General features: G+C 53.0%; 2 protein-coding genes across 5 annotated transcripts; one reads left to right on the forward strand and one right to left on the reverse strand.

Annotated features, from left to right (window-relative positions):
• Positions 1 to 563: 563 nt before the first annotated feature.
• Positions 564 to 83,754, reverse strand: PIK3R3 (phosphoinositide-3-kinase regulatory subunit 3). Of its 3 annotated transcripts, XM_054833551.1 has the most exons (16): positions 83,654 to 83,754; positions 82,380 to 83,065; positions 77,939 to 78,034; positions 77,614 to 77,691; positions 68,959 to 69,090; positions 65,843 to 66,044; positions 65,388 to 65,473; positions 18,028 to 18,139; positions 15,626 to 15,724; positions 14,011 to 14,191; positions 13,011 to 13,136; positions 12,109 to 12,251; positions 10,790 to 10,966; positions 9,863 to 9,937; positions 9,312 to 9,482; positions 564 to 7,912 (listed from the first exon to the last, which is right to left on the reverse strand). In XM_054833551.1, exons 2-16 carry the CDS (start codon positions 82,693 to 82,695, stop codon positions 7,711 to 7,713), a joined length of 2,196 nt encoding a protein of 731 aa, XP_054689526.1. In that variant the 5' UTR covers positions 82,696 to 83,065; positions 83,654 to 83,754; the 3' UTR covers positions 564 to 7,710. The 3 variants fall into 3 exon arrangements, with proteins under 3 accessions (XP_054689526.1, XP_054689527.1, XP_054689528.1); XM_054833552.1 differs by lacking the exons at positions 65,388 to 65,473; positions 65,843 to 66,044; positions 68,959 to 69,090; ... (2 more) ...; positions 82,380 to 83,065; positions 83,654 to 83,754 and adding an exon at positions 33,736 to 34,603; XM_054833553.1 differs by lacking the exons at positions 18,028 to 18,139; positions 65,388 to 65,473; positions 65,843 to 66,044; ... (3 more) ...; positions 82,380 to 83,065; positions 83,654 to 83,754 and having other exon boundaries at positions 14,011 to 14,064.
• Positions 83,755 to 90,593: 6,839 nt separating this feature from the next.
• Positions 90,594 to 95,668, forward strand: TSPAN1 (tetraspanin 1). 2 transcript variants are annotated; one of them, XM_054834406.1, is made up of 8 exons: positions 90,594 to 90,645; positions 90,811 to 90,875; positions 91,984 to 92,190; positions 92,616 to 92,690; positions 93,428 to 93,526; positions 93,891 to 94,028; positions 94,505 to 94,588; positions 94,859 to 95,668. In XM_054834406.1, exons 2-8 carry the CDS (start codon positions 90,819 to 90,821, stop codon positions 94,910 to 94,912), a joined length of 714 nt encoding a protein of 237 aa, XP_054690381.1. In that variant the 5' UTR covers positions 90,594 to 90,645; positions 90,811 to 90,818; the 3' UTR covers positions 94,913 to 95,668. The 2 variants fall into 2 exon arrangements, with proteins under 2 accessions (XP_054690381.1, XP_054690382.1); XM_054834407.1 differs by lacking the exon at positions 92,616 to 92,690.
• Positions 95,669 to 101,567: the final 5,899 nt, after the last annotated feature.

A 101,567-nucleotide genomic window follows, 5' to 3' on the forward strand; every position in this document is an offset into this window, starting at 1 on the left:
ATGCCATCACAGCCTGGCACAGGAGGTCCCGGGGCTGTGCGCGAGGGGCTGCGCCGGTGCAGCACCTGGAGCTCAGCAGTGCAACACCATGAGTGTGCCAGGAGCCTCCTGCTAACGCCCGCCCTTGAAGTGGAAGAGGATCCGCAATGCCACCTGCCTGGTGCTCAGGAAGGAATTGGGAAACCAAACAAAAACTCCTGAAAAATTAAGGAGCTAAGCGAATTGAGCCAGCCGAGCTGCAGCCACCCCTCTGTCCCCAGCACCAGGAGTGGCATTGCCAAATGTGGTTTTCCCTGACAGCAGAGGAAGCAACAAGGCATACAAGAACATTGCCGATGGCTCCTCCTCTCTCTGAAGACACTGTAAAAGGAACAGAGGAAAGGCTCCATTAAGGAGCGTGCGTGTATTCCTCCCTTGTCTCAGCCCCAAGAGGGTTTCAGGGCCCGGCTGCTTCAGCTCCAGCCGAGAGCAAGTTGGACCTCTGTTTTTAAAGTCTCCATTAAAGATGATGCTCATGGCCTCAGCCAGGAGACACAAACACAGCTAACACCACAACAGCCTGACCACGCTGCAGTTCTGAATTTATTAGAAACAGCTGTCAGTACATCCTTCTAAAACATTACATGTCAATGTGCTTTATTGCAATTTTTTATTGCATTTTTTTGATCTAGAGCAAGTAGGCCCAGGATGCTTAGTGTCTGGGATTTAAAAGCCCAACCATCTAGTAAAAGAAAGTACAGCAAAATTGTAACACACCTGGTGACAAGTACAGTGTTGCATTACTGAGCTAGAAACTACAGGATGACTTGTCTGAAAACACTAACATACAATTGGTTTCCTTATGAAGCAGTTTGTTTCTTTTTTTTTTTAAAGTTAAACTACATGAATTCCTTTTTTTTTTTTTTTTTCCAACTACACCATAAACGACAGAAGAACAGGTTTTACACAAATAACAAACAAGAGTACCAAAGTTACATGCTGGAATTCATCTGGAAAACAAAATAATTCAATAGCTTCTGGAGAAGCAGGTTCTTAACAGATGCAGTTTCCCTTAAAGAAAATAGAAGTCAAAGAAAAGCAGAAACATTAATGCAAAGGTCGTACAAAGGAGTGTGCTGTTATTTCAGCCCTCAATACAAGATCAAACACTCACTCATGCTTTACATTGAACCACACCTTATACAAAGAGTCCACTCACAAAGGGACACGTACCAACACCACCCATTGCACATCGGCTCTGGACAGGGGGGCGGGGGGCTATTGAAAACGTGCAAATGTTGGCTGCATCTCACAGGAGAGCGAGAGCGTTTCTTTTGCTTAAACCTTCGCTTGGAACAAATTTGAATGCTTTGTCCCACAGTTAACAACACCCAAATTCAATTCGGTTTACAAATAAAGTAGTAACCCCCCCCAAGGAAATCCAGAGCTCGGCATTTCAGAAGCACATATGCAAGATGAACACAATAAACTCCTTTTCATTTGACAAAAACCCAGTTCTGCCTAAACGCATGGCAGAACGTGCTAACAGTGACTTTTGTTTTATTTTTAAGGGGCAGTGCCACTTACAGCTAATGCATATAAATGTGTACGTGAATATATTTTACATATATCTATATACATACAGTACATATACACACACGCACACACACACACAGAGATGATGCAGACCATTACAATCCCATGGTGCAATAAACAGCCAGATATACAAAATTAACAGGTTTCATCAAACGTATCTTTGCTGAATGTAGAAGTCACTCACGAAAACAAAACAGACCAAAACCCCAACCAGCCGACCAAACACAAACCCGCACCGTACCCGACAGAGACCAGGGGGCAGCGCCCCAGCATCCTACAACTCCCCTGAAGTGACAAGACTGATGCTGGGGGGTGATACTCACCCTTGGACACTTTTTTTGTCTTTGGATGCAATCATTTTTCCAAACAATCCCGAGCCCCTTGCTACGAGCGCTCCTAAACTTGGTGAGCGCACTGGTACGGCGCTGCTGAATTCGGAGGGAGATATGGATCCCCTCATCTGGCAACGCCGATCTTGCAGAAGCAATCCCGAGGGAAGGCGGTGGAGGGGGGCATCAAATTTTAAAGCTGCTTTCTCTAATACGGGTTGATCAACGAGGTGGTTTTTCTATCAATAAGGGCCCATTCTCACTATTTTTTTGCCTCCGAAGCTCATATTACATTTTTTAAAGGCAAATTTTAGAACAAATGCTGAGTCTAGTCATAAAATATGGCGAGTCTATGCCAATAGCAATAAAAAAAAAATGCAAATTCTGCATTAATTGTATGGAGCCAGCCCCAAAGACCAGCACTTCAAGCACTGTCATCATCTAAACGGTTAACAGCTAACGCTCCCTATCTGTCCCTGTGAACAGACAGGAAGGAGTTGAAAAGATTTCAAGAGAGATTTTTATTTTTTTCCTTTCCCATTCAGTGGAAAGTATTTCTGCCCACAGAATGCAAGATTCACAAAAATGTTGGACAAACTTCATCTAACCCCGTCCAAAGCTACTCTTCACGCTGTACTTAACTAGCCGAGCTGCTTCATGAACAGGCCCACATTTATTCGGGCTAGTAACTCTGTTCCCTTCTCCTGGCTGCACACATTGTGCCAAGGGAAACGAGGGGATCAGCAATGCAAGTTCCCTTCCAATACAGGAAGAGGAGCAACTCCTTAAGGACTTCTATTAATTTCCTAACTGTCTCCTTGCACGCACATGTAAGGAGAGTACAACCGATTATTCCAAAGGGAAGGGTCTGCTCTGGCATCTCTCCTTTCTTTCATGGTTCGAGGCAGAGTCCTACTTCACGGTCTGTCTAGCGCCTCATCGAAGCATCCATAGGGATGCTTTAGGATCCTGACCCTTCCTCTTCATTAAAGCTATTCGCTTTGACTGCTGAATTTGAGCAAGCCTAGCCCCCCTGTCCCCTCACAGCATCTTTGTTCTTCGGGAACGTTATTTTGATTTTGCATTTCCAAAAGCAGAGGTTGCAAATCAACACAAGGAAACTACACGTAAGAAAATCTGATTTTAAAGATGATTTAAACAAAACAACCCCCAACCCATCATAGTGTTTTGTAAAACTGCATTTTGAACCTCTTACTCCTCCTGATCCACAAGCAGTACCTGTTTCATGTCTGCACAATGCAGCAAGCATACAAGACTCACTAACATTTCAGATTTTTATTCCCTGTTAGTGTAACAAAAATAAAAAATAAACAGACATTCAAAAACAGAAGCGAGATTGTTCAAGTACCAAATAAGGGGCTTTTCCAAACTTAAGGTCCTATAGCAATTCTGCCATTTTAAACAGCCACAGCGTTCAGTTACAGACCCAGTGCCACCCAAGTCTACAGAGAGCCCAGGATGTGGGGCAACAAAGACCCTCCTTCCCCTGTCCTCCCCAAAACAGCACTAAGTGTCAACATTCATTTCCACAGTCCCCATTACAGTTGCCTGGCTTTGCAAGGGACAAACTTTGATTTTTGCCCCTCTATGACTTGAATTCAGGTATAATTAAATACAAGCTCTTTTCCTGGGAATGGTTTTTGGTTGTGGAAGTCTTGCTTACACTCATGTCAGCGAGAAAAGAATCAGGCCCATCACATTAAATGGAAAACTTCTTGACCATCTGCCACATCAAGAGAGATGAGTGTGGAAAGAGCATTTTATTTTTGGCATAAGACAGAGGGCTGTACTGGATATAACTCTAGATTGCAACTACCAATGGTGCAAAGCAGCAACCCAATCCACTGCTGCTGAGAATTCAAACAAACCCCAAAATACAACCCCCAAATCTAGAGCACTCCAGTATCAGAAGGCAGACAATCACCTATTGCTGCTTCACACAGCAGTGAAGCATGTGTTGGGACATCCCTCTGTTCCTAGGTTGGTTCTTCCCATGCTAAGATTACTTGTAATCAATGAAGAAACTAGTGGGAAAAGAATTATAACTTACTAACTTCAAAAACATGGCACTCACGGCTGACGCAATGGGGCCAATGACAACTGTGGAAGTAGACCTGATTTCCACCCATACGAATACAAAATACTGAATCACCCCTGATCCCTGCAAATATACTTCAAAACAGATTAGAAGAAACTGTGCATATTCGAGTTTTAACATTCCCCCCCCCATTTAACACTGTGCAAAAGTTATTTAGTTAACTCTACATATATATTTAATACAATATGAATCAATGAGATCAGTACTCCTCTAACTGCAGTCTGATAAAAGACGGCTGCTCCAACAGTGAGACTATTTCCTCCTTTCCTCCCGACGTTTTGACTCTTGAAGCCAAAAACCTTCTTTCATTTTACTGTTTTAAAAGAACTTGAGTTCCTTTGTTTTGCCTTTATGTTCACATTTCCTGTATTTGTTTTAGGCTTAACAGCTGCTTTTTGTACCAGGGTGTAATCCCGCACCTCACAGGCCCATTTCTGATTTCTCAGTCATGCAAGTGTAGAACAACTCCTGGAAGCCATGGGCTTTCTCACAGGTCTAACGCTACTGAGCAAACAGAATTAGGCCAAGCACAATGAGCGTAGCAGGACCAAGCCCTTGCCCCACGGAACTCAGTAACTACACATGTCAGATTTATACCCATTTTCATTTGCCCTACAAGTGCAAAATGGATGCAAAAAAAATCTGTGCAATGGCATGTGAGAGTCAAAGGGGAGCGATTGTAGCAGCTGGGACTTCAGGTGCCTAAACCAAACACAAAGATACAGCGGCAAAACACAGCCTCAGGGAGACCGCCGAGGATAACGGAGCCACATACAAGGAACGTGGGCTTAGTCTGCCCACAGCCCTGATCCGAAGGTTTGGACAAAGCAGAATTTCAAAGAATGCTTCAAGATGGCTTATTGGCTCTGAGCACATCATTCACAGCAAATACATCACCTGCGATTAGAGAAAAGATCTCAGAGAGCGAGAGGCCAGATTCCCAACTCACTCACACCACTATAAAGCCAAGCTACCTTCACAGACGCCAATGGAATTACACTGTATTTACCTTGGCAGAGCCGGGGCTGGAGCCTGGACCAAGACCTCACAGGATCAGTCAGATTCCACACTACAGGGAAACTTCAGACAGTCCCGCTTTGCTATCCCGCTGCTGTCAGTGCTGCGAGGGTGTGCCAGGATTTATGAGCCTGAAAGCAGACGTGCGCTTGTTTAAAACAAAACTGAGCCCTATCTGAAAATGAGGCAGATGTGAAACACTTGAGCCAGGTTGTCCCTGTTACAAAAACAGGGATCAGAAATACACACCCCATCAGCTTCGAACGTTAATGTTGTAAGAGGAGAGCCCAGTGAGATCACAAAGGCAGAGAAAAGTCAGACACTCCTCTCGCACAGGTTTTTCCACAGGCACGAGGCACCTGGCTATCATTTGTGCCTTTGAACTGACTTCCCTCTTCAGGCATTTGGACTCAGCCCAGCACCAAGGGAATGCTAGATGCACAAGAGGTGTGAGAATGACAGCTTTACAGCTACCAGATTAGAACTGCAAATTATCCAAGAGGCAGGGCAACTTTCTTTAAAAAGAAAAGTTTCCATGTCCCTATACCACTGAGGCATCCATTCGAGATTTTCACTAAGAGCAAAAGCTACGCGTCATTTTTCGTTTTCTTGGGGAAACGGGAGAGAAGGGACACAAGACCAGATGTGAGTCACTTTGACACAGCAGCTTACATGAATTTTCTTCTCCTCTCACCCGGTTTTGGTTAAATTTTGTAGTGTTTCATTTAATTAGAAAAGTGGCATCTATAGAATTCTTTGCCTGAAGATTGCACTCTGGCTGATTAGAAAGCGCCTGGGATGCGTCGGGGTCATTAGTGCAAAATAAAACATCTCACAAGCATGCCAGCAACTAGACTACCCTTCCTGCAATGGCTGCCAGTGCTCCAGCCTTGTCATTTCCCTGCTTACAAATTCATGACATTCAACCAAATAATACTTCTAGTGTAAACATTAAACATCAATAAGCCTGGCACTACTGCCCAGGCATTACAGAAAAAAACCCATTTGAACAGGAAATCAGCCCCAGGGTCAGAAACAGGTCTAGAGCATTCTCAGACCTGAATGACTGTCTGCTTCCTGTCCTGCACAATGGGTGCATTGCAAGGGAACTGCTTCCAGTAATAGGAACAAAAGTAACTTTCAAGGTTGCACACTGAACAATTACTTTGCCAGTTGTGCTTTGATGCCAAGTGGTTCAGTTTGCCAAATCTAGCTCTTTTTCATTTTAGAAGCTTATGGAATGGAAATAAGCTGCTTTGTATACTTTCCAGGGAGGGGATTTATTGGATGATTGCTGTATTTGACAAAGCCCAGGACTACCCACTCCAGTATCCGACAGCAGCCCTTGCCAAAGGATGGTACCAGACACCCAGTAACTGAGGAGTACAGCGCTCTTCCCTTCCTGTGTTTTGCATCATGTCCAAAATAACTACAAGGGAATTTAGATCATACCAGTGTAAAATCTTGCCTGGCTGCAGTGGTGTGAGAGCTCAGAACCTAGCTTGCAAAGACCAAACCAGAGGAGATCTGTAATTAGCATGCTCACTTCTGTACAACTGGAAATGACTACACCTCATGAAAGAGTTTGGTACAATACGAATTTGGTACAATAAGCCATCCAGAAGCATTCAATTGCACCTATCTCTTCTATACCAAAACCAATCGTTCTAAGAGTCTGTCACTGTTCAATAAGAGAACTGCAACAGGTGAGTGCAAGCTTCATTCTAGTTTACATTCTGAAGCACAGTATCATTAAAAACTGAAAACAGAATCCCATGCTGAGGAACGGGAGGAAGGGGGGTGAAGAAAGAGGAGAGTGAGCAATTACATCAGATCAGACAAATTTAGTGTTTTGAAGCCACACAATGTTTAGCTTTTCCTTTTATTTGTTTCAAGTTTTGGTGTAGAAAGTATGTGCGGATGCTAATGCAACCTTCCCCATAAGTGCTCGATCTAGCAACGAACAAAGTTTTGGTGTGTTCAATTTGGTTATAAATGTTTCCTTTAAGCGAAGACCTGTAGTGCCATCAAAACCAAAACTTTGTTACTGTTGGCAAAAAAATAAAGCAACTTTTCTTTACAAGCATTTTTCCATTTAAATAAAAACCTGAAGCTTTCCCATAATTCCTTTGGTCTTCTCTCACCAAATTCCATGCTACCTCAAGACAAGCCCTCTTTCGGAAGTTCGGCTGAATCGCAGTGAAGCTGCAAAAATTAACAGAGAAGAATTGCTGTGGTAGTTTCCCCCCTAGTTTCTTGGGAGTTTAAGACTGAAAGACATTACTGATGCCTCAAACAGAGGCTTCAAATTGTCTCTACAAGAACAAGAGAAAACAAAATCCAATTCGAAGTTCCACTGAAGGTGCCTGGCAAAAAATTATCTCCGTAAAATGATGTTTTGCTTCCAGTATTTTTGTATGCATTGAGTTTATTCCCCTCATAAGGAAACAAAAGTATCAGTGTAAAAGCATAGCTGAGCTTTTAAGGTAGCACCAGGACACCTACACCCAAGTTGTCGTCTTGTTGCTGCTAGGCCTCTTTTTGATTCACATTCACAGAATCACTTCTTGTGCAAAACAAGCAGTCTAAGGAGAAAGAATGCCCTCCAAGTTCTAATAAAAATTGTAGAAAAGAATCCAAGATAGCCAACATTTTCCTCCTCCCCAAAATTTATCTGCAGAGAGAGGGGGGCATCTGTGCGTAGACAGGATAGGCAAGCCTGACATTTAGGGAATCGTTGTGTTGGACAAGGGATGTCTGCTGGTAATGAAGAACCAAATCCTTAAGCGTGCTGTACAGGTTATATGGTTCTGCAAACCCATAACCTCTTGGAGTGCTGTAGATCACACAGTGTTTCACTTCTCCATCAGCTCTGCAAGGAAAGAAACCAGGAGAGTTTAACATCAAAGGACAAACCCAAAGTGACAGTCTATTAACTAATGCAGCAACCCTGCCAGTCACTAAATTACATAATGGAGGACCCAGCAGATGCAAGTTGAGGAGATTAATATAGTCTGTGAAGAAACACTGCTTCAGGGCACGCGATTAAACACTCTTGCATAATAATCCACATAAGAGGCCTCTTCTATCCCACCAGTACAATTCCCTACTGCATTGTTCTCTGAATATTTCTTGGAAAAAAAGTCAAGAGCTTAACCAAGAAGATAAGCACCTGAAGTCAAGTTATGCAGAAAGTCATAGCTATCTGGAAACCTTTCCACTAAGCGAAGAAGCTAAAATCCACAAATTCTTAGGACCTACAGAGTATTTCATGAAATGCAGCACTAACCTTCAGTGTGTGTTTTTTAATGTTAAGCATGGCATGGGTTCAAGTTGGTTCATTATCTGAAGTCATAACGACTGAGTCCCTAACTTGGCAAAGCAGTTACTGCAACACAGTTTTTCCAAAGCTGCTAGAAAAACTTATCTGCCAGAAAGATCGAGTATTATGTAATCCCTGTACTGGAGCATATTACAATCCAAGTCACGTGTAGGAACAGGTTACGTTATGCCATCCCTTTGCTAGCTTGTAGTATGATACCAACTGAGCGAAAGTATCTGACAAACCTGTTGCTTTTAGCGACTGTGACAAACAGTATCCTGAAGGTAGCAGATACTACAATCTTCAGTTACCTTGAGGTGATACACCTTCACATATTCATTTCTCAGACTTGCTTTCAGAAGCAATTAACCTCATGTGAAATAAATCAGTGAAAGCCATTTTAGTACTCCACAACAGGCTTGAAGAATTTTTAGATAATGGAATCAGTATTTCTGACCTCCATTACACCAGCATAAAATGAAGTGAAACACAAGAAATCAATGCAAGGCTCTGAATGTCATAAAAACCACTGCTCACAAATGTCCCCTCTGAAGCATCACTTATCTTAAACATACAAGAGAACGTATCTAGAGTTGGCTGTGTCTGAAAATAAGAATGGAAGATGTTACAGCTTTACAGCCCTGTTTTGCTTCTTCCTATGTGTTCCTTGGCAGGGAAGAATATGGGAGAATTTGGCCTTAATTCACTTATGACAGTAGAGCTTCAAGTTGGAATACTTCAGAATTTTGTACTAGCTACCGTGGTGACTGAAGAGACTGCTAGGACTACGGTTATTGCACATTCAAAGCACATTTTTGCAATAAAGCTTTTACCATGCTAGTCCTCCTGCAAACACGCAACACGTTCCAATGGGTAGGCCTAGGCTAGGCCTGGCTGTGGTAGAGATTTATGAATCTAGTAGTGAGAACAAAAAGGAAAACAGACTTACACCACAGAACAAGCATAACATCCTTTCTTGCTACTCTCTCGAATTAAAAATGCTCCATCAGGTTTCCCACAGAGCAAGTCTTCTGCTTGGATACGGTTGAGGTCTCCAACAAACCAAGTTTTCTCATCATGATGTGGCAGGTTTTCATCTTCTTCATTCACAAAGTACGTGCTGAAAGACAGGATAAATTTGTTAACTTAACCAGTGGTCAGTAGAAAAGTTAATAAATAGAGTGATTTATTTTTGCAGAGACCATTCAAGGAAATACCAGAACACACTCAAATTGGGAAGTCAGGCTCCTGATGGACATACATTAAAGGCTTCAACTCAGAACTTAATTTTTGCAACTTTGTTTAATCCGAAGTGTTTCAGCAGATTTGCTGTCTCACATGACATGCAGTTCCCCTAGAGAATTTCTGCCTCTCTCTGCAGTCCTTTCTTTTCCTACAGTCCTTTACTGAGAAACTGGTGTTTTGTATTACCAACCCCCATGAGAAAACAATTATTAATGGAACACTTCTCAGTAAAATCATATGTATAATGACACTTACTCATCAATATTTTCATTTTTGATCCCCAGCCAGTCATTTATTCGCTTCTGTCTCACCCCTTTGTGATTGAGCCATCTGCCAGAAGAAGAGAGCATTAATACATTACTTTGGAGTACATGTATGTGTTTTCTTACTGAGCAAGCTGAAGCTTGTTTCTTTGTGAGACCTTGTGTCCAATCTGGAGCTTAGTTCGTTCTCCAGTAGCAAAAGCCACAGAAAGACCAGAGATTCCATAACAGTGCTTCCTTGCATTATCTTCTGAACTATCTCCTTTACTGGACACAGCAAAAAGGAGCCATGAAGCAACCTCTTAAATGGAGAAAGAGGAGGGTAGAGCTGAGGAAGAGGTGTTGTCTCTGCACGGTGCAGGCCAGAAAGGAAGCAGAACACAAACTGTAACAGCTGCCTGTATCTCTCGGGAAAACAAAAGGGGTACTGCCACTGGCTTCTTGTAACCTCCTAACATCACCGTCTGAGATAGTGTGTTTCCCTCTGTCTTCTGCCAGAATTTTAGTGCACCGAGTCTAGCCCAAGGACATTAGAAGGTGGGTAACAAGCCTATCGGTGAAATCAAGGGTGGGTACAAGCAACATCTGCTGCACCCAGCACAAAAAGTACTAACCTCTGTTGTAGCAGCAGAAACAGGTTTTGTTTTAACTCATTTATCTGAAATGCTTTATTTACATGAGCTGCAGAATGTGCACCTAGTTGTGGCAGGCTCTTAAGTCTGACAACAGCATAATAAAGGAATGAAATCATGAAGAGGCCAACCAATTACTCAGACATCCCATGCCAGAATGTAGTACCTTAGCACTCACAGATCTTTGGTTATGAAAAGAAAATTAAATTCCCATTATCTTGATAGAAACAATCATTAATCAGGTTCATCAGAGACATTATTCTGAGGTACAGGTCAGGCTTACTTACACAAGATACTGATCTCTGATTTTGCGGAGCTGAATTAGGTCAGGCTTGATACTATTCATTTTCTTATCAGTCTCCCTGTTGTCCAGAGCTTGTTTCTTCAAATCTTGTTCCAGGCGCATTTTACTATCGTGGATCTCACCCAGGCGTGATTTTAATTTTTCATAGTTCATCATTATCCTGCAAACGAGTGTAATATTTGAGAGGTGAAGTCAAATCAGTCTAGAAGGACTGAACCTTACCGGTAGCGCTTATGTAAAAGTATCACAAAAACTACCTTAACAGCAGCTCCTCCCTTTGACCCCCTCATTTTAACAAGAAAATTACTGTTAAGAGTGCCAGAAAAGACCTATTGCCAGAAGGCCTACCACCCTTTTGCAAAGTTTGAATCTTCAGTTTACCTTAATATATTTCCTTCTGGCAGAGGAACAAGTTATCTCTAGGAGGGTAAGCTAGAACAGATTCTTCCTTCACTGTCAGGTTCATTTTTTGGTATATCAATTATGCAATCCCACCATAGGTATCAGTACTAGCAAGATTTCAAATGCAGACTTCAATTACTGATCAAGAGCTACCAGGAAGTAACACTGCCTGTCTCTTCATTCAAGATTAGTTTGCAGGTTTGGTACAGTTCAGGAAAATTACATATTTCCCCTGTTAATTGATCCTTCATCAAAATGAAGCACCACAATTGCACAGTGAGATTATTAAAGGTAACTGTTTCAGTCAAAGTCTCCTTAAGGTTACTCTATCACGACTCATAAAGCGCTGTGCCAAGTTAAGCATTATACCTGGCATTTCTTCAAAGGCCCAGATACAGTGCTTTCTGCTAGGATCTTCACAGAAGGGCAATTTCAAATGAGGTCCTTACTGAGTTTCTGTTAGATGACCACTATCCATTACCAAGTAATAGCAATTAAACACTCATCTTCTTTGAAAGTGACTATGGACCATGAGATTTACCAGATCTATGTCCATTTTGCAGTTTACAAGTAAAGATTTTTCTGAATTATATTCTGAGCAAATCCAAATAGAAGTGGGATAAGCAAATGCAACTATTATTTTCTGATCTCCATCACAGTATCTTGCTTTACTGATCAGAGAGAATAATCCAGAGATCTCTCGCCTCTTCTGTCTACAATGCAATTCCCTGACAGAAGAGGGCTTTACTGAAGGTTCAGACACCTCAAGGGAAGGTCTCAGAGAAAATACTGAGTTTACAAAGCATTTTATATGATGCAATATTATATAAAAGAATTTCATGGGAGTGTCAATGTGGACACTAGTTCTTCCTTGTAAGCAAACACGACTTGAGAGCCTACCGTTCTATTTCTTTGTCATTCCCCTCTCTGCGAAATCGCTCAATGTATTCTTTGCTGTATCGCTCTTGTGAGTGGCACTGTTCCTCAAATATCTTAATAGTTTCATTAAATGCTTCAATTGCGGTCCTCTTCATCTGAATTTCCTATGTGAGGAAATAATTTGCTCATGATACAGATGACAATGCAAGACTCAATTACGTTCCCTAAATTGACTGAGAAGATGACTTTTCTCTCCCCCAATTCAAAATGTGATTAATCAGTTTTAAATTTAGTCAAATGTCCGAGCAGTCAGACAAGTACAGGGAAGACTTACTCCCTGTAAGTCCACCCTCCTCCCCCACATGATGCTCTCTATTAGGCTGCAAACCCCTCAAATGTTTTAGTCATATTTTCCATCTTAGTTTGCAGGAAGACTGCCAGCAAATCTCCTCCCCATATACGAACTATCTTATTTTACAAGAAGCAGCCCAAATACTGTATTCACACTTCCTTAATGCATAATATCTGGTATATGATTTGAACACGGCTTCATAAAAAACCTGGACAAACCCCTCTACAATTCTCACTGCAGCACACAGCAACTGGAAATACTCAGCAGCCAAGGAAGAAATCTGCAGTGCAAAGCTTGTAGGTGATGGCCTTTGCACCGCTCTACCTTACACTAGGAAGCTCAGCTCCTCTTTCTTTCTTGCCCTACACCGTACCTCTAGGACTATCAGCAACAAGTAATATTCACTGTGTTTCCATCAACTTTGAAACCACCTAGCTCTATTCCACAATTTACTGAGTTTTTTTCCTTGTATTTTCTGACCTTGCACTGCCTTTATTAGCCATAAGAGGTTGAAATAACTTAATTTTTGGACAACAAGAAACAGACTACAGATAGCTAAAGGAGAACCAACCTGTGATGTTCTGGTATATTCTTCATACAATTTGTCGTACTCTTTACTCTTTTCCTGATACTGAGCATGGTATTCTTGAAGCTTTTTACCTACTGCATCTATATTATCTTCTTTCACCAACTGATCCTGTACATATAAAAAGCTATTAAGTCTTCAAGCAAAGCAGCTTTTCCTTAAGAGTATTCATCTGTCCACTTATGCACATTTGCATTTTACAGCTATTAGCATCGTTTTTATAATCTACAGAACATAAAACACCGTATCTATATCCCCCTTCCTCCATGCAACAAGTTCCACAGTTTACAGACAGTAGGAACCGGAACTATGGGACACCAAGAACTATGCCAAAATACTAAGCTTCCAAAACCACACAGCAGCCTAGGTGTACGACTGCTATCCTCTATTGGAGAAAGGAGGAAGTGAATTGCTTGGAATCTGAAGTTAAAGATCATTTTTTTGGGTTCCTCCCCCCCCCCCCCGCAAAAAAAAGCTCTGCAGTTCTTTTTCCTTAAGGCAGGATATTGTCTTGGGCTGCTGAATAAAACTTTAAAAAATATTCTTGAAAAATTTAGATAGCTATGCACACAGCAAGCAACTGCATTGCTTATATGTGCTTCAAGGGCAACACTGATTAGAACAGCGCCCTGTGGGTCCACGAGGGTCCAAGGGGAAAAAAAACAAAACAAAACAAAAAAAACCCCACACCAACAAAAAAAGGCTTCTCAGAGAGGCTCAAGTCTGCTGCATGTCAGGGTTTCATTTCTCTGTTGGACTGCTCAGATGGAGACTGGAAACTTGGTAAAATGAAGAAGCTTAAATGGCTAGGCAATTTGGAAGTCCCATTATTACGCGCAAAGTGAAGTCAAATGGGAAAACTCACCTTTTTTTCAGTTTAAAAAAAAAAAATCAGGCTTCACGTAGAGAAAACAGAATCATATACATATTTGCATTTTTTTTCTTGTCTGCACTAATAGCTATTGGAGTCCAATGAAGATCTTACCTGCTGGTACCGGGACACTGGATACATCAACTTCACATCAAGCTTCGGGTTATACTGAGCAAGAGATTCATTGCGGTAGTGGTTAATCAGTTCCACAACTGAATTAAACGTCAGTGGATCAGAAAAGCCGTATTTTCCATCCCGATGATAGATCTTTATCAGTTTATTGTTGCCACCCTTCCTGTAAAGCGGTCAGTTATTTAGAGGTTTTGCCGTGTACCTCCTATCCCTCTTTGACACTAAGGCTGCTAACAGAGACACCAGTGAAATTCCTGGGCAAGCGGCTTTGACACTGTACACCTTCACAGTGATTCTTTACATACTTGCAGACATTGGGTAGTTTAAGAGTCAGTACACACAGAATTATCAGCAGATGTTATCTGAACAGGAGCAAAGCCCAAAGTAAATCTCTTCCTATGCGTTCATTCCAGAGCCAGTTTACGGTATTTAAGACCTAGTTTTGCAAGGGAAAAGGAGGATGCTGAAGGCTGAGTAAAGGAGCCATGTGAAAACCCAAACCCACAATTTCCTGCAATTTGGGGTCACTAATAGTATACAACTGAGTATACATTTATACAGTGATTAACAAGTCTTTTGAGTTATGGATGCTAATACAGGATACACAAACCTAAACAAAATCCTTTGAGGATTACAAGATGGTTGTAAGTTTAGGACTTTACATTATCCAGATTTATACATTCTAGCGGTTTCCACAAATATAGGGCTTATTTCTTCCTTTTTTCACCAACAGACTGTTTAGGCAATATCCTGTCCTTCCTGCACTCTCAATTTTGGTTCATAAAGACATCTGCGTTCAGCAAAATAGCCAAATCATGCCAAACCTTAGCGCACAAGCTGTGAACTTCATGGCAGAAGTCAAAGCAGAATTTAAACTACACCTTTGGGGTCAAACCTGCCATTAAGACAACAGAATTTCACGGCAAGATCAAATATCTACCATATCATAGTAACTCCCAAAGGTGTGCTACAGAGGCAGTGGCTTATGCGCCTCACCTGTTTGCCTCTAACAGCCAATCTTGGGAACCTGGCAGAGGCAAGCGGCTGGACAGGCTGGGCAAGGCACCAGGCAGCTAGTCACATGAGGTCTGTGCCTAACTGCAGTAGATGGGGCTGGGGCAGCTCTGGGAAGTCTGCCACTCGCGGACAATTTTAATGAAGAAAGCAACATGGCTCCAGTTCAGTATTTCCTAAACTTTAGATCAGAAAGCACAAGATACTCTTTTTACAAAGACACTGTGTTCAGTTCTCCAGAGCTGCACGCTGATGAGATATTCAACACACTCCCATTAATCAAAGCCCTAGCTTATAAACACCTTTTACCTTAGCAGCTCTGAAGCTATGAAGCACTGAGTGGCTCTCCTCCCTGAGTCCCATCTAATCTACACAGAGATCCTTACTGTTTAGCAAGGGACAGGATTCAGTGCACAGAACAGACTATCAGACATGGCTATTTATTTGCTCATTCTATGATCTTCAGTACCTTTGGAAACATCTCTCAACTTGAGTCACGTCAGCTTTATGCAGCCACTGCTGTCACTAGTATAGCAACTAGCTGCTCAGGGTTTTACTGTGTGGACAACTGCTCAATGCTTACCGTAATGTCAGAGTGTAGTCTCCCTGCATCTTAGTTGATGCATCACGCACCAGGAATGTTCCATCTGGCATGTCTCGTAATTTGTCATTTACTTCTTCCCTGGAGAAGAGAAAGGAAGGCAAAGTTAGAAGCGTTAAGGACATGATCATCTTTGCCACAGGTATCGATATTGAAGCCAGTAACACTAGCATGCGTAAGGAGTTCAATCTTCAAAATATCAGGCAATCTTTCACACTCAGGCTCTCCAGTTAGCAGTCGCAGCCAGCTGCCACTTAGGAAGAAGTCTCTGTTTAAACAACAGTAGTGGCTGTGTCTCCAAGTTCACAACATTTCCGTGTAATCTGCTCAGGTTTTAAAGTCCACACTGGAAACAGGTGCCCTTTGAGAAGCCTGTCCTGACCTCTTAAGAAATGGTCTCTAGCATCATAGCTCAAAGGTGTCTAGAGTTTAGCACAGATTTAGTCTCAAGAGACTCATTATTGGCTTAACTCTGATCTTATTTACAGCAGTTTTAAACCACTACAACCTTGCTTGCTTCAGTGCAACTTTTCCTCATTCACAACTGAAGCAAAAAGATACTCAGTCCAGAGCTTTAAGCTAAATCAAGAAATCTTTTAGTGAAAGCAAGTACCTGTAAGCATTAAGACAATTATTTCAGCTGAAGAGTTAAGTGTCTCACTAGATTTGACCATTTCACCCAGATTACATATCTCACTTTATAACAGCTCCCTCACAGGTTCTTAGAAGCACTAAGTACTTTTTAATACAATCGTTTGGAAGCTAAAGTTTATCAGGTAGCCTCAACATTATCTAAGTGAGGTAGGAAGCCTACTTGAATCTTACAAAGAAAACTCAACAGCAGCTTTTTTGTTCAAATACTAAGGAACAAAAGTATTCTTACAAAATAGCCTTAGTTTTGATTTAGCTACCTGAAAACCATTCTGTTAGTAAAACTGGCTGCTCTTAAGTATCATGTGCATATCCACTTACCTGTCTCAGAACATTTTACAGATTGGACCTAGCTAACTCAAATGGCCTTCTCCTTTTTGAATGGATAGGTATGATCTAAGGGTTTGGGCTTGCAAGTTGCATCCAGGAGCTCGTGACAAGATTTTCAGTGCAAGTTCTTGACTGAAGAACACAGCTCCTGCCCTAACAGACCAATGCAGTCTGTACCTGCTGGCTGTCAACTTAGGGTCAAACAATTCCATCTTTACATGCGTGTGTATCATACTTTAGTCTAATAAAGCCACTCCAATGTGATTTGTACTCCATTAGCTCCTGCCATCACGTGCACTGCTAATTGAGGAACAAATCTACAGTCAATAAACTGATACCAATATCGAGCAGTTTTAAACAAACCCTGCCTAGTGGGTTTTGTGGTCAGGTTTTGCCACTCTGCTTCGATTTAGAATTAACAGAAAATATCACTGCCGAGGACCTTCAAAAGCAAGAGCTATGTGGGTTTCCTTTATAAAGATAAGGGTGGTACAATAAAGATAGGAAAACTTTATTTCCCTTCTCAGAACTTCAATGAACTACTGCAGCAAAACACTCTTCTTGCCTCTATCTGACAAAGTGTTTCAAAGTATTATGTGCACAAGTTCGAGCAATTCCTGATCACACTCCCAGCATGCTCATATTTCCCCTTACAGTTCCAAATTCTAGACTCTTCTGAAGTGCCTTAGAGGGAATGCCTAAGAGGGAAAAAGACACTTCAGCTCTTTTATGCTATTAAGTATATAAAAACTGGCAGTTCTTTTTCTGAACCTAACCCAAGCCATCTATTCTCTCAAGCACATAGAAAAGGGTTTCCTTAAGAGGTAAAACTTCATTTATTTGGTATGTGCCTGTATCATCTGCTCAGTATAGCTGGTGATGGTTAGCATGTGTAAGAGCTATTTTTATACCACCATGTAATAGAAATTAATACAGATGCAATTTTAACCAAATGTTAAAGAAACCAAAAATAAAAATGCAACTCCTTTTATTCTGAGCAAGCCTCCTACTGCAAGTTTGCTGAACTGCATGCATGCATCCCAGGGTTTTATGCTTACAAAACCTTATCAGCTAGCACAGTCAGAAGCACTTTTCTTTTGAACAAAATCATTTTCTCTTTTTTAAAGACTTTGTGTATCTGCAGAAATTTAGAAACCCAAAATAACTGTCACCAGGACTGGTGATATCTGAACCAGAACAGTCACAACAAACACAAGTCCTGAATCCAGTCAAATACTTTCATTTAGGTGCTTTGCCAAGTATAGTCCTAAAGGGTTTCTGTCCTGTAAAATGCTGCCTGAAATAGGCATGTTCTTTTTCTCTTGAATTCTAACAGGCTTATTCTATTTTTAATAACATATATTATTATATTGTAAATAAAATATTTTAGTAATATTGCTTACCTTGAGATGTCCCCCCAGTACCACTCTGCTTCCTGCAGAGAGAAACTGGAATTGTCCTTTATTCCATTTGTATTGACTGGAGTCATTGGTTTGGGGGGCTTTGGAGGAAGAGCTGAAAATGAAGAATGGTAAACAGGGGAAAATAATCACTAATCTGTTAATAAAAAATGACATGAAAAAGTGTGAAAAAACACGCATCTTGAACTTGGATTTCAAGCTCTCTCAAAGTAAATGGAATTTGTAATTTTTAAAGAACTTTGAAGTCAACAGCTACACTGTGATCCCAGATTTCCTAGTACTCAAACTAAACATGTGCTTGAGGGAGGGGAAAGGGAAAGAGTCTGAGGAAACATGAGTTTTTGTTAAAAGGAAGACTGGCTTAGGCATGACTACAAGGACAATCACCACCTAAAACTCCAGATGAGTTACAAAGGTGTATTGTGTTTGAAAGCCACAGCCTGGAGAGCACTGTGCACCACTATGGAAAAACTCCAGTTGCACAGGTGTCACCAGTCCTTATGCCAACCCATAAGAGCAAATGGGTGGACTCTTCTTCAGAGGGAAAAACGTTGCGAGAAGTGGTGGCTGGGCAGTGGTATATCCATCATAGACCCAAGGTTCATGTTTCATACTAGATTTGTCATTTAAGTCCATTAGGAACAAAAGCTACGACTCTCTGAATGCTACAAGACAAGAAGTGATAAAGGAAGGGGAAAGGGGACATTAGGTCATTATTAGAGTGCCTGCACCACTTTACATAGCTGAAGTGTTTACCACAGGAAAGAGGATGCTACAAGTCCTTGAAAAACAGGCAGAACTGCACATCTGTAGGCCTAGTGCATACCTGCCCAGAATTCCCCTATTCTGAATTCAAGGAAAACAGGCTTTTACTTCTGTTCTCAAAATAGGTTATGCAATGTAAGGGCATACAATGCACTGAGGCTCTTTCTAGTTGGTCATTTTTTGCTGAACTAACTTTATCATGGTCTTGAATGTAGAGCCCTCTGTCAGGAGTAATTCAGCAGCCACAGGCATGATCATGTATTGGGAGATACTTGTCTGTCAGTAGAAATGCATTATGCTATTTTCTTCAAGAAAGATGCCTTGAGTACTCTCCCCTGCTTTGCAGAGGCTGAACACTTCATCAAGAACACTACCATTGAAACTGAGCATTTTTCAGGCATTTCATGAGAAAAAGTTTTACAGGGGCAAGTAACATTTGAATTCAGAGTAAGAAAGCAGCTACAAACATTGATTTGCTGCTAGCACATTTTTAAGTCAGACCCTGAACATCTGTGCTCTCAGCCCTATGCCCTAGCCATCAGATTACACAAGCATCAGCAAGCAGACCTGACACACACTGACAACAGCCATCTTTCAGATGCACACAATCCCGGTGTATAAACAGAAATACAAATAAAGGGAGCAGAAAGAAGATTTTGATCTCCAGCTCCAATGTGGAATGGCTCAACACTGAGAGGTGTGCTACTTGGCACCAGCCCCCTGCTCACCTCCGAGCCACACCTCCCACATTAAAGAAGAGAAAACAGTGTTCCAACTGCAGTTCCAAATACCATTTCATGTTGAATATCTGACACAGTAACTTCACTGTTCTCAGACAAACCAGTAGAATCTCTAATCGAGCCAATCTAAACTAAATCTGAACCTTGACCCAGACGTTTGCACCCTGGGGTTGCTGACCAAACACCTGATTAAGATAGCAGCATTCATTCTGCGGGACTGAGCATTAAACCATAGCATACAGGTTCTTTTTATGGGGTAAGCTGGGAACTTTCAGGTGTGCACATATCTAGTGAGGCAATAAGAGGTCTTGTTATAAAAGGAAGGTGAAAACCTTTGGATTCAGTGAAGTAGCTTCCTGGTTAGGAGGCTTCAGTTACTCCTAGCTCAACTACTACAGTTGTTTGTATAGCACCTAAGCGTTTGTACAAAGCACCTTTGAGAGTAAGAAACAGTTCTAACCCTACTTTGCTTCAGGCTCCCAGCCTTATACCCACTTTTGCGGGGTCAGAGGAGCATATATCCAGGCTAAGCCTGTAGAATCAATTGTATTTATGGTGCCCTATGCTGTTCCGTCTCCCCCATTCAAAGTTCCTGAACTAAAAAGTGTCTCCAGGACTTCTCTCCTCCCCAGCTCACATCTGGGCTGTGCTACCCCACACGCTCTAAGCAAGCAACAGGACAGACACAGCAATTCTGAGTCTCATCAGTGTCTGCACATGGCAGTAAATCTGAGTTCAGAAAACCTGTAGATGTTCTGATCTACTTCAGAAGCTTTCATAGATTCTAAGTCATCAAAAAGCGCATGAAGATTCATGTAAAAACCACTCCACAGCATGGAGAGTTCTTAGAAAACTATACCAGCACCAGCAATTATTTCACTGGGTCCTGCAAGTTAAGGCTTGGACATATCAAAAACTTCAAGGTATTTTACAGGGTAAAAGCCTGTTTTACACTGGTAATAGGGGCTTTCCAGAAGAGGCTTTCAAGTATTCTTTAGAGTACTTGAATACTTCTCTGGCCCTCCTTGAAAGATTAAGTCTTGCTCCTTTATATACTGTGGAATTAGTTAGCAGCTTTGTTAGGGCTCACTCCAAAGCACTGGGCACAGAAGAGCAAACTAACAAAGACCAGAAAAGTAAGGAACGGGAGTTTGGCATGCGACACAGAGCACTAGACATTACACCAAGCATCCTTACTACAGGTGGGTTGTTTTCCTTCTTTCCCTCAGTTGCTATCAGTTCTCACTATCAGGGGGTTGTCTGCAGAACTTCATTCTGCATGAGAAATTTGGAAGGAAATTCTTCCAGGGAGAAGAATAAGGCTTGGACCATTTCCTGCAAAACCTGACTCATGGAAGCCAATCCTTTTCACAATAGACTTTTGAAAAATGCTTTTTAATAGCTTGCACATTTGAAAAATACAAAAGTATTTGCAAGGGTGGATCCTGTTTCCAGAGAGCTATGGATCTAATTTTTACTTTCAATACTTTGAGCTCTTTGAATCATAATAGATTTTCCTGTCTTGGATACAGAACCAGGCTCTTGCTATTACTTTACTCAGTAGACTAACATGCCCATCCATTTCAGTGTTTCTTGGCTACCCCCTCAGCCTGATATGACTGTAGTCTGTACAAATGGAGAACTGAGCACAAAGGTAGTTTAAACCCCACAGCCCAGAACCTGTGATGACACAAGGGGAGCATTTTGTAACAGCACAGCCAGTCTACTGTAACAGAGCAGCTTCCACCCTACTGCTGCTCTCATAACACTGGCCCAATGGGTTAATAGAAGAGGCATCCTAAAATAGTTTTTACTAGTACCTATACAGTACTAACCACCCTGCTAGGAGAAATCCTGTGATGTTTCTATGAGAAGCTAGGAGAACCTTAAAGAGTCTCCAGATTTTTATTTAAATTCCAAAAAAATCCAGTCTAATATACCTTACTTGATGAACATTAGAGACCTAAAATCCTACAGTAAAGTAAAATAAGGCTGGCTTGAAGTCATCAGAAACGCTTTCAAGAGCAGCCGTGTTTCTTTCCATGTCACTAGATCCAATTCTGATCTAGCACAATCTTACTTTATCTCAAACCAAGCTCTGATTAGAGTGAACGATGCTGATGATAGTTTCTTGCCTCCTTTTTCCTGGGAGAGAAGGAACATTGATCTCAAGTGAGTAACAGCACAATGGATTTATCTGTTCTAATGAAGAACTTGCTGTTAGCACCAGATACACAAGGATCCCTCCCTCACCATGTGTCTAGGACAGCTTTATGGCACAGATCTTTCCAAAACCCAAAAGGCAACAGCTCAGTTGGACCCTTCCACTCCCGCATGAGTGCATTCCCAAGATCAGGTTCAGCCCTGAGTGACCACCTGGCATGCAGCAATGAGAGCAGACTGGCTCTCCCTCAAGCACTACCAGGCATCTCTGCTTTTCTTTCTTTAGCAACTCTAGTTCCCTCTTTCTAGCTTCCCCAAGCAGCCTAGCTTGAGCTAAATCCCAATCCCAGATCAGTGTCACTTACAAGGGGGAAATAAAAAAGAGCTGGTGATGGAGCAGAGGCAGCAGCAGCCAATGCGGGCTGGGCCCGGGATCGGATGTTGCTGACGTCAGGCCCAGAAGGCTGCCGAGCCGGCTCCTGCAGGTAGCTTCAGCTGAGCTGCTCTGCGGAGCCGCAGCGCAGGTCCTTCGAGAGAAAAGCCTATTGATTAGGCTTTGCCAAGGTAATTTTTTTGATGGTTTCTTGACTGCATAGAATTGCTTTTTAAAAAAGCTACTGAAGATTTAACCGACTTGATTCCCTGAAATTCAACACCACCTCCCAACACCAAGACGACCAAGAAAGCTGGCAAGTGTCTGAAGTTTAGTACCGTTGTATTTTTTTTTAAATTAAAGTCTCTTGTAGAAAATAGTAGGCTATATTAATCCCAAATTTAACTTCAGCAAAGTACATCATGACTTCCATGAGATATGCACTTCAGGTTTTGAATCAAAAACTTTACAAGTTTACACGATCTAAGAGCCACTGAGCCCTATGTGTGAGGGTGTTCAATGGCAGTAATTCAGGAGGAGTGAAAAATGAAGAATGCCTTGGGTCTCCAAGTGCTACATCCCACACGGCATCCAGGCAAGCAGCCCGTTTCTTCTCTGGCTGCAGTATTTGCATACAAGATAAACCTGCCAGTTAATTAAACTCTAATTTGCAGTTTTAAGGCAGATGCCACTTAGTCCAAGCATGGCTCCATAACTTATTTCTTCCAGTATTTTCCAAGAGTTGCAGGCCAGATACTTAAAAGCATAGCAGGTTTAAATGCAGTATTAACTCTACCTTACTGTTACAAATAATCACAGCTACCAAGTACTCTGATAAACTCAATTTTAAGTCTCAGCACTTTCATGAGCTTGTTTACTAGCATTCTTTCTGATGCTCTCAATCTATTCTCCCTCCACATTGTGACAAGCAGAAAAAAAGATCAGAGGATTTCTGAGATAGTTACCCAGCTTCAAAGAGGCTGATGTACAGTAGATACCCTAGAAACTGTAATATAAAGCTCTAGAAAGTGACATTACTATGGAAACATGCAAGTAATCCATGGTTAGGCCAACTAACATTTTAATGACATAGTCCTTAAGGACAGAAGGGTTTTCCCTCTGGAGGTACAGATGAAGACTTGTAATGAAAACATAGGCTAGCTTTTTTAAAAATAGTCTCTTCAATCTTGAATTGCTCTCTGTAGTCTTAGTCAATTTCTGAAACACTTTTCTCAATTTCTCTAACACTTTTACGGCAAAGTCTCAAAATCTTCCCCTCCCTCAATAGTTCTGTACTTGTCCCTGCTGCACGAGATCCCTGCAAGACACTCAAGAAAAAAAAAAAGCTGAACAAAGGTGCTTTTTGCACACCATTTCCATGAAATTGTGTCCTACGTGTACAAGCCAGAGCAATAAGGCACCATGCATTTGCAGAGATTTTCCAGCTGACAAAGAGGAGGGTCGTGTGCACCTGCTGACAGCAGTTCATTCCCCACCGCTGGCAGGTAAGTTATCTTGGCAGCTCCACATCTCAGCTCGTCAGTTCTCTTGCCAAGACCCCTTTCGCAAAGTACTGAGCACCAATGCCCTTCGAAGCTGCCCTTCCTCAAAGGGCAGCTAACACGCCCTGAGAACTCCTCAAGGGACGGAGAAGGAAGCTACTCGATCGCATTATTGCGGGCCACAGAACCTCAGGCATGCTCACATTTTCGCTTTCCTCCCCCAAAACAGGCAAGATGCCAAAGAGTAAGACATATTCAAAGAATTGAAGTCTTTCAATATCTCATTACAGAAAACAGCAGACAAGTTGGCAGAAAGCCAGGCAGGCTTCCAATGAAAACACTCCCATTATAGCTTTGCTTGTGTTTCTATGAACTTTCATAAAAACCAACACCTTTAAGAAATATTTCAGTTTTGATTAATTGGCTTTTTGATAAAGATCTGTTTTGTTTGAAAACTCCCCAGCTATCCACTCCTCTCCCACACCTCCCAACCACTGTTTCACCTCCTACAGCCTGCCAGACTTCTGCTGCACTCTGTTCTTCACGAGCATCCGCAGCTACTGCACAGGTTAAAAGATTATCTGCTATGGGACACCCGCAGAATGGTAGACAACAACAGTGTGTGAAAAGAGGCTGGCTCAAATTCAGAACTCTTTTGGGCAAGCACCTCTCACTGTGTTGCAAGGCTTGTTAACTTCACGGACTGAAATGGAAGAAATGGAAGATGCTCACTGTCAGACAAATGGCACTGCGATCTTTGACTCCTGTATTATAAAGTAACACAGCATCTCCTCTTCGTTCCAGCCTTTGCATGAAGTTGCAAAGCCAAAACCCCTCAACTTTCCAATTATTTTCACTACTCAATGAAAAACAGCTTTCCTTTCAACCCAGACCATAGCATAACAGCTGCAAAGCTACAGCAGCGTCAGAGGTTCCATGATCAACAGGGTTGAGATGACTGTCCCAAAGTTAACATGAGGAGGATAAAAAGGACAAGCCCTCTTCTACCTACCAAGCATAATTAACACACTATTAATAAGCTGGATACATTTCAGAACTTTTGCCATGTTTCATCACTCAAAGATTGTCACTACCCAGCATCACATGCTCATCTCACTTCAGGAACGAACAGCTTTATCTCCTAGCCAGAAGGCCCAGGCTTTCACCAACTCTTTGGATGAAAGTCCTCAGCAGATATTTTATTGTCCACAAAAATCTGAAATATTCAATACGAACCACTGTACTTTACAGTATCCAATGTCAGGTCTAGAAGACTATACGATAAAAGTAAATATAAAATGCAAGGAACAAGTAAATTCTCCTTTTTGCATATTAACTAAAGCAGTTCCTCATCTGCCTTCACAGAAGAAATACCACAGCATGTTTTCTACCCCTCCACAGGTAGTCTTCAAATGGCTATTAAAAAATACTCTTTGGTCAATACATGGAAATTGGTTTTTGGAAAATAGCAAGGAAAACACAAAATTTAGAATAAGCACAGAGCTACCGTGATTGAAAACAAAGCACTAGCTTTTCATTGTGGAAGATGGAGAATGAAGTCAGACCCAAGCAGTGACACACTATGGCTAGGAGACTTAAAGCCAAAAGAAAAAGCCATTTTAAATAAAAAAGCCCAGGGCTGTTTTCCCCAGATATTTCAAAAACTAACCATCCATCCAGGCATCAGGTACAAACCTCAAAGGACAGCTAATTCACAGAAATAATCGGTGCTACTGAGAAGTTTACTGCACAAGAGCCTACTTATAATAATAATAATACAGCTGTAAATACATGTGACTCTTGCTGCTCTAAGCAGCCTTTTATTTCAGCTTACCACTAGCTCACATCTTTCAGAGCAGTATGTAAAACTGTTCCTTATACAGCACCTGTCCTTGCGCTATGTCAAACTATTTTCTAGTTACCAAAGTAGCAATATTTCAACACCATCTAAATTGCTAACAGACAGCCATCTAAATCAAGATCAAAAGGTGCATTTCAAATCAACACTCCAGAAGAAATTTGAAGGTAGAAAAGTATTCAGAGGAAAATTGTTGTATGTTTTGTCACACATCATCTTTTCTAAGAACCTTGATCTTCAAGGAAGCTCCACTGAGACAGAACCCATGCAGTCCTACGCAGTGCCCTCAGCAAAAGCTGAGATTCAGAGCAGGCGTGGAATAGTCTAGCCAGGGTCAGACTGCACGGCCATTGCTCACATCAAGATATCAAGGTGTAACAAAAGAAATGGATTCAATCCCCACATGTAAGCATGCTGTGATCTTCAAAATATTTTAATGAAATCCATTTCACAGCAGCAGTTTGACTTCTTTCACTGTCCCAAAACTTATCAGAAAGACTGTACTGTGCCCTTCGAAGTGGAAAGGCTCTTAAACATTCATCTCCTTGATTCAAATTTCCTTCTATCCTTCAGGAGACAGGTGATGAATCAGAGTAAAGATGCCACAAACACCAAAGACTTCTAATTTGACACTTGGGAGCAGTTCCTCAGAGGGCCAACAATCTATATTCCTGTAATATCCCCGAGATGACTATACAGGGCAGTGCAGCATGAGTACCGACAGCCTGGGAAACTTAATTGCAATGTACAAATTCGGGTTGTGACAGACAACAGAATTTACATACACAATATTGCCAGTGAACCTTTCATCCATCTCTAAAAAATTTTCCTGGGGCAGGTGTTGAAGTGTAAGCCCTAGTGCCCACATTCAAAGCAAAACACACTCGAACAGTGGCCTGTGTTCCCTCATTACAGCAATTTTTCTTTAGCTCCATTGCAGTAGCAGCTCTGGTTTTGGTTTGTTGGGGTGTTTTTGTGGGGTTTTTTTTTTTTTTTTTGAGGGGAGGGAGGCATGGAAGGAAAGAATTAATCCAAAAGCAAAGATGATCATGTGCAGAATCAGATTTTAGGGACTACAGAGGCTGAAATTTAGGATAAGGGTACAGAAGATAAAAACCCTGAAAAAATGGCTCCTGTGGATTTTTTTCTTTCATGGGGAAGATGAAGAAAGTAACAGAGAGTAAGTAGTAGCAGCTAATAGAAGGAAATAGGAGGTTATGTTTGGAAAGAGAAAACTGAGCTGAAGTACAAGAGCTCCAAAGTGACACCAAACCAAAACTCAAGTTACTCTGTAGTCAAAGAACACACAAGATAAAGGGGATATGGATTCATATGTTTTGGATTTGGTTTCTTTTTTTATTTCATAGAATCATAGAATTGTTTGGGTTGAAAGGGACCTCAAAGATCATCTAGTTCCAATCCCCCTGCCATGGGCAGGGACACCCTCCACTAGACCAGGCTGCCCAAAGCCCCATCCAACCTGGCCTTGAACACTTCCAGGGAGAGGGCATCCACAGCTTCTCTGGGCAACCTGTGCCAGCGCCTCACCACCCTCACAGGGAAGAATTTCTTCCTAATATCTAACCTAAATCTACTCTCTGTTAGTTTAAAGCCATTACCCCTTGTCCTATCACTCCATGCCCTTGTAAACAGTCGCTCTCCAGTTTTCTTGTAGGTCCCTTCAGGTAGTAGAAGGCTGCTATCAGGTCTCCCCAGAGCCTTCTCCTCTCTAGGCTGAACAACCCCACCTCTCAGCCTGTCTTCATAGGAGAGGTGCTCCAGCCCTCTGATCATCTTCATGGCCTCCTCTGGACTTGCTCCAACAGGGCCATGTTCTTCTTACATTGACAGCCCCAGAGCTGAACACAGTACTCCAGGTGGGGTCCAAACTCAAATTTTTGTGCTGAGAAACATGACGTTTTTCAAGACTTTGCTAAATAACTATGCGTCAGCCTCAAGGATATCTGATATTAGAAGTAGCAGCATTCCTATGAACTATCATTAAAATAACGTTTTTCCAGTTCACAAAAACTGGTAGAGAGTCTGGACGACTGTTGGAAGCAGTCACAGGTTGAAGCAGTTGAAGTATTTCATCTCCTTTTTCAAAGAGCACTGGATGGAAGGTAGCCATCTCGAGTGTGCTGCCGGACTCAAAGCCAGAGAAGAACCTGGATCCTGTTCAGCCACTGGAAAGCTTCAGAGTGCATTGTGCTTTGGCATCAGGATTCACCAGGCAGCTGGTGTCCAGCAGGGCAGCTGGGGTCCTTTTTGGAAAGGACTACAACAGGCACCACTTACGCTTTGCTTTAGAACTGTATGAATTCTTATGAAACTCCCTATATATAGCTGGTTTTCTCTCAGAAGAACTAGAGGAACTTAAGGTACTGGAATGTATTCACCGAAACACTGCAAAATCTTTGTCTATTGAGTGGAGGACAGCAAAGACGAAGGACAATGAAAATCTCTTCTAAAGAGGTAACATCCCCTCACATTGTTTGGGGACCCAGCACCAGCTCACATGCTGTAATTTAGATTATGTGGAGAAGCAAATTCTTGCTTACTTAGCTATTGTGCAGATTTTAACCTGTCAGAAGAAATGAGATAAAAAGCAGAAGAAAAAAAAGAAAATCTGACTCATTTCCATAGGGGCATTTAGTACACGAGCAGAGACTGTTCTTTAAGCATTACTCAGCAACCTACTTTGTGAAAATGAGTTTCCAAAAATCCAGCTAGAACACACCTATTGCTTTAATGGGGCCAAAGTTTTACAGCAACTTATTTCAACAGTTAGCAGTATTTTTGACAATAACAAAGCCTAAGCTTTAAAACATACAGGAATGTCGATAAAAGTATGCTTTATGCTGCTATTTCCAGCGTTCTCTAGTTCTCTGCCCAAAAAGTGACTCACTAAACAACCAACATGAGATGATGTAAGGCACCCAATTGCTTTTAGTACTGGGTGCAGATGTGTATGACCAGCTATGCTTCTCTGTTTTCCCAAGCTGTAGAGCAAAGATAAGGCCGAACAGCTTCATTCAGGAATAAGATATCATGCAGGCAAAGGCAGAAGTCAACTCTGCTGCTTGGGAAAATAGTATTCCCCAAAGGAAACTCCAAGAAGAGTCTTCTCCTTTTAAACAGGTGAGGTAGAAGGAAGCAACACAGTGATTAACTCCTGTCAGGTATAGGCATCATGCAATACACAAAATTGTTTGGAACAACAACTGCAGAAATAACATTTGCTGCAGGTTTTGCCTTCAAACACGTGGTGAAGAGCTTGGTTTCTTCTAAAAATGTTCTCCCATGTTTTAGTTTGCATAAATCTACAGCTTTACAGAACACAGATGAACAACTCCCTTCAGCAAGCTTTCCCTCCCCAACTATTTCTACATCCTCTGAAAGCCTACTGATAAACAAAATTGTCAGCCTTTTTAAAGCAGGCTCTCCCATCTTAAGCAAAACATCATTTCACTTTATATTAATGATGCTATTTTTTGTGTTCATGTATTTAATTGAAAGCTGATGAGTGATATTCTTTAACAGTTAGAGCCATCGAAATGAAAACCAAATGCAAGGAATGCAAAAGCAAGCTTGAAATTGCAAACAGAAATAAAAAATGGTTACAGCAGTCATTAAATGCAAAGGCCAGTAGAGAAATCTAGGTGTAACAAAAACAGAATACAAGCATTCACATCACTGTCCTCACAGGAGCTGAGACTCCAATTCAAACCATTTTCCAGGAGATGCAGAATAAAAGTGACTAAGCCTTATTTATTCCCTGCTCTACCCCAAAACAGTCTGCACAAACTTCCCTCTGTAATAAGGAAACTCTTAACCCCCAAGATCTGCATTTTTGGAAACATGAGTTTCAGCAAGACTTAAATTTGCAACAAAGACAGCTGCTGCTACAGTGCTGCTGTCTTGATTACATGCACTAGTAGAACTACTATTTTATTTTATATTTTTTTAAGATGTGTAAGAGCAAAACTTTTCTTTGATAAGCTTCTGGAGTCAGCTCAGATAAGCTGAAGGACAATACTGACAATGCTATTAAAATTTGCATCTGTTCTCCCACTGGAAAACTAGTCAGGCATAGACACACAGTGTTCACCTACATCTGGCTACCGCATACCACAAACCCCATCTGAGAAGCCACATTCAGTTTCCACTATAACGTTGATAATGATACAGCACGACTGGTATCCGAGTAAACACTGCCCTTGAGATCAGAACCCTATGTTTTCCCAATTACAATTATAGTATCGTTCCCTTAAAACAAGGGTTGTCAAATTATATATGAGAAGAAAATAGAAACTATAATGAATAAATGCACTTTTTCCCTTGAATACTTGTCTCATTCAAAGGGAGTGCTGCTTTTGCAAAGTAGACTAAACTAAGCAGCCTACAGCTTATTGCTGCTGCCCCCCCCCCCCCTTCATTATTAAAAGATTTTGTAACAGCAGCATTGTTACAGCCGGTCTCAGCACACGAGGCAAGGAAGAGTAATATTCTCGAAAAAGACAGATGGATCAAGTTCTAAATGTAGTCGGTCACATTTGGGCCTAACAGGCTTCCAAGAGGTAGCTTTCATGTAGCTTTAGGACAAACACTTACTCTATTATCTGCTCATAAATAGACAGAGCCCATTCTGCATTAGTAAGCTTACTTTAAACTTGTGGTTTTCTTCATAACCCACACAAATGAAACTAACCTCTAATTTGTAGTTGAGCCAAATATCTTTGCTGACATCTGTGTCTGAAATCCCAGCGGAACACTCTTACTGATTTTCATCCAACTGTGACAAAATGTATTCAGTGATTACACATTTTATCATCAACACAACTGATAATATATCTCAGATCTACAGAGGGAAAGACATTACTTAGTCTTACTAGGAGCGAGGTAATACGTAGGTTGTTACGCTTTAAGTACTCTGGTAACTTTTGCAGTCAATTCAACATCCTCTGTTCAAAAACTTAACTTACAGCAGTAACAACTTTTTTGCACATCTGAACAGATGTCATTAAAGAAAAACTAAATTCAATCCAGTATTCTATTTCCTTGTCTTTTCAGACACAAAACCCACAGCAAGAACAAACACGCAAGTGAATCCCTGACAGCCAGTTTCCTAATGCCAGAACCAGTATATGATGCTGCTATGGCCATAATACTCTAAATTAACCCTGATTAGAAAGTTTAGAAGCTACTATGTTAGCTATATGCAACTGATAGTTCCAGTTTTGTCTTGAGTTATTTAGTTGCACCCAGTATTATTTGCCACATACAGATCCTACCTTATGCCAGTGATACATTTTATTATGCCAAAAGCCATGCAAGCAGAAGGAAAAAGCATTAGGTAACAGGAGTCACCCTGCTGGTTGTCACCACTGCTGCTCCTGTGCTAGCAGTACTGCTGTAAGGCTCGCTTTGCAAGGCTAGCAGAACTGAATCCCTCGTTCCACCACCCTATTTAGGAAAACTGTCCCACTCTTATATTTAGGGATGGAGTCAAAGGTAGCAATCCCTTGTTGCCTGACCCTGCCTCTGCTGGAAAAAAAACCTCCTGCATGAGAGAAGCATCACCTTCGTTATTATTTTTGAACTTTTGAGCAAGCTTTCTAGCAGAGAGGCTTCAGGACCTGCTCTGAGCATCCATTTACACCTACAACCCCAGACAGAAAACACAAGCACAGTGATAAGCTGGTGCAGGTGCACTGAGGCCTGACAGAAGCTATGGCTGCGCTGCAGGCTGCGTGCCATCACAGATTTTATTTCTGCATTATTACTGGGCAACGCTAAGGTGGATATTGAGACAGCCTGCCAAGATAAATTAAAGGTCTACTGGCCCTTAACAAGAAACAGTATCCCCACCCTTGACTTAGAGGTTACTGGTGACACCGCACATTATGTTCACCTTGCTTTTGTCTTCTGCCTGAAGTTCAGACATACTAAAATGTAATCACGAGTAGTCTTGCATGATTTGAGACACTTGGCTCCCGGTATAAAGACCAACCAGGGATCTCTTCACGCAAGTTCTGTGAACAAAAGACCGTGCTGCCTCCTTTGGCAGCGGGGACACTCGCTGCATATTGTTAGTTTGTGCGCTGCTGAGAAAACATATTGCCACCATTCAGCTGCTCAGGCACTCCAGCCACCGCGCGGGGGAATGCTACACTGAAAACTTTCACAAATTTTTGTTGGAAGCGGGCCCAATGAAGTTGTGGTTGTTACTGGGTGCAAACGCAGTGACTTTATCTCAAGGCATGCTGAGTGTTGAAGTCTTCCAAATAAATTCCTCCACATTGCCCTTAGGGATGACCTATCATCCCAGACCAGAAAATGCTTTCTCACCCCACCTCTGGATGAGGAAAAAGCAAGCCACACTCTCCCTCCCTCCCTCTGCAATTTAAAAGTTATAGTTCTATGAAATCAGGACATACACATGGGGATCATCCCATGCATCGTTTCCAGCTCTGGCTTTTCTAGTTTGAAAATATGAAAGGTTAAGTTCCTGAGCACTTCAGGGATCAGCATGTAATATTAAGTCCTTTTGTTAACTGGTGCTTGGACTATGCAGAGCCTTGATCCCTGGCAATAGGGCTTCAATGATGGAAATATTGACATTATTGATGACAGAAGCACAGCTTCTTAATGTAAACTTTGTAAGGCTGCATGGCTGAATTACTGCAGAAATATCGCAAAGTTGTTTTCTGACCAGTTCAGTTAGGCCAGCCTCTTTTTAACACCCTCCACGCACTAAGCCATTCAAGGGGCTTTATTTTTTTTAAGTGAAAAACGCCACACAATTGTTTTAAGCCACCTACAATGGAACTTGGGGTTTTGTTGCTTGATACAAGCAAATACAAATACTAACCTCATGAATAGTTAAAATCAAAAGCATTTACAAGAAAGATACCCTCCGAAATTCACAGAAGCAAGTAGATTTGACTGAACTTTATGCTTTTGTGAGTAACACCTAAAAATAGGTAGCGTCAGCTAAGCAAGAATTTAATGAGCAGTGGCCAGTATTGTGTGTCTGAGAGATCTGTCCCATTTTTAAACCATCAGAGTTACCAGAGGAAGTGAATACAGGTCCTTGAGATCCAAAAATCTCAGGTGATCACCTCCTTAATTAAGTACCACCACATACCTAAGGGGAGGAAAAAAAGAGCTCACTGTGCTGAAACAGACTAAACCACACTTGGAGATACAAGCCACAATTCAAGCAGAGATTGAAAAGTGCATTTCAAAAGTCTAACAGTACATGCCACACAGAAGACACCACTTAGAAGCACTTATTTGCTATCAATTGCAGGCTAAGATTTTTGATGCATATTTTACTGTACCTTCTGGCTGTACAGATCAGAGACCTGAGAACATAAAGGCCCTTCAATTACTGCTCTCAGCCTGTTAGACTCTTAGAGGTATAGATACAGTTTCACTAGTACCCATTTATGCTTACTTTAATTCATTACCAAAGAAAGACTCAACCTCTTCTCTTTGTGAGCCTTCCCTCAGTCTTCAGATATGAAAGAAACTTTCTGTACCATCTAAAAACTTCAGGCAAGCAAAGGGAAAACACATTTCTTCATTTTCAGCACTGGCAAGCCATAGGGGAAAAAAAAAAGTTGCATCAAACCCTTTTGAACAAGGTTATTCAGCGTTATCAAAGTAATGGTGCCTCCAGGGATGGATTCCAGCCTGTTCCCAAGTATTATCCCCCCAGCACCAAAACCCAGCGACAACACACACCTCATCTGTCAATGCTGGAATAGAGCTGGCGAGAAAAGGGTCTCAGAGACTGTAAAAGCGATTAAACTGGAACTGAATGGAGGTAGGTAAATCACTACCATCAAAGTGTTACAGGCACATAAAGGCACACAGGTGAAGAGGCTAATAAAAACGCTCCTCTAGAAGTGAATACAGCCAAAATATACGGTTTTCAATAAAGGCTTAAAAAAAGGAGACTCGGGAGAGGGGCTGCAAGCAGCTCTCCTCCTGCCTCCTTCCACCTCCCAAAAGGCACCACAAATTGCAGTTATCCTCCCACCTCCCCCAAAACCAGTATTAAAATACTTTTGCCCAGGAGACAGCAGGTTCAAGTCCCTGAAAAGTTTACGCAAAGTTGAACTACAGATTTTTTTTTTTTCCTCCCCCTCTGCAGATTCCCCCTCCTTTTTCAAACGGGAAAAGTCTGCAAGGAGGAGGGAGGACGGGCAGGGGAGAGAAGGCAGGAATGAAAGGCAGTCCCGACCCGCTGCGAGGGGTGCGCAGGCTTCGGCTCCCTACCTGGAGGGTCCATTTCAATGTAAAATATCAGCTCAGTGGAATAGGGCATCATCACTTCCCTCCAGTCCGTGTCATCGCGGTCCATATCCCACACCGTGTTGTACATCGCGACAGTCAAGTCCCGGCAGGTTTATAAATAAGAAATTGGTTTTCTCGGCTTTTAATGGAGAAGGGGGAAAAAAAAAAAGCCGAGACAAATCCACTTCGCTCTAAAAAAAAAAAAAGCACTTCTAGCAAAAAAAAAAAAAATCGCAAAATTAAACTTAATTAAAAAAACCCCACCACACAAGCCACCTCAGCAGCTGCCCTGCAGGAACTAAGATAGGTAGTTATATATATAATATATAGAGAGAGTGCTTCTTTTTGTTTAAAAAGACACCTTTCCACAGAAAAGCCACTTTCCTGAATTCTCGGTAAAAATCGCCATTTTTGGGTTATTTCTGAAAGGGCTGAAATAAAAACAACCCCCCCCACAAAAAGGGGGTGGGGGGGAAGGAGAAGGTGGGAAGAAGCGGATAAAAAGGGGCGATTTCGGTCTCTGGATGAATTCTTTCCGCCGGCGGATGAGAAAGGAGGGGACGGCGGGCAACAATAACGGCGGGCGCGGAGCGCGAGCGGGGCGGGCAGCGCTGGGGGCCGTTCGGCCCGCGGCCCCCGCCGGCTCGGTTCAGCTCAGCGCTGGGCGGACAGCCCTCGGCGGCGTCGCCCGCTGTGCCCAGCTGGCAGCCCCGCACGGCGCAGGCGGCGGCCCCGGGCGGCTCCGGCAGGTCGCAGCCCCGGGCTCTCTGCGGCGCTGCCGGCCCCGCTAGGTTTCATTTTAAGAGGCTCTGAGGGGCCCAACCGTCGCCAACCGCCTCTTGCCGAGGACGAGGCCACGCCCCCCCGACGCCGCGCAGGAGGGGCCCCAGGGGCGGGGCTTCGCGCCGGCTTTTTAACCCCTTCGGGGAGGACTGGGGGGGGGCCGTGCGAGCGGGCGCTTCCACGAGGCAGAGGAGGGGGTGAGCAAAAAAAAAAAAGGAAAAGGAGGAAACGTCTCTCTTCGCGCCGCAGAGACATGTCCGGAAAGAAAGCTTGGCACAAAAGAAAAATCAGTTTCCCCACTTTCTTAACTTTTCGCCACTTCGGCCGCCTCTCTCGCCGCCTTTTCCTAGCGACGCCCCCCCCTTTTCTGAGGCGAGCAGGGGAGGTGGTAGGTCCCTCGGCTGGCCTGTCGCCAAGGGGCTGCTGCCGCGGAGCACGCGCGGGGGGCGGGGGGAGTCGAGCCCAGTTGCCAGAGCTGCTGTCTTTGTCTGAGCGAGCAGGGAGCGTCGGGATTGGCAGAGAGCTCCGGCCGGCTCACCCAGTCAGCTGGCGGCGAAGCCGGCCGGCTCGATGGTGATTGGCTGCGAGCCCCAGTTACTAAGCGGGACAAAGAAAGGCGAGCGCTGAGGTGGAGAGGGGGGACAGGGCTGAGGGGCTGAGCGGGCAGCCCCGGGCCCCGGAGCCCGGCCGGGGCAGCCCCCGGGCTGGGCCGTGCGCCCCGCGCTGCAGCCGGCCCCGACGCTACCGGTGGGGCAAACGGCCCCTGCCCACACGGACGGGGGGGTGTGCATCCCCCCCCGGGCCGGTGCCCCGCAGCGCCGGGCCTACCTGCTACCCTCCAGCCAGGGCCGGGCCCCCTTTGGGGATGGGGTCTGTGGGAGAGGGCCGCGGCCCAGGCCCAGCGGGCCCTTTGCTGGTAGAGCCGCTGTCCCCATCCCTGGCTGGGGCCTGAGCTGGCCGACCCCACCGCACCACCCCCAAGTTGCCTGCCCTGCTGCTGCTGCCGGAAACACAGGCTCTCCTCCCTGCCGTACTTCCACAGATCCCTGGCAGCTGCCTGCTGTGTATTCCAAATGATAACCTGAGCGTTTCAGAGGGCATCATAACCGTTCAGTAACTATAGAGTGTAACCCTCAGGAAAACCCAACACTCTTAATAGCTACATAACGAGGGGAAAAAAAGCAGAGGAAAAGGCACCAGACCGGATGGCTACCTCTCACAAGCCTTGGGATAAATCTGAGCTGCAAACACACCTGAAACTGAACCTCAGCCTGCCTGCCAGCCATATCCCAATGGCCAGACCCTGAGCCCGCAGCCCACAAGCACTGTTGGGAGGCAGAAGTGCAGCCAGCTCGGCAGTCAGCCTTGGTCTTAGCACGGTGAAGTATCCTAAAAGAAAGGCAAAATGACAGCTGTAGAGAAATTAAGGAAAAGCCCTTTCCGGAGACTTCCAACCAATGACACAGGCACAAGGATGGATGAGCACCTTGATCTGCTGTGGAGATGTCAGGGAACATTAGAAAACCCAGCACTGAAGTTGTCTGCTTTATTTGCACATAGAAGCATGGAAGACTAAGTTGTGACTAATTTCTCCTGCTTTAGCACTAGGTAGACAGCTCCTGAAAACATACTCCTGGCTTAGGTGAACTGGAGGATGACGGCAACATTGAATAACTGAAAAGCTATATTCTATGTAAGAGTATGTGGGAAGAGCTGGGTGCAGAGGATCTGAAGTTTGCCGATGTATCACAACTTCCATACCAAGCAACTGAGAGCAGTGCTGTTCCAGTAATAGAGCTCCTTGAGGGATGGACAGCTGCAGAGGAGCACAGAGCTTTGATTCAAATAACTTACTGTAGATAAATTAATTTTATATCCCCATCCATAAACTCTGATTAATCCGTGATAAGCAGATATGATTCCTTTTTCTAATTTTTAAATTAAATTTCTTGGGCTGATACAATATATCAGCTCGAGCTTGCTCAAAGTGAAATGTCCTCCTTGGAAGCACACCCCTCTCCCCCAGTGAAATTTAAGTTGGTACCATGGGCACAAACCATCTGCTGGCGGTGCATGGGGCAGGGCTGCTCAGCCCCACGAGGGTTGGGCGGTGGGTGCAGGTGGAGGTTTGAACACTGCTTTGCAGACCCTCCAGAGCTGAGAAATGGGACTGCTGTCCCTACAGCAGCCCCCAAAACATGGATTAGCAGCTCTGGCAGGAGGAGGGGAGGAGGAGACAGGCTCGGGTTGAAATTCATTTTCCCCCTTCCTGCACCTCATTATAAGTTCCACCCACATAAGACCTAATTACTTGGCTTTTATGCTGGCAAAGTAGATTTCATCCTTGCTGTTTCCCATGGTGGTTGCCTTCATTTTCATGGCGGCACTGATGGTTACAGCTTATTGATGTTTTCACTTTAGTGATTTAAAGCCGAATACATTTTGTTATTAACACTGGTTTCTCTCATTGCTGCTTTAATCAAAGATGCAATTTAAGGCAAAGGATTGTGTGTAATGGTAAACAGTAGGATAATGCCTTGAGAGAACAGAATATTAATGTGTTTTTATTTCTCAAAACTGTGCTCATAAAATATCCAGGATTACTTGGTTCACAACACGCATGCATGGGGTGCTCCCTTTCCTACCCCACTGCCTGCCTTGCAATAGGGGCAAATGGTTGCGTGCATATGCGTGCCGAGGGGGGAGAGAAAGGCACATGTGCTGCCTTACACACTGCAAAATCCCCTCTGCCTGTGTGTCTCTCATCGATGGGCACAAAATCTGAGCATCCAGCACCGCGGCAGTGCCCTCGGAGAACAGAAACAAAACTGGGAGCATGCCGAGTGCTCGGCGATGCTCGAGGTCTGGCTGAGCACTAGATCACCCCAAGTTGGGAAAAGCTGCATTCAAACACTGAAATAAAATAACGATGATAATGACAATGCTTGAGCAGGGGGCACAGTGCTCGAGAAAGGGTCCTGGTGCCCCACGCTAAGGCTGAAAGACAAGAAGCAAGCACAGTGTCTGCTGCCTCCCCGTTGTCCCCGTGTCGACAGCCATGCATTCGCTCACTTTCATTTCCTTGGATCTGACAATTTGCATTTCAAGGCAAGATTAAATATTGAAGTTTTGAGCGCTTCCATGTGCTTCAGGAGGAGCCGAACGGACCCACGCTGGAACCGGCTGAACACAGAAAAGCCATTTGTGCCAAACTGCTTGGTTTCCTCTTTGCCGAGCCATGATAATGTGATATCCGACAGCTGAATGTAGGCCACAACAGGCTTTTATAGTTGGAGGGGTGGAGGAGGGAGGGGGGCTGAATCCACAGTGCTGCCAGCCAAACGCACTGAAATGATGAGAGATTTTTGGGGCTGGCTGGAGACTCCTGGCCACTCCTGAGATCCAAATATTAGCTTCACTGTTAGCACAAGCTCAGGGTCTCGCTGGAGGGGAGCTTGTAGAAGGTAGAGCTGTGTTCACGTTGGAAAGGACGACTCCCTGGCCGGCAGTAAATGCTACATGAAATTACTGGCCGCGCACTGCACAGACACCAGGATTTGTGGAGTATCTGCCGTAATTGGTGGCCAGCTTCCCACGGGGGCAGCCGCATCTTGCAAGTAACAGCATGAGAACAACCAGTTGCGGTGGTTGGGTTTAGTTAACAGATTATTCCTGCCTGTTTCTCACCTCCTGGTGACGAGGAGACGAGGGAAGGCAGGAGGGTTAGTCTGCTTTGGCTCAGACACTGCCACCGGGGTCTCAGCACGGCTCAGCGTGCTGCAAGCCAAACCTGGGGCTTGCTGGCAGAAGAAGTGGTGGGAAAGGCAGAGGGTCATCCTGTCTTCCTGAACCAGCGCGGTGCTGGCAGCACGGGGACGGTGCAAGCACTGTCTGTCCCTTGAATTGTACAATCTGAGCTCCGAAAATACCCCAGGACCACGAAGCATTTGCCACCAGATTAAGAGTATTAACCCCTGTGGGGGTGAAGGAGCAGCAGTTTCCCTCCCTGCATACTCCTGCACCTTCACGTGAAATGTAATCGGTGGTTTTCAAAAAGAATTTGCTTCCTCCTCTGTGCTTTAGAGTAATTTTATGTCCTAATAGACTGCAAAACAGTTGCCTCGCTCCACCCCAGATGTGGCCGCATTTCTGTGGTGAGGAAAAACTCTGGCAAGTGTGCCGAAATTGGGTGCTTTGGTTTGAAAATTACACATTGCATTAAAAACCTGTATTAAAGAATAATATGCGGTCCGCAAAAGCATTCAAATGAAACACTTCGGTGTTAGGAAGTGTCTTATTTACCGCTGTCGGAGCAGCCCTCTTCCCTCCCGTGTCCACACAAGAAGGAAAGATCAAAATAGGGGCTCACCTAGAGGTCGTAGCACAATACATGCACACGGAGTTGAGTGTGCGAGGAATCATACATTAGGCATTTCCTAACTTAAAAGCATTTGGCTTTGCATTGTAAACAACATTCTTTTAACATAGGAAATAACATTTAAAAAAAGAAATAGGAATAAGATCTTTTAAATAAATGTCTACAACGTAGGTTATTGCAGCTGGACCTAAGGTATTCCTCAGCAAGGTTTGGACTGGCCTTTCCTCACGGCTCCAGAGGTTTCTGCCCCAAAAATTGCAGGAGTAACGGTCGGGGTTGGAAGCAGAAAGCTGCTCTCTGGCGAGGGGAGAGGAGGTGTGTGTGGCTTTTGCAGCCGGGCTTTTGCGTATGCCAACCTTGTGCTCTGCCCACTGGTGTCCGGAGTGGGCACATCTGCCCCAAAGGGTGCCCGGGGATGGGTGTGCGAGGGGGTGGGCACAGGGGGGTGAGGGAAAGGACACGCCGCGCTGAGCTGTGCTGAATTGCTGCTTTGGCAGACAGCACTGGGCCAGCTCTTTAGAAAGTTCACGTTCAGTTATTGTTTTGACAGGCTGCCAAAGTTTTCCTGAGGAATGCAGGCAACAGAAGGGAAATGGCGATTTTCAAACTTTTTTTTTATAACTCAGCCAAACCAGAATGGAATTTCATGGGAAAAGCGAAAGGTACATCTCTAGCCTCGGGGCATTGTTGCTGCCAAATTTCAGAGCCTGGCTGCAAACAATGGAGGTGTCGGAGCATCTCCAAAGCAGTGCACACTTGCACGCACTCGCATGTGCTCACGCACACTCGCACTCACACACGAACTGGAAGCATCTTCTCTAATGGTGAGTGCTCCCACCCTACACCCAGCGCCCCCAGAATACTGATATTAACCCATAGCGCTTAAAAAAAAAGCAGAAGAGAAAGCTGTTTTGCAGCTGATGAAAGGTTTGGGACTTGGCCTTGGGAGGACACTTACATCCTCTCCCCACCCCGATCCTAGCTGTGCACAGTGCTTCGGGGACCCCACGGCCATCGGGGACACCCCTTTTCCCCACACACACTCTTCATGATGTCTGTCCCAGAGCCAATGGGTATTTTTGCAGATCTTTACCCCTAGGAAGGGCAGGAGGTTGCAAGCTCCCCTCCTCCTCCTCCTCCTCCTGCTCCACGGAGGTGGCAGAGCAGCCGGTGAGCCGGGCTCCGGCACTGCGGCACCCTGGGGTCTGCGGGGCCGTGGAACCGGGCTGGGGAGCTGCCAGTTACCTTATATTTTCCAGTACACTAATTTCTCTTGTCATCTTGCCAGTGACAAACAGAGAGAGTTAAACAGAGCAATCCATTAAAGAAGCAGCCTGACAGACCGATTGTTAAGGGTTTCAGCGATCCCCATTTACACTGGCTTGAAAAAAATTTCGCCTCAAGCAGTTCCAATTACAGAATTATCGGACCACACTCCGGTCCCTTTGTGCACTTCGCATCTCTGTCATCGTTCCAGGCCTCTCTCTATTTGGTCGCTTGGAAATGGTAAGCAAAATGGAAGGAGACTTGTAACAAGTTCAGAGAAATTAGAGGGGAAAAAAGAGAGAGAAAAAAGGCACCCCACCAGTTCTAATGTTCTTAACCGGGACATTTTTGAAATAGAACACTATATAGGAATTTAAAATATTTTTCACTTCCTCTATTCATTGCTTTAATGCAATGGAACTACTTGCTCAGATTTTTTTTCCAAGGAATGTACAATAACCACTCTGTAAATTCCTCAGGTCTGATTTTAAGAGGAACTGCAGAACTTTATTCATGGAGGAAAGGAATAATCCCAGTACCTTCCTGTAATAACTCTTTCTTTTTAATAAACATAGCAGCGTATGTTTTGATCACAGCCAGCGATGCAGGCGGCAGGAAGAGGAAATCAATGGCAGGTCTAGGAAAAGCGAGGTCTTATCCTGCTTTGCTGCCATCCCACTTGGTGACCTTCAGGCTGAATTGCCAGCACTGGTTTGAAGGTGGCACCATTCCTGGTAGGAGGAATTCTGGAAAAGCCCAGATGAGTGGTTACTTTTGCAAATGCAAAGCTTGAACTCTGTAGGTTTGCTTTTATTGTGAAAAAAATCCTAACAACCCAACACAATAGTTTTCCTACCCTGGGATGCAAAACTGAAGGGTTCCGTCACCCTTCACCCATGGCTGGGCCAGGAACTGTCACCCACGACGCAGCAGCTATGTGACATAGATGTTATGCCCCCGGCCAAACCTGACCTCACCCTTTTATCTTCCAGCAAAGTCTCCTGTTCCTGGCTTCCCGAACAATTTTACAATCCCATAGCTAGTGCTATCCTAGTACTGGTACCCTTGTATATCCATAACATGTTACCCCACAGTAAGAAAACAACCCCCTTTTCTTACAGTGGAGATCATCTAGTTTCTCGGGGAGGATAACTGAGCAAATCCATCCCTACGTACTGCTGCGGGTGGTTTGAGATCAGGCTTTGGTGCTAATGCACGAGCAAACACCAGCTTTGCTCTCGCCCTAAACAGGAGGAAGTTTCTCGTGGCCGGGTCCTCAGTCCTGCCATGGGACTCCCCTGTCCCCGTCCCCTTCCCTGAGATGCGGCGGAGCTGACCCATTGTTCTTCGGGTCCAGGGAACCTCACTGCAACGCATCCGTATTCAGAGCTCTGCCCAGCCGCCGTAACGGAGAGTCCCAGGTTTTGGGTGGAGATTGAAAGTGGGAGAAGAAAACCCATAACAGCCCAGGGAGCTCTCGGGGGTATTGAAAAGTCATCTAATTTCTTATTAATCACTTAGGCCAAGAATTCAAATGTCGGCAGCGTGTTGGCTGGGGTTGCTTTCCTTGCAGTTCTCCACATGCAGTTCATGCCTTGGAAAATGACCCATTTACCATCATGCATTGTTGCTTAGCTACACGCGCTTTCCCTCTAAGTTTTCCCAAATGGAAACATGGCTCTATTTGCTTTGGAGATCATTTTCCCTGACTTTCTTTGCTTTACAGTAAATAAGCACATGAAGAACAGCCTCTGAACGCTAACCAGGAAATAAAACAAACAGTGCTGTGTAGGATAATCATTTAAAAACCAGCATATGGACACGATGCCTTCCTTGTCCAGCCAAGGCGATGGGCAGGGAGGGCTTGAGCAAAGGCAACTTGCAGATCATCTTCTTCAAGACCATTTTTTGTCTGTCTTTTGCATTAAGGTTCTTTCCCTGCTGAAGATTTCCAAACCTAAAAGGGGAATTCAGTTGAGTAACGCTGAGTTCCCAAGAGAAGAATATTAATTTCTTGAAGGACAGGTGGGACTTTAGGGCACCGAGAACTCACTCCGTGTCTCCGCTGCCACGCTTGCCTTGCGGAGTCCTAGGCATCCTCTAGAAACATGCAGGAAAATATCTCCTTTGTCCCTGCAAACCACCACACTGCTCAGCACCATCAGACAGGACTTTATCACCATCAAACCCCCAAATTTCACAGATTCACTAAGTTCCGGCTGCAGTGGCATAGCTCTCGATGGGCACGTGCTTGCAGATCAGCCACCGCAGCATGAAATTCAGCTTGGGCTAAAAACCAGCCCAGCACACCAGGTAAATCCTTCGGCCATTTGCTGGGAGCCTGAGCCCATCAGTGCCTGCGCTGCACAGACGTCCTCTAAACGTGCAACAAATCCAGAGCATTTGGAAGGCATCAGCTTTACTGCCCATGCACGGAGGGACTGCGCAGCATGTGCGCGGCTGGTCCCCTGCCTCCCAGGAGCGTTGGTCTTGCTAAGCACGTGCCTTAGGGCTGAGCTGTGCTGGCACGGTGCTCGTGTCCGGGATTTCCAGATGTCCGGCAGTTCTGTTCCTCAAGGATCAGACAAAACTTGCAACATCTTCAGATTTTACGGAGGACAAAGGTTTTGGGTAAAAAGGTGGCCGGGTCTGTGTCACAACACATAGGTTGGTAGAGACCAAAGTTCAAAACCTTTGTTTCTCGGCGCCATGAACGCACGCGGGATGTGAGCTCTTTGCAGAGCGTAGGCAAAGCCGGCAGCTGCCAGAGCGCTGGGTGCCTGCAGCTTCCAGGGGGAGGTGGACGCCACAAAGGGTGAGCTCTTGCCCTGCCTTCTGCTGACAAAGCATAAAATCTTTATTGTCTCCAAAGGAAAAAGGGGAGAGACAAAGTAAATAGTGTGATACTGATTACCGGGGCCAACATACTGGTCTAAGGTTTAATACAACAGTTTCCAGGCCAAGAACCTGCCAGAAAGTGAAGAGGGGTATTGTGCCTATGCAAATCCCAGCCGGTGGGTTAACACATCTGAACACTGCGTGCTCTGTGAGAGCTGCCAGCACCTGAAGAAGCCACCTTTACTGCCCCGCCGCTTGGAAGCTCTTATCTTGCTTTGACCAAACGTACACAATACAACTTTGTTTTAGGCGGTACCTCCCAGACGAACGGCCTCTTAAAAGTGCTTTGAGGAATTAAATGAGAGAAAACAGTAGGAGGGGGAGAGGCAGGGGAAGGAGAGAAAAGCTTGCTGCTGCACTGCAGGAGGCAAGGTTGGTGGATACTAAAACCATTAAACGATGAGATAGGACCAACGTCAGCCTGGAAGAGGCAAACAGGTGACCAGGCTGTCTGCCACCAGAGGCCCCCCCCCGAGACAGAGCCTTGGTGGTCCCAATCACTTCACCAGCCCCTGTGTCCCTGCAGCAAGGATGGGGGGATGCTGTCTGCATCTGCAGCACTCTGGCTAACCTACCCGCACCTCCGCACACCCCGAGCTCAAACACAGAATCACAGAATCACAGAACGGTAGGGTTGGAAGGGACCTCTAGGATCATCCAGTCCAACCCCCCCTGATAAAGTAGGATCACCAGGCAGGTTTTGACTGTCTCCAGATACACATCATCCTCATCCTCATGGCACGGCCCCATGGCCCCGGCTCCCCGCAGCAGGTGCGTTTCAGCACAGGCATTTTGGGGACCCTGGTGGGTGATGGGATCAGCGTGTCCTCTCCTTCCCTTTGCCTTTGCATTCCTGCAGCTGGGGCCAAATCCTGCTTCTTGCACTCCTCTCTGGACTCTGCAGTTGATGGACAGATGCCATGTCTCTCTTGCCCTGGGGAAAGGATGGAAACCTGCTTTTTGGAAGCATGAGTGTCTCCTAGCCAGAGCCACGGGCTCCTGCTGCCAGCAGCGGCAGGGAACAGGGCATCGCTGACACAGAAGGTAATGGGAGGACCAGCACAGTGATGCTCATGGGACCAGACATCAGTGCTGCCATGCTGCCAGAGGGAAGGCAGCACGGATGGCCGAGAGCTCTGGCAAATCAACCCGAAATGCAGAACCAGTGCTGATCTCCTTGCAGACACTTTGTAGCTGTGAGAAGTCCCGCCACCGCCACCACCCTCTGCGGTCCCCACAGCTGGCTGGGGCTGGAGGGGACACATCGTCCCCCACCCTGCCCTGGATGGCAGAGTGTTATCTGTGCCTGCAAATTGCAGTAGGGGAGGATGTCAGGCTGCACTTCACCTGGCAGCACTGGGCAGGGCTGGCCCGCTGCCCGGGCTTCTCTTTCCCACTGCGGTAACGCATGCTGGGTGCTCCGATTTTTGCAAAGGGAGAGCCGCTGGGAAGTGGCCGTGGCTCAGCTGCTGCATCCTTAATCCGGGGCCCAGGGTGGCCGCAGGGGCGCGGTGGCCAGGGCAGAGGTGGCCCCCGGTCAGTGTCCCTGCCTGCCTCTGCAGCCCTGCAGCTCTCCGAGTGGATCCTGCCTCCCTCCCGCTGCTCCCCAAGGGGACGTGCCATCCCACGGTCAGAGCATCCCGCTGGCTGACGCCATCGCTCCAGCACCGAGCAGTGCCTCGTCCGTCACTCCAGCTCGCTCCAGGCTGAGCACCCACATTAGGTCCTGGAGCTGAATCAGGCCAAGGGCAGTTTTCATTCATGGAAATCCCTGTAGTTTTATTGTCTTTAAAAGCCTGGAAAGACCTGCCTGTTGCTCAGACAAATGGCAGGCAGGCAGGGTAACAGTCTGGCAGCACCTCCCCTTCGCCCTGTGTCCTTCCTGGGCACCCTTTGGGGCCCAGCCCCGCCAGCACCCGGTGCCCCCCGTAGTTGGTTTGGAGTTGAAAATCAAACATGAAAAGGGCTCTTTCAGCAAGGGCTATTTCCACATCAAATGCCTACCTCTAGTCCTGAGCCGCTGGGGAGAGAGCTCTTCATAAAAGGATAGGGAAGATTAATATTATTTTTCAAAAGTATAATGGGAGGTTTCCACTCCCCAAGCACTTCAGAGCTGCTTTTTGCACAAAGCCAGAATAATTCCATCCCCAAAGGAGAGAGGAAAAGAAAAACACATTAGAGAATGCCTGAAAACACAGTTGGTGTGAATAGAAACGTTCACGTCACCGTCACTTTGGGGGCTGGAGGAGGCTGCTGCTGGGACAGCCTGACTTTCTCAGGAGGATGCATGTCCTCCATCCTCACTCAGAGCAGCAGGGTCGTTCCAGACGCCTGCTCGAGCACAGGGAACACAGGGAGGTGGGAAGAGGCACAGATGGACTGTTGGAGTTCCAGATTGGTGGGAGAGGGAAGGAGAGGACAAGGGGTGGAGAAGATGCTGGGAGCACCCTCTTGGGCAAGGGGAACAGGGGAAAGTCTGCTGCCAGGTACAACCCTCCTGTGGCTCCACAGAGAGGAAGGTGGCACGAATCTGTCCCAGCGGCTGGCCGGCAGTGTGCCCAGATTGCGGCACTGCTCTGCCTTGGAAAGGCACCTGCGGCCTCAACATCTTCCTCTTCAAAGCATGCCATAGCATCATGGGGGAACCACATCTCAGCAGCCTTGACAGCAAGTTTTTGCTTCGTGAGCGGAAGTCATCGGGCCAGACAGATGTATAAACAATTATTTGATCACTTCCACTGCAGGAACCAACTTGAAAAATACCTTGAATTTGCAAGCTTGCAGCCTGCTTCTGAGAAACCAGACTAGGAGCAAGCTCCCACCCTGGAAAATCCCTCGCCTGTGTCTGCTGGGCATCCTTTCCTGTGCCGGGAAGGGTTGGGCCAAATGCAGAAGATGCCGTGGGGCTGACAGAGCTGCTCTGGGACAATGTCCCCGGGCTGCTGGGTCAGGGGTGGCAGGGCTCAGCATCTGGGAGGTGATCTGTCCTTGGGTGACTTAGTGCCTTGCTTGCTTTCTGCTTCTTGCTCATTCAACAGATGGGGCTGAATCTCTCACAAGCATGTACCTTGCCTTCCTCTGGACTTGGGGTGCAAATGTGAAGTGTGGGACAGTCCTTGCAGCCCCAAGCCTCACAGGCATTGGTGACGTGAGACTCTCTGGTTTTCACTTAACAAATGGGTAGGGAGAAAATCCTTGTGGGTTAGGGAGAGAAAAATGCAAAACGTGATCCCAAAGGCTGAGATAAATCCTTCTGGTTAAGCCAAATCTTGCATTTTCCCAATGCTTGGGGTTGCCCATCCATGAAGAGGGCTGGAGCAGGCATCTTCACCACTTAAAGCCCACTTAAGCCCTTAAAGAAATGCTTGAGTGGTGCTTCAGGTTCATCCACTGGCCACCACAAGGGCAAAGATTTCACATTCACCCAAGAAAACTGAAAAATCCCCCAGACTCTCCATTGGAGATTGCAGCCGATGGCCGGAGAGCAATGACAGGAGAAAGAAGCAGCAAGAGAGTGGCCGGGGAGCGGTTTGTGCGACCGTGCTGGCAAGCACCGCGTACCCCAGCATCCTTCCTCGATGGCTTTCCTGAACACCTGGAGCCAAAGCAAGGGGGGTGACGGCAGATGCAGCTGCTCTCCCCGAGACTTTGGCCGCCTCCAGGAAGGTGGGGGAAGCCCTGGGAAAGCGGCTTCGTGCCGTTTATGGAGGCTGACGCACGGCAGGTCAGTGCCGGGAAAGCCAAGGGGTGCGCTGGAAAGGGGAGACGCCTGCGGCAGATGATTGTGCCAGTAGGATACGGCCGGTTTGCTGCCTGCGGGACTTCAAACGCTCTGCCCAAAACAACTTACTCAAATTTACTGTAAGCAGCAGCCGGGCCATCTATAGCTTGTGGTGAACATACCAGCGCTGCCTGCAGAAAGGGCCGCGGGAGCCAAGCTGGCCCCCTGCCCAGCAGGCTGGAGGAGGGGAGCGGGGGGGCTCCGCAGCCCTGCCCGTCTGCCCCGGCCCCTGGGAAAAACATTTCCCAGAGGTTGCTGCTGTTTGTGCGAAAGCATTGAAATTTGGTGGGCTGCTTGTTAGGGAGGCAGCAGGCGAGGAATACAAGTGGCGAAACGGGGGTGATCTCCTGGGTGTGTGCAACACACACATATCCACATGCACTTGCACACACGCCGGACCCTGCTCGCCCGCCTCCGCGCTGGCTGGAAACCCCCAGCCGGGGCCATGTCTCACCATTTCTGGGGTCCCTGTCCCCCTCTGGATCCTGTGGAGCTGCACCCACAGGCACCAGCCCTGCCAGGGCTGGGGAGAGCAGCAGGGTGTGCATGGGGGGCGGGTCCCACAGCTGGGCACGGGATACCCCCCTCCTGCCTGCAAACCTGCTTCAATCCACAGCCAGGTCCTGTTCTTTGCAGCCTGATGGCGCAGATCCGCTTGCCACCTCATACCCTCGAAATGACACCATTTGCCCCTGGTCAGAGCCCCCCTGCCTGTGCGCTGGACCCCTTGGGGCACACTCACCTGGGGCTGGGTGCGTGGGAGCAGGAGCTGGAGGGGGGATGGGGTGCCGTGATACGGCCATCGGGCTTGTCATTAGGGATGGCTAATTTTCCGTTCACATCATGGCTAGGTCACTGTGAATTCGGGGCTGCCAGAGAGGAAGGAAACTTGGCTGGCTCTTCTGACCCATGGTCCAGCAACGGCCCCCCTTCCCCTCCCACTCCCCCAGCGTGCAGCACTGTTGGTTTCCAAGGGAAATTCAGGGGGTTTTTCCCCTGGGAGGGGCTTTTGGGGGAGTCAGTGGCCAGTGGGGATGGCAGAGCACAGCCAGGGTTTCTGATGTTCAGAAGCTCTGCGTGGGCTCAGACAGGAGGGACCCAGCACTGCCCGTGGGCATCACTGCTCAGCCCTGGGCCAGGCGACAGCTAACAAAGTGCGGCAGAGGCAGGAGCCCTGTGCTTCCACTAGGAAGGCAACGTTTCCAAATCTCCCAAAAGCTGTGGTGACCAAATCACACTTTCTTGTTCTCTAGCAACAACCCCCATCCCAGCATGGAGCTGGTTGCAGAGTGTCCTCATGCACCTGGTGGCATTGGTAGAGCTCACCCACTGCAGGGGCAAACGTAGGAGGTGGGCTTGAAACCTGCCTAGATGCCTTCAAGGTGCTAGGGGCACCTTTGACGTAGGATTTTGGGTGATTTCTGAAAGCTGGCGTGCAGACCCCGGTGGCATAGACCCTCCCTGCCACCCCAGCCGGAGCAGCCGATTGCCCCAAAATACATCCCAAAGGGCAGCAAACCTCTTGGCGGGGCTGGGACCTGCTGGGGGCCGGCATGCTCCCCCTCTGGCACAGCCAGGACTCCTGCCACAGCCAGGGCCGTCGTGGCCGGCCGCCTTGCCGTTAGCAGCTGCAGCCTGGCATCCTCACCCGGCACAGGTCCCAGCGCCAAGTTCGGAAACACGTGAGGTGGATTTTCTCTTGCCAGGTACTTTCTGCTGCCCAGTGTAACGCTGAACTGTGAACATTAACCCCGGATGGAGCAGCTACAGCTGCTGCCACATCCTGGGGAGCCCCCAGTCCCCCAGACTGGTTCCAGTGCAGCAGCACTGGGGCAGCCGGCTGTGCCAGCAGAGGAAAGGCAGGGAAAGCCCCGACCATGGCAGAAACCGCTTGAGCAGCTCAGCAAAGGCACGCAGAGGCCAGGTCGGACGCTGCTGGCTGGCAGCCGGCTCAGCCCTGGGGCATCCGGGGCTGTGGCCGAGCCGGGAAACTCCCTGGCTGGGCCCAGCTTCCGGCCTTTGTGCGAGGAGCCAGTGCTGGGGCGGCGGTGGTGGCGCGGTGGCCATCCGTGTCACCCTGGCCTGGGCTACACCAGAGGCTCGCACCCCCCCTCACCCCGGGAGGTGCTGCCGGATGGATGGAGACCTTGCCAGGTCTGGCTGAGGGGACTCGCTGTCCCGTCCCGTGCAGCCGTGCCGGGAGGGAAATTTCCGATACCAGCAGGTTCCCAGAGGTCAGGGGAGGTTTCAGCCCTGGCTCTGCTGTCTCAGCTCATGCTTCCTTCCCGGCTCAGCCTGCAAACCAGGCCCTCGGGGCTTAGTGTTGGCGGCACAGGGCGAGACCGAGGGTGGGCAGCCCTTCGGGCTGGGTCCTGCGGAGCGGAGCCAGGCTCGCGCCAGCGCCGGCAGCCGCTCCAGCCCTTCTCCTGGCTCCTCTCCCAGCCGGGCCGTCTTTGACAGCAGATTGCACCGGCGGGCTGTGGGCTGCCGCAGAGATGCTTGTGCTGGCCGCGCTGCCAGAGCCGTGTGCTGCCCGACACCGGCCAGCTCGATGACATCAGCCCACGCCGCGTCCCCGTCCACTCGCCCCAAAGCCTCCCACCAAAATCTCTTAATGGGGTGCTGCGGCCCCCAGCAGTGGCATGGGCTCACTGTGCCGTGGGGTGCCGTAGGGGTGTGCTGCGGCCCAAGGGCCAGGATTTTTGTCTCTCCCCTCCCTGGCATGGAGGCGAAGCATCCTGCGGGGGATACTCATAGAGGGCCGGATCCTGCCTGCATGCAGCCACAGTGCTGATGCCCACCAGTGGGCATCGGTGCCCTGGGCTCCGAGGAACGATGGGCCTGATCCAGCACGGGTGATGGAGGACGTGGCTGCTCTGGGGTGGGGTGGGGGGGTCAGGGGAGCTGGGGGACACCAGCTGTAGGGATCAGGAGCTGGACCATATCCTGCAGCAGCCTCCCCCCAACCCTGCCTGCCCCAGGCACCCAGCACCGGCTATGGATGTTTTCTGTTCTTGCAAGAAATCCAGCTGAAAACAAGAGGGGCTGTGCCTGCCTGGCCACTCCTTCAGAGCTCTCCTCTCACTTCTGCTCTGCATTTGAGCAGTGGCAATTTTTGCTTGGGAACATCCAAATTTTTGCTCTGCATGGGCCCACGTTGAAGCCACCAGCCCATCTCACCAGCCTCGAGCTCCTGGGGACCGAGGGGCTCCCAGCGCCTCCCCCTTCCCTGCCCGTCCTTGCCCATGGGACCGGCTTGCCAGAAAAAAAAATGAGTCTGGGGCTAAAACCTCCATCCCAAACCTGATGTGCCTGGCGGGGAGCACTGACCCTGGCCCCGCAGCCCTCCAGCACCAGCTTGGGCTTAACTCTCTCCCCTGCAGGAAGATTTCCAGCCTCCCAGTTAAATCCGGGAAGGAGTTAGCAAGTCTTTGTGGCAGGCGGATTAGAGGCAGAGGTAAATGCTCCTGCTAAGTGTAATCTGGCTGGTTAAAAGCTTGGCTCAGCCTCTATCCCAGCATCGTCTTTGCTTCTTATAAATAGAGGAGACACTTCTGCAAACAGGGATTTTTTCCTTTTGCCTGTTTAGAGACCCAAGAGACTGGGGAGAGCCTGTCACCCTCCTGCTCCTCCTGCTCCTCTCCCCAGGGTGTCATTAGGGTTTGTTACCACCCGCCCCAGTGCCCCCTTCTCTCTGATCCTGCAGGTGCAGCAGGAGGGGGATTACTGCTCGCAGGGCCACGGGTCAGGGCAGGTGAAGGCAGCAGAAGCTCCTGGCGGTGGGGAAATGGGGCTGGGGGCAGAGCCAGGGCCCTCTTTCAATCCCCAAGCCAGGGTCCCCTCCATTTCCACATCCCAGGGAGCCCCCCTGCAGGGGATGGTGCAGGGGTTGGGGGGTGGCTGGGATGTGGGGGGCTCCGCTCACTGTGAAGCATACAGGAATGCAAATTAGAAATAAAAAAAAGCTATAACTGTATGAAAATAGGTAACAGTTATCTGTTTCTCTCTAAGAGCCCCTGTTCCTGAGCTGGTGGCACTAAGGCAGGTGCAGGAGGGTGGCAGCTCCACCTGTGACCCTCACTGCCCCACAGCAGGAGCATCCCTGGGGGCCCTGTCCCCACCGTCCCCCACAGGTGACAGAGGACTGCCTGGGCAGGGCTGACAAGCACCCGTGGTGCACCGGCCCCAGGAGCTCGTGGCTGCCGTGGAGCATGTCCCTTGTCCCCAGGGCAGGAGGGTGCACAGGTGACCTCTCCCCAGGGATTATGGCCAGAGTGGGGGGCTCTCGCGGGGAGCACGAGGCAGGCAGGGATCAGGGGCTTACCAGGGATTAAGATATTTTCAATGCATTTAAACTAGTCATCACAAACTCAGAGATATCTAGGAATGAGCGGCCTGGAGCACAGTGCCCAGGGGACAGGGCAGAAGTGGGGGGAGAAGCCAAGGTCCCCCTGGTCCCCATCTTTGGGGCTTGCAGGCAGCTGGGGGAAGATGCTCAGAGAGGCTTGGAAGCCCCCAAAGCCCCGGGGATGGCCTGTGGGCCCCAATTCGGGGAGAGATGAGCATCTGCTGTGCAACCCCGGTGAGATGTGTGCGGGCGGAGGAGAGGCTGGGAGGCTCGGGGGGATGGTGGGGGGACAGCAGCCAGTCCCGGGGGGACAGCAGGGCACCGTGCCCTCTCTGGGGCTGGGACAGAGTGGTCCATCCTGGGATGCGTGAGGGCTGGGTGGCTCCAGGAGCTTGTTAACCTTAATCCTCCCTTGGATTAATGCTCAGGGGAGCTGGGGACAGCGGTTAAACCTGCAGAAGCGAGCCCTCGCGTTGAGTACAGCACTGCAGCAGGGTCAGGGGGGGACAGAGGGCACAGGTTAAGGGCAAGGAGAGGGGCAGGCAGTCCCGTGGCCTAATCTGACATGCGGCCTCGGATTTTGTGTGCATGTTCCTGGGTGCAAGGGGATGGGCAGCGTGATGGCCAGCTCCATGCCGGGGTCATGTCCGGCAACGCTGCCTGGCTCCGAGAGGCTGCTGCTGGGGCTGGCTCTGCAGGGCCACTGTGGGCTGAACCCCCCCTGGATCACAGCAGCCTGGAGGTGCAGGGACTACCAGCCCAAGGTGCAAACCGTCTGATCTTGAAAGGATGCTCTTCTAGGGGAATGCCTGCCTGGGGTGAAGTCTCTGGGATGAAATTGCTCTCTCGGACTGAGCTGGCTTCCCCAGGGCTGAACTTTCAGCCCAGCTCAGAGGAGTGGTGCAAGGATGCTCAGGGATGCTGAGATGGCCCACAGTCCTTCTCACACAGACCCCAGGCTGTTGTGCCACAGCAAAGGACCCCTTAGCTCATGGTGTTAGCGAGCCATCCCCCTCTGAAACCACCAGCCATGCTGGGGGGCTTGCAAGCCCACGCAGGGGCAGAGCAGCCCAGCTGGCATCCCTGCACATGGGCCCACCCTTCCTCAGAGCAGCCGCAGCCTTAGCTGCCCCCCAAAGCAGAGACAGGTACCAACAGCCCCACACAACTCCCCTGACACCCCATCCCAGCCTACTGGGGACCCCACGCTGGGTCCCCAGCCCCAGCTGAGCTGCAAATGCCACGGGGATGCCCTTAGAGGAGGTTCGCATCCCCCAGCAGTGTGGGCGCAGCTCCCTCTCGGGCATCCCCCAGTCTGAGCTGTTTTGCCAGCTGCGGCGCAAAGGTGCCGCTGAGTTATACCAGTGTCCCCCAGACCCCCGAGCACCGGTTACACCTCCTTCACCGCTTCACAGGCTTGGCCCCTCGTGGGAATCCCCTGCCCTGCACCCAGTCCAGCCCATGGCTCCATGCTCTGGGGTGGCACCACCCAAACCTGCCGTTTGTCCCAGGGAGATGCTGCAAGACGTTGTCACCCATCCCGACGCAGCCAGTGTCACCTTGGGTGCCTCTCCGGCAGGGTGGGGGTGGCCTCGCAGGGTCTGTGGGTGCCATGTGCCTGTCCCCTGGGGCAGCGAGGCAGGATGGGATGTGCTGTCCTAAGTGGCGTCTTAACTAGATCTGATCCAGCCTTTCAAAGCCACAGCGCCTTCAATTCCCTTAGCACTCCAAATCTGCTACTGTGCATCTAAGCGGATTATTTTAAATACCCCATGATGGACTGCTCCTTTGTAATATAATCCAGCCTCATGTGTCCCATTCCCCTCCTATTTGCTGTGATTTATCTGCAGCTGTGACAACCAGAAACCTCCCCAGCTCCCCCTGCTCCCTAGGAAACGTCCCTCGTACCAGCCCCTTCCCCAAATCCTGCTCTGCCCTGTGTGGCCGGATCCTGGGAATGCTCCCACTGCTCCCAACACACCCTTGGCGTGCAGCCTTTCGCAGCTTGGGGTGAGCTGTGGCCGTGGGATGTGCTGCCCCAGAGCTTCATCTGCAGCCAGAGCTGAGCCCCTGCTCCTGCCGTGGGGCACCGGCATCACCCCCACCCGCACCTCGGGGCCAGATCCTGCCTTGGCTGCTTTCATCCAGAGAGGGGCCATGCAGGAGCCCTTTTGGGTGGGTTTTACAAGTTTTCAGGCCTCTTGCTCGAGCTGACTGGCTCTGACACCTCAGCCCTGCCATGAAGTCAGCCAAGCAAGAAAGCATCCTGCCTCCCGCTCCTGCTGGAGAGGGGGGTTTGGGAAGGGGATGGGACGGGGGGGCCGGCACAGAGCCCACCCAACCCCGCTCTCGGCAACAGCAAAGAAGCCGCCGCTTTTCCAAGTGCTTCCCTTTGGGGCTTGTCTGATTAATGAGGGCTTGTTATTTCCAAACTGTTTGAAATCGTGTTTATTTTATCTGCTGCCGGATTCCTCTGACTCAGGGCTCATCGTTAACTGCCAAAGATGACTGACAGATCCCGCTAATTACAGCTAATGATGGCCTTAAAGGATCTCTGCGCACGTATGTGTGTTTGTGTGCACACATGACAAGGGCCATTTATAATTTAAAGTGGGGAGAGTCGTTAGCATAAACCGTGCCTGGATTAATTGCAGACAGTGGTCTCTCCAGGGAGGATGCTCACCGAAAGGTTGTGGTTTCAAGCGCTGGATGCTGAGGACAGTACAGGTTGCCTGGGCACCAGCAGTGTGGCCCTGAACCAGGTGTCACCCACGGGGACACCAAATCAAAGCCACCACATAGGAAATGTTTGGCGCAGAGCCACCAAGCAGCCGGCAGGGACCAGGGGATCCCGGCAAAGACACGACCGGCTCAGAGCTGTGCGGTGCCATGGGAGCTCATATCCACCCCCTGGCAGAGCTCTGCGGGGTGTTTTCCAGCTGGGAGGAGCACCATGCCCAGGAGACCCAGTTCTCCCCTACCTTCTGTGGGAGGAGGCAGTGGGAGCACTGGGAGACACTTTTTGTGGCCTCCCTGAGAGCAAAGCAGCTGCAGGAGCACAACCCCTTACTAGACACCAGAGACCTCAGCTGGGGGGCTGGGGTTAGCAGTGCTCCCACCTTGGGGAGAGCTCTCCCCACTTTAGACACCAGGCGATCCAGCCCTGGTGTTGATGTCTTTGCTTTTATCCTTCTCCCAAGCAGGGAAAGAGGGAGGATGGAGAAGACAAGGCTTTCCCCACCCCGGGGCTGGAGGACGTGGCGTGAGAAGCAGCGGCTGCAGGAGCTCATGGCCACCACCCCAGCAAGGGGACGGGCAGGCAGCAGCTCAGACAGAGCAGACACATCCCGTGGAGGGGCTGCTGGGGGGACAACCACGACTGGCACAGTGGGGTTTGCTCCAAGCCTTTCCACAAACCAGCTCTCCACTTGCCTGGGCTGACTTTCCCCAACCCCTACAAAGAGGGTGCATGGGGACAAACCCATGTGTCCCCCGGCTCCATCTCCTTGCCCTTCCCCTCCTCAGGGGTCCAAGCAATGCTCTCTCACTCCTCGCCCAGCCCTGCCGACACAGGCCATGGAAGAGGCATCCAGAAGGAAACTAAAAGCTGTTCCAGATGGCAAAAGGCTCAGCGGAGCAGAAAAAACTGCTCCCCAGCCCTTATCTTTCTGCAAACCAAATCCACCCTTCTTGGAAAAAAGTAATTCAAGCTCCTCATTCTTACTCGGAGCTGGCGAGTGGGAAGAGCGAAGCGCTGGCGCTGGCTCCCTGGGGAGGGGAAGCGCTGTCCTGCAAAGTGCATCTATATCGGTCCCTGCCATGAGAAGGTCTAAATTGGAAGTGATGGCAGTGGCGAGTGTCGGGATCCTGAGATGGATGCTGAGGCCAGTGCAAAGTGGTTTCAGGGGCTGGATGTGCTCGGCATGGGGGGACGCTTCTAATCCCGCTAAAATCTGGGAGGAAACGACTTGGACGAGGGCTTTTGGCTTCCTTGCTGAAAAGACCAGATTCAGGTCAAGCCTGATGGTTCATGAATTTGTCTTGGATCTTTTGAATTGTTCTGGACCCCAAAACACTCAGGTTTCTCTTTCTGAAACACTCCAGATGTTTCAATTTAAGCCTTTTGTAGAAACAGCTGTCGGAGGCTGTGGAGCAGAGCTCCCCTCAGAAACATGCAGCCACCCGATGGTTATGACTGCTCCCAAAACAACCCAGCGAGGCTGTTCAGGCAGGGCCAGCTGGGGCTGGGGCTTTTTGCATTACCCAAACCCTGTCACTGGGGGTTTCAGTCCTCAAACCTCGGTCACACAGAGTCTTGGGGGCTCGTGCTCTCCTGACCCCACTCTTTCCCCTGGGGTGGCTTCCTTTGCCATCATTCCCTGCTGGCACCTTGCAAAGTCTTCTCCAGGCCACCTTCCCATAGCTTTAAATCCTGATATAGCAGGGTTGGGAGGTGACAGGAGAGATGGTCTGGAGAAGCCACAGGCTGGGAGTGGAAGGCATCGGCACTGGAGCAAGAGCAGTGCCAGTGATGCTGGGCACCTGCTCCAGTGGCATTGGTGACCTCAGGGACACCAGTCTGGGCAGTCCATGTCTGTGGTATACGGGTGGCTTTGAGGCCCTGGGGTGACTTTGGGGTGTGCAGAGCCAAATGGTCTCTCCTAAGCCCAGGTTGAATGTTTTTCCATTCCTGTGCCACAGCCAGGGAAGGTCGGAGCCATCCAAGATGTGGGGTCTGTGACAGGGCAGGCCACCACGAGGTCCTGGGTCTGGGCACCACGCTACAGGCTGCTTGCTCAGCGGCACGCTGAGCCCTCCCCAAATAACCCCTGCGATCGCCGTCACCCGGTGAAAGAGCCTGATTGCAAAGAAAACAGGGAAGCAGCTGAAAAAATAAAGGCACTGCTATGGCACCGTGCATGCCAGGGTTGGAAATCTGGGACGGTGCCGAAGCACAGCCCCGGATGCTCCTCCCTACCCAGGGCATGAAGCGCCAATGTAGGGCGGCGAAATTAGGGGTGCCAAAGGCCGGTGGGAGGGCACCCTGCCAGCAGTGCTGGGGATGGACAGCCAGGACTTGTGGATCCTCCAGGTACTTGGGGAGAGCCGAGGATGCTCGGTGAGGATGCTGCAGCCCCATGTGCGAGGCATGAGGTCGAACAATCCAGCCCCAGCCCTGAGTCTCCTGGGGACGATGCTGTGCCAGGCTGCTCGCTGAGATGCCAGCCTCTGCAGGTATCCCAGCTCCTTCACTGCCCGCACCCTTCCCCAAATGCCAAAAGTATCCAAAATCAGAGAAATCTACTCAGTGACCCCAAGCATGGCCACGACCTCCCAGAGACTTGGTGTAGTCCCTGAGCCCTGGCCGTGGACACGGGGCGATAAATTTTTCAGCTGAAAGAAAGGATGAATGGAGAGGAACTGGGCAGACGCGGCTTTGCTGGGAACTGGAAGATCACCGAGCCTGGAGGTCAGGATAAGTGGCAATGCCAGTGCCTGCCTCCCAACCCTGCACACACTACTGCTGGAGACTGAGAACGCCAAACTCATTGCATCTCTGCCCTGGACCTCTGGTTATCCCCAGCATCAGCTCGCCCGGGGACAGGAGCAGGTCATCGTGCAGCTCTGTGCCCCTGGCCCTGCCGGTGCAGGCAGGGTGTGGGAGGAGGCATGGGTGGAGGCAGCGGTCCCTGCCCTATCTGGCAGCCTCCGGGATTAGCTGTGCGGCATCGGGAGCAGCTCTAGCGCTGGCTGGGTAGGAACAGATACACACAGATAAGGCAACCTCAACACTGGGGACAGAAAGCCAGCTTCGTTAGTCCCCGCACATCCAGATGCTGACAAAGACGCTATTGTCTCCTTTCCCTCCTCAGCAGCTTGTGTGTGGCCACCAGTCCTGGCTCACACAAGGACAAAACCCACCACTTGCATGGGTGTCCCCTCTCTCCCAGAGCTGCTAAGTGGCTCCCATGTCCCCCGGGGACACTGCTGGTATGGGGACCCAGCCAGTGCAGGGACGCACAGCCTGCATGGGGATAGCGCTGGTACAGGCGTCCACAGCCGGTGGTGCAGAGAGCTAAGGACAGTGCAGGGACATGTAGCCAGGATGGACACTGCTGACAGTATGGGGACAAGCAGCCAGGGTGGGGACCCTGGTGATCGAGGGACAAACGGCCAGGATGGGAACCCTGCCAGTCCAGGGACACAGGTGGGGTGACCCTGTAGAGCCCTGGGGTGCAGCGATGCTGCAGGGCAGAGGACAACCAGCAGCATCACCCACCCCTCTGGTGACCTGTCCCCATCCCCTCATGCCTCCCTGGCCTTGGGCTCTCCGGCTGCGACAGGCAGGAGGGTCCAGCACCACGCAGGCGCATTGTGGGAGAGAAGCCATGCCAGGTCCCTGCCTGCGTCCCCAGCCCACGCTGCGAGTTGCTCAGGGATGGGCGCAGCATGGCACTCCCCTTCCCTTAACTCCAGCATGAAAGCGCCCGCTGCGGTGGCAGCCGGGCCTGGCCACGATCTCCACTTCCAGGTAAACAGATGAGGCAAGCGGCTCGCCTTCCCTCCCTGCCCGGCAGCCCCGGCTGCACAGACCCGCCATTCAGCCCTGCCGCCCCGCACAAACCCCCAGTGTTCAGGAGAGGGCTCGCACTCCCCGGGGGGCACCGGGGGGGGGACATGCCACGGCCGGGCAGTTGACACCTGGCCAGGCTGGAGCGGGGCCAGTGGGCGCAGAAAGACCCTCTGTGTTTTGGCCGGCTCCCGCCATGCCGGGGCAGAAAGGGCCCCTTGTGCATGCGGGACCCGGGGGGTGCCCCCGCGGCTCGGCCGCACCCAGGGTCCTGCGAGGCCGTGGCGGTGGTCACCGGTGAGTCCGTGGGGTGGTGAAGAGCCGGTGGTGGGAGCCCAAAGGGGTGAGGTGGGGAAGCCCAGCCAGTGTACTGGGGTGCATGGAGCTGTACAGTGCTGCTGCTGCCCCGCTGCCAGCCGAAAGATTTGCAACCCCAGGCTGCGGGAGGCAAAAGCAGTTGGGCGGGGGTGTGTGTGTGAGTGGGGACACGTTCAAGCAGTGGCAGAGGCAGGAGCAGGGCTCCTGGGCTTCACCCTGTGAGCATCCTCCCCAGCCGGTGCCCATGGCACTTCTTGACAGGACTAAGTCAGGCATCTGCAAAGATGAAAGCTCCTGCACCCTGGGGGTCTTCCTCTTCCTCCCTCTCCAACCTCCTGACCCTCTCCCCAGGCTTTCCTCCACACTGCCGGGGCGGGGGGGTCTGTCCTGCAGCACAGCCTGGTGTGCTCAGCTGTGGTGGGGCTCGGAGGGCTGCCCATCCCTCGGGGGGCTGCTGCCAAGTAAGCGCATCCCTGCCTTGGCTACGAGCATCCCTGCTGGGCCAGGCTGAAGGGCAGAGGGGAAAGCATTAGGTAGAGCCACGATGCTCCAGCATCCCAGCTGTTCCTCCTGCTGCCTCCATCATCCGCAAATGGGCACCAGTGCCTTCGCAGGGGACAATGTCCCCTCCTCCATGCCTGGCACCTTCTTCCCTTGCTGCTCCCCTGAGAAGGTGGCTTTTTTCCCCAAGCAGCGCAGGGAAAGCATTTTCCACCACAGCAGATGAAAATGGATTCACAATCCAATTTTACCCTAGTACCACTTCAGTGATTTTGATGGAGCCGCTCTGGATGGGTGCCGGTTTGAGCCAGAGGACAGCTGTCGCAGCTTCATAGACCAGGGGTTTCTTATCTGTGTCACCTTTGATTACTGTAATTGAAATCCTGCTCTGATCTGAGCCATGCCCGAACGTTTCTGCTGCCTGTGCGGCTCTCGTCTCGAATGGCAAAATGACGTTAATAGATCTTAAAGCCAGGCAAGACCTGTGAGAGCATGTCTGCCTGACCTCCTGGATGGCAGCCGACAGTCACCGCTTACCCCGGTCCCGCACGCAGCCGCTGGCATGGCCCTGCCGTCCCCCCGTGACTCATTTTCCCTCCTGGAAACACAAATCCTGCCTTTCCCCGGAGCCACTTGTGTGTGTGCCAGGCAGCCTGCCTCCTCCCACCCCTTCAGAGTGGAGCCGGAATGCTCTTGAGGGAGGCAGGGTCCAGGGGTGTCGGTGGGATCATGGAGGGAACAGCTGCCCTTTAGCCCTCCTGCTCCAGCATGAAATTCCCCATGGGCAGCGTTGCCCTTTTCTGGCATCTCCTGACCAAAAGCAGCTGCTGCCAGGCAGGCTGCAGGGAACAGAAATGCCACCGTGCAGGAGAGGATGCTCCTGGCTTTGGTGCCAAGCTGGAAAACCATCTGTGGCTGGCGGTGTGACCGGCGCTTTGTCACCCTCCCCATCTTCTTTTGTGAGGCCGCTGGTGGTGTTTAGCTGGAGTCACTGCGGCAGAAAGAGTGACTCCAGCCCAGACAGCGTCTGAGGGCCGGAGCCGGGAGGACACGTGCGCTGGCACGCACGCTCCTGCAGTTTGGCTGGGCGAGCGGCCGGCACGAGGAGCAAGCCAGCCCTGGCTGGGCTGTGCCAGCAAAGCTGGTGGCTCCATCCGGGATGGGGAGGGTTTGCTCAGCCAGCCTGGCCTCGGGGAGCTGCCCTCTGGAGCTGGCAGGGGCGTCCCAGGTGCAAAGCCATAGCTGGAGAGGCCTGCAGACCCTGAGGGCCAAACCCTGGCCGCACCAGACAATGCCCCTGAACCCCCGGGTTTTCTGGGCTGTACAGCCGAGAGCCGGCCGGCACCTGCTGGCACAGTGGCCTGGGCTTGCCCCGGCAAGGCTCTGATGAGCCATCCCTAAACTTTACGTGCCAGCGAAAGGAAGGGAAGGTTGCCCAGCTGGCAGGGCAGCCCCAGAGCCTGGCCACTGGCACTCACAGAGGCTCCCTCCGAATCCCGGCCGGCTGAGTGGGAGCGTTTCCTCTCCGGCTGCGAAACGCCCGGCAGGTCAGGGGCCGGCGGCACACACAATGCTTTGGGTTAACCAGCTCGCTATCAGCTCCGGCCACGCGGTGCGGGGAGGAAAAGGGTTTCAATCCCAGCCGAGCCGTGATTCCATGAGCCGTGATTCCATCTGGAGCCGTTGCCCCTGTCATGGAGCAGGGGCTGGCCGTGCCATGCTTTTACCACCAGAGCCAGTGGAGCAGGGCTGTGGCTGCCATGGGGAGAGAGGGACTGCAGGGCCATCAGCACACATCCCTGCGGCACTGCCGAGGGTCCTTCCTCACGCCCTGGAAGCTGCCAGACCCCGAGCAATGCGGCTGCTCCTGCCCCAGCTCTGCCTGTTGGCGCTGTGCCGTGGCCTGGGCATGGCCACCTGCGGAGCTCGGAGATGGTCAGGGGGCAGAGCTGGTGGCTCCCAGGGAAGGGGCTGGCACCAGGGTGTGCGGCAGAGGTCTGGGCTGGCTGAAGCGTCCCTGGCTGGGTGTCACTGCTCCCCCACCCTGGTGTGCTGGGAAAACGCCTGCCCAGAACAGTACAGCCACCCTGAGAAAGCCACCTCTGCCAGCCAAGAGGGGAAACTGAGGCACGGGGAGATGCTGAGGGAGGCTAGGGTTAGGGTTAGGGTTAGGGGTTAGGGTTAGGGTTAGGGTCAGGCATCCTTCCCGGGGCTGCCCCAGCTGCTCCCACCCCGCTGGAGGAAGGGGACTGCAGCACAGGGCCGGTCCTGGTTCCTCAGCCCACAATCATGGTGTGGGGGTACACCCCGGCCCCTGCTGCTCCAGGCCCTCCTGGCAGCGAGCATGGGGCAGGCAGGGCAGCTGGCAGAGGCACCAGCAAAGCTGGGCTTGCCGTGATGCCGCGATCCCCTCCTGCTCCATGATTAATTGAACACGGGCTAAAATTAGCTGCGGAGGCAGCACCCCTGGGGTCTCCCAGCAGCATCCCACCACCCACCGGCTGCCTGCAAGTGGGTCAGGCAGTGGCTGCCTCCCAGCCGGGTGCCCTGGGTGCTTGGGGGACCCCCATCCTCTGCTGTGGGTGGGAGCATCGCTCCCTGCTCCGCAGCACAGCTCTGCGCCTCTCGCCTCCCTGCCGCTGCCCATCTCAGAGGCTTTTCCCTCTCCAGATTCACCGGGCTCGGCAGCGTTACAGCCAGAGCAGCTGGAGAGGCGTGAGGCCGCCTTCTGGGATGGCGGGAGCGTGTATCCTTGTCGTGTTCCTCCCCGTGCCTTTGGGGTTCTGTTATTTTTAGCCACTCTCCCTATCTCACGTCACTAGCTAGGCTTTTGCTCTCTTTTCTTCCCCCTCCCACCTTCCCCAGCCTTAATTTGTTTTCTCTGTATTATTTGCAGATTAGGGAAGGCAGAATCAGATGTCTCAGCACAGGGGACCGCTTGGCCACAGCCTTCCCACGCCACCCTCCACCCAGGGGTTTTCGGTTGGGTTTTTTCCTGCCCCACACAGGCAGGGCAGCACCTGGATGAGGCCCCCAACATCCCGGGCAGGAGGGGATCTGCACCCCCAGGGCCAGCCCCTCTGGCAAGCCCTCTGCTCCCTCCTGACCCCCTGCACATCTGAGTCTGCAGCCTCTGCCCTGACACGTGAGCTGGGGAGAGCGAGAGGATGGGCTTTTCCCCTTGGAATCAGAAGAAAGCAAACAGGAAAAAAGTTAATTAAAAACTTCAAAGCCAGATAGTTCTAATTTTGTTGAACATGGCAATCTGCTTCAGCGGCAATGCTGTCACAGAGGTGCCTGTATGGGGCTCGGGCTGGAAAGTGCCCAGCATGTATCATCATGAGATGTCACGGGGTGTCACCCACCACCAGCCCTGTAGCCTCCATCCCTGCTGAGCACTGGGGTGTGGGGTGCCATGGTGCCGGGCTCAGGGCTGGGCATCTGGGGACCAACCCCCCCAGGGACTGGATTTTGGAGCTGCTGGGAGACTGACTCCATGGGGAGGCCGTGCCTCAGTTTCCCCATGGCACAGGGCTGCCCAACCTGCTCTTTGGGAAGGTGTTTTCAAGGTGCTTGGGCTGGGTGCTGGAGCCTGATCCCCCCGCCGGCATTATACCACTGCCCCATGTAAACCAGGGCAGGGCTGGGGGGTCCTGGGGGAGCAGGGGGTGTCTGCCTCAGCAGGGTCCAGCAAACAACAGCCCCCGTCCTAGGGCGAGGAGGGGACCCTGGCATGGCTGGTCCTGTCCCTTCCGGCCACTGCTCTGAAGAGGAAGGGGGACACCTCCCTTGCCCAATTCTCATTCTTTTCCCCAAAAGGAGCCCAAATCCTCTCATTTTCTCCAGAAACCTACACCACAGGACAGTGATGCTCCTGCCCCCAGTGCTCTGCCACCTTTCCCTGCCTCCCACCCCCGCTTTTGTGGGTTTTTTTGGTGGTGGGTTTTTTTTTTTTTTCTTCAGAAGTCTGTGCTGCATGGTGAGTAAAAGCATCCTGCCGTCTGAGGGCTAACGGCTTGCTGGAGAGATAATAAAGCAAAGGGGAGTAAATTAAAGTGGCTATAAATAGCACCAGGAGAGGAAAAGGAGATGAAGTCATCTTCCTTCAGCTGAGCTGGTATTTGCATCACTTCTTCCCTTTGCCTTCCCCTGCCCCCTCACCCTGCTTGGGAAACAGTGCCCCCGCGGGCTCTGGGGTCCTGCTGCGGGCTCTGTGTGCCCCCTGAGTCCCCACGGGGCTGGGGAATGTCCCCATGCCCCTGGGCTGAGCTGGGGATGGCTGCCCAGCGCCGGGAGCTTGCTGGAGAGCAGGGTGAGGTGGCCTGGATGTGGCCACCCGGCCCCAGGCTCCGTCCCAGCTTTGCCACCGATCCATGGCATTGCCCTGTGCCAACCAGTGCATGGCCCCACGCAAACCAGTGCCTCCAGCATGACCCACTGCCGCATCCCCTGGTCGCTGGGAAGAGCTTTCAGGAGCCATCCCGGACCCATCCCATGCCATTGCCCTTCGCAGCCTGTCCGCGGGCGGCTGCAGAGACCCGCCGGGAGCAGCACCTGCGGGGAGGGATGCGGCAAACAACAACAGCGAATCCACCCCAAAAAGTCCCTCCAGGAACCAGATCTCACAATCTACCTTTTCGTTCTTGGTGATTTTCACATCCAAGCCTCTACCAGCAGCCCTAAGACACATGGGAGAGGAGGGACCCTGACACCGCAGGAGCCTCCCTGGGGGTAAGAGCCAGCTTTGGACCTCACCCAAAACATGACCCTTGCTTCCAAGGCAGCCACTGTCCCTGCAGCCCCCGAGCAGCCCCAAAACCACCCCCAGCTGTCCCCAAACCCTCCAGCCACCCGCTCGCACGAGGTATATTTACGCCTGAGTCAGAATGAGGTCATACCGCGGTTTCCTCCATGTCAGCTACCGACTCCTATTCCTGTGCTATGCGCACACACCCGCTGTGTTATTGCAGAGTATTTATAGCTATTTTACATGTATAATTATAAAACCACAACTCCACACACACAAAAATAATCATGGTGCCGGGATGTGGGGGCAGCGGGGGAGCGGGGTCGGAGCAATGGGAGCGGGGCCGGGGCGTGGACCCCACTGCTAATAATAATTCTTCACACTTTATATATAGCCCCTTTCATCCGCAGCTCTCAAAAAATGCTTTGCAGGCATTTAATTAAGCTTTCCAACATCCTAATGTGATGACAGCCAAGTAATAATACCCTCGCTTTTAGGTATGAAGAGAGGGGAGGTGGCAGGACTTATCCGAAGTCCTGCAGCAAGGCAGCCCATGGGGCAGCAAGCCCAGGTGCCCCATGCCCTGCCCCACACTTGTGGGGTGCCCACATCAGGATGTGCCCATAAAGGGGATTTTGACCCAGAACGGGAGTGAGGACCCCAGAGTCCTGCCCAGCCCCTCTGCTCAGTTTCAGATGGGGACGACCGGTGACAGCACAGGGTCTGCGGATGGCAGCAGGGACCCTGGGGACTGCCAGGCTGCAGCTGCCCAACATCTGGATCAGCGGGGGGAAGAGACATACGGATCTCAACAAACTCATGGGCGAGAGCTTGGGGGAGAGCAATAAATGACAGGTCTGAAAGGGCTGATTTACAAGGAATATTAAGAGTTGTAATCCTGCCTGGCCACCCCTCAGGGAGGTAGGGCGAGGACAAGGACCCGGGTACATCAGAAGGAGACAGGATTCACCGGGACCAACACGGACACATCTCCAAGTAGGAGGGCTGGAAGCAGTTGTGCCTCCTGGGCTCTGGGCAGCTCCAGTGCCTGGAGATGGAATCCCACACGGATGGACCTCTGTGGTGCTTAAGGTCTGCGGTTTGTGCTCCACTGAGCACCCTCCTTCCCTCCTGCCTACATCCCTGCTTGGATGGACCGCTCGCCTCCCATCCTTGGAGTGCTGCAGAGGGCAGAAGGGGCACACCCTTTGCTTTTGGACACTGATGGGACACAAGATGCCACCAAGCAAGAGGGACACAGCAGGAGAAGGTGTTCGGTGGAGGGCTGGGACTTCAACCACCAGAGCAGAAGAGAAATTGTTGGTGGAGGCAAGTGCTGGTGTTGATAATAAAAGGGGAATAAATGCAGTCCTGTGGGTTGAAGGTTGGGCAGGGTCATGGAGATCTGCAGAAAAACACATGCTCCCAGCTCCTTGCCTGAGCGTGGAGAGGTAGGGGACAAGGGCCCGTCCCCATCCCCAGGGATGCCCCATGGCTGGGGCAGCAGTGCCTCGTTGGACGCAGCACAATTCCACCCACATGAAAACTAAACGCAAGTCAAAAATCATAAACCCAGATTTGATCCTGTAGCAAGCACCAGCCTGCCGTTTTATAGTTGTCTTGCTATTTTTTTCCTCCTGAGCTGCAGCCAGATCCCTGCCCACTGAAACAAGTTGCGCAGCAGCCCCCGACTGAGAGCACCCGCACCCACTGAGCCCCCCAAAACAACAGAGCAGGACTCGCTGGCACCACACCAGGACCAAAGAGCAGCAACACAGACATTAAGCAAGAAAACAGCTGCAAACCTTCCGAGAGGCTGCAAAGAAATGCCCCCAAACCAGTCTCTCTGAGGGGAAAAGAGGGAGGGAAATGGGAAAACAATGTGCCTGGCCGGGGAGCCAGCACAGTCCGGCCACCACCGCAGGGACGTGGGCACCTTCCCGTCACTGCACCAGCCACCAAAACCACCCCACAACCTGCTGCTGTCGCCTCTCCGAATTTCACTCCCGCTGTCCCCACCACCGCCAGCCGGGTGTCTCTTACCGGGGGCTGCAGGCACCTCCATCGCCTCGCCGGCCACAATGAGGGACTCGAGGATCCTTGCGTGGAGCTCAGGGCTCGCCTCGGTGCTGCAGGGAGAAGGGGCGGGGGGGGTCCGTGAGGGTGCCAGCAGCTCAATCCCCCCAGAGACCCCCACGCCCCTGGGACAGGAGCCGGCCGCCCCAAGGGATCTCTTGTGGGACTGGGGCGATGCTGCATATCCCAGTCCTGTGTGTGTCACCACACCTGGGCACTGCGGGAATGGGTGTGATGTCAGAGCATCACAGTTGGGATGGGGGCTCCCAGCTCTGGCCTCCCCCTTCAGAAAACCCCGGGGCTGAGCTGCCCACGGGCTCTCATCCAGCAAAACCAGCTTGGCTGGGGTCAGCGTGCCGGTGCCTGGGGACAAGCACTCCTCTCTCGCCTGCCCCATCCCGTGCGTGGCAGGGACACCTCACCTGGCTGCCGCAGGGCAGAGGAGCAGCTCCCCGAAGAGCTCTCCGAGGAGCCGGGGCGAGAGGCGGCTCCTGCGGGTGCCCTGGCAGAGGCGGCAGAAGTGGCGGGCGAGCTGGCGCAGGAGCAGTGCCTGGGGCTGCGGCAGGGCTGGGGGGGCCAGCAGGGCTCTGGCTCGCTGGCCGCACTCCTCCAGGCCCGGGGTCTCTGCAGTGGAGGGAAAACAGGAGAAGAAAGGTCAGTTTGGGAGGTCAGGCCATCCCCTTGCCTCTCACAGGAGCCCAGCACCTACCAGCACACATGGCATGAGCTGTGTCAGGTCTCTACTCCCCACAGATCCCCCAAAAATACTTGACCTCAACCTCTCCCCCAAAAAACATGACTGTCTCTTTGCAGCCCATCCCTTGCTGCAGACAGTCTGTGGGACACATGGGTACCCCAGGGAGCACGGGGTACGCAGAGGTGATACCCTGGGGGTCTCAGCCACCTCTTGCTGGAGGCTGCCAGCCCCATTTACCTGTTCACATCACCCCAGATCAGATTTTAGGGTGACTTTAGCACATTCGCCCTCTGGGTACAGGCAGGTAGGGAGCATCGGGGCCTGCGCTGCTCACCTGGCAGGGGCTGCACCTAAACACCCCTCACTGCTGCTCCAGTGGAGGAGAGCTGCGAGAGCCCTGCCCTGGTGCACAGCAAAGCCACGGAAAAGACCGAGCAAAGCAGGGGTGGGGAAAGGGGCACTACCTGGAAGGTCTGCTGAATTTAAAGGCTCAGCCCTCCCCTGCAGAAAAAGCAAGCTGGGAGGGAAAAGGTATTTTAGGAGAAAAAAAAAAAGCTGTCCCTGGGTTGAGAGCTCCAGGCATGGCCATAGTGAGGTGCCCGCAGCCCTCCCAGCGTGGCCTGTCTTGCCCCCCTGAAATGCAGCAGTGGGGAGGGCTGATTTGGGGACAACGACTTCCAGTGATACTTGAATTGCCCATGTGAATAAAAGCAGGCACCTAATGGTGTTGTACGTCATGGAGGTGCCACCAGAACCCCATCACAGGTACCCTGAGCAGCCTACAGCCCTGTGGTGTTCCCACCAGTGTCCCTCCGTGTCCCCGGTGCCCTCTGCCAGCCTTGGCCAGGGCTCCTCGATCTTGTGAGCTATGAGCTCAGCAGCCTGGGACCGTGGTCCTGCCGCAGGCACGGGAAAGAGCCGCTCTCCAGCCATCCTCCATCCCTGCCTCAGCCAGGCCTTTCATCTGCAGGGGACAGGGAGGTCCCCAGGGTTCTGTTGCTCTCAGCCGGCTTCAAAGCCCGGCTTGGCCGGGGGTGGACTCAGCTCCCTGTGGCTCTTTGCACCAGAGCTGAGGCTTGGCCGATGCCCCGCCAGCTCCTGGCATCCGTCCTTGGGGTTGGAGTGCACCGGAGCCGGAGGGGTGGCGGGTCCAGGAACCCCTCTGGAGCAAGTCCATGACCTGGCTGACCCCACTGGGTGGGTGATGGGGTGCCCCTACATCTGACAGGCTGCTCCCAGGGGATGCTTGGCTTTGTTCCAGGCCTCCCCTGCCCCAATCAGCTGCTTTTTGCACCTTTTTGCACCCACGGGATGTCACGGGGGGAAGGTCCACAGCCAAAGGAGGAATTTGGGGGTGTTTTCCACCTCCTTTTGCAGGTGGTCAGCTCACTTCTTTTCCAGCCCGCAGCCTTGAGTAGGGCAGAAGGAGCCTGCTTGCCAGGGCAGACTGCCAAAAACCAGCACCATCTCCTGAAAGACTTGTATTTATTTTTATTTTTTTTAAAACCCCAGAGAAATCCCCATCAGTTTTGCCTCCATTCCTGCCTCCTCCTCCTCCTGCACCCGTTGTGCCAGGAACAGAGCCCGCTCCAGCGCAGGCTGCGGGGGCGGGGGGGGGGGGGGGAAGGCGCTTCCCTTTGAAGTTGCTTAACGAGGCAACCCAGCTAATTGCTTCCTAATTGCATTTTTATCCTTGGAAGGGAGGCAGCCTTTGATTTCTCCTCTCTCCGATGGGTGAGGGGAAGGCAGCATCTCAGTGCCACCGGCCCTGGGGGTATTTCTTTCGGCTCTGTCTTCCCTGTCCTGCACAGAGACAACGGGGTGTGAGTTATCCCTCATCTTCTCCATGCATCCCTCCTGCCTTGCTGGAGGCCACAAAGAGCCCATGGCCTTTTCCCACCAGAACATGGTAGGAAAGGGCCACACTGGTCCAACCACAGGTGATCTTTTGGTGCTTCTTAAGGCAGCCAAGAGCATGATCTGCCCAAACGCTAATCTGGCTTAGGACAGGGAGGTGATGCACAGGGATGGCAGATACTGCAGCGACCGGCAGTGAGACGAGAGCTGGTGTGAAAGGGGAAATCCTGGTTTTGAAGGTGGCAAGGTGTTCAGGTCCTATCTAAAATGGTGGGTGAGGGCTTGGCATGTGCCTGGCAATATCCGTGGGGCTCAGGCTGGGAGGGGCTGAGCTGCTCTGCGAGGACTCATTTCAAATGGATTTTGGTCCAGGCTGCCTGTCGGGATGGACCATGGACTCTGCTGACCTGGGTACTAACTCTGCCCTGTTTATTTGAAAAAAATTCAAATAAACCCGAAACCTTGTCAGTCTCGTACATTTACACAGAGGCTGGAAATCTTGCAGGGATCTAAAGGCACTTCCTAATGGCACTAAGCTGAAAAAGCAGAGAATTTTCTATGCCCATATAAAGCCAAGAGTTAATGAGATTACAGTAAAAAATTCCCAGGCAGCAGAGCCAAAATATTATAATAATGCTTTCTTCTGGGGCCAGCATCACCCAGCCTTGGCAGCCGTCCGTCCTGGCAGGCAGCACCTCCTCCTCTGGGCACTGCAGCAGGAGAGGACCGTGCCATGGCCAGAGCAAAGCTGCCCCCCAGGTCTCCTCTCTTTTTCCCAGAGCATCTCCCAAAAGCTGCTGCACTGCTCCAGTGCAGGGGATGTTCCCAGTGGTCCATCTTGGGATCTGCCCTTAGTGCAGTGGCTGGGCAGGGGATGGGGACAGGAGCTGCCCTGGAGATGCTGGGGAGCCTTTCTAGGAGCTTCCCAAAGCTCCTCCAGCCCCACAAAGGTCCCAGGCATGAGGGGAACCCCGCTGTGCTTACCTTGAGCCATGTGAACCAAGTCGCTGTAGAGAGATGGAGGGATCAGAGGCGATGGCAGCTCCTGGAGGTACCACTTCAGGGCCTCCGACAGCGTCTGGGCATCGTACAGGTCCATGTCCACGGCCGAGGCATCTGCAGGGACAGACCCGGTGGGAGCCCTCAGCCTGTGCTGCTGCTCTCCAGCGCGGCCTTCCTCTGGACATGGGTGCCAATTTCTTTGCCCGTGCCCCCATCCCCGAGGTGTGGCAGCCTGTGATTTCCCTGCCAACAACCCCCCCAGCAAATATTTCCGTCCCAGCTTCCACTGACCCAGAGTTCCATGTGCCCATGGAGAGCACAAGGCAGTTCTCTGCCTCGTGTCCACTATACATCCAGCGCGTGGGGCAGGGGCTCTCGACGTCCCACCAGGGTCCCACTGGAGGATGGGACCCATGGGACGGGCTGAGCGGCTGCCCCAGGCACCCTCGGGCCATCAAGGGCCAGGCACCATGCGCCAACCTCAGCCCTGCTTGGAAAAATGCATCCATGGAACAGGATTATGGTCCCCAGGCAATGCACATTGCAGAAGGCCCACGTCACTCCCAGCAAGCCCAAAATCCTATGAACATGCCCCAAAAGGCAGCTGCCCTGGGGGAGGTGGTGAAGGATGCTCCAGGGAGGGGGCAAAGCACCCGGGGGGGAGGTTGAGCCACCCCAGGCTGGGCTCGGTATGGGGGCAGAACTCCAAGCAGAAATGTCCCACGGTCTGGCGGGACACATCCATCTGAGCCCCATGGCTGGGCCAGCGCGTGGACATTGCTTCACCAGGGTCCAGGGAGAAGAACCCTTTCAGCATCCTTTGGTATTGCCTCATGCATTTTTCTTGGAGGTCTCTCAGCCCAGCAGGGCTGGGAGGTGGCTGCCCGGAGGGTAACAGTCCCTTTTGCAAAGATCTGGAGGTTTCAAAATCCGCCTTTGATTTGAACTGGAGCCAAACACAACGTTTTGAAATTCTCCTCATTGGAGAAATCTTGGGGGGAGAAAAAACCCCCCAAAAGCCCAAGATATTTGGGATCGTTTGAAAAGGTTCGTTTGTAGAAACTGAATTTCTTGCTTCTTCTAAATGAGAATATTGAAAAAAGAGCAAAAATTGCAATTTCTTAAAGAGGACATGTCAGGCCTCAAATGGCCCAGTGTGTTGTGACTGAGAAGGAGATGGTGGGTTGCCCTGCTCTGACCCCCCTTCCCCTCCCCTCTCTGGGTCTTTACCCTCAAATGCAGCTTTACTGAAATCGGTGCCATTTTGGGAGACGCTCCATCTCCCAGCCAAGCATTTTCCAGCAGAAAATGCCTCAAGTCTCCAACCATTTCAGCTAACCATGTGTGGCTGCCGCTCCCTTCTGGGGCGATAAGCCCAAAAGAGTGGAGAAAAGCTATTTCTTAGGGCAAGGCTTTGGAGTCGCCCAGCCAACGGGTCCAGGATGGGGAGCAGCTCCCCGGCTCCCGTCAAAGACTGGTTTTGGGCACCTTGACCTTGATCTCCTCTCCTTGGCATCCCCACCATGGGCCAGACAGCCTGGGAGCCTGCCCACCTCCTCCTCCGCCTGCTCGGGGACAAGAAGCCGTGGCAGGTCTCTTATTGGCAGCTCCTGCCATTTGGCTCAGTGACTGGAGAGAAAACAGATTGACCAATGCCCGAAGCGAAGCCTTTGACCCAGCCGTCGGAGACACTACCTCATTTTCAGGAGCAAGCAGCCGGCTGGCTGGGAACCGTACCCTGGGACAGCGTGGGGACGGCTGGGAGAGATGCCACCGCGCCGGGGCGGGCAGCCACCCAACGTGGCCAAATGTGACCCAGGGCAAAGGTGGGTGCTGCCTTTCTGGCATGCCCTGATGTCACAGCATTACCCCATGGATCACTCTGCCCTCAGCATCCTTGAGGTGGGCAGGGCTGTTCCAGCTTTTGCCCGCTGCAGCCCAGCCCCACTCTGGTCCATGGTGATGTTCCCATCTCCCAGCCACACTTCTGGACCTTCTCAGCTGGCCAAAAGGGTTATTGCTACCAGAAGTTGCAGGAGGATGACAGCCAATTCCCCGTTTTTGCTAGCACTTGCCCTGGAGAAGTGAGCTGGCAGGTTGGCTCCAGCTGGGCAGGGAGAAAAGAGCAGGGTCAGGGATCCCATGAGATGCTCCAACCCCTGTTTTGGGCTGAAACCCCGCAGTACATGGCTAAAACGTAGGGATGCTGCTGGGGGGTCTCAGAGTCTCGTTGCTTGGGCAGGCGGCTGCATTGCAGAGAGTTGCTCCTATCAGCGGGATGCCCCGGGCAAACCCCAAGCCCCTTCTCACACGGGGGGAGCCCCACTGCTCTCCCTTGGCTGTAGCAGAGGTTTCTGCAGGGACCTGTCACTTGCCTTAAGGATGCTGGCGTGGATTGGGGAGAGCAGCCGCAAGCTGTTTTTGCGCAGGGAAGGGGCTGCTGCCGGGCGCTGGCCCCAGGCGATCAGCCCCAGGCTCCACCAAGGCCTAATTAGCTCATTTGCATCATTAGGCATGGGCCTGGGGGGTTGTTCAAAGGCAAGCTCAGCCAGTTTCAAAGCAAGACTCGAAAACGTCTTTATACCCAGAGAGAGGTATGATGGGGAGATCGAGGCGGGGGGGGATTCACACCCTGCTAACACGGACCAATTGCTGATGGCACTCATCTTCCATGGCACGTTGGCTAGAAATAGCTGGTGCCCCTGACCTCCTGGAGATGGAGTGGCATCGTCCTGCCCCAGCTCCCCTCCTTCCCCTGGAGCTGCCATGGTGCACTGGGCTCCCCGTTGGGCTGAGAGCATGGCCGGGGGGTGCTCCGAGCTGCTCCCCACCACCAGCTGCACCCCAGCAGCTTAGGGAGGCTCGGCCAGCAGCTGGGGAAGGATTAACCCTGGAGTCTTCCCAGCCAATTACCACCAGCCTGACCCCACGGATGCTGCTCTCTCCTTATCAGAGGGAGATGATAACCAGCTATAAGAAGTTAACGATGCTGCAGGATGAGTCACGGCTCTCCCGCTGCTCTCCAGATGTTCCCATCCCTTTCCCAGGGGAATGACGGAGGGATTCCATCCGCCTGCCACAAATAGAAGGAAAAACCCCAACCTCAACCCCATATCAACCCCCTCCAGCGCACAACCTGCTTGCTGACCTGCCGGCAGAGCAAGCAAGCAGCCAGGGACCAGCGGAGAGCATCCCTTGCCCATGGGGGATGAAAAGCAGGAATAAATTTGGGGCTGAGGAAGGGGTACGTGGGATGACCACCGGCCCTGAGGGAAAAGCGATGGGTGCTCCCAGCCTCCTCCCTCTGGGATGCCAGACACTGCATCCCAGCAGAGGCAGAGGGGTGCCGGGTCTTTGGGCTGAGTCAGGCTGGGCAGGAAACGCCAGGACCTCTCCCAGCAGCTGCAGCCAGCCGGGGAGGCGTGAGTAAGCCTGGAGTTTCGGTAAACGCAGAGGATCTTTAGCCAAGAGGTGGCAGGGAGGAGGTGGGGGGGTCGTTTTGAAGGAGAGGCTCAAGGGGGGTCCCGCTAATCTGTCCCCTGTCCCCTGCATGTGGACATAGGTGACGGTTGTGCCCCATATCGCTAGCCAGCATGTGGGTGATAGGGTGCAGACCCTGTCCAGCACCCACAGCCCCTCTCGCAGCAGGGTGCAGCAGGGAGTCCTACAGGCTAAGCCGGACCTTGGCTGCCAAGAGCTGCTGCAGCGTGATGCTGTTGGGTGCATGGTGCCCGTGGTAGAGGGGCACCCAAACCACCCATACCTGGGGCTGAAATACTGACTTGGGAGTTTGTCTACCCCTGCCAGACCTTTTAGGTTTAATTGTTGGCTGGTGCTGCAGGGATGTCCTTGTCACCCAGTCCTGGGGCTATAGCTTCCCATCCACATGGACGCTGCCTGCACAAGGACCTGTACATCCCCTGGACCTGACCAGGTGTTTGAGGCTCCTGGGCATCCCACAGTGGGTGTTTACAGGGGAACTGTGCACCAAATCAGGGAATATTTTCCCAGCTTGGACTTAGCATCATTGTAACATCTCTATGCCAGCTCACTGGTACCTTGGCAGCTGCTGGGACACCCCCTGCCCATGCATGGGAGCTCCTGGCAGCCCCAAACACCCTCCCAGCTGGGTTTCACCTCGGCATACCCCTGGCTTGCACTCAGCCAGGGCGGGGGTGCTGGGACCCCCCCGGTAAGGCTGCCTTCCCCTGCCTCTGCTTCCCTCCCTTGATTTCCCCAGCAGCTATGGGAAGGGATGACAAAAGCTCATCCCCAATTCGCCCTGACGGGTCTGGCAGGGACGTCTGCGCCGCTGCCGTTTATTTACCCTTCTTCTGTTACCACCAAATATAAGAGATGAGCTCATGCCTCTTGCCAGGCTCTGATGACATGGGGTTTATTTCCACTGCAGGTATAAATAAAAAGCAGCACGGCGGGCACCGGGATGCCTTGTGTTCGGGAGCAAAGTCGTCGTGCTGGGGTTAATACCTTGGCCAGGGGGAACCAGAGCCCCCGGGAGCCTCCAACTCCCTCTGGCATCCCAGGGATGAGGATGTACCCCCTCCCTCGGCATCCACAACGTGATGATGGGGGGAGTGGTGTGAGTCCTCCCAGACTGCTCTTTAGTCCACCCCAGCCCTTTCTGCCCAGCAGCAGCTCCCAGCAGCAGCTCCCAGCAGCCCCAGTGAAGCCCCAGTGCCCACCACCACCTGCTAATCCCCACCGAGGCCTGACCTAATTCCCGGGCACGTGAGCATGTCTCCAGGCAGACTGCTCTGTGTCGGGGCCGAGATCAAAGCGCGCAGGATGGCAGTGCAGGCACGGCACGCCTGGAAACACCGGCTCCAATCCACCTCGTGCTGCTGCCGGATTCGCCCCGGCACCCCAGGGTACAAGCAGCTCCTGCCTGGCCCTGCCACTGGCAGAGGCTTTTCCCCCGTGCTGCCCATGCATCTGGGGAAGGGTCGCAGTATTTGAGTCTGTGGCTGGACACTGTAGCCCAGATTGGGGCAGGGGTAATCCAAAACATGGGAGGTTTCAGTGCTTTGCCACCATACTGGATGGGTTCAGCCCCATCTGCGGGGTCTCTGTGCCCCGTTCCCCACCAGGAAAGAGGGATGAAGATGCAGACCATCCCTACCCAGTGGTGGCAAAGTGCTGCCTGGCCACTCTACGCAGGACTTTGCAGCCAGCCCCATGCCAAGCCTCCCCCAGCTCAGGTCCCTCAGCTCCGAAGGGCTCGTACACCTCCAGTCCACAGGCACTGGGGACTTTGCAGGTGATTTGCCCCATCCTCTGTGCTCCAAACAGCCCCTGAGCCACACACAGGGGACAGCAGGAGTGCTGGGGACTGGGAACCCTCAGGGTCAGTGTGTGAGGCCAGGCACAACAGGCACAGAGATGCCCCCAGGCCATGGAGCAGCCCTGCAGCCAGGCACTGCAGGGAGCACTGGGGGCAGCCGAGGCGAGTGCTGCACCCTGCCACTGCCTCTTAAAGCTCTACTTTCTTCTTTTTCTGCCCATAACTCTTCCCCTGCTGCAGCAGCAGGGCTCCCAGCTGGCTGATTGCCTGCAACCCTTCGGTGAGTCCTCGTGGTCGCCCATGGGGCTGCGGCTTTTTTTTAAGTCCCTTTTTGGTGCTGCCACATGACTCTGACTCCTGTGTTCAGAGATGCCACGTGGCCCTGCTTGTCTCTCAGGGCATAAGGGTCTGAATTGAGCATCGAGTGTCCTAAAAATTAATTCTCCTCTGAAGCCAGCATTAGCCAGCTGCGAGCCCAACAACCCTTCAGTTTCTGCTTCACCTGCTGGCCCTGGTGGCATCTCAGCTGGGTGGCAGAGGAGGCTTTCTCTTCACTGCCCCCCCCTTTATCTATGAGCTCTGTCTTTCATTTTTATGTTTTTTTCCCCTATAAATAATTTTTCTTGCCTCATCCGACATGGAAATACTAAGTTTGGTGCACAGATGTCACCATCCTGCAGGACGTCACCAGCACCAGGATGGGGACAGGAGCCGCGCTGCGTCCAAGTGTGCTGTGCCCAATGCTGCCACAGCTCCACGAGGATGGGAAACCTTCATCCCAAAGCCTGGGTGATGTTTGGCTTGGGGGCTGCCCAGTCAGGCTAGGTCCTCCCCATGGGTAAGGGCTGTGAAAGAGCCAGGGATGGGGAAAGGGTTCAATCAGCACCACTCAGACGGGTGCCTGCGCTGCCCAGCCACAGGGACATGATGCCCACGGAGTCCCTGGGACAGCCAGGACCACTCTGACCTGCATGGCTCCTTGTCCCCAGAGAAACCTCCTCCTCCTCCTCCCCACCAGAAGTTCAGATGCTCTTTTGGTGTAGAATACACCCTGTTTTCTCCAACACATTAATATTTGGGGGTTAGAAAACCAACACCTGAACTTTTCCAGCCCCTGCTCCTTTTTCCTTACGCTCTCTAGCAGTTTTCCTGCCACCACTGCCAAACGCCAGCGTGATTTGGGTATTCGCAGGGAAGCTGAAACCCCAAGTGGGAACCCAGTTTTGCCCCCAGCTGAAATGTGGTTCAGCCACCAGCTCCGGCTCTGGTTTCTCCGTGGTCCCCAAGATGGAGCTTGACTTTTGCAGGCAGGCTGCTGGCAGAGACGGGGTGCTGGGGGGATGGACCTTCAGAATCGTGGGAGGAAGAGAAACGCGACCCTCACCTCATGCATGGGGCATGTAAACTCCCATTTTTTGGCAGGGATGTTTTACTCCACCAAATGCAATGAAAGAGCCTGTATAGGAGCCAAAGCCGAGATGCTCTCCTGCCCTCCCCAGCCTGGTTTGGGCTCCAGCAGGGAGCACTGCTGGGTTTCTGGTCTGCAGGAGGCTGCGGGGAGAGCAGGCTGCCAAGCCTGGGCTCTGCCGGGATGCTTGGCCCTGGCAGCAACATCATCCCCATCCTGTTTGCAGAGCATCCCTCTGGCAGGGCTGAGCATCGGCACCTTCAGCTGGGAGCTAGCAAACGTGTGACACGTCCTACCCTCTCCAGCCAGCTCTGGGGAGCTGTGGCTTTGCCCAGCTCAGTGTTGCCGGGCACGTGGGGCAGCCCCCTGAGATGCCAAATAAAAGACCTTGTTTAGGTCCCAGAGGAGCTTGGGGACTTGGGAGCATCAAGTCACTCAGGGCTGCTGGGGATTTTTCAGGGCTTTCAAACACTTTGAAAACCACGATGGCATTTCCCTGCCCGGTGCTGGGTCCTGCAGTGGGAGATGAAAACCTGGACGGACCCAGCAGCTGCTCAGAGCTCCAGCCCAGGCTCTGGCAAAGCCAGTGGATTTTGCCCCTGGTCTGGGGAATCTCCTGAGGCTGGGCAGGATTTCGGTAGTGACTGCTGCGGTGCTGCCAGGGAGCCCTGTGCCTGCCGGGGATGCTGCACCAGCTGCGTGGGGAGGACAGAGGACCCGTAACTCCTGTGTGCTCGGGAAAATAGCATCCTTCTCATGCTGTTGTCCCTGTCCCTGCCCGGCCTGGGCATCAATGCCCAGGGCAGCTGGGGCCATGGGGAATGATCTCCAGATGCCTTCACCTCCTCTGGAGAGCAGCTGGGAAATCTGGGCTGGGGGGACAAGGCCATGCAAAAGGACACCCCACTGCTCCTGCATCCCCAGACTGCAGCTTACGCAAGGGGAGGAGAGCAGGGTGGTGGGGTGCACTGTGCCCCCCATCATCCCTGGGGGAGCAGAGCCCTCCTTGGGCAGTGGGGATGGAGCAGCCCCAGCACCCCCGGCATCTCCTCTCCTGCATCCCTTCCTTCTCCGCAGCCCAGTCCCCCGCCCGGTGGAGACTTGTCTCCCGGTGTGCGGAGGAAGCGATGAGGTCATGTTGCTTAATATAGCGATTTCATCACAGTCCTTCTCCCCAGCAACACGGCCCGGCTGCCGCCGGCTCCCGGCGCTGGCAGAGCTGCCGTCCCCCCCTGCCGTGCTGTGCCGCAGGCCCCGGCCGGCAGGTCCCGGGATGCTGGGCCCAAGGGCAGGCGGGGGGGGACGCGGTGCCAGAACCGGACTGTGCGGGGCTGGACCGTGCCTGGTGCCACAGTGCCGCCCTCTGGGCACCACAGCCGGGAGGATGGAGATGCTCGACACAGCCTCTCTGCCCCCCCAGCTCCAGATTTGAGCAGCACACTGGATCCATCACATCCCCAACGCCTCCGTGCCATCCCAGCTGTGAATTCAGGGTTTTTCCCTCCTCCCCACCCTGCTCGTGTCCCCCCAGTCCTGCAAAATGCTTCCCATTCTCCTAAAAAAATGAGCTTTTTCTTTCCCTTTTTCCCATCACACCCACAAGAGGCTTTCTCCCTGCCCTGCTTCTCAAATAGAAACCCTAAAGGTTTGCAAAACAAAGTATTTTTCACCCTAAAAAAAATAGAGCTTCTAGTGAAGGGCCCCAACCCTCTGCCCACATCCCTCTTGGCAGCATTGCACTGGGATATTGGGGGGGGAGGCTCACATGCAAACAGGGCCTTACAGAGCTGTAATTAGAGCTATAATGAGGTCAGAGCCAGTAACCCATCCCCACTGTGCCCGGGTAGCATCGCTTGCCTGGCAGCATCCCCTCCACGGCCCCCTTCCTGCCCAGGGACACGGGGAGGCACGCGGCGCTGGGACTTACCTGCCAGAAGAGCCTGCTTCAGCTCAGCATCCCCCAGCACGCCAGGGGTGGATCTGTAGAGCACCTCGCTGTCAAGACCTGGGGAGCAGCCAGGAGAGAGGGGTCAGCCCTGAGCCCCAAATCCTGCCTCCAACGCGATGGCAGCGGGCAGAGACTGAGATCAGCAGGCTCCCTCACCCTGCCCACCCTGCGTGGGTACCAGGGTGCATGGGGAGAGGTTTGGCTCTAGCGATGCTCTTGGGGCATCTCCAAACACTGGCAGAGCGGGTGGCTGCACGTGTGCACCCACATATGCCCTGCAGACAGACGCTGCGGCTGCCAGTACCTTGTTTTTCCAGCGCCTCGATGAGCCTGGTCACAGTCTGCAGCGCCTGCTCGGGGAGGGTGGGCTGCTCGGCGAGTTCTGCCTGCCCAGGGAGCCCTGTGAAGGAAAGATGGGGAAAAAAGGCTTGGAAATTCCTGCCTGCGGGAATTCCAGCCTCTGTCTTTGGCTGCCCCAGGACAGGCTCAAGCTGCTGCTTTGGCACAGCCGCAATCAACACTTTGGCTCACATGCATCTGATTTTGGAAAACTTCTCCTTTATTTTATCATCTTTTTGCAGTAAGAGTCACTGTTGGGGGCTCAGCCACTTGCTGAGATGCAAAGACCTGCTCGGGCACGTGCCCTGCTGCGGGAGCATCCCTCCCTGAGCATGGAGCTCCTTCGGGGCAGAAGCCCTTCCCCAGCTCTCTCCCCACGGGACTGAGAACTGTCCCCTCTCATCACACACAGCCCCTAGTGGCACCAGGCAGGAGCTGGGGGGGCACATCCCTACCCGGCATGGACATGGCTCCCTGCAGCTCTCGCTCACTTGGATTCTTTAGTGTCTACAACAGGATTGAGCACAAGCCCAGGGAGGACTCAGCTGCCCACGTTGGTTGGAGTAGAACTCCACCGGCCCTTGAGCAGCCCTTCAGCCAAACATGGGCCAGGCTTCCCATGGCATAAATCCCCAGGTGCTGCTGGCTCTATACCAAGGACACCTCACCCCAGACCCTGTCAGGCAGGAGCAACTCCCCTGGCAGGGGTGAGAGCGGCTCTTCTTACCCCAGGGCTCGCTCCTTCCATCCATCCATCCATCCATCCATCCATCCATCCATCCATCCATCTCACCCTGGCTGATAAATCCCTCCAGCTGTGGGGGTTATGCCTGACAGAGACTCTGACACTCTCTCGTTAGTGGTCCTGGATGCCCCCCGGGAAGGCAGCAGGCAGGGGGCAGGCAGGAGCAGGGGGCTGCAGGGGCTGCCACCAGCTGCAGCACATCAGAGCCACGTGTGATCACTGGGACACGGACAGCATCTGCAAAGGCTGATGTGTCAAGAGCTCTTCTGCCTGTTTTATGTGGTGAGCAGATCTGTTCTGGTGTAAATAAATTTTAAAAAATTGTAGCAAATTAAATAAAGCCTGAGTGTGACTTTCCTCCGCAGCGAGGCATGCTCCAGCCTGGCCAACTCCAGCATTAGATTCATTCTGTCTTTGGTTTTTGCTGCCTGGCAGAAGGCAGGGAGCTCATGTGAAGCCAATAAACCCATAATGGTTTTAAGGAATGGGAGAGGAAAAAAAAAAAAAAAAAAGAGGCAGCTGTGGACAGGACCACCCTGCCTTTGACCTTTTGCAAAAACACAACCTGGCTGCAACGGGTGGATCCAGGCTCTCATCTTTGCCACAGTGATGCCCTGGTGCTCCCCGGAGAGCGAGGAGGGATGCAAACCTCCCGCTCGTAGGTGGCTGATCTGGTCCCCAGGCATGGCTCTGACCCCCGAGCCTGGCCGCAGGGTCCCCTCCACTGCCTGATGGGGATGCGTTGGGTGAAAATGGGGAAGATTTCAGGGTATAAAGCAAAGTAGGCAGTTGGGAGCCCATGGAAAATGTCCCCACCACACAGGTGGTTTTTTAATTAGGGAAAACTGGGTTTTGGCCTCCAAGGCAATAGCTTGAGGAAAGGAAGCAACAGCAAAAACCAACCGTCTGTTTCTCCTTGCTGGAAACAGCAGGAATAGCCCCAAGCTCAGGTTGGAGCTTTAGCCTATGCTTTCCCTTCAGGGTGCCAGGCTGGACTCCAGCATCCTGACACAGCGCTTGGCTCCCACCCCGGGCGAAGTGGAGGTGATGCCTTGCAGCAGCGATGCTGCCCAGTCCAACCAGGCAGGGGCAAAAGAGCCACTGAGCTCCTGGGAAGTCTTCCAGGGACTCGGATCCACTGCAGAACCATTTTTAGGATATTATTTAATTAAAAAAAAGACCATTCCTCCCTGCAGAACCAGCCTTGGCTCTGGGGTACAGCTGGGAAACACAGCATCTCTCTCCCATGCAGGGCTTCCCCCAGGGCTTCATCCCGCTCAGGGTCCCCGGCCAGCACTGGGGCTCAGTGGGCACCAAGGGCACGCAGGGTGGTATGCCGCTGTCGCAGAAAAATAAGCATTTGGGCAAGCCAAAACAAATATCCCTCAAAACCTCCATCTGGGAATGGAAACAGTATGGGAATAATTTTTAAAAAAAAAAGTCCCTCCTTTTTCTAGAGGATGTTGGAGATTTTTTGCTCTAAGAAAAATCCGGCCAGCCGGGAGGTTTGGGTTTAGAGCGACATAGAACAGTACACACTGCTCTGCTGCTGCAGAAAGACGTGGTCATGGGCCACAAGCGTCCCCTGCCAAGGCACCCATGCACCCCAGCATGGCTCCAGGGGAGGCACCCCATGGAGGGGCACCCCACAGCACCGGGGAGGCAGCACCCAATGTCCCCCTGGGCAGTGGGGCTGGACACAAGGCCATGGCCAGAGCATGTCCTGCAGATGGCAGCACCCTTCCCAATCTACCCCCAAAACCTGGTTTTCACAGATTTTTCCCTATTAAAAAAAAAACCCTCAGTTTTACATTTTTTTAAAATTTAAGTTGTTGTCCTCTTGCCCAAGCACATGAAGGGCTGGAGCTGCTGCACCGAGACCACCTGTACCAGCCAGGCTGCGCTTGCTGCTGGGGCCGTGCCTGGATCTGTGGGGCATGGCCGCGTCCCTGACACCTGCGGGCAGGGGTCCCCAGGCATACCACCCAGCCCCGCAGGGGGAGCCCATACCACTCCCACAGTGGGGCAGGCCCAAAGGCAGCAGTGATGGGCAGCAGGGGCAGAAGCAAGAGGGTGGCTCCATACTCTCCCATCTCTAAAAATCCTGGTGAATGGGGCTGGAAAACCTTCCGGTCCACTTCTGTCTGACCCAAATTGTCCACACTACAGCACTGAGTTTGCTAGGGCTCTGCCTGCCACACAGCCAGGGGCAGAGGGCTCCTCGTGTGCCAGGCTGGGAAGGGGGTGGGTCACCCCCCAAAAGTGACCTCCTCCTCCCTGTGATGGCAGCACAGAGCTGCTCACCGACCCAGGACAGCATCTGCCTCGGCCCACTCGAGGCATCGGTCAGGAAGGAGCACTCCTGTTTCGGTGATGGGAGGCAAAGGGGGTTCCCAGCATCCCTGCTGCACCGTTTGGGGGGGGGGGCTGAGCAGCAGGATCCGCACAGCAAACCCCATAGGCGGTGGTGGATGGTGTCAGGGGAAGGAGTTGCCCCACACCAGCTGAGTCCTGCTGTGCTCAGCCAAGGGGCCAGGTGCTCCCCACCCACCTAAATCACGGTGGCAAGGGGGCCTTGAACCATATCCTGGAGAGGGATGCGCTCCTTGACAGCGGGTGCCCCTCTAAACCAAGGGCCAAGGTACACCCCCACCAGCCCAGGAGGGAAATGGCCTCTCCAGTTACCATATCTGCACCTGGTCCCAAACCAGGTGAGGAGGGTGCTGGTGGTGCCAGGCTGGTTTTGGGCGGCTGCGGCTTAAAGGCAGCGCTGCTCTCCCAGGCCCACATGGACAGCCATGTCTCCTCCATGGCATCCCAGAGAAGGAGAGCACTACAGCTTTGGCTGGGGTCACGCCTGGTGGAAGTGGGGTTTCTTTAGGTTTGGGTTTTTTTTTTAAGCTTGGGTACATTATGCAACTGCTGTGAGATCCCTCCCAGCCCCGACGCACTGGCCATGGTAAGTGGTGAGGGCTGAGCGGCTCCACGAGCTCAGCAGATCACAGCAGAGAAATGGCCGGAGTCCCCATGCCAGGAAGGGCCCTGCCAAATATTCCCCCCAGCACTGTGCTGCAGCCCCTGGAGATGGAGGAGCCCCCCCAGGAGACTGACCCCATTGCATGCCCAGTCTGTCCCTTGTCCCAGCTTGCACAAAGGGACAGTGAGGCCGGGAGCTGGGTGGGTGCCAGCGCTCGCCTGGGCACCGAGAGCAGCCAGAATCGGGTGCCGCAGTGGGGGAGAGAAGAGCAGTTGCAAGAAAAGGTCCCCAGGGACTGCCATGGGGCTTTCTGCTCCTCCCTGCAGTGGGGGGACAAGGCTTCTGCATCTTCTCCTGTGCTCTCACAGACGTGGACCCCCTTGGCCATCCCACGCCAGCACAGCAGCCAGCCCGGGGTGTTGGAGAAGAGCAATCCCTGCGGTGTGTTTGCCTGGGGGGGGGGACCCCACGCACCCCGTGCCCCTCCTGTGGCTGCCTTGACACACCAGGGCAAATAATTCCCAGGGCAGCTCCTCCTCCTGGGGCTGTATCCCCATCCCAAGGGTGGATCGCCAGCGAGCCATCCCAAAAGCAACCATCCCTCCTGGGCTCCATGCCACCCTCACCACCTTGCAGGGGACACCCACCCATGGGCTTCCACCTTCCCGCTCCTCCAGCACTCACCCCAGGGTGTGGGGGTCCCAGCTGGTGGTGGGGGCAAGGGCCGTGGCCTGGCCTTGGCGGTGGCAGCAACGATGCGTGCAGGGCCCAGGTACTCCACGTAGGTGCCGGGGAAGTCGCCGCGCTCCTTGGTGCGCTCGTTGAGGCCGTGGAGCCAACCCTGGGGGCTGCGCTCATCCCCGTCCTTGTAATCGGGGTCATTGAGCAGCGCGGCCCTGCTGACCGTCAGCACGTCCCCGGGGCACAGCGCCAGGTCCTCCTCCCGGTCCTTCTGGTACTCGTAGAGAGCCCGGTACTGCAGCCCGTCTGAGGAAGCCATGGCGATGACGTGGCGTGGGTCACGCTGCCCAAATCCAGCCAGGCATCGGGGGCATGGGGTGCCTGCACGGGGCAGGTATGGCCGGGCTGGAGCAACGCAGCAGGGATGGGAGCGCTCCCTTACCTGCACACGCAGAATAAAATGTCAGTGTTGGAAAATCTCAATGCTGGAGAGTGGCTCCTGACTCCTCCAGCCCCAAAATCTTTGCGGAGCCACGCTGGTGCCTCGAGCTTGGCAGGGTTGGCTCAGGTGTGGGTAGGGAGCCTTTTCATCGCCGGGGCAAACAAGACTAATTGGGGTGCTGGGTACAAACACACTCTCCTCTTCTCAGCCTGGTCTCATCCACACAGCGCTGGGGACCTCCCTCTCTCTGCCAGAGAGAAAGGCAGTGTGTTACCAACCAAACCTCTGTCTCGACCCCCAACCCTGTGGCCCCGTCCCCCATCCCACCCACCCGATGCCAGGGAGAGCCCAGCGGCTCGCTCAGCTCCAGCTTCCCGGGGAGCTCCCACCAGCAAGGCTCGGCTGCTGCACGCAAGGAAAGTACCGGCAAGAGTCTGGAAAGTAGGGCAAGAGATCACACCACGGGCTTTTAAAATAGACATATGTGCCGAGAAACCTCCCGCCCGCATGCAGATCCCCTCTGGCAGCTCCAGCCCGGCATCGCTGCATAGAGCCGGTGGATGAAGATACAGGATTTTCAGATTTTGGTGTGGTGTTTGGTTTGGGGTTTGTTTTTTTTTTTTTTTGGTGCATTTTTAAATAATCCTCCAAGACACACATCTTTCCCGGGGGGAAAAGGCTATGCTGCTGCCCCCCCCCCATCTTCCCGCAGGACCCCCGCGGAGGAGAGATGGATGGATGGATGATGAGCAACGACTATGGGGCAGGTCGTCTATCCGGCTGTCCCTCCGTCCATCTGCCACCCAGAGCCTCCCCCCCCGCCCCCAAGCCTTACCGGGTACGGCGGCTGCCCCGGCGGGAGCGGAGAACGGGAGCGGAGCCGGCTCGGCCCCGCCGAGCTCCGGCGGTGATGTCAGCGTCCCTCCTCCCCCTCCCCGGTAGCCGGGCGTCCCCCCCCCGCCGCAGCGCGGCGGGGGGGGGACGCCCGGCTACCGGGGAGGGGTGAGAAATGTAAGAGTAGGTGGATGATATCATCCCCAGATGCAGCATCTCTGCTCCCAAATTGCCTCCTCTGTAGGATGGAGACCCACAGACAGGGAGGTCTCCATCCATCCTTAGGGATGCTAAAGGATAGGGGAGGACCAGCACCCCACGGACACCCCCTCACCCCCCTTGCCAGCCAGCTCTTGCCCCAGCACCCAGCCCACCCACAGGTAAACCCATCCCTTAGCTGGGATCAAAAACACACACAGGAGCTGCCATGGAGGATTCCAGCCCAGGGATGCTCCGATTCTTCACTCTCCTCCTTAGCGTTTGCCCAGAAACGTTCCCCAGGCTGGGCACCTCATAAAACAGCACAGGGCGATGCTGCAAGAGCTCCTGCATGCAGAGAGGTTCCTTAAAAATTAACAAGGCAGCAGTTAAAATATAATGGGGCAGAGAACTTGAAGAGAGCTGGTAGGGCTCATATGGAAAGGGCCATGCTCTGCTGCAGCAGGAACACGCACATCATCAGCCCATGGCAACAGCAGCATGGTTGCATGCAACAAGAGCATCAGTTCTCAGCTCATTTCCAGCTTGGGGACACCCATGCTGGGGGTGCCTCCGCCCTGATGTGGTTCATGTCTCCTTGAGTCTCGGCATGGATGTGAGGTTCCCAGAGGTGCAGAGGCTTAGGTTGCTGGGGTTTTTTTAATCCTTGCTTCTCATGGTGACTTCTCAAGCTGGCAGTTGCTCCTTGTCTTTGCCGCAGGTTGGGCATCCTAAAAATAGATGGTACCTAAAACGTAAGCTCTGGGAAATTCATGCTGGCTGAATCCAAGTCAGCACTGGAGCAGTGCAGGGATGGCACGAAGTCCAAGGAGGCACCCCAGGTGCTGGGGAAAGGCTGGGAAAACTGAGGCACAGAGTCGAGCGAAGCAAGGCAGGAGATATACGGCCCTTCTCACCCACGATTTCAGCAAACTCCCCCCTCCTTTCCCCACAGCGTGTGGCCTGACTGTGCAGCACAGCAGCACCCCAGGGGATTTCACTCCAGCCGCGTTTCCCCAGGCAGCACGCAGCCCCCGACACCCTGCTCCCCAGCCAGGGTCCAGCCAAGCTGCTGGCCTTTGAGGACTAAAAGGGCTTTTTCTCCCCCCACCCCACTCCTGCTGGCACTGCGCTGCTGCCACAGCTGCTGGGACGGAGCCGGAGTCACTCCTGGCTACTGCCCAGCTGCAAACAGCCAGACACTGCCCTCCCCTCACATCTGCTTCCCTGCCTGGGGCTGCCCCAGTCATGTTCCCTGTGCCCCACTGGGGATGCTGGGGGTCTGCCCTGCTTGGTCTCCCCAGCCCATCCCACTGGGGTTGTCCAGCCAAACAGGGTAGGCACAGTGCCAGCACTCTAGGGGCTGCCTGGGGAAAAGCAAGTTTTCCTCCTGTGAGAGGATTAAAGCTGAGGAGGCTGGTGGGTACATCAGCATCTGATATTACCACCCATCCTACCCTGGGATCAACTATACATACGGGCCAGGAATTAACACCATCCCAGGGCTCTGGGGCAGGGGAACACCCTGGCACGACACCCACCATCTCCTCTTCCCAGGCTGCTGAGGGGGACCCCTCACACCCAGCAGTAAACATCTTCCCCTCCCAACATACCCCAGGGTCCCCAAGGGCAAAGGCACCATCTCCTGCTGGAGCCCAGTCCCATTGCCCCCCTCTCCACTGGATGGGGCTGAGCATCACCCCAGCCCTCCCCAGCATGGCCAGCTCCTGTCCCAGCTCATTGTTTGCCTCCAGACATCCCCCAGAGCACCCCTTACCCACACCCCAGCTGCACTGCAGCAGGGGCATTCCCCAAAGTCCCCCACCTTGGGCTGCCCCTCACCCCCACAGCCCCCCTGCACCACTAACCCCTCACCTTGCCCCAGCCCAGAGGGGTGGGTGCATCCCCTGGGGTGGGCAGACAGCCTCCAGGCAGCACCCCGTGAAGAAGGGAAAAGTGCTGTAGGCCTTCACTGCTATTTATTGAGCAAGCAGAGGAGCTGCCTGTCAGGCCCTGATTAGCTACAGATCCTTCCTCATTTGCCTAATGAGCAGCACTCATTGCAATGAGAGCTTTGCCTCTGACTTGACTGGCTGCTGCTCTTCTGCCAGGTGTGCAGGAGGAGGCATCCTTGCACCTTGCACCCCACGTTCCCCCTGCAAGCCCCCCTTTGCTCACTGTCCATACAGCCCGGGCTGGGCTATGGCGGGGAGAGGCAGATGCCTCCTCGCTGGGGTCACCATGCCCTACTGCAAGCCCCTCTCCTCTCCTGGCTGGAGGGACATCCCTTGGTGGGAGCATCTCCACGGGATGCTCACCAGGCACCCGCCTCAGCTGCCCGCTCCATCCTTCCCAAAGCAGCAGGGGCAGCTCCACTGCTCCCCTCTTCGTTTCGGGGGGCTGCCCAGCACCATCCCATCCAGGCCCGAGGTGTGCTGGCCATGCTCGCTCCATGCTTCCCACCAGCGGCTGGGGGAAGTTAGCCACACGGCTGTGAATAAATAGAGCATAAATAGAGTTGTTAATATGCCTGGCTGGAGTAAGTGAGGCTGTGAAACCAGGCTGAACCCTGCCCAGCTGGAGAAATCAGAAAGAAATGATGTTTGATTTCTGCTGACATTTTGGAGTCGGCATTTTTGGTTTCCTCTCTGTTTCCCCCCTCCAGAGGTTGCCACGCTTTGCTTTCTCCTCTTTAGAAGCAGGAAAACTCCCTCTTGTTTTTTTTCCCAGGGTGCCCAGGAGTAAGCTCTGGCCTCTGTGGGTTTTGGTTTAGGAAGAGCCAAGTTCTTCTTCAAACAACCTCCCAGTGTGGTGCCCGCAGGCAGCCAGGAGCTGCTCGCTCCTGCAGCCACGCTCTGCCACCGCCGCCGAGCTGCCCGGCTGGGCTGGGGGTACCCCTGAGCCTGGGGAGGGAGACGCTGCAAGAAGCCTGAGGAACGTAAGGAAAGGCTCAGGGCATGGCCCGGGGCGGTGCTGGGGCTCTTTCCTGTGCCTCTCTACAGGGTTGGAGCTTCACAGCATGGCAGGCATCAAGAGCTGCCGGAGCAGGCGCCAGCAGAGAGACAGCCGTGCCAGGCAGGGCATCCCGGTACCGCACTGGGGACCGACGGCCGCTCATCGCCGCCTCCCTGGGCAGTGGGCACCAGCACACCCCGGCACCGAGCCCCAGGCTGGGTTTGGGCACCCTGACCGGTGATGGGAGAAAGCTCCATCAACCGGGCAGCCCCAGCCATCCTTGCTGGCAAGATGACGGCGAAGGCTTTGCAGCCCAGCTCTCCCATGCAGCAACCTCCAGAGCATCAGCGCTCAGGCACGGGGTTGTCCTGACGTGACCCTGCAGCGCAGCCCTCTGCATCCCCGAACCCACCCAGCTCGGCTTGACGGCAGCTGGCGCCTCTGCATGGCTCTTGTTAATTAATTCGTGAAGGATTTACCGGCCTGGACACATGTGAGAAACAAGAAAATGTTATCTGGAGGGGCGCTGGCAGGCAGCCAGCGGCAGGGCAGGCACCGGGGGGGGACGGGGGGGACGGGGACGGGGACGGACACACGATGCGGGGACGGGACTTGCTGCCAGGGGGTAAATGCACAGGAAGAAGCTCAGCCTGATACATAGGCAGGGATGTGCCTCTGAGCCCCTCTTTAATGGCATTATTAACACGCAGCTAGCAACAGCATCGTGATTAAAATCGTCTACATAAGGCACAGGGCTGGATCCTTACCCTGACGGTCTCACACCAGGGGGATGCACCGCTAGGACATGCTTGCAGCCCCAGCTTATCGCCCCCGTATTTACACCCTGGGCTCTGCATGGCACAGATCATGGCACTAGGTGAGGCAGCTCCCATTTTTCGGACTCAAGTTGTGGTTTTGCATATAGCCACCGAAATGAGGAGGATTCCCCTGAAGCAGGAGCTGCAGCCGTGGGGAAATCAGTGTGATCTCATTCCCCAGTCCCTCCCAGCGCGGGGGAATTGGTGATTTCCACAGTTCTCCAGCCAAAATGCTTTGAGTCCTTTCAAAGCTGAGAACTGAAATACTTCTTTTTCAAGATGTCAAAAACTTTTGGCTCCTGCAGATTTTTATTTCTCCCCAGCAGGAGGCAGGAAGTGATGAATTCAGCACAAATTTGCAACATTCAGTAACTTCCATCTGCAAATCCAAAGCCAGGATCATCTCTGGCACGTTGCAGTGTGTCCATCCATCCACCACTTCCAGGCAACTGGATGCTGGACAGACAGCTGGACAGATGCTGCCAGCCCAAAACATGCACATGAAAGCCCTTTGCAAGGTGCTCACCTGGCTGGGGCTACCCCGAAATCCTGTCTGGTCTCTAGTCTCCGTGGCTGGCCCTGCTTCGGGTTTGTTTACCCAATGCTTTACCAGGAGGGAAACTGAGGCACGGGGGGGGGGACATCCCCTGGTCCCAGCTGAGTCCCTGTGGATGGCATTAAGCCAAGCGAGCCTGGTTGAGCACCCACCTGACCTCCTCCCTGGCAGATTGCTCAGGCTCGTTAGCATTTGCTAATTCACGCAGGTGGCTGAGCAGGCTCCAGCAAGCCCCGCTGGCGGGAGGGCTACCAGGGCACCCCATGCCCTGCTGGGTGTGAGATGCCAGTTTAGGTTCCCCCTCCTCCTATTCCCAAGCAGATGCTTTGTTAGTATCACAGGCTAATTTGCCTGTAGAGAGGAATGGACGGCTGCTCCGAAATCCCACCTCGGAGCACCCAGCAGCTGCCTGCGCTGTCTTGCTGGAGCCCTGAGTAGGGAGGTCCCAATGCACAGGGGTGGGAGGGACGGGAAGGCTGTGCCTGCAGTGAGCCCAGCTGTTAACCGGCGGATGCCAAGGCCCAGGATCATCAGTGGGGTGGAAGTTCAGCACTTCGCTCAAAATGCGAACAGGAGCTGGAAGAGGCATGAGGCTGAGAGCAGAGCTTGCGGCCTTTTTTCGAAGAAAAGCTGAGGGAGGGGTGCTCGGTGCAGACACCATGGCTGGATCCTGACACCAGACCTGTGCCTGGCTCCCGTGCTCCCTCAGGCATGGACTAATGGCGGGGCTGGGGACAGAGGACCTCGGGGGTGACCGCTTATGGCCACTTTCATGCTCTCAGCCTCCCAGGGCTGGGTTGCTGGGGAGGAGCCGTGGTACCCGTGCCCTGGTGAGAGGCATCCCAGCGCTCCGGGGAAGGGGATTCTTGGGGTCCAGCTGCGCTGCGTGTGGGATGGGGACAGCAGGGAGATGTTGGAGCCCTGCCGGGCACGAGGGACATGGGAATGTCACTGGGCTCGTCCTGCTGTGGCCAGGCCAGGCCTTCCTGGAGAGCCAGAAAATCCAGCCCCAGCTCCCTAATTGGGACTTGGATGGGTGATGCTGGGGAGCGGCCAAACCCCAGGCTGCAGCACCAGGCACTGGGGAGGCAAGTGGAGCAGCCCGTAGCTCATCCTTCCTGTGGCTGGGAATGATTGGGAATGAGAGCAAGTAGTTACATATCTGCCAGAAATTATTTTCAGGGTGGGGGGACTGCATGCAGCAAATGGGGTCAGGCTGGGATGGGGCAGCTGTTGGGAGAGGGGCAATATGATGGGGGTCTTCATTCGCGTTTAGGGGGCAGTGGTCCCCCTTTGGGAGAGGGATGAAGGCTCAGCCCCTCACTCCATGTGGCTTCGTGGCAGCAGTGGATGGGCAGCTGCAGGGGAGGGCTGAGGCTGCAGGCAGTGAGGGGGAAAGGGTTAAAGCCCCCCGCTCCAGCACAGGTTGCATTAATACCCAGGATGCCCAGAAGGGTTGAAGGTTTCCCTCAAATGCCACCGGGCTTTGGCTGCGCCCCAACAGGGCTGACTTCATCCTGCTGAAATGTATCATTATGGCCAGGCAGGGAATTTGCTGTGAGGTTTTGGGGGAGCTGGGCGTGGGGTGGAGCGTGCTGAGCACCCAGAGCCTGCGCTCGCTGCTTGCTGTCGCAGAATGAGGGCTCCCCAGCCTCCCACATTGTTCGGCCTTGGTTTGGGACACACGGTGGGTGCTGGGGAGGGGACCAACCCCAAGACCCTGCCCCAAAGCCATATTGGATGGGTGAGGACCATCCCCACAGTCAGGCCTGGGGATGCAGCTTTCCCTCGTGCACTGCTTGGCTCCCTGCTGCAGCCCCCCTCCGTGGGAAACCAGCCCTGCTTCAATGCGTCTTTCCAAATAAAATCGCTTCTGGCAGCCCTTAGGCAACGGCAGGTCTCTGCTGACTTGGTCCAGCGCTGGCACCTGTTATGGCTGTCACCGTCCTCTCCTGCCGTCACCCTGCTCTGTCCCCGCCAGCGAAGATCTGCCTCCCTGCGCAGCAGTTAGGGACGGCTCGTAAATCTTTGGCTTTTCCTTTGCAAACTGCCTGGCACTGCCGTCCCCCCGTGCCCTCCTCTGCCTGCTTCTGGTTTGGCCCAGGAGGTTGGAGATTTGGGTTTTGGAGAGGTCCCTGCCCGAGCGGTCCTGGGCTGTCAGCGAGACGGGGACATCATTTCCCCCACCCCACGCCAAGAGGCCCCGGCGATGGGCACGGGCGGCAGCCGGTCGGGCCATCCGGGTGCCCCGGGGCGGGCGGCTCCGGCGGCAGAGGGCAGCAAGTCACCAGGCACCCAGGGACACGCGTGGCTTCGCCACCCCCTTGGGGGTGGCCCCGGCGGGGGGCGGGGGGGCTCCAGCGGCGGAGGCGGCCCCGGGGCCGCTCCCGCTTAAAGGGCGGCGGCGGCGGGAGGAGGGTGGCAGTACGGGCTGGGTCGGGGCTCTGGGACGTGCTCTCCACTCAGGTAGGCTGGGCTCGGTTGTGGGTAGTGGATCCCGTGGGTTCCCCCCCTCTGCCCGTGGGGAGCCCCCAGACTCCCCTAGAGGGGGGCTAAGGTCCCACTCGCAGCAGAGCAGTGGCTGTGTTGGGGTGGGGGCTCCCCTTGATAACCTCTCTCTGCTCTCCCCAGGTGCAAAGATGGGGTGCTTCACCTTTATCAAGGTCATGATGATCCTCTTCAACCTGGCCATATTTGTAAGTGCACCCCTGCTGCTGTCTCTGCCCGGGGGGGCCGAGCCTGGCAGCCCCCTTGTCTGCCCTTGGAGGCTGGGATGAGGGGCTGGGGTCTGTGAGAGCAGCTCCTGGGGAGCAGCCTGAGCCGGGCATGGGGTGGGTGAAGCCTGCCCGTGTGGCTCTCCTGCCTCTGTATGCCCCTTTCTGTGGGGGACGGAGCAGGTGGTGTGGGCGGTTGGATGTAGGTGGGATTTGTGCTTCTGGGACCCCAAGTTCTGGTGTGTGCCTTAGAGCAGGGGGGTTTGGTGAGTCCCTGCTTGGGGGGCTCCATCCCTGTAGGGGAGCAGCCCATGTGTCTGCCAGTGACCTGTAGTGCTGGAGGCCTCGGATGTTGAGGGTCTCCAGAGCACACAGAGCCTCTGCTCCCACCCAAGACAAAGGGTAGTGGAGCTCCTGAGAGCCACCCTGGCTCTGCAGGAGCAATGGAGCCACCTGGAAGGGGATATGGTGGGATATAGCCTTGGGAAGGGGGGGTGCAGAGCCTCCAGGCTCGCGCTGGTGAAATGCTCCCTCCTCAAAGCTCCTGCCAAGACTTGGGGCTGGTGGGGAAGGACAAGCTGCTGGAGGGCAGGGCTGGGGCAGGCTGGAGGCAGCCCTGAGCTAAGCTTGCCAGGAGCATGTGAGCGTCTGTGGCTGCTCAGCTGCTCCCCTAGGTGAGTGGGCAGCTTCCCCGGACGGAGGAACTTGTGGCAGCGTGATGGTGGCCAGTGTCTGAGCTGGCCATGAGGGCCCCTCTGGGGTCAGGGAGTGGCTGGTGGCACTGCTGGCTTGGCTGCCCTGCATGGATGTTTCTGCCCCGCTGCTGGCACTGAGACCCCTTGGGCTGGAGAAGGGGGCAGCTGCGACACCGCAGCCAGGGATGTGCTGGTGGTGGGGTGTGTTTCAGGGTAGTCACCCATCCGGCTGCCCCAAGCGTACGGTGGCAATGCCCCGAGCTGCCCCCGGTGGCCACAAAGTCTTGTTTTGTTATGGCAAAAACTTGCGGAGGGGAGAAATAGCTGTGCCAGGACCTTCCCAAAATGGCAGATCTCTGCCTGCCTGGGAGATGACATTGTCTTTCTTCTCCCAGCTCGGTGGCGGGACCCTCCTGGGAGTTGGCATCTGGGTCACAGTGGATCAAAAGTCATTCCTGGATATATTTGGGACGTTCTCCTCTAGCGTCCTGCAGGTTGTGAATGTGAGCTACTTCCTCATCGTCATCGGTTCCATCCTGCTGGTGATTGGCTTCCTTGGGTGCTACGGTGCCCAGAAGGAGAGCAAATGTCTCCTGATGATGGTATGGACCTGACACCTCCTTATCAAGCCTCATTTGAGCTAGGTCTCTGGTGGGGGAGATCTGAGGGACAGATTTCTCTGTGGAGATGTGCTCTTTGGATGTTTCCATGTGGTGGAAGGCTGGGTGAACCTTGGAAAGGCAATGCTGGACCCAAAGTCTGCCCTGGGGAAGGGTGAAAGGAAGCAGAAGTTGGTGCTGAGCAGAGGTCTCTCTTGGAGCATGTCCGGAGAGGTCAGCTCCATGCAGACAGAGGGTTGGAGGACCCCAAGATTGTGCTGCTTCTGCCCTGGAGCAGAGCTGAAGGCAATGAGACAGGGCTTGAGCCCTGAGGTAGGGTCCTGCGGCCTTTGGGAAGCAGATGGGTTCCTGGGGGCCCTGTGGACTCTGGCTGTTTCTTTGACCTCCTTCCCCTTGATGTATCCTAGTTCTTCTCGGTGGTGCTGATCATCTTTATTGCCGAAGTTGCTGCTGCTGTGGTGGCTCTGGTCTACACAGGTCTTGTGAGTGGCATATCTGAGTCTTGGGTTGGGCTAATCTGAGACCTGCCCAACCCCTTGGGGAAAACAGGAGACTTTGGGGGGCTGGCAGTGCTGCCCATGGATGGGGAAGTTGAGAGGTGGGCACTGCTGCAGGAAGAAGGGATGCTGGTCTCTACTGGCACCAGCTACATGGGCAGGCTGGGGTGGCCTGGCTGGGGTGAAGGTGATGGGAACAGGGATTCCTATTGCCCTAAAGAAATGGGAGTTTGGTACAAGTTTCACCCACTTTCTTTCAAACCCCTGAGTCCAGTACCAGCTGAGGCTTGACACCTCTCCACCTCTGATGGTAGAAGCCACTTGGGAGAGGAAGTCCCTAATGCTTCATGCTGAGCAAACTCAACCCCTTATTAGACACCTGAGAAACCACCTGAGGAGAAAGGTGACTGCTCCCACCCTCGTGCACTTTGCCTCATTAGGCACAGAAGTCAACCGCAGGGCAAGCGTCATTCCTCGCTCCCTCAGTTACACTGCTTATCAGATGACTCACTGGTTATAAATGGCCTTGGTGCCATAAAGTGTTGGTTAGTGGGGAAGGGGGCAAGCTGTCCTTGGGCCAAAGAGACAAGGTGTGACGTGCTCCTGGCCATGCTGGGTCTGGTTGGCCTCCTCCCCATAGGCTGAGACCAGTATGGGGGCTCTTAGCTCTGTGGTGCTCCCCAGGACCTTCTCTGATGGTGTTTCTCTGCCTCTTCTTCCAGGCAGAGATGCTACTGACAAGTGTGGTGACCCCTCTCCTGAAGGAGAAGTATGGGGAGGATGACAGTCTCACACACATCTGGAATGTCACCATGGAGGAGGTGCGCTGAGCCCTGTGGCCCCCATCTGTGGGTCTGGACCCTCCCGGCACAGGCCTCATGGTGCACACCTGAGTGGGCCAGCAGGATGGGGATGGGGATGTCATCGTGGTCTTGGATGTGCAGAGCTATCACATCTGCTTCCCGGGTGCCTGGGACCTACCCACTTGGGATCTAGTGGTCCTGTTGCTGGGGTGACAGCTGTACATGCTGGAGTGTAGGTCAAAATCCTGGTCCATGAGTATCCCCCCAGAGCTGGGTTGAGCTGGGTGACCCCTCCATGGGGCAGCGGGGTCCAGACCATGTCTGACCTGGGAGGGAGACCTGCAGGATGCTCTCCCCATCCCTTCCTCTCTCTCCCTCGTAGGTCCATTGCTGTGGCCTGAATAACTACACAGACTTCACCAACTCCACCTGGTATGAGAAATACGGAGTCTACCCGGCGCCCTGCTGTAACAGCACGCATCCCTGCAACGACACGCTCGCAGCACAGGAGGTGGTCCCGGTACGGATGCAGCAGTGGCTCTCACCTTCTGGCAGAGCCTGGTTTGGGGTGTGCCCTGGCATGGGAAGGGAGACCTGATCTGTAGCTCCATCCCCAGCTCTGGGCATGGCAGTCCCATGGGCTTTAAGTCCTGGGGGATCTTGTGGTGGCCTTGGCTTGTCGCTGGTGGAGACGAGCAAAGCTGCTACCTCTGCTCCAGTCCTAAGGGAGCTCTGCAGCAGGGTGGCATGCCTGGAGCTGAGCAAGAACCCAGGCACCACACTGCCTTTTTGGGTGATTTCCTTGCCTCTTCTCCTCCCCCTCCCCCCAATACTGTGCTTTGGCCTGAGATGTGGCTGAGATGAGTTGCCCCTTGAAACCGCAGACCTTTTCCATGGGCTGGAGAACTGTACATCCCTTTCTGGGGATGCCGTTCCCCAGCGGTTAGGGGATCGCTAGCCCTCGCTCATCCTTACCTGTGTGGTTGCTTCCTGCAGGGTTGTTTTGATAAGATTTTGGAAGAAATCAGGACTAACGCAGGTGTGGTGGGTGGCGTGGCAGCCGGCATTGCTGCCTTGGAGGTGAGTGCCTGAGCATCCCTGTGCTGCCTTCTCCTGGTACCTGGAGGTGAGCAGTGGGGCTGGGACCAGCCTGGGTGGCCGAGGGGCTGCTGGGGGCTGGTGCAGCCCCATGGACCACCATCTACCCCAGGGAGGCTACTGAGTGTTCTTCCCTGGGCACACCCAGCTCTTCCTCCTGGCGTGTGCTGTGGATGGATGCTGTGGGCTGTGACCCAAACCCATGCTGGGGGGGACATTTAGGGGGGCTGACTTGCCTCTTGCCACCCCCAGATTGCGGCCATGGCAGTTTCCATGTACCTGTACTGTCATCTGGATCAGAAATGACCCCACGAGGCAGGAAGATGATCTGCCACCACACCACCCCCCTCCCCATGCTGGGGTGCGCCTGTGGTGTGCCGTGCTCTCGGGGGGGGGACCCCATCGCTCCCTGGGCCTGATGCTGTTCTGTTCACTGTGATTTATAGTCGTGTTTGATCTACTGAGCTGGGATCTGTAGAGTTTATGTGTATATTTTTGTACTGATATGTCACGCCTGAGGCTGTACATAGATTTGGGGTTTGTTTGGGTTTTTTTTTGGGTTTTGTTTTTTTTTTTTTTGAAGGGGGTACGGCAGGAAGCTGCTTGGCCTGTTTGGGAGATAAAGTGGTACAGGGGCCCATCAGGGCTGCTGATCCGGCAGTGGCACAGCGATGTCTTGATATCTTGATTAAACCCTCGCAGGCGTGTACTGAACCTTTCCCACGCCGTCCCCATGGCCTCCCTGTGCGTGGGCTGGCGCTGGGGCTGGTCCGTGCCCCCCTGCATCACTCCATTAAACTGGCACTGCTGCCCAGCCGAGGTGTCGTAGGTGGTAACCACCCTCAAATGGGGATGTACCTACCCCTGCACCCATCTTCTGCCAGCCCTGACCCCGTCACTGTGTTGTCCCCTAAAAGAGGTGCTGGCTGATCTCTGCCCTGCCCCGGCATGAAGCACAGCCCCGAGGACCCTGTACCTGCCCTGTACCCCTTGTCATTTCATGGCTGAGCCCCTCTCCATGCTGTGAAGAAAAACAAATAAATTTTTCATCTTGGATACAAATTATTTTCTGGAGTCTATCTCGGTGCTGCCTTCAATAACTAGTCTCTCCCTGGGGAAGCGCAGCAGGGTGGGGGGCTGCCTTGCCTTCCCCCGTGCCCCATGAGCCCTACGTATCCTGCCTGCAGCCTGCCTGCCCTCCCTCCGCTGCGGCTCCTCACCTGCCCCCGTGCTTGGAAACAAGCAGCCTGGTGTTTTCACAACAGCCGGGGAGTGGCAGGGGCTGCTATCGGCCTTGCAAACCCTCCCTGCCCTCCGCACCAGCTGCCCCTCGCCCGGCAATGCCGGTTGACGGTCTGAGCAGCAGCCTGGCTTGAAAGGCAGGGCTGGCTCTGGGGGGGGCTGTACTGGTGTCCCCATCAGCCCCAGGAACCCCAAATAGGGTGTCTGGGGTGGGGAGGGGGTCCTGCCAGCCCCATCTCCAAGCATCTCCATCCCCCAGCATGGTCCCACACCACCTGTGTGATGCACCTACGATCCCTCAATGTGTGGGGATGGTGGTGGTGGGGGTCGTGGGAGGGACCCCAGCATCGCACCCTCTCTGGCTTCAGCACCAGAAGGTTACCCCACCTTGAGCATCCGCTCACTGTGCCTCAGTTTCCCCTTTCCAAAAGCAAGGCCAAGCAGGTGGTTTGGGTGGTGGGTGTTGTCGAGGGCTGCTTCACCCCATTTTTGACATGAGGGTCCCTACCTCCCCGCTTGTGGGGCAGAGCAGGAGGGCTGTGTGGCAGTGAAGGACGGGGTGATTAGCAGCGGGGCAGGAGGCCAGTGTGCAAACAGCCTCCCTGGGCGCTGCCTTGCTCTGTGCCAGCCACGACACCCCTTATCAGCTCCTGCACCCGGCACGAGCTGTACTGGGGCACTGCCGCAGCCCTTTGAGGCCTGGCATCTCCCCAGTGCCATGCAGCACCCGGTATGCTGGCAGGAGCAGCTGGGTGACAACAGGATGGGCACAGGGACCTGCTCCCCGCTCTGGGTGACTCAGCCCCAGGGCACGGGGCGGGGGGGGGGGGGGGGGGGGGGGGGGGACGACGGTTCTGGCCCTGCCCCAGGGCGAGGCGTGGGGGAAGCTGACAGAAAAATGGCCTTCTCTTCCTCCTACTCGCTGGATGGGTGAAAGTCCAGGTTCCACCATAAACTGGTGCCCTCATGAGTGCTGTCAGGATTTTTAATCCTCTTTTCCCTCCCTGAGCACACCTGGATCCCAGTGCTGTCCAAAGCCCTTCCCGGATGTGTTGTGGTGCCCAGGAGCCACAATGATGCCAAATGGCACCGAGCACTGTCAGCTGGCACCGAGCTGGGCACCGCTGGGCACGCCTGGCCTGGCTGTGTCACCCTCTGCTCCCTCTTTTCAGGGCTGCTTTGCCAAGCCGACCCCTTTTGCCATCATCCCCGCGGGCGCGGAGCAGGCGTGGGGGCAATGCCTGGCTGGCCGGGAGCCTCTTCCCTGCCGCAGGGTTTTTCCGGGACAGGGCAGTTTCTGTGGTGCTGAGTTTTGGCAATGACTCCGCAACCACGGGCTTGGTTCCTCCCCTCCACCTGCTGGGGAAACTCGAAGGACCAGTTTCTCCTCCCAGATACGATTCCTCCCCATCACCCTTCCCGGCTCTCTGCTCCCCTGGCAGCTGAAGGGCAGCAGCGGGGTGTAAGCCAGGCCGGTGCAGCCTCGCCGGTGCTCCCGCTGTGCTCCTGCCCTCTGCTTCCCACCACCAGAGCTTCTGGGAGGACACTCCACCCCAGCCAGTCCACCACCAGCCCACGCACCCCAGCTCACCACCCCATCCCCACCAACCCGTGTGGGTGCCACCAGGCATCTCTGCGCGTTGCAACCCTTAGACTTGCCTGATTCCCCCCGACTGGCACCCCGGGGTGCCTGGCAGCACCCCAAGAGCTGACACTTGAGACATCAGAGAGTGAGGCCAAATACTCTGTGGGAGCACATGGTAGCAAACAGAAACTTTCTTATTGCTCCTGGGAACGTGTCCTTGGGCTCGAGGTGCACAAGCAGCTGACAGGGTGTGTGTGCTGGGGTGGGGGTTTCCTCTTTTCCACCCGTGACACAGGGTGGGGGAGAGCAGGAGGGTGAAGTCTCTCGGCAGGGACGGCAGGCAGCGGGCAGTGCCCTGCCGCCCGCCTGAGCCTGGGTCACTGCTGTCTCCAGCCACGCACCCTTTGGTGCTCCCTGCCATGGGTTGTGCCACCCACCGTGGGCAATAACCCCTGTGTGGGTGCCGACCAGCCTGCACCAGCGCGGGCAGAAACCCTTCGGGATGGGCAGAGCCGGCGGGAGCAGAGGGCAGGGTGGCTGGGCCCAGGGCAGACTTTGTTTTCTTCCTGGGTGGGGTTTGCCCCTCTCCCGGCTGGGGAGGTGATGAGGATGGCAGGGGAGAGACCTGGTTGTGTGGGGGGACGCTGAGCAGCAGAGCTGAGGTCACTGTCAGGGCCAGGCTCAGCAAACGGGCGGCATTTGGTCCCTGCGCTCCGGGGTTTGCTCTGCACAGGGAAACGGGTGCATGCAGACCCCCACCCACCTGGAGCCCCTGGGAACAGCATGGCATCTCCGGCCTCATCCCATCTGCTGCAGCCCCACAGCCCCGATGTGATGGGGTCTGGCCCGATGTCACCGTATTTCCCCTTCCAGCAGCACCCTTGGGAGAAGCCTGGGGCAAACAGCCACTCTTGGAGCCCGCGCGGGGAATTTCCCTCTGCTTGGGGAGCAGGAAGGCTCAAAGCTGAGCTACTCCCCAGGAGGCAAGAAGGAACGGGCCGGGTGGGGTGGGTCCGGCAGCCTCCTGCCCGGTGGTGTGTTTGGGATCCCCGTGGGCACAGGGTGGGGGAGGTGGGGGGCTGGAGCCCCCGGCCACATGGGGAAGGCAGATTCCTGAAGAGTATCTTCATCTATCACCATGGGGTGATGTATCTATCACCATGGGGTGATGGCTCATGTGTTGCCCCACCACAATGGGTGTCAGGAGATTTGCAGGGCACGTTCACCACCAGCACCACCTGCCCTGGGGCACAACAGGCAAAACCCTGCGTGGCAGAGGGCTGTGTGCTGGCAGGGAGCGGGCAGCGCTCAGAGCTTTAGGGAATGAGCTGCCCCCTCCCTCCTGGGAATTAACTTTGTTGACGACATGTTCATCGTGGGCGGGAGGAGGAATCACAACTCTTTGTGTTTGTGCTGATAAAGGGAGTGAACGGGACGCAAGGGCAAACTCATCTGGTGTCAGCTGCCCAGGGAGTGCCCGCTGCAGGGGATATCCCCTGCCTGCTGTAACAGCCTGGCCAGGACCTTCCCGGATCACATCGGGAGGAGAGGACATCCTCAAAGGACATGGGCTGGCCTGGAGGAAGAAGTGAGGCAATGCACCCTTTGCCAGGCACAGCCTTCTTCCCTGACTCCCCTTCTCCTTCTCCTCCTCCCTGCCCCAGAGGTAAACCACCCTGTGTGCCCACCCAGCCCCAAGTGTGCTTCCGGGCAGCTCCGTGCCCTGCTTATTTGTCGGGATATCAGAGGAGGCGATGGAAGGGCTATTCAAAAGGCAGGAGCTGACATTCAACATGGGACATTAATCATTAACGCCAGGCAGGACACGGTGTAATAACCATCACAGCAACAATCCTGGGTACCCAGCTGAAGATTAATTCGCTGTTGGGCTTTGTTAGGTCTGGGTAGAGGAGGTGGCAGCCCTGCACTGGGACGTGCAGCAGGGGATGGGATGGGCTGGGCACAGGGGAGGGACCCCCCACAGCCGGGACCAAGGGGAGAAGCCAAGCAGAGCCCCTTCCTGGGAGCGGTTTGGGCACCTGGACGTTGCAGGGCTCTTTATAAAGCAGAGGTTGCTGAAAATTGGGGATCAGGTCCCTGAGCTGGGATGCAGGTGGCTCGGGCACAGTGTCGCTGCCTCCCTCCCACGCAGGGATGAGGACGGGGCCAGCACATCCTAGGTACTGGCATCCCTCCAGCGCTGAGATCCCTCCATCCGAGAGGGCCTTGTCTGTTATCCTGGACCCCTGGCTGGAGGGTGCTTCCCTCCATCTGTGGGGCACAAAGGGAATGATGTGCCCTGGGAAGGGTCAGCCTGGACCTTGTCTCCCACATCCCAGCCCATCATCAGAGCATGGGGACTCCCTGCTCCCCCAGCACAGAGATCCCCACCAAACAAGCATAACGCATAAAAAATAACCACCACCAGAAATTATGCAAAATTCCCCTCCCCCTGCAAGCTCTGCAAAGGTCAAGTTTCACGCCAGGGCTGTTTTGCTTTTGTTTAATTATCAGCCAGTTCCTGGGACACAGAGCAGCCCGGACAGGTTCTCCTTTGTACGGCTGCACAAAGCCGAGGTGCCCAGGCTGCGGGGGGGCTGCGTGGGGCTGGGCGAGACCTGGGAACCGACAACTTGGGCAGCACATGCTAAAGCTGGTGCCGCGTGGGGCCGAGCTGTGGGAGCTGGCACGTCGGGCTTCCCACAGAGGGCAGGCGACGGGCCACTTGCCCCCCTGGCTCCCAGACACCCGGGGATGCTCCAGCACCTGCGGGCTGAGCCAGCAGGTGAGTGGGACCCCGAGAAAGGGCACAACGGTGAGTGACCTCGCTCCTCTAAGAAGCTCCCCAGGACTGAGCTCCTTCAGACAAGGAACCTTGGCATCTCCATCACCTGGGGGGTATGAGCCAAAGTGTTCCAGCAGCCTGGCACAAGGGCTCCCCTTCAAGGGGGTTAACCTGCTTTTAGCATCACCTCTCTGTTTCAGGAGGGGATGCTCCTATAAACATAGCAGCTTGCAAATACCGTCTCCTCAAGGCAGACAAGATGTGGTGGGTCTCAAACCTGGGCTGACATCACCCTGCAGGTCTCTGCCCATGGGCATCAGTCCCAGCAGCTAGATTGTCCCCTCGCCCATGGCACCCTGGCAGGGGCTCAGCGCTGCAGGGTTTGGCCTCGGCAGGAGGCAGATGCGGACGAGAAGGTGAGAGCCCACTCCTGCACCACCAAGCAAAGCTCCTGGGACTGGGGGCAAAGCCTCTGGCAAGGGGGTGCCCCCCTCAAAAGCTGTGCCTGGCCCCAAGGAGGGGGTGGGAACTGCCTAGGAAGCAGCCCAGCCTGGCTGCAGGGAGCAGGCAGGGGAGCAGGAGGCAGCCAGTATGGGATGCAGGTTGTGGCTGGTCCATGCTGGTGGCCAACAGTCTCCTGTTGCAGTTTTGTTTGGGTCCTGTGGTCTATGCTCCGGCAATGGGTGCACCTCCCACCTTCCCAGGGCTCCCTGCCCCATGGGGGCAGAAATTTGGAGACATCTCTTGGGCCTCCTGCAAAAGTCACCCACACAGGGCTGACCCAGAGGTTCTGCAGCTATTTTTTCTCATGGCAGGACCAAGCCTGCTCGCCGCTTGGCTTCGCTTCACCCCTGCCCACACCCTCCCCGTGGGGAGGAGCGAAGGCTGCTGCGCTGCAGAGGTGGTTTTGCTGGAGGTCGCTCCCACAGTCCCCGCTTTTGCTTTGCCATCCCCAGCCACAACCAGGCAGGGGCTGAACAGCTCAGGACAGGAGCAGGGAGGGGCTGGCCCTGGCATGGCATGACATGAATTGTCATGTCTCAGCTCCAGCTGTGGCTGGTTGATGGTGGGGGTCTGGTCCCCTCCAGCTATGACACCCCTTCCTTCTGCTCTGACCTTGGGCAAAGGGTCCTTATTCCAAGACCACATTTTCCTCAAAGGAAAGAAACCCAAATCCACCAGAGAGGCCAGAAACGCAGCCCAGCCCCATGGGGCTCAGACTGATGGATGGTGGGGTGCAAGCATCAGGGCGGGCAGCTTGCTGCCCCCCACCCCAGGACAAACAGCCACTTCCCCTTGCTGACCTCCAAGGGCAGAGCAGAGGCCAGGGCTGCGGGGTGGCTGGAGGT

This window comes from Grus americana, chromosome 8 (assembly GCF_028858705.1).
Source record: "Grus americana isolate bGruAme1 chromosome 8, bGruAme1.mat, whole genome shotgun sequence".
Lineage (NCBI taxonomy): Eukaryota > Metazoa > Chordata > Aves > Gruiformes > Gruidae > Grus > Grus americana.

Excerpts from the sequence above, each read along its gene's own strand:
- PIK3R3 (XM_054833551.1), bottom strand. The coding sequence starts at position 82,695 with ATGGCTTCCTCAGACGGGCTGCAGTACCGGGCTCTCTACGAGTACCAG. Across the intron at positions 15,725-18,027 it reads TACTGGGGGGACATCTCAAG|GGAAGAAGTAAATGACAAAT; the intron begins GTAAGCAATATT and ends TCTCTTCTCCAG. Across the intron at positions 10,967-12,108 it reads AATGACAAAGAAATAGAACG|GATAATGATGAACTATGAAA; the intron begins GTAGGCTCTCAA and ends ACTCGTTTGCAG.
- TSPAN1 (XM_054834406.1), top strand. The coding sequence starts at position 90,819 with ATGGGGTGCTTCACCTTTATCAAGGTCATGATGATCCTCTTCAACCTG. Across the intron at positions 90,876-91,983 it reads TCTTCAACCTGGCCATATTT|CTCGGTGGCGGGACCCTCCT; the intron begins GTAAGTGCACCC and ends TTCTTCTCCCAG. Across the intron at positions 92,691-93,427 it reads CTCTGGTCTACACAGGTCTT|GCAGAGATGCTACTGACAAG; the intron begins GTGAGTGGCATA and ends CTCTTCTTCCAG.